General features: G+C 33.5%; 5 protein-coding genes, 1 long non-coding RNA gene, 1 other non-coding gene and 1 pseudogene across 8 annotated transcripts; 5 read left to right on the top strand and 3 right to left on the bottom strand.

Moving 5' to 3' along the window:
• Nucleotides 1-21,068: 21,068 nt before the first annotated feature.
• LOC131619352 (3-oxoacyl-[acyl-carrier-protein] synthase, mitochondrial-like) lies at nucleotides 21,069-25,769 on the bottom strand. The gene is made up of 14 exons (XM_058890460.1): nucleotides 25,547-25,769; nucleotides 25,193-25,422; nucleotides 24,926-25,033; nucleotides 24,766-24,837; nucleotides 24,528-24,614; nucleotides 23,926-24,077; nucleotides 23,738-23,818; nucleotides 23,572-23,605; nucleotides 23,404-23,470; nucleotides 23,239-23,315; nucleotides 22,441-22,501; nucleotides 22,225-22,307; nucleotides 21,948-22,019; nucleotides 21,069-21,808 (listed from the first exon to the last, which is right to left on the bottom strand). Exons 1-14 carry the CDS (start codon nucleotides 25,683-25,685, stop codon nucleotides 21,635-21,637), a joined length of 1,437 nt encoding a protein of 478 aa, XP_058746443.1. The 5' UTR covers nucleotides 25,686-25,769; the 3' UTR covers nucleotides 21,069-21,634.
• A 1,164-nt stretch (nucleotides 25,770-26,933) lies between these two features.
• Nucleotides 26,934-27,341, top strand: LOC131657942 (extensin-like). Its single transcript, XM_058927289.1, has one exon. It carries the CDS (start codon nucleotides 26,934-26,936, stop codon nucleotides 27,339-27,341), a length of 408 nt encoding a protein of 135 aa, XP_058783272.1.
• Nucleotides 27,342-29,840: 2,499 nt separating this feature from the next.
• LOC131619346 (uncharacterized) lies at nucleotides 29,841-45,064 on the top strand. Its single transcript, XR_009288944.1, has 3 exons — nucleotides 29,841-30,319; nucleotides 30,422-30,569; nucleotides 44,883-45,064. It is a non-coding gene; the product is annotated as an uncharacterized LOC131619346 (long non-coding RNA).
• LOC131645307 (small nucleolar RNA R71) lies at nucleotides 42,230-42,336 on the top strand. Its single transcript, XR_009296937.1, has one exon. It is a non-coding gene; the product is annotated as a small nucleolar RNA R71 (small nucleolar RNA).
• Nucleotides 45,065-50,100: 5,036 nt separating the features above from the next.
• LOC131657936 (alcohol dehydrogenase class-3-like) lies at nucleotides 50,101-54,194 on the top strand (annotated as a pseudogene).
• A 550-nt stretch (nucleotides 54,195-54,744) lies between these two features.
• On the bottom strand, nucleotides 54,745-58,071 carry LOC131644502 (uncharacterized). The gene is made up of 8 exons (XM_058915020.1): nucleotides 57,846-58,071; nucleotides 57,551-57,763; nucleotides 57,267-57,458; nucleotides 56,772-56,972; nucleotides 56,608-56,685; nucleotides 56,270-56,402; nucleotides 55,219-55,305; nucleotides 54,745-55,121 (listed from the first exon to the last, which is right to left on the bottom strand). The coding sequence occupies exons 1-8, from the start codon at nucleotides 57,948-57,950 to the stop codon at nucleotides 55,045-55,047; spliced, it is 1,086 nt and encodes a 361-aa protein (XP_058771003.1). The 5' UTR covers nucleotides 57,951-58,071; the 3' UTR covers nucleotides 54,745-55,044.
• A 4,302-nt stretch (nucleotides 58,072-62,373) lies between these two features.
• LOC131644501 (uncharacterized) lies at nucleotides 62,374-66,400 on the bottom strand. 2 transcript variants are annotated; one of them, XM_058915019.1, is made up of 4 exons: nucleotides 66,040-66,400; nucleotides 65,599-65,950; nucleotides 64,256-64,342; nucleotides 62,374-64,103 (listed from the first exon to the last, which is right to left on the bottom strand). In XM_058915019.1, the coding sequence occupies exons 2-4, from the start codon at nucleotides 65,938-65,940 to the stop codon at nucleotides 62,796-62,798; spliced, it is 1,737 nt and encodes a 578-aa protein (XP_058771002.1). In that variant the 5' UTR covers nucleotides 65,941-65,950; nucleotides 66,040-66,400; the 3' UTR covers nucleotides 62,374-62,795. The 2 variants fall into 2 exon arrangements, with proteins under 2 accessions (XP_058771002.1, XP_058771001.1); XM_058915018.1 differs by having other exon boundaries at nucleotides 66,047-66,400.
• A 32,754-nt stretch (nucleotides 66,401-99,154) lies between these two features.
• On the top strand, nucleotides 99,155-106,676 carry LOC131644500 (ABC transporter C family member 5-like). Its single transcript, XM_058915017.1, has 11 exons — nucleotides 99,155-101,505; nucleotides 101,604-101,924; nucleotides 102,015-102,101; nucleotides 102,724-103,419; nucleotides 103,498-103,662; nucleotides 104,076-104,370; nucleotides 104,575-104,789; nucleotides 105,075-105,380; nucleotides 105,594-105,657; nucleotides 105,785-106,024; nucleotides 106,195-106,676. Exons 1-11 carry the CDS (start codon nucleotides 99,412-99,414, stop codon nucleotides 106,305-106,307), a joined length of 4,596 nt encoding a protein of 1,531 aa, XP_058771000.1. The 5' UTR covers nucleotides 99,155-99,411; the 3' UTR covers nucleotides 106,308-106,676.
• The last annotated feature ends 16,480 nt before the right edge of the window (nucleotides 106,677-123,156 follow it).

Below are 123,156 nucleotides of genomic sequence, written 5' to 3'. Positions count from 1 at the left end.
CTTCAAGATCAGAAGCAAGAAGGAAGAATGTTATGATATTCTGATGATAGAATATGCTCTAACTCCTTCTTATTTCTTAAATGTTATGATGCATGTTTTTGTTCTAAATATGCTCTGAAACATTAGTAATTATGCTCTGATACATGTTATATGCTCTGATACATATTTTATGTTTTGATTCATTCATGCTCTGACTTTTGTCGTGTAGTTTGTTCTGTAACATTTAAGAATGTAGAGATGCTCAGGTGATGCTCTGGTACATTCAACAATGTTCTGATACAATCTAGCATGAAATGATCCAAGAAGAAATTCAAGCTCTGAAGCTTTCCTATGGAAGCAAGAAGCAGAAGCTATGAATGTTCTGAAAATCTAAGCATATGTGATCGTCTCAACTGAAATGGAAAATACTCAGGGAAGTCCTTTATTATAAATTTCTTCCAGTATTTATTTCAGGGGGAGATTATTTATCTCAGGGGGAGATTGTTAATCTCAGGGGGAGACATATTCACACATTATATTTATATGCTTATGCTATAACTGTGTAATTGTCTTTAGCCGTCTGATATTCTGATTGCAAATTCATATCATTTATATATGTTTTTGTCATCATCAAAAAGGGGGAGATTGTTAGAACAAGATTTGTTCTGATCAATATTCTTAGTTTTGATGATAACAATGTATATGAATTTTGTATGAGATAATGTGGTACTCTAATACTATGCAATTTCCATTTCAGGAATTATATAAAGAGTATGCACAAAACCAGCGCAAGAAGCACTGACTCAGAAGGTTCATGGCGGGCTACGCTGACTGACAAAAGGAACGTTAGAAGCTATTAAAGGCAACGTCAGTAGACACAGCGAAAGCAAGGCTCGAGGTAGTTGACAAAAGAGTGAAACATTAAATGCAATGCTGTACGGAATACGCAAAGCATTAAATGCTCCCAACGGTCATCTTCTCAAACGCCTATAAATAGAAGTTCTGATGAGAAGCTGAAGAACAACTCTTGCGCAAACTTACAGAAACGCTGTCAAATTCAAAAGCTCTCGTAACTTCATCTTCAACCTCACTTATTGCTGTTGTAATATCTTAGTGAGATTAAGCTTAAACTTTAAGAGAAATATCACAGTTGTGATTATAGCTTTTAAGAAGCATTGTAATACTCTTAGAATTTGTTTACATTAATTTGTAAAGGACTAGAGTGATCAGGTTGATCAGAATACTCTAGAGAAGTCTTAGAGGGTATCTAAGCAGATTGTTCCTAGAGTGATCAGATTGTGATCAGGATACTCTAGAAGACTTAGAAGTTGTCTAAGTGGAAAACCATTGTAATCTCGTGTGATTAGTGGATTAAATCCTCAGTTGAGGTAAATCACCTTGTCAAGGGTGGACTGTAGTAGTTTAGTTAACAACGAACCAGGATAAAAATAATTGTGCAAGTTGTTTTTATCTTACAAGTTTTGAAACTACACTTATTCAAACCCCCCCTTTCTAAGTGTTTTTCTATCCTTCAATATATATATAATTCATTCTAATAGGTTTACAAGACTATTTTATGCCATGTGACCTATTTTTTTAAGTAAATATGTTTATAAAAAACTCTAGTTCATTCCTATTTTTTTTAAAAAAAGTCTATCATAATCTGAATTTTGAATCTCTATACACTAGATGGTAAATCTTTTTTTAGTTGGTCTCCTAGTCTCACCTCGACTTTTGGTATTTCAATTTTAACTACAATGCAATTTACGAAAATATCCAGGAGTTAATATTTAGTTTAATATTTTATTGGCTTAATACATCTTTTGGTCCTTTAACTTGAAATGATTTCAGGTTTCACTTTAGTCCCTTATTTAATAAACGTTATATGTTAGTCCCGTAAAAATGATTTTGTTAGTATATTTGATCTTTTCCGTTAAATTTGGTAAAAAAAAACGTTAACTTCTCCTTAGGTGGCAATCTAGTTGGATTTATTTCATTATCTGGCTTTATTATTATATCATGGGTACTTTTTCCGCGTGAATATAACATAATCTCTCTTCTTCCATCCCAAAACCCTAGCCGCCAACTTCTTTTCTCTTCTCCTCAATCTCACATTCGTTTACATTCCAAAAACTTCCTTCATTTTCTTTTCCATTGCTGCCCATACCTTCAAACAACTCTAAGTATATACATTTTCTTTCAAATTTTAATTAATTGTTGCCTCACACCTCCATTGTTGCATTTATATGTAATGACGGAAGAATCATCGATGGAGAATTGGATTCCGTCTTGCATCAATTGAATCGGAAACCGCTGTGAAGCTTTCTGTTCTTTTGCAACTGCTATATCTCAAATCTCAACTCCATATTTACATAATCAACAACATTTTTTTGAATGGTACTTTCTGAATCTCAGATCCAACATTTTTTTGTTTACATTTATTGATTAAAATGTAATTGGTGTTATAGATCTTGAATGGTACTTTCTGAATCTGAGAAAAAAAACATTTTTGGTTTTTTCTTTGTTTGGATTTTGGTGTTATATTTCTTTGTTTGGAGTTTATAAGTGATAATGTTTGGTGTAATCTACTTGATATTAAGCAGCAATTAAAGACTTGTTTGGGGGATTGATTTTGACTCTTAACTCATCAAGAATTGAAGCAAGTTATTAGTTGGTCATTTGGGGGAGCTCGAACTCTCTAGCGCCACCATCTCCATCTCGTTTGCCGGTGCCACTGGTTTCAGCTTCCTGGTAGTAATTCTTACTAGTTAGTTTCTTCATTTTCATTTTCTCAAACAGTCTTGTTTGAGTGGTTTCTATTATTTGATTGTGATTGTTTCCTATTTTTTTATAGATTGGTTTGAAGTTTGGTTAATTATACAGTATAATTTTAACACATCAAAATATTTCAACCAATATCTTTTTCCTGCTATAAATTTTTATATTTGTTATGTAAAATTGTCTTTGTTTTAACATTAAGTGTGAATTGATCTTTGTAGGTATCAGAATGGGTTTTAAGACATTGTCTTCTTTACATGATGACCCCTGAAGCACTTGATAAAAGTAAAGAAGTTGGTGCAGTGGATGATTTATTCGGTTAACACTTTTCTAAGAATTGGGTCATTGTTGTTCATTATACATTCAATGAGGAAGAACATGCCAATCTTATTGTTGAGAGGCTTAAACTTTTTTTTTGTATAGTAACCAGCTTGATTACTCTGTTTTGAGAGTCTTTGTTGATTATTGTGATAGCAATGCAGTTTTATATTTTTTTCACATTATTAACGATTTTGCGGGGGTTTTTAACCTTCGAAAATAAAATCTCTCAAGTTTAAATAAAATAATAATTTTTTAATACATATGCTAAGTCAGCTTATTAACAAATGCCTTGCTGTCATGCCACATAAGCAAAGTTAATGTTTTTTTAGAAAATTTAACGGTAAGGTTTAATTTGACTAACAGAACCGATTTTTAAAGACTAATATGTAACATTTATTAAATAAGGGACTAAAGTGAAACCTAAAATTAAGTTAAAGGACTTGAGAACTAATTAAGCCTATTTTATCATTTTTCCATGGTGACTTTTAAACCTTTATTATTTTTTGCTTTGAATATTAAGATGAAAAATTTGGTTCCAATAGGGTTTGACACAGCACATTCACATTCTTCATACAACACTTATCCAATAGGCTTAACAATATTAACTTGTTATAGTTTATTAAATATTTCACCTAATTTTTCAACTATTAATTAATATATATTTTATTATTTAATATTAATATTAATATAAATATATTTTAATTTTAAATCATTAATAAATATTTTAATAATTTTATTATATAATCGTATCAATAGTTTAATAATTTTATAAAAATTATTAAAATTTATTATTAAATAGTTAATACTAAATAAATTAAAATGTTTATTAAATATTTCAACTTTTGATTAATACTTTATATAACATATAATATAATTTTAGTAAAAACTTTGAAATATATTAGTAAAAATAATAGTAAAATATATCAAACTTTGAAATTTTTAAACTTACAAAAATAGAAAAATGTGTTCTAAGGTTCAGTTCAAGAGATATTATACCTTTGAGATTTTTTAAATATTCAAATACATCTAAAATGGAAAATAGATAAAAAAAATGTTTGAATATTTTAAAACATATTTAAATATGATTAAATATATTTTAAAATATTCAATCATATTTTAAAAATATATTTGAATATTTAAAAAAAAATCTTGTTAAAACAAAATTTAACAAATCTTTTTTTTTCAAAATAAACTATTTTTATTCTTTTTAATAATATTCAATTTTATATAATTTATTTCAAAATAGTACTTATTTATATAATTATAAAGACTATGTGTAATATATACAGTTAAATGAGGAATGTAATCAAAACATAAAGTCTAGCCAAGTTGGATGGCGCCTGGAGGGGTGTCTCTCTTGATGACTAGATCTTGTGAGAGATCAAAATAAAGAATTTTAATATGTTCAGAAAAAAATTTAAACTTTTTCTACACGGCTTTTTTAAAAATTTTCTCATATGACGGGACAAAATATTTATTAACTCAAATATTTATTTACACATAAAAATATTATAAGTTGTTAGTTTCTTTCAAGAGAAATTTTTTAAAATTACTAATTTATAAATATTAACAGTTTATTTATATTAAATCATAAATATAAATTAATGATGTTGCTTGAGATTAAATGTTGGACTCCTTAGCTCAACTAGCACTTATCAGTCAAGTTATTCATCCCCGCTCAATAAAGAGTTGAAATAGGTTTAGCAGATCTCAAAGAAGATAAGTGAGTTATACATGTCTCTCTTTTTCAAGTTCATTAAGGTTCATGAATGTTCTTGCAGAGTCAAAATCACTCGAACATTGAATTTGACAATTCAATACTATAACGTGTTTCATGTTTGTAGCTTGTTTTGGGCCGTCCACAAGGCCCAGAAGTATGGACGCCCAAATAGTGGTGAATGACAGATGTTCAACATAAGACGAGTGGGCTCATTTTTTCACCAAGAAAGTATAATCTTCAACGAATTTCATCTTAGTTGTCCAGACGATCCAAAGACTGACCACATCTAACGGTCCCTTATGTGTGTTTGATTGCTAACTAATTCTCCTATTTAAAGAAGAGATCGCTCTAATTCTCAGGTATTCAAATCCTTTTCCATTCAAACTTTATTTCTCATCATCCAACTAACTTGAGTGTTAGAGTGCTAACATTGCAGGTCATCCCCCTCTCCACCACATCAGAAGCGTTGGACCACAATAACACACTATGAATTCAACCTCTCCGATCACCATCTTATTCCGTAGAAAAACATTGGCGTCATTTGTTGAAATCAATTTCTGATTCATGCGATCTCCACAATCAAACATTTCTTAATTCAACCAAATTGCTTCTGATTGAAATCTAGATCTCCTTCGATTGAAGCGCATATCTCCATCTCTAGACTAGTTTCTTCAAATTTGGAGTTAAACTATTTTCCATCAAACGATCGCAACTTCCAAAGTTACTCGCTCCTCCGTTCAATGGAAACCTATTGCGGTCGCTGAAGCGGCTATGAGCCCTCCTCCTCCTACTTAAGGGTCAAACGATCAAGTCTTGACAATTACATTTTTTTGTTCCTCCACCGTTGAACTCTGTCCAACCTAAGGCAGATCAAGTAACTTCTTAACTTCCTCCATTTCTTGGATCTACTAAAAAATTCCACCAAGGCAAACCTTCCTTCATACCTATGTTACTGCCTGCAGTGTCCGAATGAGAAAAACTCCCCATATTTTAACTCATGCAGTCTAATCTTGATCTTCAAGGAGCCAATTAATTGTTTAACAACATGTATCAAATATTTTACCAGCCAAATCCCGGGCCTTTTTGGAAATTGTTGTTACTATGATTTCCGCTTTAGGTAAAACAACATGGACAATACAAAATTTTAATTTTGAAGAGACACCATGTGGGACAAGAAGTTACAACATGTCTACAACATCTGACCTCAGTCTATAAGCCAGATTTCGTGAGTATATATGAGCGTGATTTTGTTTTATTTCAAAAAAATTGTTTATCCAATTAAAGTTGAAGAAGATTTAAAATCATAATCCATTAAAGTTGAAGAAGATTTAACTGGATATGTTTAATTAAAAAAATTGAATTTGGTTTAAAAAAGAATATTTTATTTGATTGGATTCGTATTGAAGAATTTGTTTGAATATGCTTAAGGAAGATTTGGTTCAAATTTATCATATCCAATATTGTTTTGAAATTATATGTAAAGATATTGAATGGAGATTTAATTACACAATTATTCAATAAAAAGATCTTATTGGATTTGTTTTAATTACAAGATTTAAATTTGCACATAATGAAAAAATCTATAATCTTTAGTAAAGAAGATTTAAAGTGTGGTTTAGTTTTTGAAAGAGTTTGCATTTTGAATTCTTTACTTGAAGAGATTAAAATTCTGATTTATATCAAATATAGATTTTATTTTATTTGTTCAAAGATTTAGAATTATTTTTCGTGGACAGATATCTAGCCAAATTTTCTACGATCTGTGAGACACCTGTCTTATACTGTTACTTGATGAGCAAGATAAATTGAAGTATATCTTGTCCTTTTAAGATTTGTTTCCTTTTCTGTTATATTGTGCTAGCTTGAGTTTAAATTTGAAAACAAAATCGTATTTTAGCAAGATTGCACGTGGAATGCCTAATTGTTCAAGATTTATATCAATCAAGGATCTCAATCTTCCTACCAAAGATTTGATTGGTCATATGTGTTTTTTGAGGATATGATCCGAATCAAATACAAAAATAATAATCAAAAGAGTCATATATATTTAAGGTGATTGATCTCATGTTCATTTTAGAAGTCCAACCAAATTCATGACTTAAATCTTTATGGGCTTTTGGATCAGGACTTTTATGGATATATATATATATATATATATATATATATATATATATATATATATATATATATATATATATATATATATATATAAGAATGAATCTGAACCATTGGATTTTAAAATAAATGGTGGAGATTATGTTTGAATATTTTTTTTATCTCCTACATCATTTATTTTAATAATGGAGGAGAGAGAGAAAAATATTCACACATAATCTCCACCATTTATTTTAAAATTCAATGGTTCAGATTCATTCTCACATTCTCATATAAAAAAGGCATTCTCATATATATATATATATATATATATATATATATATATATATATATATATATATATATATATATATATATATATATATATATATATATATATATATATATATATATATAGTTAATCTCCTTTGTGTAGATTAAGAACATTATAGAAAAATCTACTCTGTAAGAGAGTTTTAGTTGAGTCCTGTCTTTGAGAAAAATATACTTTTGTGGATATATAGTTGAGTATCTCAATCATATTGTAATTTTCCAAACACATGGATAGTGTTTGAGTGAAAGTGAGGGGGGGTCTCTTATTTAGGGGGGACTGGAAGAATACTCACATGTAGTATTAAGAAAGTGATGTTGAACTGGAGAGTTCAGAGTAAGCCTAGTTGTCTTTCTGACTATTGGGAGTGAAGCCGTTCTATAGAGATTCCTGAATAGAATTTTACGGGTAGTATAAGGAAGATGGGCATTGAACAAGGTTTGTTCATCTAAGACTCTTTGTAATTTTACTATTGAGAGTGGATTTCCATTCTTGGGTTGGAAGTCCCCCAGACGTAGGTGACGTTGCACTGGACTGGGTTTTACCAATTCATGTATTATTTATATTTTATTTAATTATGTCTTCTACGTAAGTAGACTATCATACATATTTCCATCCTTCTTATGAAGGGTGTTCTAATCCTTCTTTTGATTCTCCTAAGAATCTTTTAAAGACTTCTCCAACTCTTCTGTATTTTTGCGAACAAGAGCCAATGACTGATTCGCTTCTTTTAAAGCTTTGTTCCTCTCGGCCGCTTCTTGGGAAAGTTTCTTCACATTTCCCACCAAAGGACTAGGATACTCAAAAGATTCTAAATCTGCCTCCATAGCCATAAACGAAGTTGAGACACCCTGGACATCTTCTATATACTAATTACGCTCAAATCTAAGGTCATCGACCCATTCTTTGAGCCTCTCTCTCTTGATGAATACCGTAACACCCGTATATTTTAAATTCTAATTTAATTGGAAATTTAATTAATAATTAGAATTATTGGTGGTTTGTGGAATTTAATTGGAAAAGAATGGTTTATGATGCTGGGCCATGTGTGATGTTTATAAATGAGAGGGTGTTATATTAGTAAAGGCCCTATTCTAATTAAAGGTTATTTTATAAAATAATAAGGAATTGGGAGAAAGGAAAAAGGAACGTGAAAAGCAGAGCAGGGAGATGAGAGATTGGAAAGCTGATACATGAAGAGGAACAAAGAGGAAGAAGACCAATCAAGAATCTTTGGCTAAGGTAAGGGGGGACTCTTCCAATTACCATCTCTATCGTGTTATGAATGATAGGGCATGATTAGGGATATTTTTTGGGTCAATTTGATCATATGTCAGAGTTAGGTTTTGGAATGATTTTAATAGAAGTTGAATAATTGATGAATACCTCTATGAATTTTATATAGAATTGTATGTTAATTGATGTTTGTGTTGTGGGTATTGTATCAATTGTTGTGTTGTTGCGTTCTTCCATGAACACTGAATCTAAGTTATGGGTTTCCAATAATTGTATAGAAAGTTAGGTTTTAATGTGTAAAACTGACATAAGATAATAGATTGATGAAATTGGATGAATACCATATGTTAATGTGTAAAAAGATGGTGTTTTAGACTTAAAATTGTAGCCTGTTATGAGTGAAAACGAGTGGAAAACGTACTGGTGCGAAATTGCATATTTTTGGAGAAAAACTGGTGAAATGCGTATGAGAATTGGTGATACGCGTATGGGATGAGGCCATACGCGTATGGGTGTGTTGATACTCGTATGGGAAATTTCAGTGTAAAATTAGTTCTGTTGATTCGCGTATGGGATGACTGATACGCGTATGGGTTTGGGTGATACGCGTATGGGAATTGCCATACTCGTATGGCTTCTGTGTGTAAAAATTCTGTTTTGTGATTTTCTTCGAAAGTTCAATGATGCGTAACTTTTGATCCGTAACTCCGTTTTTAGTACCGTTTCGAGTATGATGAACCTTATGAGATAACCTATGAGTTTAAATGATAAAATTAGGTTTATATTTCAATTAATTTTGAATTATGAATTTATTTCTTGATGAGTGATGAATTGTACATATATATGATGAGATATGACAATACATGCTATGTTTTAAACATGATTCGTATGATGATTGTTTGATTGTGTAACAGAGCTCGTGAGATATTTCATGTGATGATATGAGTATGATGTGAATACCTTGTTCATTTGCTGGATGATATATTGTTGACATATATGATGGAATGTGACAATATAAGATGTGTTTGAAAACATGACTATGTGATGATTGTTTAGAATTGTACAATATTGATTGACTTGTTTTAGAAGATGTGAATACATGTATATTCTTACTTTTGATGATGATGATTAGTGTAATACATGTATGTTCTGTAATGATTGGTGATGGTGATTGATTTGTGATGAATGATGCTGATACATATAAACATACTTAATAATGATGATGATGATGATGAGTATAGATGATGCTACTCATAGAATGGTGATGATGAAAGTATGTTATATATATGTTTGCATGCATTCATAAACATTGATGAGGGCTGAATCCTAGATGATGAGAGGATTCGGTGAGGGGCAGAATTCCCATTGTGTGGAATTTGTGCTGGTAGGGCCGTATCTGGATGATGATAGATCGGTCGGTGGGTTATTCCCATTGATGATGTTTGGTACCACATGCATAGAGTCAGTTGCATTCATATGCATGAATTTGATAACATGATTGAATGTACTTCATTGTTATGATTGGTGTTGTGTGTTTTGTGTGATGATGGATTATCTGAATATAGATGGATTGGGTGAATAATATAACTACTAATGTGTTGTTATTTATAATGCAATAATATTTGTTAATTGCGAATGAGACTCACCCTTACACTATATTTTTCAGGTTGAGGATAGTGGCTTCGACTTGGTGAGGATTAGCTCATGAGTCAATGTGTTAGTTAGCGTCGGGCCATGCTCTGATAGATGTAACACTGGGGGAACGGTGTTTTGAGTTTATGATGATACTCTATTTTTGTTTAATTTATTTGAGGATTTAATACATCGATGATATGATGTAATTATATGATGTTATTCCGATGTGTCAACATGATATATTATGAATTATGAGTTATAATGAAATGTTCCTTAGTGAATGCATGACACTGACAGGATGATAATTCATTTATTTTAATTGTGGCACCCTTGTTTGCATGTTACTCTGATTTAATTATTAATTTCCGCGGGGGTTTAGAAGGGTGTTACAAATACAACTAGATAAGAAAACCTTTCCATTACCATTCACATTGAAGGCCAAAGAGTTAATTCCCGATAAGCATGATAGGTCAGTTCGACCAATTCCCTTTGATGAACTTCTTCGAGACGCCCATGAAGTAAGCATAATCTTCATAAAAATTGAGGAGTGAAATAACCTATTTGTACACAAACCTGGACGTACCAACATCACAAGGTTTGACTCCACCTACACAAAGGCTTATCCACCCGTTAACCTAGGCCGAATATGGTTAGAAGAGGACTCTTAACCCATGCCTCTTTTAACTCAAGAATGAATAACAATCTTTCTTCCCTTCCTTGACAAGGAGACGTCAAAGTTTCATCTACCACAACATAATCAATGAAATCCTGATCTCTTCTTGAGTGTGAGAAGGAGTAGTCTACATATTTTGTCCTATAACCTAGACAAAGGGGGTCTCGACAGGTTGTATGAGGTATAACTCCCTTAGCATAAGGCATATTTGAAATTTCGACTAAAGTGTCAGCAATCCGAATCTTCCTTAATCGTTGCATGATGTTTTCACTCTTTATTGTAGTTGCACAAACATAGAAAGAAATTAGAAAAATTTCAAGAAAAAGGAGTTAGGGAGACAAAATTCCAAAGCCACATACCAAAGTTTTTTTTTTCCTTTCCTCATAGGATTTAGCGTCAACCAGATGACGGGTATGTATGCACCTTTTAAACAGATTTGGGGATTCCTAGTCTGGTGGAACAACTCATCAAACGTAACCAAGTTCCTGAAAGAAGACCGCCAATTTATTCTTCATGTATAATTCCTCATAGGATAGGCCTTCCTCCCAATAGTGATACAATCATGCTCCTGCTAAATAGTGACTTTTAGTCCAGTACTTGTGAAACATATATGCCTACGTAGATGGAACGCAAGGCCCTAGGAAAAGACCTTTGCACGAGCCTTCTCGTTAAGAGGAGCGACCAAGAAGATGCGATACTTGAAATGTTTCAGGCTATTGTAATAATTCTCAAAGTATTTGATATTCTGCCTTAGAGAAAGTAGACGAGATTCATTCATAGATTTGATACCACTTTGGACCTTAAGAAAAAACAACATCGTGGTCGGCTTTCTCACCTTGTATTCATACAAGTGCTAAGTTTTTTCTAAGTTTATAAAATATCTTTATCCGATCTCTTCAAATATCTTTACCTGCCTTCTTATTCTAAGTTTATAAAATAAACATGATTAAAAATGTTGTAATAGGAAACAAATACAGGTCTAACGTATCAAGAAAACATATTCAAACACTCATCGTCCCAAAAACCCTAAAAGGAATAAAACAAGAGCGAACGTAGGAAGTTAAATATTAGAATTCGGGAGGAAGAGAAATCATACATGCAAAGAATAAACATGTAAGTAAATTCTCTTGGGCTTAACACAACGCTTGTACGAAAATTATTCCAAGGAAGAACGATAGAGGAGCGCCAAGGGTAAAAATGACGCTTCAAAAGCCTTACACACCCCTTTGGAACGCTGGGGATGTTCAATCATTTCATACTATCAACGGTGAAACTTGGTTCGAAATGATTCAAAAAACACTCAAGGAGGAACGTCATTATTAACTAGAGTATGAAGGTGTATCGTCAGTTTCCACTATAACACCCCAATTTAGAATTATGTTGTTTATAATATTTATTTGTGAGTATTGTATAATTATTGTGTTTATTTGATTATTGGTGAGGGTGTAAGACCATGGGTTATAAAATAAATTAGAATTATTGTTGAGCAAGATAATATATATTGGTTATAATTAATTATTAAAATAATATAAATTAAATGTGTAGAAAAAATAAGGACAAAGTGGTCATTTTGAGAGTAAGTGAGGACATATGAGGAAAATCATAGTTGAGGAATATTTCTTAATAATAATAAAAAGGAAATAGGGGAAAGAGAGATTATTCTGATTGTACGTGAAATTTTGGAAGAACATGAGAAAGAGGTTAGGGCAAGGAGAACAGAGAGAAACATCCATCAATTGGATCTTGGAGAGAAATTTCAAGAGATAATCTAAGGTAAGGGTGGGTAATTGCTGTCAATTATGATTGATACGAGGGAAGAGTAGATGTAGGGTTAATTTCTATTTGGTTGATAGTGAATGTTGTGGAATAATTGTCCATGAAGTTTTATATATCATGAGTTGAATTCTATATGTATATGTGAATTTGTTGTTGTTAAGGTGTGTATCATACTAATTCTGATGCAATTTGGATGATGCATAAGTCGAAAATTGAGTATTGAGAAGGCCTGCACTGTAGCAATTCGCACCTGGGGGTTGTTGGAATCACAAACTTTGTCGGGCGAGCCCCAGGTGAAGAAATTTGTTGGGCGAGCTCGAGGAGAGTATTTTGCTGGGAAAACTCCAGGTGATACTCTTGCAAAGGAGTTCGTTGGGCGGACTTGGGGCTGGGCCATCGCCCGACAGTGTGCAATGAAATTGTCGTTACTTGAGTTCCATGAATCAGTTTAACGCGTCGTTTAAAGCATTAGGAAGCTAACGCGCAAAGTTATACACTGATAGTAATAAGTGACATGTTTATGTATTATTTATATGCCTATTATGTTAATAAAAGTGTTGGTTTATATGTTCAGTTTGTGAAATCGTTGCATTGTTGTAATAGTGTGACGTGATACTGAAGTTATCATGTTTGTTGAGGTGTTTAGTAGATGAATTTGATGTTATTGTTAGTAGTAATAATATTCATAAATTATGTATGTTAGTTTTAGAATAGTGATGTTATTGAGATGAATTGTGTTGATGATGTTGTGTTGAAGTTGGCATGCACGGTCAAAAGATGACCAATGTTAATGTATTATGATGTTGTTGTTTCTGCATGTTGTAAATCACACATCTATCTTGTCGAAACTACGATTCTAATTAGGACATGGCCTCGATCCTATGGTGGTGGTTTGAGTGCGAGTAGCTAATTCCCTATGATGGGGAATTAGTGAAGCGTACCTGTGGTGGCGATAACAATTTTTGTGAGGTGCTCCGATTCAAGAGTGAACCAGATCCTATGGTGGTGGATCCTGTGGTGATGGAATAGGGAGATAAATGAATTTGTGTGTTCATAAATTGGTACCACATGTATTGAGTCAATGTTGTTGCATAGCATTCTATGTGGCATTGCATAATTTTTGTTGGTGTTATGTGATTTAGTGATATGTGTATTTGTTATGTGACTATATGAGAGCCTTGTGATGGGAGTTGTACATGAGTTACTTGTGATGCTTGGGGTGTAAGTTATGATGTATTTGATGTGTCTGTTTGTAGCTTATAATTGTTGCAAATTTATTCTTTATTATATCTTTTATAATTGATCATGATTACTCATCCCTTCTGTTTGAATGTTGCCTCTATGTGAGTAACATGCAGATACTCAGGAGTAGCTTCTATGGAAGTAAGTGGAAGCTAGTTGTGGAGATATTCTTTAGTTATCGTTTTTGTAGTGGTTTCTTCTCTGATCAAGTTACATGGGGTTAGGGTTGACGTTTGAATTTCCTAAACTATACGTTGTTTATTTTGGAAGCAAATTGTTGAACTATATTTAAGATGTTTGAGTTAAATTTTGATAATATTGTTATTGAGGTCATTAAAGTTGGAGTTTATGACTCAAAAGTGTATTTTGTTTTATAAATAAAAATTAAATGATGATTTTGCTGCGACATTATTATATGAAAATTGATATTGTATAAAAATCAAGAATATGTATTGTTTTGAAGGGTTAAATGTTAACTTTGTGTAACCTGTGTTACGGAGCAGAATCAGTTATGTTTTTAAGAAGTGTGACTCCTTTGTGTTGTGTTTTGAGTAATTTATTTTTAAATTATACGTGGTATTTTGAAGGGTGTTACATGATTACCAGCGGCGAAGATTCGCTCGAAATGATTCGAAAAACACTCAAGGAGGAACATCATTACTGACTAGAGTATGTAGATGTGTCCTCCTCTTCCACCATCACATCATGTCATACAAGGACAACATTTAATGCGCATATTCCCAAGGACGGAGTGATCAGTGCATATTTATGCACATTCTCCTATATATTTACTTAGGCATTTCTTTATTTTACCTTGGTTATTTTTCTATTTTAACGTGTTTTTATAATTTAGTTTATTTTTTCCTTTATTTGATTTTCGCACTTAATTTTCAGCATTAGCAGTCTGCACTAAAATGATCATAAGTGGAGCTCCGTGAATCCGATTGAGGCGTTCTAATAATCGCCGGAAAGCTAAGAGAAAGAGCTACAACTTTCGTGTTGGAGTCAAAGTCAGATTCGGAGCGCATATTTTCCAGAATTTCGTTTGAAGCTGCAGCATTAGTTTTAATTAGTTTTGGATTATTAGTTTATGGGCTTGGGTTATGTTTTTGACCCAGTTTGAGTTAGTAGAGAAGAAAACCTTATTTTGTTTTATAAGGGTTGGCAGCCGCGAGAATAGAGGAGACATTTTTTTGCCACAAATTTTACTTTTGGTTTCATGATTAGAATGAAGAACTAATTCCCGAAGGCAAATCCTACTGCTTATGGGTTCCATTGCTTTGAGGTTATTCTAATACTAATTTAAATTCGATTTCTGTTCAATTCTTTTCTATGAAATCATTTGCTTAATTTGATTACAATTGTTTGCTTAATTCGATTGTTGTTCATAGGATAGAATTGATTAAATTCGATTGTATGCATGTTCCTAAATTTAATTGCGTGTTATCGTTTGCTTAATTCGTTAACTCGTCATATTCTTAACCGTTTGCTTAATTCGGTAAACAGGAACATAACTCGTATGATTTTGATAAGCGCTTGTCTGATTAATCTCATAATCGAATAGGATCGAAGCCGTTTAGGGATTGGTGTTATTATAACCGATGATAAGTCGGAACCCGAATCAGTAGGATTAGCCGTTTAGCTTATTTTGATAATCACTTATTTTACTCTGTTTTATAAATTGATTCTAAAACCATAAACCCCCAATTTTATTTATATTAGTTAGTAACGAAACAAGAATCCTTGTGAGAACGATATCCGAGTTGTCGTTACCGTTACACTATATTTTCAAAATACTCATTTTTGATCCGTGCGCGACAGCGTATCAAATTGGCGACATTGGCTAATATGCATAAGGATTTTCCTTATGCACCATGCATAAGTCAATCTAAGCCATTGGATCATGTTTTTAATCCAGTATTGAGTATTGAGTATTGAGTATTGAGGGATGAGTATTGAGTTTTGAGTAGTGAGTATTGAGTATTGAGTAATGTTTAGAATTTGATCTAATGATCCAAGGGTCCATAATAATCTATGCACCCCAAATTGGCGCCGTTGCCGGGGATTCTTGTTGTTATTAACTAATATTAGGCATAGTGTTCTTTCTAGGATTTTTCTTGTTTTTTTTTGTGGTGTGTTTGTTGATTTTCAGGGTTGAAATTCCGGTTGGTGTATAGTGATAAGTTTTCCAGCCTATCAGGTAAGTTTGAAAGCTACTGTTTTGAATCGTTCCAAATTTTTTCCACAAAGTCAGAAATAAATCGACGAACAGTACTCCTTTAGAATAGAATTCTAAAGGAATTTGACCCTCAAAATCGCAAATTCGTTGTTTTTCTATTTTTTATGAATTATTTACTGTTTTCATGGAGTCAAAAAAATCCAAAAAAAATCCCAAAATTCTTTTTTGTCTTAATTAGATTAAATTTCGTGCTTTTGTATTTTTTTGAATTTATTTTAATCATATTTGTTCTGTCGTGTCAAAAAAATGGGAGACTCATTGGATCAGTTGGCTTATCTTATTAATTTGATGGAAGCAAGAGAACATCAATCGTGCTATCAAAATCATACTCCACTTGCGATCTGCAATATTTGTTCTTCAAATTTTCATGGTAATGATGCTTGTCCTATGTTGTTAGATACTAATTTTTATGGTGAGGCCCAAATGGTAGGTGATCTTCAAGGACAATACTCATACACTGAAGAGCAGCCTATTTGGTCATATCAACAATTTCAACAAAATATATCATTGAAAGCTGACACACAATCATATTTGGAAGAAATTATCAAGCAAATGGCTGAAAATAATAAGCGAATGACTGAAAATAATTTGCAATTTCAACAACATATGCAATCTATGTTTCCAGTTAAAAAAGTCCAAAGTGAACAAATAATCTCAACATATGCAATCTATTGTTTGCTTAATTCGATTGTTGTTCATAGGATAGAATTGATTAAATTCGATTGTATGCATGTTCCTAAATTTAATTGCGTGTTATCGTTTGCTTAATTCGTTAACTCGTCATATTCTTAACCGTTTGCTTAATTCGGTAAACAGGAACATAACTCGTATGATTTTGATAAGCGCTTGTCTGATTAATCTCATAATCGAATAGGATCGAAGCCGTTTAGGGATTGGTGTTATTATAACCGATGATAAGTCGGAACCCGAATCAGTAGGATTAGCCGTTTAGCTTATTTTGATAATCACTTATTTTACTCTGTTTTATAAATTGATTCTAAAACCATAAACCCCCAATTTTATTTATATTAGTTAGTAACGAAACAAGAATCCTTGTGAGAACGATATCCGAGTTGTCGTTACCGTTACACTATATTTTCAAAATACTCATTTTTGATCCGTGCGCGACAGCGGATCACGGAGATATCCCATCCAAGATTGCCTCATCTAGGATTTTATGGCTGAGTAAGGATACATGTCGCAAACCCTCGCACTGTGGAGCAGAAACAAGGGCTTATATGCAGTTGTTATGGGCCGCCCAAAATCCCGGGAGCCCAAATAGCGGTGAATGGAAAATGTTTAACATAAAACATGTGGGATCATTTTCCCCACCAAACAGGCAAACTCTCATGTGAATTCCATCATAGACGTCCAGATAAATCTGCGGTCGACTGCATCTCACGCATCATCTTTCATGATCGATTGCTAACTATTTCTCCTATTTAAAGAAAAGATTGTGTCATTTCTCAAAGATTTAAATCCTTCTCCATTCAAACGTCATTTCTCATCCTCTTACTAATTTACGTTGAAGTGTTAACCTTGTAGACTAGCTCTTCTCCCCATTGCATCAAAAACTTTAAACCCAACAACCTGTAAATTCAACCTCTCAAATCACTATCTAGTTTTAGAGCATAACACAACTCAATTAATTGTAACGATTATTTTCACATATGCGTGGATAAGAAAACTAAAACAAAGTGATAAAGAAAAAGAACAAGTTAAACACAAGACGTCATATATACTGAACAACGTGAAAAAAATATGCATTATCCACGAGAATAGTCAATTCTCAGTTAAATTTGGTATGTCATGGTGTTTTGGTCAAAAAGATTATGTTTGCTTATAGATTTAATCATTTTTTTCACCATCAGTATTCGGTCCACTAGACCGACTATTTTGATTTGAGGGTCAATTCTGACATCAAGCGGTTCTATCCCCCTCCGATCATAGTTAGAGGAAATCAAACTGTGATCCTCCCTACTAAGTCCAGTGCTAATCATTACTGGACCAACAATAATTAGTGTTTTTTTTTATTTATTTTAGTAATTTGCACGTCAACTCTATATGAGAGCTAAAAAAAATTCATACTAGTCAACTATAAAATAATTTTTAAACATTTGAAACAAGTTATTTTAAAAAGGTTGAGAATTATCAACCAATTTATAAACTGATTTTTAAACTTGACAATAGTAGTCAACTAATATCAGTTTATGTTATATATAATATGAAATGGTTTTTATTGATGTAGCTTTATAACTATAAAATATTCATCCAGGGAGGGTATCTTTAGGCACGTTAAATGAAACTTTTTCAGAGTGAGAAAGTTGTGTGTAAAGTGAATGAAAATGCAAACTAGCATTGTAAAAATTACTATTTTGAAAAATTGTCACAAAATCTTCATAAGTACATTAGATTTTGATGGGAAGGTCAGCTTATTATATGCGAGAATTTCTCAAACAATGGTGGAAAATATTGCGAATCATTCCACAAAATCTAGACTTGTTGCCAAATGGATTCCCATATGTCTTTTCTATCATAACTTATTTGTATAGTATACTTAGAGCATCTTTAATGGTGTTATTTATTTTTTGGTTTTTTCTTAGACCCATCAAATCATAACATTTTGAAGCAATTCATTCAACTTTTCACTCCAATATTACAACTCTAAACAATGGTCCAATATTACAACTCTAAACAATGGTTCTACAATTTTATGTTATATATATATATATATATATATATATATATATATATATATATATATATATATATATATATATATATAAGAAGAAAATGTTCAATGCAATATTGTATTGTGAAGCAATAGTTTTCCAGCTATATTGTTTTTGTCCACTTTCCAATGTTCCATGCGGGAGAACGGGGACCAAGAAACTACCGATGGAAATGGTCTTAAGAAAATGGTCATGCAACTTTGAGAATTCTTCATGAATTCTCCCGTTGTTGTTCTAATTTTATTCACTTTGCCACACTCCAAATCTTTCTTATTCTTTCTAGGGTTAATAGGTATTTACACCCGTGTAATGTTAGCGAATTTTGTTTTTCCCCCCTCCGTTGCCAAGGGTAGGTTTTGACAACAATTTTTTTAAAAAAACCGTTGTCAAAACCTGCCTTTGGCAACGGAGGGGAAAAAGCAAAATTTGCTAATATTACATGCCTATTAACCCTTCTTTCTAAAAAGACTATCCTGTCATGTTTAGGAGTCTGTTGCACCTTTAACATTAGTAGCACTTTCTAGGATAGTCCTAGCATCATACATGTTAATGTTGTCTCGTGAGTCGTGATGGCCAATCCTAATATAGTTGAGCCTTCTAACTAGCAAAACTTATTTCAATTTACTATATTAAAAAGGGTAATGCTAATGTGTGCTCTAAGGCCACATGTTAAGAACTAAATATAAAAATATTTTTTTTGGAAATTGTGCACTGCTTTTATTAAATATTTATATTTAAAAATCATGTTATATTTGATTGTATTCTTTTTAATATCTAGCCATTATAGAAAGATACTACCATTCTACTAAAAATATCTTTAATTTTTAAAAAAAATTATTTATAATTATTAAAAAAAAATTTAAATGTCAAAATTTCTACTTTATTGAGAGGTCACTATCAACAAAATATATTTTTTATTTTAATTAACAATTGTCTTTATTTGAGACACAAAACTCTTATTTTCAAATGTCAAAAAGATTTATTTTTCTCACTGGGCATTATCATCAAAATACCTACTTTATTTTAATTAACAATTATTTTTATTTGAGACACAAAATTCTGGGTGCAGTTACCGTGCATAGATAAAAATCTATGCACCATGCATAGATTATTATGGACCCTTGGATCATTGGATCAAATTCTAGATATCAATTGTTATTACTCAATACTTAATACTCAATACTCAATACTGAATTAAAAATATAATCCAATGGCTTAGGTAGGCTTATGCATGGTGCATAAGGAAAATCCTTATGCATATTAGCCAAAGGCCAAAATTCTTATTTCTAAATGTCAAAATTTCTATTTTTATTACGGGGCACTATCAACACGATATATATTTTTATTTGTATGCCTTGTAGGATTTTCTGGACAACATGTTTAATGCAATATATGTATCAACAGGGTCTCGAACCCAAATCCCTTCAAATTATATGACAGTCAATTTATTACGATAGAAATTGATTTGTCTGGGTATAAATGATAGTCACTTTACTAACCATAGAAATTAATTTGTTTAGTTGTTATTGATAGTCACTTTACTAACAGTATAAATTGATTTGTCTAGTTGTAAATGATAATTATTTTATTAACAACAGAAATTGATTTATATAATTGTAAATGATAGTCAATTTATTAACAATAGAAATTAATTTGTAATTGTGAATGATAATAACTTATTAACAATAGAAATTGATTTGTCTAGTTGTAAATGATAGTAACTTTATTAACAATAGAAATTAGTTTGTCTAGTTGTAAATAATGGTCACTTTATTAAAAATAGAAATTGATTTGTCTTGTAAATAATTTCACTTTACTAACAATATAAATTAATTTTTTTAGTTGTAAATAATAATTACTTTATTAACAATAGAAATTGATTTGTCTAGTTGTAAATTGGATATCATTTAACTTTAAGGAACTTGGATTTGAGAACTCTTTATGTACAAAAATTTGTTAATATGCGTAGAAATCATGAGAATTATTTGTCATGAATATACATTGGCCTAGTGGTAAAGACAAGAGATATCTTTTAAAGATCATGGGTTTGATTTCTTATAAAAAAAATAATTTTGACTTTTTTGATATTATTATTTCATTATTGTTTAAAAATGAAATTAAAAATAAAAATCTATTTATTATTTAAAAAATGAAAAATAAAAAATAAAATACAACATGAAAGTCCAGTCACGGTTCAAAAGTATAAAAAAACCGGTTTAAAGTTCTGTCACAGTTTAAAAGTATGAAAAAAAATCGGTTTGAAAAAAATATTAGAAGAAGAACTAATATAATCCGATTAAATTTTATAAGGGATTAAGTTGAGTCTATTTATTTAGGGACTAATTTGACATATGTAATGTTTGTGAAGGACTAAAATGAGTCTTCACTCCTTATATAATTATACATATCATATGAATTAATTACGTAATAATTCCTTTAAAAGTTCTGAGTATGACACACTTGCCATGCCCTAAAGATATCTCCACTAGAGCAACATGAAGATCCATAGTTTCAGGTTGCACCCGATCCCATTCGGTGTAAAAGATGTTGTGAAACATAAAATATTATATTATATACATCAAATGATAATAGGCTTTTTTAATCAAAATATTTAAATTAAAGTAAAACTACAAAACAAAATTTTTGTCTACTTCAACTCAACCATCCTGATCTACTTAGACTTGAACCATAGATCATGGCAAGATGGCTCCACCGTGCAATTAGAATAATCATAAGAGGGTTACAAATAATTAAAAGCTAATCACGTCGAAGAACTGATAAGCAAAAACAACAGGGCTTTAAGGCACTAAACTCTCCTCAGCATGATGCTTCAGCTCTTGTAGAATAACTCCAGTAGAATAAATTAGATGCATCTATATTATTGTTCTGATCCAGAGTAGGCAAAAAGTAGGGAGGCATTTGTTCCTCCAAAACCAAAAGAGTTTGACATAGCTACTCTAATTGGCATCTCCTTTGAAGCAGTCAACGGCATGAAACCATCACCAAATACAGAATCTGGCTTTGTTAAATTAAGAGTTAATGGAGCAATTCCCTGTGGTAAGAACAAAAGAACCACACTATTTGATTAAGCATACAGGGTCTGGCTATAGATTAAGCACAAATTCATGTGTCCGAAAATGGTTCTCCACGACTTATGATGCAAGTACACAAAATGCCAAAAAGTTGCTTACATGTCGTATCGCTAAAACAGAAAAAATTGCTTCAACCGCTCCAGCGGCACCTAAGAGATGACCAATAGCCCCCTGAAATCAGAGAAATTGGGGAAAAGTCATGGACTTGATTCAATTTGTCAATGTTCCCCGAATCTTAATTTTTCTTTAAACATTTAATGGCATCTCATTTCCCATACATGAGAGCTTTCACCTAAGAGGGGGTCAATACTTAGATTAGACAGCCAAACAGATAAGCATATAACTTGTTAGTCATGCAGCGTGCAACCACCCTTACCTTGGTGGAGGAGAAGGCTAAATTAGAAGAGCTGTCATGATCAGAGAATACGGTTTTGATAGCATTAGCTTCTATTGCATCACCTGTAAAAAGAATTCTGGTGAGATACTTTATGACATAAGCATAATCATCCATCGATGAAGTAATCAAACATAATAAACATTCAAACTTAAATTGCTGGAATCAGTAAGGATAGTAAGGATATGCTTCACTTGCCCAAATGTGTAGATGTAGCATGCGCATTTATGTAATCTACATCGGAAGGATGAAGACCTGACTGAAATTTATGAAAATGAAATCATTTGAATGAAGATTGTCGCAACTATGGTTACGTTATGAAAGTAGAGAGCAACACAATATAGAATAAGAGTTTAAGACCTTCTAAGACTTAATGCCTGTTAAATAGGCATCAGGAGCATCCTCAAATAATAACTGCCAAAAGCATTTATAAACTATTTCGCATGATAATTTCATTCACTCTCAAACTTTGCTAATATCTAACCAGTACTGGTTATGGCAAAATTTTGGACATCCTGTGCACACACTTATTGGTATTACTGTGATATATCATAACCTTTGATTCCTGCAGTTGATACATCTCATAGTGACAATGAAAGTGAAAAAGATTGTGTAATAGGTTTGGTAGTTAAGGGAGTAAAGGGTTGGTTAGTTAGTAGTTGGAGGCTGGGAAAATTAGAGAAATAGGGCATCTTGACAATAAGTAAGAAGAGAGGTTGAGAGGGAGATGGACATTGTCATTTTATAGAGCTGGGGCATTTGGGCATAGGGAGGTTTCCAGACCCTACAAATTCTGCAAATAAGGAAGAATATTCCAAAATCTTTACAAAAAATTACATGGTGGTAACAACTAACAAGAATGGAGACACACATGGAGATTCTGGATAGGTAGTGTGGAAAATTATAACATGCATACATGATAAGTTGGCAGCTTTGCAAACATAAAATCTCTAATGCTGCATAGAAAATAAAATCAATATAGGATGATGAAAAAACCTGTTTTAAAGCGCGAGTCATGGCCAGAATGGCACCTCTCCCATTACTAGGAGGTTGAGTTATGTGATATGCATCCCCTAATGAAAGTTCATTTGATGATACATAGTCAATCTCATATACAACTAAGACTAGGGATAAAATTGTATATATCCTGCAATAAATTACCTGACATCCCATAGCCACGAATCTCTGCATAGATTTTGGCTCCTCGATTTTTAGCATGCTCAAGTTCCTAAACAATAGGTAAAACGAATAAACACGAAAGATTAGACTATAAACAAATAACTGAAGAGAAATTGGAGGGATAGATACACAATAAGTTTTTTAACTAACCTCCAAGACCAAGACTCCAGAACCTTCCCCTATCCTGAGTAAGAACACAACTTGGATATAAGCAGCAAGACAAACAAACCAATAATTTGAAGTCACAAAATGGAAACTAAGCAGAACAAATGGATTATTGTAATAAGAAACGAATCTGCAGTGTTTCTATACTCACACAAACCCATCTCGACCACTATCAAATGGACGTGATGCTTCCTGTGGCATTGAGTTATACTTTGTAGTCAAGGCTCGAGACCTGCAAGTTTCCGCTATCAAGTTTTAAAAAATCAGAGAGACAAAGGACAGAGAACTATTATGGTGGTTGGCACTAGGATAAAACACAGGATGTTGGCTATAACTTACCTGCAGAATCCTGCAATTGACAATGCATCAATGCTCGACTCAGTCCCTCCAGTCACCATAACATCTGCATCCCCAAATTGAATCATTCTCATTGCATCGCCAATAGAATGTGATCCAGTAGCACAAGCAGTGACTGCAGCATGATTTGGCCCCTGTATGCAGGAATAGGGAAAAAGTTCAATTCATGACTAATAATGATCACAAAGGTACGGATACGGTACCCGGTATGATTACGGAATTTCTCTATAAAATGTATTAGTAAGGAATTAATTTTTTCAATTCACAACAAAACATCACAATAAAAGTTTAAAAGTAAAAAACTGTGTTAAGTTACAATAACCAAGAAACTAAAATACATAAACATATAATATTAATATATGAGAAAATTACAAATTTCACTTGAAACATAATAGTGAGAAAAAAGCAAGTACCGCAAGTACGGTACGTGTACCCGGTATGGGTACTTCTCATATATATATCTACAGAATTTGTTTTATAAAAGTATATCTACAGAAAGCAAAATGCAGTTGCCTGTCCAGAAATTATAGGGGCTGACTATATTTGTATTATAGAATATCAATCAATTGAGAGTAGTTCTTTACCTGGAACCCATATTTCATGCTAACATGACCTGATGCCATGTTGATCAATATCCGTGGGATAAAAAATGGACTAATTCGACGAGTACGCTGCAACAAGTGAGAAAAAGAAAAAATTCAAATATAAAATTTTAATTAACAAATCATTTTACAATCATAATTAGAGCACTTGGAGAAAAACTTGAATGAGGAAAGATCATCAAAGTATTTCAGAATCAATAGTGACTTTAAACAAACTGACCTTCTCACATATCAATTGTGCAGAGTCTAACATGTCACTAACGCTTCCAGTTCCCCCGCCAATGGACACCCCCTGATTACTTTTGAAGTTAAAATACAGTGCAACGGAATTGTCAAAAATTACTTGTAAATTGTAATCAACCATATTAAAAATAGCATACCGTTCTTTCCTTGTGTTCCTGGTCAGTGGGAAACCAATTAGAATCTCTAAGAGCTTCCTCAGCAGCACATAGCGCATATGCTATAAACCTTGTCATTGATCGATGTTCCTACGGGAAATGTCACAATACTACAATGGCATCAATAAGCATAATAGTTCTTCAGATGCAGCATGTATGATTAAAAAACCAAAGCAATACCATATAACATTAACTACCACTAGACACTTATCCAACTTAGAATTAAGCCACATACATATATTGATATACCTTAGAATTAAGCCAAAATTCCTCATTGAATTCGCCGGGGCTGGTTCCAGTGGGAACAACAGCAGCAACTTTGGAAGTCAATTGATCAAATGTAGTCAACTGAGTTTCTGAGTCAAAAGTACTCATTTTAAGATCCTCCAAACGTAATTCCCTAATTCCACATTTTCCATCAATCAATTGCCTCCATGTTTTATCCACTCCACAACCAAGAGGTGTCACCATACCCAAACCTACAATTCAAACACCGCGAAATTTCACAACAAGTACAAGATTATGTAAAATTCTAGTAATGTAAAATTGAAGAGAAGCAGATGTGGATAAAAGAAGGAAGAAATGGAAGTGAAGGAGAGTTACCAGTGACAACTACTCTTCGGGAAGAAACAACGGGAGGAGGTGGAAGAGGTTTAGCGTCAGTGGAAGAAGAGCGAGATGAAGATGAAATGCATCGGTAAACGGAATTGAAAACTCGCCGTGAAGTTGAGCGTATTGCCATCGCGAACCACCGTCGATGGAACCACACTGCAATAACGGAGGCAAGTAAGAAAAAGAGTTTTTTTCGACTAATTATTTATACTCAGATTTTTAATATTTTCTGTTTAAGTGTTGTTTTAAAAGATTTTTTTTTTTTTTACTTAAGTGTGATTTTATAATTTAATATTATGATTTGTCAATTATATCCTTATTTTTTCAATAACTTTATCTCATATTTTTCAATTAGTTATTGGAAAAAGAGAGTTTGTGATTGAATTTATTTAGAAAGAGAAAAATAAATAAGGGTATAATAGAAAAAGTAGCTCTAATAATCAACTATCTTGGTTGAAGAGTTTTATACTAAAATGACACTTAAAAAGAAACGGAGGGTGACAAATTAAAAAAATAAATAAATAGATCTTAAGTTAAAATTAAGAGAATTTCTCTTTTAACCCCATGGCCCTCTTACGCATCACCGAGTTGTCTATTTTGCCCCCGTGCTTCCGTAGATACATCTTCGGAAGCACTTTTTTTATTTTAACGTTGTTTTGTTCCGTAGATGCATCTACGGAAGTATTCTGTATGTGGATCTACGGAAAGGTTTGGTGTTATAGCTCGCGCCAGGCCTTTCCTCTCCCTCATTCTCTTTATTTCAAACTCAAATACAAACACAAACTATCCTCATACTCTCTCAACTTCAAATCTCTTTCAAGTTCAACTTCAAATCTCTTTCAAGTTCTACTTCAAATCTCTTGTCAACATCAACTTCAAACAAGGTTTAGCAACATCAACATCAACTTTAATCGGTAAGTTTTTCTAATTTTTATTTAATTTAGAGTAGTTTTGAAATTGAATTGGAATGTGATATTTAGGAGTAGAAATGAATTGATAGGTTTAGCAATAGTATTTAGAGACAATGTAGGATTTGTTTGACGTTTAAAACGGATGATCAAGCCACCAAAAATAGGTTTTGTAGTGGCTGGACTGACTCAGACGCCATTGTTGCGTTTCTGAGTTTCAGTTGCTTCCGTAGATCCATCTACGGAAGAGATGAACGTTGGGGATTTTCGTAGATGCATCTACAGAAGCACCCGATGTTTTTGAAACAAAGGTACTTCCGTAGATGCATTTACGGAAAAATTCAGTGTTTTGTAAATAACTTACCTCCTTATATGGATCTACGGAAGAGTAATTTTTTGTTTTTATTTTGATGTTTATTTATAAATACGCAGTATCTAAATCAAACTTTTTTTATCATAATGTAGACATAATGACCCACGGCCCGGATAGAGACATTCATGGGAGGACCGCACAGCACGCATCCGTCCGACGAGAACGGTCGCGTGTAGTATCTCAGGTCATTGATGGAGCAGTTGTTCCACCTGATTCACCTACGGCATCTCATACACCCGTCTCAACCATACCTTCTCCATCACCCGCTTCAGTCGGGCCTGCTCCTTCACCCTTCGGGCCTTCACCATCTCCTGCCCCCTATACTACTGCACCACGGAGGCCTCGGGACGATCCTGAGGGTTCCTCACAGATGCCACCACCCCGCAGACGTCGTCGTGGCACTACTTCTACTTCTACTTCTGATGCAGGATCTGATGTGCCACCTACGCATGGCCACGCGGATGAGCCGGTGTCGGAGCTATTTGGTACCCTGGGGGTCCTGTAGACGCATCCCTTTTGACAGGGTATGACGAGCATGCAGCTAGACGTATATGGGATCAGAGTCATTGCAGAGGATTTATTCCCTGAGGGTACTACTTCTAGGCGTGTGCTGGATGATATGATCAGGATGTCAGAGAGTGCATTTTTGTACCGTCGACATCGTGCCAGGACCCGTGGGACACTTGATGCTAGGGGTAGAGCCAGCAGATCCCTTCGTGGATTCGGAGGGGATGCACATGATGGTACGCAGGAGGACGTCCGACATACTCAGTATTATATTTGATGATGTATTCATATTTTATTTTTGTTTGTATTTGATGATGTACTCGACACTTTGACCGACATTATTTATATATTGTATTTTTATTGGTCTCCCTATTATTGTCTTTAAATTGTATTACTGAATCTAAAAATGTATGTCTTTAAACATGGAGTTCCATCATGAAAATGATATGAATTAAAAAAAAAAACAGATTGTTCCATAGTTGCACCTACAGAATACTCTATTTCACCACCTTCCGTAGATGCATCTACGGATGTATTATTAAAATGAAAATAAGGTGAAGTTAATTGTGTTTTCTTTTATTTTATACGCTTCCGTAGATGCATCTACAGGAGGAATCAATTTTTTTTTAAATGGAGTGCTTCCGAATGTGCATCTACGGAAACAGAGGCAAAAATAGAAATTTGAGTGGTGTATAAGAGACCCATAGGGTGGGTTGAAAAACTTTCAAAATTAAAATTCCAAAACAAACTCTCTAATTAAACTTTGTTTAGTCTCTATGATTACACGTCAATTTGAAATAATAATTGAGGAATTGTTTAATATATAATAGCGTTTACATCGCGTGTCCGCTTTTGTTAAACTGCACAAATGTATGAAATAATAAATGAGTTAAAAGGAAGTGCATTGACAGTATAAAATAGGTTTACACTGTTATCCAATAAAAAATCATAAATGTGTCATGTCATTAAAAAAAATTTAAATAAAAAAAGTTTAATTGGATACATAGGTGGTGATTGGTTGACAGTGTAAGAGTATTTTACATTGTCACAAGACCGTCTTTGAAGGTGGGCTACCGCACAGGGCCTCAAACTTTTTACAGTTAAACTGTAACTAAATAGGGTCTCATAAACCTTTGCCACTATTAAAATTGGGTTAAATAGGGCCTATAATTATTTTGTCATGGTTGAACCATGACTTACCTACACAGGTCCTCCAAAAAATTGAGACGGTCCTGCACTGTCAGTGCATCATCCCTTTTCTCATAATATATATAATTTATTAATAAAATATTGATTTTTAAAAGTGAAAATTGAAAATTATGTTTATGAAAGCGTGAGATAGAAGTTTTTTTTAAAAAATAAGTTAATCAACTTTCACTTAACCACTTTCGGTTGTCTTCTTTAATTATTTTTTTGAAATATTCACAATAAATAGAGGGTAGAATGGGAACGAAAATAGGGTACACAAAAAGATAGTCATCTAATCAAGTAACTGGGCTCGAGTGATAAACGAGCTCCTGCTAGGACGAAGGTTCGGAGAATACCGAGTTCGATTTTTGGGAGGAACACTAGTTGGAGGAACTAGTTGGAGGAACAATATTTGGCCAATGCCATAACCTCACGACACGAACTCTAGAGCTCCATTTTCCTAAGAACCAAAGCGCATAAAGCAAAAAAAAATTCCCTTTATATGTTATTATATATGTTATTATAGATATAGGTAAATTCTTAGGTATTATGATAAGTAAGTAGGTATTATAATAAATGTACTTAACTAAATTCAAAGGTAACATAATACTCACTATGTATTTATATTTATTGTATTACATGTTTCAAAAAAGATTATTTATAATGAAAGATTAAAAAAAAAATTAAGGTTACTATATATAAGATAAGATAATTGCATAAATTAAATTGATCATCTAATTTGATTGAGTTTTTTATTTAAATAATGTTGTAATTGTATTAACTAAAGATTTTAATATCTATAATCATTTTTATCTTAATTCCAAAAATGTAATAGATTCTCATAATATGAATTATAAAGTAAATAAAGGTTGACCAATAATTATTTCACTCAAGTTTTGAATTTGGATTTGTCCAAACTAATCTATCATATAAGAAGAGTCTCCCTTTTTCTCAATCCTAAGGCCTGCCACATCAACTCCTCACTCTCACAAAATTCCACATCATTTCCTCCTCATTGTGTGTTGCGGCAGTTGTAAGGGTGGAACTTTAAACCTCTCAACCTCCCATGATCTTGCAGTTACCCATTCTTTATTCTCTCTGCCCATCCACATTCCAAACTACTTACAGTAATAATGACTTCATGCCTTGCATATTTATCACTCCCTTTCATTCTTCTTCACTCATTTTCATTCTTCTTCTTCTACAGCGATTTCAATCTTCCTCTCCAATCTTCTTCTACAGCGGTTTCACAAAACCGTTTCTCTTTCATCGGGCTTTTGATTTCTTCTTCTATCTTTTTCAAGTTTGATTTTGATTTAGTTTTCAAAGTTTCAAGTTTCATGGTGTTGGCTCATGCGGAAGGGGAAAGATCCATGGCCGATGCAATTTCTGATGATGCTTATGCATCAGTGTTTGTTATTACTTTGTATGATTTGTTAAATTCTGTTTGGATAAGCCGTGACCTAATTTTGCTGTGGGTTTACGCAGGTTCGATGATGAAGCACGAGTTTGCTTGGCCATAAAAAAGAAAGGATGGCAATGAGAGAGATTTATCGGCTCTTTGTAGTATTTTGATTTTGTTTATGCTTTGAATTTCAGGTGACGGTTCGTTTCGATTTGGGTTTCTCCGATTACGCTAACGGTTCATAGGCGCACCTATTTAAAATTCGCTTCTATGTTGTATAAATCTTAGACTCCAACTATATAGATTGTTGTGCTGCAAAAGGAGATAATGAAGTGTCGGAAGATGCTGGAGTGTCTCAGGAAGCAGAATTGTTGTTCTTACGAGTATGTTTCTCTATATTAAATAGTGATAATTATGTTACTTTGATCAAGAAAATGTGTATGTTTCTCTATATTAAATAGCTGAAAAGAGATTTTGAGTGTCAGACAAAAGAGCTAGCAATAACAAAGAGGGAGTTGTGGGAGCTCAAGAAGGAGAATCATCAAAAAAGTTGTGAATGTCAACAACCTTTGAACTCCTTAAAGGAGGTTCAGAACGAGCTAATGCGCAAGTCGATACACGTCGGATCTTTAGGTAAACGTTCTCCTTTCTCAACTTAATATATAACTAATATACTTAGACTTTAGTTTTATAACTTTACACCATTAATAATGATCGCGACTTTACGTGTCTATTAATCTGATGACTGCAAGTGCACAGTCGTGTCGTGTAGTTTTAAAAGATATCGAATCCACAGGGACTATGAATCGATCTACCGTTATCTAAGGTTACTATGTAAAGCTAGGGCTACTAATATTTCGATTGTTCCTAAGGGAAAGTGATTGTGAGAAATAAAGAATATAATAAATGACAGATATCAGCAAGTATTTCGTTTAACTTAAGGTGATCCGAAGGTCCATTGGCTTTTGCATAATTTAATTAAAAATCTTTACTAATTCAATTGGTTAAAAATCCTCGTCTCAAACTTTCGCTCTGTTGATTTAGATTACTATCCTAATCCTAATGTACGCTTTCGCCATCCCATTAGATTTTAGAAAAGCTTTTTGGAAACAACGTAATTAATAAAATGCCTGTTTTATGAAGTTGTTATCTATTTAAATCTCCTAATCTCAAACTTTCGCTCTGTTGACTCGGAACATGCTAATATCCCTAACGTACGCTTTCGCCATCCCGCTCGGGTGTAAAAACAATTTTTTGAAAATAAATAAGTTCTAATTAGTTTTAATACGCTTTCGCCATCCTTAAAACTAATGTCCTATGTCTACTATCCAGTTAAAGATCTCAAACTTTCGCTCTATTGATTTTAACCTTTGACCGTCTTAAGATCTCAAACTTTCGCTCTATTGTTCTTAAGACTTACTAATTAAATTAGACATACAAACCAAAAACAGGTCATAATTAACAAAACATAATTAAGCCAATTTATTTCGGATCCCTACGGTTAACTTACTTTACATACCGATACCTTAGTAATTTAGCCAGACATATTAATACAGTTAAGCATGCATGAATTAATTTGGCTTATAATAAAAGTCATGTTAATTGGCATATAATATATCATGCAAATAAATATATAAATAAAAGCGGTAAATATTAAACCTGAATTAAATAAATTGCAATTGAATCTTCGAGTACTGAACTTCCACCACAGGTTGGCTGGATCGTTCTTCGGAATTTAAACGGACGGAAAATAAAACAAGGGAAATAAAAGGCGATAAATATAACGTAAGGCTAGATTTATAAAAGGTTCACAACAATTTCCGGTGTAGAAATCGTTGTGAGAAAATAACTGTTTGAATTAAAGGAAGGCAGAAAATATAATGCACGGTACAATTTCGGCAGCACTTCGTTAGCAGGAATCGGACAGGTTGAAGTGAAGTATATGCCTCTATTTATAGGCGGGGCTTTGCAGTTGGATTGCGTGAAAAGAGGAGCTCCAGCAGACTTGGACTCGGAGACGTGCGTCTCCGATTATTGGGGAAGCTTCGTTGAAGACTTGAGACGTGCGTCTCAAGTGGAGAGAATGTAGGGGACTGGAGACGTGCGTCTCCCTTTTGCTGACGTGGCCAATGAGACGTGGAGACGTGCGTCTCCACTTGCTTGTGTGGTTTGGGCCACGCACATTTGATCTTCAGTGGGCTGGTTCGTCTCCTTTGGGCCTTTGGGTCTTCTTTAGCATATTTGGGCCTTATTTGCACTCCCTTTTTACTTCAGCATCCATTTTTCATCTTTTAGGCATAAATAGTGGTCGTTTTAGCTCCATTTCTTCTCCTTTTCACAAATAGTCATAATAAGAGCGTAAAACCTGAAACAAAGCAAAAACTCGCGTAATATCATAATAAATCAATATAATAAACGGAAAATGCTATAAATATCTATGGATTTCAGGCTAAATATACGATATAAAATCGTGTTATCAAATTCCCCCAGACTTGAACCTTTGCTTGTCCAAAGGCAAAATAACAAGATAAAGATAAGAGGACAGCGAAATGAAATATGCTTCCACCATGTCGTTCGGTCATACTCAGCTACATAGTGTTCTTGTTTGAAGATAATGTTCCATATCCTAGCAATAAACTTATAGTAGCGACACTAGACAACTCCCAGTATGCATACCAATCTGAATCATGCCATTATAGCTCGACCTTGACTCGTCATCATGTTTTACCCTTTTCATTCACGCGCAATCACATTAAGCCCATTATCTTGACACGCGCATAGCAGAGTAGTTGGTTAGTGACTATGATCCTTCTTATGGAGTTCTGGCACAATTATGTGGTATACTCCTTAGCGCTCATTTGTAGATCGCGGGGAATCGGACAATAGTCCTTCCTACCAAGTTCAGTACCAGATGACTTCTGAACCAATCAACAATGAGTTTTTAAATTCTTTGTATTTGAGATTTGCGACCGTTAGGTTAAATGATCTTGTGAGGATCACCTTACTTAGTAGGCACATTTCTTGTTACGGTTAAACACATAATTATTTTTATGAGGATCATACACTTATATTCATCGACTCTCTGCGTAGTTTGTATCTAAGACGGTGCCGACTGCTAGAATAAACTACTAAGGGTTACTTCAAAAATTAAAGTCGATGGTTTCGGTATAAAGGGTATTCAAATCGGTTACGCATACTTGGGGGTTTTAGAGTGTTGGGACAATAAGGATATTGACTTGAATCTAAGTCAATTTCTATGCATTTGGTGTTTGAGTAGCTTCGTATTTCTCGAACGTGTGGGGTTTTGCGTTTATCGTTTAGGAGCAAAAAATTTGTTATGGCTCAAGAAAATGGAAGAAATTGAAATAACTACGGAATTATAAAGATAAGACTTGAAATTCCATAAATATTCTTTATTGAATTAGAAAAACATTACAAGGAAGGGAAATAAACTAAAAGGAAATAAAACTAAAATAAGTGATACGACTCCCCCAGACTTAAATGATGCAGTGTCCTCAATGCATGAGAACTACTCCTCAGTGTTGCGGTTGCGAGAACTGCTTGCGCCTCTTGTACGAACACGGCGACGTCTATCAGTAGGAGAGCCACTCACACGAATGTTAAGATCATGCAATTGTGTAGCAATTTCAGTGTATTGGCCTTCGTTTCTAATAGCATAGTCACGGTGCTCTTGTTGCATCTCTCGAATAAGCCTCAGTGTTTCATTTTGGTTTGTCTGCATAGCTTGAAAAAGATGGTCTTGTCGTTGAATTGCAGCATACATGGCATCAAGAGTGATAGGCGGAGGGTTGTTTTGAGGAGGTTGGTTGACATCAACTTGCCCTTGGTTGAGTTCTTCTTCATTTGCATCCACAGGTTCATTAGGTTGTTCAGGTTGGTTATCTTGAGGATTGTCTTCAATAAGCCTCCAACGCTGAACATAACGGATGTTGATTCTTTCTGGGCATGGAAGGACGACATAAGGAATCAGAACTTTGTTGACGACCAAAGTGTATCGGCCATCATGGCGGGGTGAAACCAAGTGGGAGTCACGTCAATAAGTGAGGTCGAGTGATTGAGCAGGCATCATGAGATGAGAGAGGGAGATGAGTTCATCACCAAGACCTAAGGCACAGGCCAAGGAAGTAATAATTCCGCCAAACAGAAAGGGGTTTGTAGCAGGGGCGTTGACGCAACTTTGGATGTGTTGGAGCATAAAAGGTGCGGCATTGAAACGGAGGTTGTTTAGCGCACAATAAAGGAAAAATAATTCATGCTGATTTACCTTATGGTTGTTGGATCTCGCAAAAATGGTATGCCCCAAAACACGTTAAAAATAACGTATAGCGGGGTTTTGAATGTGAGAAGCATGTAGAGCCCTCCAACCAGTAGGAACTTCGCCAGTGAGATTAAACCAGAGGTCGAAAGCATGTTGTTCCCATGAACGACCATTGAGTTCTTGAAAAATTGTGCGGAGAGCATTTGGTGCATTATTAAAATGCAAGTACGTAGCCACTACTTCTTGATCCAGAGTATATTCACGGTTGAACATCCGAAATTGGATGCTACCGGTTGAGAGTGGTTGATCAGAAGGAGTGTCGTAGTTGAAAGAGCTCAAGAACTCTAAGACGAGCGGCTCGTAAGTTGGTACGGGTTCGGTACAAAGATGGTGTAGGCTAGATTTAGTGAGTAAACGGGTGACACCATCAATGAGACCAAGAGTTTCTAGACATTCGATGTTCACAAATTTTGTGGGAACAACCGAACGTTCATAGAACGCGAGGTATTTGGTTCTTTGAGCATCGTTGTCGTCTTCTCGGAAAATAATATTGTTAAGGTTAGGGGGTGGTCTCTCTAGACGCACACTACGGATGATTGAACATGGAGGCATGGTGAGTTTGGAAAGAAAAATAGAATGGAGAGTAGAAGGGTAGAAAATGGTATGGAGGTTGTGAAGAATAAGAGTGGTGGTGGTGTGGTTTTATAGTGAGGTTTGAAAATGGTGTGGTTAATGTAGAATTAAAATGGAATTATGGTGGTGTTTGAAGTTTGAATGGAATAGAAGAATGGGAAATGATGTAGAGTTAAAGAGGTGAATGATGGAGGATGAATGAGGTTTATGGTGTTTAAATGGAAGAAATAATGGGAAGAATGAAGAAGATTGAATGATGAATTTTGAAATTCAAATTCAAAATTCAAAATGGGGAGTAAAGAGAGTCTTCTGCATGGTCAAAAGGTGCAGACTGCTGGCCTTGGGAAGGCGCGCGTCTCAGGCAGCCAGTCTGCTGGGGGACAGGCATGGAGACGTGTGTCTCCTGTCCTATGCGTGCGGTCCCACATGAATGGAGACGTGCGTCTCCTAGCTCAGGTAAGTGGGTTTCACGCGTGCAGGTGTGGACCAGTTCTGACAGTAGCATTAATACAGAATACTAGCTCAGTACAGTGTCATTGTATTATACTATAAACAGCAAAAATATGGTAAACAGGAATACATAGTAGTTAATAGTAATGCAGTATAACACAGTAGCAGTAATGAATAAAATTTTGCATTTAATATTAAACTGGTACTGAGTGTTGACAGAAATAGAATGTAAAAGTGCAGAAAGTGAAATCTAAACTTAGAAATTGAAATTACTAAAACTAGAAATAAAATCTAAAAATCTAAATGGTAACATCTAGCCACGTCTATTGTTGTGCACATTAGAGTAAATGTGTTTAAAGAATTCGTCGAATTGAGCATTGACGGTGTCGATGAAATCGAAGAAGTGCATTTGCAAAGTGTGTAGCTCGTTGTGCACATGTTGTACATCTTGTTGCAGTGCAGTGATGGCTTGCTTGTGTGTGTTCTGATTAGGCATTCTTTGGTTCACTGATGCGGTGGATGCAACGGGTTGTTGTGGCTCGAGCTCGACATCAGTCATATCAATAGTGTAATCATCAGCAGAATTTTCAGAAGGAGTCTCAGGCTCATACTCGGGTATAGGTTCATCTTCAGAAAGAGGTTCATAATCAGGAATGGGTTCATCTTCAGGATTAGGGTCATAGTATCCAGGAGGAGTGTCAGGCTCAGATTCTGATACGTGCATTTCCTCATCAAAATGTTCATAAGCTTGAGGGGTTTCAGGTGAGGGTTCTCTCTCAGGAATCTGACCATAGTAAAGCCAGTTAGCAGGGTTGTGCACACTCGTCCTTGGACTCGGTAAGGTGAACTGATCCAATACTTTGTTATCAATGAGCAAATCAAACTGATCAGGTCCAAGGTTACCGATGATACCTCGGTTAAAGCAGAAGTGAATGTCCATAGAATTGTGGGAACCAAGAGGTGTCAATCTAAGCAGAGGTATTCTCATTCCTATAGCATTAGCAATCATAGTGACAAATCCGCCGATCCTAATAGGTGCAACTTCGTCTTGCGTGATGCGCTCGAAGTTTGTTAGCATGAATGCGATGGCATTGACCGGGCGATTCTGAGAGGAGCAGAACATGATGAATAACTCTTCTCTAGAAACTTCAGTGACATTATCGGGTTTACCAAAGATGTAGTGAGCAATGATCTTATGGAAGTATCTGAAAGCGGGGTTATGGATGTTCTCAGATTGGAATTCGTTCTCTTCAGGGTTATCGTTTCCAGTGATCTTGCCCCGATATCGTTCCAACTCCCAGTACGCAAGGCTGTCTTCAGCTACTTGGATGTATGCATCTGATCCATGAGGTAGTTCTAGCATTTCAGCAAAATCTCGGATGCAAAAGTTAAATTCCATACCAAAGAGTCTAAAGAGAATGACTCCTTTTCTCAGTCCTTGTCCACAGTTAGGAAGATAGGTCAGGGAGCTCAAGAATTCCAGAGTGAGCTTTCGGTAGGTACTAAACTTGCGGAACAGGTGAGAACCAGTCCAACCAATTTGGTTTAGCAGGTGTAGAACGCTTTCTTCGATACCAAGTCTAACCATAGTCGGTTGGTGAGGGTAGCAAGTCAAATCCATTTGTCTTTCAGCCAGCTTATCAAATCTTGCTTCTTGTCCTCTACCAAGGAACACAACTTCCATATTATCGACTTCTTGCATCTTAGTTAGTAGTTAAGAAAACCTAGAAGTTGAAAATATTAAGATTAAGTTAGAACTAGGCTAGTGTTGATTTAAAAGGAAGAAAAATAAAAATAAAAATAAAAATAATATAAAAATGTAACAAATTATAATAATAAATATAATTATAAAAAAGGGAATATTTTCTCGAATTAAGATAGCAGTTATAATTATAGTAGTTATTATAAAATGTAGGAAAAATGTAAAAATGATTAAAATTAAAATAATTAAAAATAGAATAGATTATTTAAATGAAAATAAAAGATTAAAAATAAAAATAAAAATAAAATAAAAGAATAAATAAATGTGGGTTGTCTCCCACCAAGCGCTTTGTTTTATGTCGTAAGCTCGACGATTTTAAAAATAGAAAACTATTTTTTCGAATGAGCGGGCAGCTCGTCAAGTTTAAAAAGTTCGATGTTTTCATCGTGTTCGAGATGATGGTAATACTTAAGACGTTGCCCATTTATGACAAAAGGTTTGACGGTTTCTCCTTTGATTTCTATCGCTCCGCTCGGAAATATGTTAGTTATTTCCAAAGGGCCAGACCATCTAGATCGTAACTTCCCAGGAAATAATTTTAGTCTAGAATTAAACAAAAGTACTTTATCGCCTATGCTAAAAATTTTCCTAGATATACGCTTGTCGTGCCATTTTTTCGTTCTCTCTTTATAGATTTTGGCGTTTTCGTAAGCGTCTTGTCTAAGTTCTTCTAATTCGTTTATGTCTAGAAGTCGTTTCTCACCAGCGGCAGTGTAGTTTAGGTTTAAGTTCTTAATGGCCCAATAAGCTTTATGTTCTGACTCTACCGGGAGGTGGCATGATTTTCCATAAACGAGTTTGAATGGGGTAGTTCCTATTGGAGTTTTGAAAGCTGTTCTATAAGCCCATAAAGCTTCATTTAGCTTGGTTGACCAATCTTTTCTAGATATAGCAACAGTTTTCTCCAATATTTGTTTTATTTCGCGGTTAGATACTTCTACTTGTCCGCTTGTTTGTGGATGGTATGGTGTAGCTATTCGATGATTTACTCCATATTTTCGAAGGAGTTTCTCAAGTATTCTTGAAATGAAATGGGAACCACCATCGCTAATTACTAGTCTAGGCACACCGAACCTAGGAAAGATGACGTTTTTGAAGAGTTTGATAACTACTCGTGTATCGTTTGTAGGAGAAGCGATAGCTTCTATCCATTTTGAAACGTAATCGACGGCTACAAGTATATATTGATTTCCAAACGATGATGGAAACGGACCCATAAAGTCTATTCCCCAGACGTCAAATATTTCTACTTCCAGAATGCCTTTTTGAGGCATTTCATCGCGTCTCGAAATGTTTCCGGTTCGTTGGCATCTATCATAGTTTAGTACAGCAAAATAAACGTCTTTCCACATGTTGGGCCAGAAGAGTCCAGATTGAAGGATTTTGGCGCAGGTTCTAGATGTGCTATGGTGTCCTCCACACGGTGCAGAATGGCAGTGTGTTATTATACTTCCTATTTCTTCCTCGGGTACACAACGTCTAAAGATTCCATCGGGGCCTCTTTTGAACAGGAGTGGATCGTCCCAATAGTAATGTTTTAGGTCATGGAAGAATTTCTTCTTCAGTTGGTAACTTAGATCAGGAGGAAGCACACCAGCAGCTAGGTAGTTTACGAAATCTGCATACCAAGGTGTGTCAGAGCGGACTAAAGCTATTTCTGCTAATTTGTTGGTTTCAGTGTTTGGATGGTATGGTTCGAATTCATTGGCTTCTAACTGAGCGATGAGTCTTTCATAAGGGAAATCATCGTCAATTGGTACTTGTTCGGGTTTCAGATTTTCCAATCGAGAGAGGTGATCTGCTACGACATTTTCAATTCCCTTTTTATCTTTAATTTCCAAGTCGAACTCTTGTAGTAACAGGATCCATCTCAAAAGTATCGGTTTGGCGTCTTTCTTGGTTAGGAGGTACCTAATGGCGGCGTGGTCAGTGTATATGATTATTTTGGCTCCTACCAGGTAAGAACGGAACTTGTCTAATGCAAATACGACAGGTAATAATTCTTTTTCTGTCGTGGCATAATTCATTTGAGCTTCGTCTAGAGTTCTACTCGCATAATATATGACATGTAGTTTCTTATCTTTTCTTTGCCCTAGAACGGCTCCTACAGCATAATCACTTGCGTCGCACATTATTTCGAAAGGTTCATTCCAGTCGGGAGATTGCATAATTGGCGCAGAGATTAATGCTCGTTTAAGCGTATAAAATGCTTCAGTGCATTTATCGGTAAAAATGAATTCGGCGTCTTTCATTAGTAATTCAGTTAAGGGTTTGGTTATTTTAGAGAAATCCTTAATGAAACGTCGATAAAAACCAGCGTGTCCTAGAAAACTTCTTATTTCTCTAACAGTTTTGGGAGGTTGAAGGTTTTCGATAATTTCGATTTTGGCTTTATCTACTTCGATCCCTCTATCAGATACGATGTGTCCAAGTACAATTCCTTGTCGAACCATGAAATGGCACTTTTCCCAATTAAGGACTAGGTTAACGCTTACGCATCGTTTAAGTACCAATTCAAGGTTCTCTAAACATGTTTCAAAACTTCCTCCACAGACAGAGAAGTCGTCCATAAAGACCTCCATTATTCCATCTAGGAAGTCGGCAAATATTGCCATCATGCATCTTTGGAAGGTCGCGGGTGCATTGCAAAGCCCAAAAGGCATTCGTCTATAAGCGAATGTACCATAAGGACAGGTAAACGTGGTCTTCTCTTGGTCGTCAGGGTGGATAGGAATTTGGAAAAATCCGGAGTATCCATCCAGATAACAGAAATGTGAGTGTTTAGCTAGGCGTTCGAGCATTTGATCTATGAAAGGTAAAGGGAAATGGTCTTTTCGGGTAGCTTTGTTTAGCTTCCTATAGTCAATGCACATTCTCCATCCAGTTTGGGTACGTTGTGCTACAGATTCGCCTTTTGCGTTAGTGATTACAGTAACTCCTCCTTTCTTTGGTACGACATGAACAGGACTAACCCATTTACTATCGGATATAGGATATATTATTCCGGCTTCTAGCAGTTTTTGGATTTCCTTTTTAACCACATCGCTCATAATAGGATTTATTCGCCTCTGATGTTCTCTAGAGGTTTTACAATCGTCTTCAAGCATAATGCGGTGCATACAGAGGGAAGGACTTATTCCTTTCAAATCTGATATGTTATATCCTAAAGCGGTTGGGTATTTTCTCAGGACAGTAAGTAATTTTACAGTCTCGGTTTGTCCTAAGTCAGCGTTAACTATAACTGGTCGGTTACGTTCTTCGTCTAGGAATTCGTATCTAAGATCGGTAGGCAGTGTTTTCAGTTCTATAGCAGGTTTCTTCGGTCCAGGTATAGGATCAGGAGTTAAGGCTAAACATTCACTCAGATGGTCATCTTGATATTCCCCACGCCAGTTGTCATCTTCAAAGATTGGCGGTATAGGAATTTTTAGGGTCTCGGTTTCCTTATTTGGTTCGGATTTTATTTCATTAACACACTCGTCGATTATGTCGGCAGAGCAGCATGTGTCAATTATAGAGGGTGCTTTTAGGAATTGTGAAAGTATAAATTCTATTTTCTCTTCTCCTACTTCGAAAGTAAGCTTCCCTCGCTTGACATCTATGATTGCACCAGCGGTTGCTAAGAATGGTCTTCCTAATATGATCGGGATGTTAGAATCTTCTTGGATATCCATAATGATGAAGTCAGTTGGGATGTAGAATTGACCTACACGAACAGGGATATTTTCTAACATTCCTACAGGGTATTTGACTGAACGGTCAGCTAATTGAAGAGACATTCTCGTTGCTTTAAGCTCACCCAGATTTAGTTTCTTACAGGTTGAAAGAGGCATCAAACTAACACTGGCTCCTAAATCGCACAGGGCTTTCTCTATGATGGTTTTTCCTATTACGCAGGGTATAGAGAAACTACCAGGATCTTTCAGTTTTGGAGGCATGTTATTCTGGATGATAGCGCTACATTCGGCGGTAAGCGTTATTGTTTCGTTATCCTCGAGTTTCTTTTTGTTTGATAGGATTTCTTTTAGGAATTTAGCGTACGAAGGCATTTCAGTTATGGCTTCTGTGAACGGTATGGTTATGTTTAATTGTTTCAGAAGTTCTACAAATCTTTTAAATTGCGCTTCGGTTTTTGATTTAGCTAATCTCTGAGGGTAAGGAATTAGTGGCTTATAAGGTGGTGGTGGAACGTAAGGTTTCTCTTTTGCAGGTTCCACTTCGTTGTTTCTCTCATTGGTCTTAGCAGTTTGATCATCGGTTGATGTCTTTTGGGTTTCCTTTGGCTCTTGTTGGGACATGGGTGCGTTTTGAGTTCTAGGATCAATAGGTCCATCGTAGTTCGTTCCACTTCGTAGTGTTATCGCGTTCGCATGTCCTTTAGGATTAGGTTGTGGTTGAGCAGGAAACGTGCCAGCAAGGGCAGCAGTAGGTGCTTGTTGTTGAGCTACTTGTGAAATTTGCGTTTCTAACATTTTATTATGCGTAGCTAAGGCATCTACTTTGTTCGATAGTTGTTTTAGTTGCTCGCTATTGTGGATGTTCTGATTCAGGAAGTCCTTATTGGTTTGTTGTTGGGAAGCTATAAAGTTCTCCATCATGATTTCTAGGTTTGACTTCCTAGGGGTGTTTTGAGCAGCTACAGGCGCTTTTTGGTAGCCAGGTGGTACAACAGGTGCTTGTCCAGGCGCGTACAGCGCGTTGTTGTTTTTATAAGAAAAGTTCGGGTGGTTTTTCCATCCAGGGTTGTACGTGTTAGAATAAGGGTTTCCTTGAGCATAGTTTACTTGATCAGATGGGAATCCAGTCAAGAGTTGACATTCGGCAACTGCGTGTCCAGTCAATCCACAAATCTCGCAGTTAGGTGTTACAGCAGCAACGGTGGCTGAAGGAGTGATGGCTAAGTTCTCGATCTTTTGAGTTAAAGCGTCTACTTTAGCGTTAACGCGGTCTATACCACTTATTTCGTACATTCCTCCTTTGGTTTGGGCTTTCTCTAGAGCGGCTCGTTCTCCACCCCATTGGTAATGGTTCTGTGCCATGTTCTCTATGAGGTTGTATGCTTCATCATGGGGTTTGTCCATAAGTGCTCCGCCATCAGCGGCATCTATAGTCATTTTAGTGTTATATAGGAGACCACCATAGAAAGTATAGATGATCAGCCATGGTTCGAGTCCATGATGAGGGCATAGTCTAAGCATGTCCTTGTAACGTTCCCAAGCTTCGAAGAGTGATTCGTTATCTTTCTGGGTAAATCCGTTGATTTGACCTCTGAGCATAGCAGTTTTGCTAGGCGGAAAGTATCTCGCTAAGAATACTCTCTTCAATTCGTCCCATGTAGTTATGGAATTAGAAGGCAGGGATTGAAGCCACGCTCTAGCTCTATCTCTCAAGGAGAAAGGAAAGAGACGTAATCGAATGGCTTCGGAACTAACGTTGTTAGCTTTGACAGTGTCGGCGTATTGCACGAACACAGATAAATGGAGGTTGGGGTCGTCTGCAGGGCTTCCAGAGAATTGATTCTGTTGAACAGCTTGGACCAACGAAGGTTTCAGTTCGAAATTGTTCGCCTCAATCGCAGGTGGTGCGATACTTGAATGCGGTTCAGCGCGCGAAGGAGCGGCATAGTCTCTAAGAGGACGAAGAGCAGCCATCTCTAATTTTGGAGTGATTTGATTGATTTGATCAGTAAAAGTCAATTCCTGATTAATCGGAATTGGTGCTACTTCGGGAAGATTGCGAGCTCGACGTTTGACGTTAATGAAACGTTCGATCTCGTTAATTCGTTGTATTAAATCTCCTCCTTGTGAACGAGTATTTGGCAGACAATCTTTCAGAAAGAAAGGAAAGAATTTCCCTAGTCTCTACGGTGTAACAGTGAGTTACGATATCGACTTAAATAGTCCCCGGCAACGGCGCCAAAAACTTGATCGCGACTTTACGTGTCTACTAATCTGATGACTGCAAGTGCTCAGTCGTGTCGTGTAGTTTTAAAAGATATCGAATCCACAGGGACTATGAATCGATCTACCGTTATCTAAGGTTACTATGTAAAGCTAGGGCTACTAATATTTCGATTGTTCCTAAGGGAAAGTGATTGTGAGAAATAAAGAATATAATAAAAGACAGATATCAGCATGTATTTCGTTTAACTTAAGGTGATCCGAAGGTCCATTGGCTTTTGCATAATTTAATTAAAAATCTTTACTAATTCAATTGGTTAAAAATCCTCGTCTCAAACTTTCGCTCTGTTGATTTAGATTACTATCCTAATCCTAATGTACGCTTTCGCCATCCCATTAGATTTTAGAAAAGCTTTTTGGAAACAACGTAATTAATAAAATGCCTGTTTTATGAAGTTGTTATCTATTTAAATCTCCTAATCTCAAACTTTCGCTCTGTTGACTCGGAACATGCTAATATCCCTAACGTACGCTTTTGCCATCCCGCTCGGGTGTAAAAACAATTTTTTGAAAATAAATAAGTTCTAATTAGTTTTAATACACTTTCTCCATCCTTAAAACTAATGTCCTATGTCTACTATCCAGTTAAAGATCTCAAACTTTCGCTCTATTGATTTTAACCTTTGACCGTCTTAAGATCTCAAACTTTCGCTCTATTGTTCTTAAGACTTACTAATTAAATTAGACATACAAACCAAAAACAGGTCATAATTAACAAAACATAATTAAGCCAATTTATTTCGGATCCCTACGGTTAACTTACTTTACATACCGATACCTTAGTAATTTAGCCAGACATATTAATACAGTTAAGCATGCATGAATTAATTTGACTTATAATAAAAGGCGTGTTAATTGGCATATAATATATCATGCAAATAAATATATAAATAAAAGCGGTAAATATTAAACCTGAATTAAATAAATTGCAATTGAATCTTCGAGTACTGAACTTCCACCACAGGTTGGCTGGATCGTTCTTCGGAATTTAAACGGACGGAAAATAAAACAAGGGAAATAAAAGGCGATAAATCTAACGTAAGGCTAGATTTATAAAAGGTTCACAACAATTTCCGGTGTAGAAATCGTTGTGAGAAAATAACTGTTTGAATTAAAGGAAGGCAGAAAATATAATGCACGGTACAATTTCGGCAGCACTTCGTTAGCAGGAAATCGGACAGGTTGAAGTGAAGTATCTGCCTCTATTTATAGGCGAGGCTTTGCAGTTGGATTGCGTGAAAAGAGGAGCTCCGGCAGACTTGGACTCGGAGACGTGCGTCTCAAGTGGAGAGAATGTAGGGGACTGGAGACGTGCGTCTCCCTTTTGCTGACGTGGCCAATGAGACGTGGAGACGTGCGTCTCCACTTGCTTGTGTGGTTTGGGCCACGCACATTTGATCTTCAGTGGGCTGGTTCGTCTCCTTTGGGCCTTTGGGTCTTCTTTAGCATATTTGGGCCTTATTTGCACTCCCTTTTTACTTCAGCACCCATTTTTCATCTTTTAGGCATAAATAGTGGTCGTTTTAGCTCCATTTCTTCTCCTTTTCACAAATAGTCATAATAAGAGCGTAAAACCTGAAACAAAGCAAAAACTCGCGTAATATCATAATAAATCAATATAATAAACGGAAAATGCTATAAATATCTATGGATTTCAGGCTAAATATACGATATAAAATCGTGTTATCAAATAATCATAAAATACTGTTTGTGTGACTTTGATTTGTGTGTGAAATTGATCTCTGTTGTGTGGTTTGATTTTCTAATGTCCGGCTGTAGAAAAAGTCCGTGTCCTTCGAATTGCTATATTATTGGATTCATTCCTTATTCACTACCCCTTTTTATTCTTTCAAAATTAGCAGATTCTGTATTAAATGGGAAGTGAAGCTTTTAGATATTAAGGGCGGGAATGCATGAATGTAACTTCGAATCTGCTCATGTTGTACATGCTGAGGTTGATTCCATGGGAGGTGTTGTGGATGGCGGAGTTGGTATAGATTTGAAAACCTCTCTGCGCTGAGCAACAATTGAGAAGGCTCAACCAGAGGTCAGTTGATGGGAAGCAGAAAACCTTTGTGTACTAGCACTTTTTTTTGTTTTAGGCATCAGTATACTCTTACGCATTAAGAATAACTCATGCTCTTTGTTAGCAGACAGGAGTACGATGTTCGTGAAATAGAAGGATCTAATGATGGTCCTGAAAATGACATCTTATGCAATTTATTTCCTAGTGATAAAGGCCTTGAGCTTCCTCACTAGGTTTGATTGCTTTCCTGTTACGGGCATGATCTTCATTTCGCTATCTGCATCTTTGATGTATTATCCTACTAATCATTTATCTTCCTTTTCTTTTGTTTAAATGATGATGCAGTAAGCTACGCTTTTTGTTCAAGATGCTATAACGTTCAATGCTCAGAGAACTTCACGTCCTAACAAATGGACTCAGCACCTGGCAGGGATTGATTACTTGCCTGAGTTGTCTCCATTGCTCCCCACTGACAACAGTGAAGTAGCAAGGAGCAAAGATGTTATATCTGGTCTCTCATTATATCGCCAACAGAATCGAGTACAGACAATTCTGCATAAAATTCGCTCAAGGAGAAAATTCGTCCAAAATACCTTTCTGTTGTCGTACTGCAGAAACATTTGTTAATCGTATGTTTTGATTGAAGCCAGCTTATATGAGTTTCATAAATTTAACAGAGAATCAGGAGGGGAACTTTACTTTACAATGCAAAGATTGCAGGTTTGTTGGGTTCTGATCACATTTTGTTGTTTTTTATTTTCATTTTATCTACAACAATTATAGTCGTCAAAACCTTCACCTGAGTTGTTTAGCCCTTGACAGCGAAACAAAATTGGATTGTAGCACTCCTAAATAAGTGATCCTTACACATTGCTCCAACAGTATTGGTGATGTATGTAGTGTCTCGAAGATGTTGCGTAAGCATGTTGTATCCTATGTATACTATAGAGTGGATAATTTGGTGGATTCACGAGCCGATGAAGTTGTTCTGGATTCTCGAGTTTGGTGTTTGTTGAATTGCTTTTTATAGAGTGGATAATTTGAATCGACTTTAAAGCCATAAAATGGATATTCTGTCAGTTTTTGTGATTATAGGCAATGAATTTATTGATATGGGTTTACTCACTTTGTTCAAAGCAACAACAATTGAAAGAATGAACAATCATGTCTTTATTGCTTATGCTTATGCTCTTGGTACTTTTGTTCTTCTTCCTGTCACTCTTTTCACCAGAAGGTTCACAATTCTTCATTTATTTCATTATTAGAAAAAAAAACATATGTATATAATTTAGTGCATGTTTTGATTGACGGTGAGTTCGATAGAATTATGGCGTGTTATTGTGATTTTGTCAGACTGACATCATTCCAAACATGCACTTGGTACTTATACTACTTCACTTGACAAAGAATTTCATGTTTTGTTTTCATGTCTTTTGCAGATCAAGAATGGTTCCTCCTCCACTGAGTTTCTCCATAATATGGAAAAGTTTGCTTCTTGGGTCAATAGGGTAATGGTAAATTGGCCTTATACTTAACTTAACAACAGTGATTGAATATTATTAAGGCCTATTGAATCTGATGATTTGTGTTCTTTTGAAATTTATGGTGCTGCTATGTAGATGCGGATCTCAAATTTTGGGGTATATTAGTATTAATTATAGTTCTCCAACACTTGCTTCAGCAATTGCTAATTTGGTACCTGCTTTCACCTTCATGCTAGCTGTCACTTTCAGATTTGATCTTTATATTGGAATTAGGTAGTTCTTATCCTTTGAAATAGCGGCACAATAGTGCTTTACAAACCGCTATTGTGAAGATGAGGTCAATACTGTAATTTTGAATTTATTTTAAAGAAAAATTTGTATCTTTCCCTTTTATTTCACTAATATAAAAGCTAAACATTCTCTCTCTTCACTCAAATCAGCAACTGTTCTCCTTCTCCCCTATTTTGTTTATGCTTTTAATTTGAAGTATGGTATCACATGTTGATAGATGTTTTGTCGTGTTGTCAGCTTCTTTTGTTTCGTGTATAGTTAATTCGATTATGAAAGTAGGGAAATAAGGTGCGTTTGGGGCTGTTACACTTGAGAAATCAAAAGTTGAGTTGTCGCAACAACAGAGTAATAAGTCTTCTCCTGAGGTTTATGTTATGGAATTTAGTTTTTTGAGAAATCGAAAGTTGCGTTGTCAATGCAGCATCTGTTATCCGTGGTACATCTATTATGCGATACAAGCAAAATAACATTCAAATTTAGAAAGTACAGAAATCCACAAACTAAATGTTGAATGACTGAATGAAGAGGAATGAAAAGGTTAATCCCAGCTAGCCTAATATTCTAAAGGTTAATCCTTAAACAGAGTATCAATATATTCTCAACCAAGTACTAACTGAATGAAAAGGAACATACTGTGATGTAATTCCCAGTTCCAAGATTATACTTCACGCAGCATATGTTAGCTTTCATGTATATGTTTATATCAGTGATTTCACTATTGGCATTGCTTTCATGCTGTTACGCTTTCATTTCTAATCTCATTTAATGTACTATTTCATATGAGTTTGGTGATTCATGGCGGTTTTTGTTTTCTGAATAATAAATGTAAAGTAATGCAAGTGTGTCATTTTTTTATGGTTCAATGATAGTTTATATCCAATGGCATTCATGATGAGTTCGGTTTTGATTAATAAGACTTCTTTTGCTTTGTACTATAGTGCTATTTTTATCTTTAATAAGCTTCCGTAGCATACAATATAGTTTCTTATATAACTCGTAAGTTTTCAATATATGAGTTATATATACAAGCAAAAGTTATATATATATTCTCACATACAGTACGTGTATTCTAATATTCAAATAACACAACCCTAAACAAAAGCATGTCCATTTCATATAGAGATATAGTAGGCTTAAAAGTACATGACAACATGGGCTTAAAAATGAAAAATGAAGTTTTATTTATTTATGATAAAATACAATTGAAATTAATATTTAATTTTGTAAGATAACCTAGAACAAAAGTTTAATTGAATTAACTTAATATTAAAAGCAAATCAAATAATTCACCACTCTTGATTAGTGATTGCCATTAAATTATTAATAAGATGATTCCAAAATATTTGTATTTTAATTTATTGACTACAGTTATGAAATCACACAATTAACTTTAAAAATATTTTAGCCATTTATTTGTCATGATCGAATGAAATTTTTTTTTGGCTTCTTTTCAACCATAAAATTTGCATGTCTACTTAAAAAACACTTTCTTAATCAAGAGCATTTAGGATTTGGATGATATGATTATAGCTTTTTTTAACTAAATAAAAAGTTATGGTTAATTTATATAACATACAAAATTATAATTTAAATAATAAATTAAATTAACAATTTCTTAAACTAACTAAATAATATTTTTACATATCATTAATTCATTTTTAAATGAGTGTACGATTATATTTGCTTAACTATATCAATCACTTTTTTTTTACTAAATCAATCACATTTGTTCAACCAAATCAATTACTACATTTTATTTAAAATTTATGATCACTTAATTATATTAATACTATCTGTTATTGGTTGTCAATGAGCTATATTTGAGCATGACAAATGTGTTTTTTTAAATATAGAGATTCAAACGTCATTTCAATACTTTAATTTTTTGTTGGCAGAATGAAGATTATGAAGATTAACAAATAAGTGTCTATTAATATTTAAAAAAACTTAAATTATCAACGGAAATATAAATTATTTATCAAAATATTGAATATTAACGGGAACATGAAGTTATTAATTAAAATATTGAATATTAACGGGAACCCGAAATTACTGATCAAAATTAAAATCACATCTACTTTTTTTAACCTATTATTTGTTTTAAATACCTTTAATATACTTATTTATATTATTATTTCTTTTTCAATTACACACATTTCCTTTATACATATTTATCAATGGAATATCCACATTTTTTAAGTGCATCCTTGTCGCTACCGCGAAAAATAACAGAGTCGTCACTAACATATTTATCTTCTAAAGGGAAAGGAACGTCAGCAAACCTAAAACGAACAAGAACAAGGTCTTACGACCAGAGAAAAGGTACGGAAGTCGGTTAGGCAAAGGGAATGTATTAGCACCCCTCGCGTCTGTGGTACTCCACAGGATCCACTAAAATTTGTTTCTAATCAAAGGGTCTATAAAAAAATACAATATGGATGAAATCAGGGTAGGTGCTATTGAATATAAACGGAAGCACGGAGTTATTGATTAAAATATTGAATATTAACGGAAGCACAAAGTTTACTGATCAAAATTTTGAATATTATCGGAAACATTAAGTTATTGATCCAAATTTTGAATATTAACGGGAACAAATTTTGAATATCAACGGGAACCCGAAGTTACTGATCAAAATTATAAATATTAACGGGAACACGGAGTTATTGACAAAATATTGAATATTAAAGAGAACACGAACTTACTGATAATTTTTTTGAATATTAACAGAAACATTAAGTTACTGATAATTTTTTTAACATTAACGGAACCAAATTTGGAATATTACCGGAAACATGAAGTTATTGATCAAAATAATGAATATTAACGGGAACACGGAGTTACTGATCAAAATAATAAATATTAACAGGAACATGAAGTTACTGATCAAAATAATGAATATTAACGGGAACACGGAGTTACTGATCAAAATAATAAATATTAACGGGAACATGAAGTTACTGATCAAAATATTGAATATTAACGGGAATAAATTTGAAATATTAACGGGAATACGAAGTTACTGATCACATTAATAAATATTAGCGGGAATACAAACTTACTGATCAAAATATTGAATATTAACAGGAACATGAAGTTACTCAATAAAATATTGAATATTAACGAGAACAAGAATTACTGATCAAAATATTAAATATTAACGGGAACATGAAGTTATTGATCGAAATATTGAATATTAACCAAAAAATGATGTTTATTGATCAAAATATTGAATATTAATGGGAACATAAAGTTAGTGATCAAAATTATTGAATATTAATGGCCATGTTCTTATTGGGACTTCGGTTATATCGGCCCCATTCATTTTATGGATTATAATCCATACCTTTTCTTTACGAATATTATTTCTCATTGGAACCTCAACATTTCTTAAATGCATCCTTAGAAGTATTATTCAATCTAAAACAATATAAACTTTATTTTCTTAATTACTTTTTATTTTCAATATTCAATTCTTTACTAATACTTTTTATTTTTCTCAATCCAAATGCGCGAAAACGACGGGTACACGTGCGAACACACAGGTATCACACTAGTTTTTTTTAAGATGGGTTTATTATTTAATCAGTTCAACAATAAAAAGAAACATCAGGGAGCATACATCACTGCAGTTACTAGCCGTCACATTGCTCTCTATTCTTCGAGAAGCAAACATCAACAATACCTTATCGTTCTCTCTTAAAGACATCCCAACTTGACCGACAGATAAGAATCACAATTTCGTACTCTCTTCGAGTTCATAAACAATATCGGCTCAACAATAACTCATATATTCATGCTAAATTAAATAAATAATTAATCTAGAATTTAGGGTAATACGTATTGCTTCCCTATATAAAGGTCACTAAGTGTTTCAAACATTTTTTTCACTCTTTTTCTAAAATGTAAATTTTAATTATGTATTTTAACTATTACTTATGTGCTCTATTTTCAACACATTATAAAAATGTAATGTATTATGACAATATTATTATATTTTTAATTTATATAAAAAATCTCAAAAAATAATTATTTTGAAATGGAAGGAATAAATAAATCAACTTTGATTCAACGGTGATTCTAGACATAACAAAAAAACTCGTACCCACGGATACCCACCCGAATTCGTTCCCGAAGTTGACGGGGAAAATTCACTTTAACTGGATTTGGGTTCGGGTTTGAGTTTTTCTCGATTACAAAATATGGGGACGGGTCGGATAATGGAGACACTAGTACCCACCCCGAATCCATCCCCAAACCCGCCCGTTTATTTCATTGTATATATTATTATACATTTTTTATAATTTAGAATATTAAATCCGTGACAAAAATTTTGATATTTTGATTTGTATTTATTATTTAAAATATTTGAAATATATATGAATTTTTTTGAAATTATTTCATAACTATTATTTATAAAGTAATTTAATTTTGGAAAAAATAAATATTTCTATTAAAAAAATTGATTTCACTAAATGGATGGTGGCGGGGCGGGATACCCGAACCCAACCCGAATTCGTTTGAATTGGATTTAAATTTTAATTCTCCATCCACGTTTAGATTTATGACGGGGAATGAGAATTGTTTAAAAATTTAGGTTTGGGTTTGAGGAGGTAATAACCGTCCCGGATCCACTCCGTTGTCATCCATAGATGATTCTATATTTAATAAATAACTTTGTGACACATCTAAAAACGGTGTAAGTCAATCATTTCAAATTCAATTTTGTCATATTTATATTTATATATCATTTATTTTTATAATATTAACCTAAGGGAAATGCTAACGAGTGTCCCAGTGGACACTGGTTAAGAGTTTAAAAAGGAATGTGATGTTATTAATACTTGTATTTAATGTATTAAAATTAGAAATAATTGACTTCTTTTAAGAAACAAAATGTATGTTTTATTGGAAATATTTGTATTCGATGATCTGAAAATTGAAATTATTTACTTATTTAGACAATATTTTTTTATTTGGAAACCTTAAAGAGTGTCCCTAAAACAATTATTAGCATGACCTTAATTTGTTGGCTAAATTTTAATGTGGTTTTAATTTTAGTCAAGAAATTTTCAATACAATTGGTCAAGGACAAGTCATAACATGCAAAGGTTTTTTCTCTTTCAACTCATCTCCATTTCACATGCATAATCTCTCTTTATCTCTTATCATATTCATATTCATATTCATCATCTCATCTCATGATACACCATTTTCATTTATATTTGTGAAGCCGCGGTGGCCTGGGAGCCCAACAAACCATTGGTCATTGAAGATGTTCAAGTCGATCCTCCACAGGCTGGTGAGATTCGAATCAAAATTCTTTACACTGCTCTTTGCCACACCGATGCTTACACTTGGAGCGGCAAGGTTCCATCCCTTTCTTCCAAGACATACAATTTTTCATGCATTAAGGAATAAGGTTTTCTCATATCAATTGTTTTTGCAGGATCCTGAAGGTCTTTTCCCATGTATACTTGGTCACGAGGCTGCTGGGTCCGTACATGCTTGTTTATTATAATCGATAATACTATTATCTATGTAGCACTGACACTTCTGATCAATATGTACTTTATAGATTATGAAGGCGTGATAATGTGTTTTTGGTACATGCAGGATTGTGGAAAGTGTTGGAGAAGGTGTTGCTGAAGTTAAGCCAGGGGATCATGTTATCCCTCTCTACCAAGCTGAATGTAGAGAGTGCAAGTTTTGCAAATCTGGCAAAACCAATCTTTGCGGCAAGTTCGACCTGCCACTGGAGTTGGACTCATGATGAGTGATCGAAAGAGTCGTTTCTCTGTCAATGGAAAGACTATCTATCATTTCATGGGAATCTCTACTTTTAGTCAATACACTGTTGTTCATGAATCATGATGTTAGTGTGGCTAAGATTGATCCTATTGCTCCTTTGGACAAAGTTTGTCTTCTTGGATGTGGTGTTCCAACTGGTAAGTTTGTAAAGTGGCATGAAAATTGTATTCAGATTTTGCATTTCATTATATATATAAAAAAGGAGGTTATCTTTTACTGAATGCTAACATAGTTTTGTAACTATAGGTGAAAAACTAATCTAGGCCATTTATTTTTATTAGTTTAATTTGTTTGAGATCTTAAAACAAATTTCTTAGTCTTATTTTTTTTATGATTAAGTATGGTAGACAACATTGGTGGATTTTGGGACAATTATTATTTTGACTAATGTTTCAGGCCTTGGAGCTGTATGGAACACTGCAAAGGTGGAAGCAGGGTCAATTGTAGCAGTTTTTGGTCTTGGAACTGTTGGACTTGCTGTGAGTTTCTAAAAGGACTAGTACCTAGATTTTCATTTTAGGTTGGTGTTGGAGCTTCTATTATGACACAGAATTTGCACTTGACAGGTTGCTGAGGGTGCAAAAGCTGCTGGTGCATCAAGGATTATTGGCATAGATATTGATAGTAATAAGTTTGAAAGAGGTGCATATCAATGTTGTTTGCTTCTCAGATTTGATGCTATTTGGCTTTACAAAAGCTAGTCTTAATTATTACTACCTTAATTTCTTTTATTTATATACTTTGCAGCAAAGAGCTTTGGAGTGACTGAGTTTATTAATCCAAAAGAACATGAGAAACCAATTCAGCAGGTCATAGTTGATCTCACAGATGGTGGAGTTGATTATAGTTTTGAATGCATTGGAAATGTCTCAGTAATGAGGGCTGCTTTAGAATGCTGCCATAAGGTGAGTGTTAATGCTACCTCATAAACTATCTTTGTTTCTTTTTATAAACTTTTGCACTCACAAAAGAGCTAGTATTACGCAACACGAAAATGAAAATAGAAGAACCAAACATGAAAATCATGAATGGTTATGATAAGAAATTAGCAATTTGTGCAACAACTACAAGTAACAAATATTTATATGTTTGGGTGTTGAAATTTTTGCAGGGGTGGGGGACATCAGCTGTTGTGGGCGTTGCAGGATCAGGGCAAGAAATATCAACTCGACCTTTCCAGTTGGTGACTGGGCGTGTCTGGAAAGGAACAGCTTTTGGTGGCTTCAAGGGCAGAACACAAGTGCCTTGGCTTGTAAACAAGTACTTAAACAAGGCAAGTTAACTAAGATGTTCCAAGCCCTTTCATTTCATGCACTAAACTTCAATGTAATTCGTTGCATAGTTTGTTGTGTACTCGGGGATAAGTAATATTTATCTCATGTTGCAGGAAATCAAGGTTGATGAATACATTACTCACAATTTGACTCTTGCAGAGATCAATACTGCATTTGACCTCATACATGAAGGACAATGTCTTCGTTGTGTGCTTGCAATGCACGCTTGATTTGAGTGAATCAATAGCCCTGTGAAAGTTGTGAGTGACGGAAGCAATGTTATGCTCTGCTTTTTTGTTTATGAATAATTATGTATTGTATGAATCTTGTGATCACACTCGGAGTATATAATAATGTGAAGAACATCAACTTCCTAAATTTCTTTGCAAACTTGTGATAGGGGAGCCTCTTTGCAATGGATGCAGGAAAATCTTTTTTGGATTAATTAAGACTGTTTTTCTTTCTTTCTTCTGTTTTAATGCAAAATTCACATATTTGAAACAACAAAATCATTCACTTTTAATTGTTTTTGTCTCTTTTTATGCTGTGTTTGGTTTATCGCCGATCTCGTTAATCTTGAATCTAAAGACAAGTTTTACTGTCAATTTCTGAAGCTACAAATTTAATATGTTAGACACACATCTGCACCATGACTTTTATTTTTTTAATTTTTTTAATTTACGAGACTACAAATTTAAGAGGCAGCTAGACACATCCACGCCGTGACTTCAATTTTTTTGTGAACACTGCTCCATGACATGCATTTTAATTTTTGAGTATCTGAGTATAGCAAATTCTTAGGATTATGCTTGACTTATAAAATAGAACATTCTACATGTTAAAAGCATTGCATCTATCTGTAACTTGATAAAAATCTGAAACCAAATCTGTTATATTATATTATACATCTAGCTAAACAACCCAAGCTGATATTCCTTCAATTCTAGAACTATCATTGGGACAACTAGGACAGCCAGAAATCTTGACTTATCAAACAATTGAAATTAGCAGGTAACTCTGATGTAAAAGAAGTCCAAAATATGGAAGAAACAGGTTCCCAATCTTCAAGACTTCCTGATTGAGACATTAACTCTTGAATCTAGTTTCTGCAAATCATGTCAGATCGTTGTTGCTTCCTTCATACACTTGGAGGAGCCCAACTTCCATCTTTGAATTTGCTATAAAAGCTAGATTTCTTAGAAACGACGTAGAAGACTGCAAATACAGCATAGATAGTTAGATGAAACTATGAACAAAATCAACAGAAGAAACAAAAAAACAAAGCAATCACTTTTAATGAACTACATTTCACCTGGGATCTCAGGAATGATGAACTTAGACTCTTTCAGAACATCGTGGAGTGTTCTCCTTTCATTTACTTTGATCCATTTAGGGGAGCCTGATAACATGGAATTTATACAAAGGTTTTACATAAAAGGCACATGGAAACAAAGGCATCCCTCACTTCTTACCCTCAAAAACGAAAGTAAATAGAAATTCACTCAAAAAACATGAGAAAATATGATTACGAGATCTTGAAACTATGTGTCCGAGTGCACGACACTAGTACAGCAAAGACACATGTGTTTACATTCAATCGCTTTCATGTTCTGAGATAGGGGTGGGAATGGCCAAGCCAACTAACAGGGACGTAAGGCCAAGCCAGCCAAGCCTACACAGGCACAGGCCAAGACAAACTTCTTCTTCTTTTTAAATAGAAAAAGTCAAAAAGCGATCGCGATCTATGACTGAGACGCAAACTGCTACATAGCGGGGCCGGCCTCCGCGCCACCCCGCTTTCACGGGATAGCGTCGTTGTCGATAACTCTGTTTAACATATGTAAATATACATTCCGTTATCAGGAATGTATACACTATTTTAAAACAGTCTTGAATACACTATTTATGGTTGGTTCAAGAGTCCTCCTTTGTTTAAACTTATGATGTGCCAGTGGAGTATAATAAAATAAAATTGGATTAAATGTAAAATTTTATTAAGTAGTATGATCTACATGATAAGAACAGTTAATCCAAACCTGGAAAGAAACACCATTCAATATAAATGACTTTATACATAAACAAGTCAATATGATCTGCGATATAATTAAAGAACTATCTGTATCAATCCAAGAATAATTTCTGCCCAAGTTATATGTTTTGCTATAAGGATCTAAATTTTGACAACAAAAGAAGTTTGTCTTTTGCTTTGATAAAAGAAGAGAAGTTTATTAAGAGCACAAAGGAGGCATGAGCCCATCTCAATACGAGGATGTTTTTAAAAGTTAGGGAAATGGAGTCATACAAACAAAGAACCCACACATCAATTACAAAGAAGGATAAAAAGAATTTCACAAGTAACATACCTGTGTTTTGCTTAAGATCCTCAACCGCATCTTTTTCTTCATCACCACTACCTTCCACATTAGAAGCTGCAGCAGTTCCCTCTAATAGATAACGAAGGAGTTTTTCCTTAGATAGACGAGGTCCAGAACCAGCCTGATAAAAGAATGAATAAGGGGTGAGGGGGAAAATTGCTTCTGAAGTATAAGTTTTCTGATATTTGACACAATATGAACAATGTCACTAATTTTTTGTTGTAAATATCACCTTATCAGTCCAAGTTAGTAAAACATTGTATTGTAAATAACACCTTATCAAACTAGTAACTGCAATAAAATATCAATGGAAGCAGAAAGCTTACGTCATAATATAACTCAATAAATTCACGCTTGTAATTGTTTTCAACATCCCATGAGAGCGGCTGATCTTCTGCAAATACGTTCGATAGCTAAGGGTGTAACATGGTTATATACATAAAGCTAGTTTAAAGATAATGTGAATAAAACATTTCATATAAAAGGATATCATATCAAGGTGATCCGAAAACATGTCAGTCTCGCAGAAATCCTCAATGAAGTCACTGGACATAACCTCTGCATACAGAAGAAGAACAGGCCAATGAAGGATGTTACTTTTGTCTAACACAGGTTTCTTTAACCCAGTGAGTTCTCGATACATGGCCTTGCCAATCTTCAAGCCTCTACTTTCCATTGCAGAAACAAGTTCCTGCACATTTTTTGTTCAAACAAATACATAAGCCTCCCTCCACATTATTTTACGTCACATAAGAAACCAGTGTCCGCGTTGGTATCATGTCCTAGCCTATGCTTCATAGGAAGCCATAGCTCTATAGCGGAATGTAAACAAACCGCTATTGTTCCGCAATATACTATTTAGTACAAAATATTGTCAAATAGAAACTATAGAGACGCTGTAGCATTTTTGCATGCAACGGAATTTGAACAAACGGTTAGTTTTCACAACCGACGACACTAAAGAAAATAGATAAAAGCTTTATACCTTTGCATCTGCAACAGCCTTAGAAACTTCAGCCTCATGCTTTTCATTCTCCAATATCTTAATACCAATCTGATTGTCAAGCTTCTTCAATTCCTCATTATTGGGGTCCAAATCAAGACCCATTTGACAATAGTCTTGTGCCTCATCCAACAAATTCAATGAAAAAGAAGCTTTGGCAGCTCTATAAATCGCCTAATCACAATTCAAAATCCCGTTGAAGCATCAAACTAAAGAATCGCAACAAACACATAGTATAAGTACAGTACACATAATAAAGCATGCACCTTTATGTTTGAAGGTTGCAACTTGAGTGCATCATTAGCATCATTAAGTGCTCGTCTGAAATTCCCAAGAAGCAAATTAACAAGGGCTCTATTTGAAAAAAGAATAGAGGTGTCAGAATCAGTCAAGGCATTCTGATTGATTGCTCTTGTGTAGCAATCAACAGCATCAGAGTAATGCTTCTTCCCCATCTTCACATATTGGTTACCCTTTTCCTGAAAAGGATGATTGATAGTGAAATTAAAAGCAAAAGGTTGTTTATTTAGTACTATTAGGAAAACATAGTGAAGTTTATACCTTGAGTTCAAAGGCTGAAGACTCTTTGATAGCAGCAATGGCTTCAAGGTCTGCTTTCTCGGTTTCGGTCAAGGGCTCCGAACCCTTTTCCATCCATAGCGCCATCGTTATCGTTACTTTTTTTTTTTTGGTTGCTATGAGATAAAAAGCTTTTACGCAGTTTAAGTAGCGAAGTTGCGTTGGAATGGGAAAAAACCAAACAAAAAAACACTAACTAGGTAGTAGGTACGATGAAGTACGCCTTTGCTTTTTTCTTGTTTGCTACAGACTACAGTAGGGTTTTTTTTTTTTTTTTAATTATAATTTTCTTCTCTGGCTTTTATTAAATTTTGCCTTTTAATTTTCATATTTTTAAATCTGTAACTTTTGTTGTTTTCGTTTATAAATTTCTAAAATTAAGCTTTCTATTTTTAAAATTACTAATGTGATATAATATTTATTTTTAACTAATTACGGCTATATTATAGATTATATTTAATATGTAGTAATTAATAAAATAATTAATATTAAAATTGTTTGAAAATTTGAAAAAAGATCAATAAAAATTCTTTGTAAAAAACTAACATAAAAATGAAATAATTTTTTATTAAAAATAGGACAAAAAGTAAAGTTATTTGTAAAAACCAAAAACTAAAAATAAAAATTCAATAAAAATATTAAGTAATTTGATAAACTAGTCAAAATGCTAGTAAAATAGGAATACTAATTATACTTAAAGGTAGGATAGACACTGAATTGAATATAGTTTGAAATTCAATTCAATAATTAAATTGTTGAATTTGCTTTATAAATCAAATTAATTGAATATTAAAAAAATTAAATTTGTTACTTAAAGACATTAAATAAAGAATTAAAATTTAGAGTAAATTTTTTAAATTTAATAAAATATCTCTCCTTATATATATATATATATATATATATATATATATATATATATATATATATATATATATATTGAGATTATCAAAAATCAGAAAGCTGAAAAGCAATAAAAACATCCGTTTTGGCAATTCGCAGATTCAGGTTGGACTAATTTGATTTGTCGTTATTTAATGTAAGAATATTGGATATATATTACTTCAGAAATAGTCTAAATTAATATAAAATATATTATAAAATATTTATAATATTTTATTTTAATAATTAATGAATTGTGTTTTAGGCTTTGTATGTTGAGTTTTAGTAATTATAAATATGCATCTTTTAAGTGTTTTACGGAGTAACATTAAATTTTATTGCAAAAAGTAGAGTAAAGAGTTTTAGGTCTTGTCAAGGGAAAACTTAGAAAGAGAAGTGTTTTAGAAAATCCTTGAAATCATCTAAGAGGATTGGAAAATACTTGTCTACACCTAAGATTTATGTGCTTACATTATTGAGAGTCTAAGAGGTTGAGAAACACTTGGATAGAAAATAGGTATTTGTTCTTCGGAGCCTTAAAGGTAGTTCTTGGGAACTTGATATTTTTTTTGTAACTCATCTGTAAACTTTTCTAACTGTATTGTATTAGAGAGATGCACTCTCCCTCAGATGAGATATTTTGATCGAACTAGATAAACAAACATTTCACCCTTTTCTCGTCTTATAGTAATATGTTTTATGCTTAATGATTATTATAGCTGAACGTCATTTATTTTGGTTGCTATTGTTATTTGTCTCACTTATCAAAGTGTTGATTAAAATTGAACCTTGTCATTATCATAATAAGTGGCGTCTACCATGAGCCAAAAGGGTATTGCTTACAAGTGAGCACAATGCCTTAATGGAAGATCGTGAAATTTTCTAGAGATAATAATTTTGGGTTATGGAAAGTGAAGATGCAAGCAATTTTAACTCAGGAGAAATGTATTGAAGCTTTGAAGGATGAGACATCGATGCCTGCACTCCTTAGTAAAGTAGAGAAGGCCGAGACCGTGGATAAGGTCAGGAGTGCCATTATCTCGTGCCTTGGAAATAAAGTTTTAAGGGAAGTCGCTAGATAGCATACTGTTATTCTGATGTGGGAAAAACTTGAATCATTGTATATGACCAAATCTTTGGTTCACAGTTTGTGTCTGAAGCAACAACTCTACTCATTTCGAATGGTGGAGAAAAAATTCATAGTGGAGCACCTGACAGGATTTCACAAGATTATTGATGATCTTGAGAATATTGAAGTGAAGATAGATGATGGGGACAAGGCTGGACTTTACTATTATTGAGTTTATTACCCAAATCCTTTAAGCAATTTAAGGATGTCATTTTTTATGATAAAGAAGGTATTATCATTTTAGATGAAGTCCATGCGGCGGTAAAATCCAAAGAACTTAATGAGTTGAATTCATTTCCGGTTTCTAATAAACAATAACATAACATTTTTAACTACTTTACATTTCAAAGCATTGCTTTTTCAATTCCTTTATTTTTCACACATTTAACATTTCAAGTCATTTATAAGTCCATGTCGTCTGGATTTTCATATTTTTCCTTTTATTACATGCTCATTTAATTTAACCATCATTTTATTTCAATTACAATCATAAAACCCAAGTTCAATTCAAACATATTTTTAAAACCTATGGCTGCCCAGATAAAAAATTTCTTTGTATTTTAAATTTTAAATTGGATTGACTATCCTCAAACAAATTATATTGATAAGCAACTGAAAAAATATATTCTAAAATGCACATGTAGGGGGGAAAGTTCAATTTCCTTTCTGTTAGAATTTTACACAGATTCAATATGTTTCCTTGACAAACAATTTCCGTTAAAATTTAACTCAATTTTCTCAAGCCAATTTTCTCAGTTATTAACCATTTCTGTAACAACATCTTTGTTGTCTTTCTATGTAACAAGAGGGACATAAGTATATTATAGTGCGGAAGATGTAGAGAATTGACACTTCTCTTTTTTCTATAAGGATTCTTTTTCATTGCACCACTTCTTAATTGGGTTTATTTATTTTTGCATGTAATGCATGGTGATTAAATGGTAGATTTATGAGTTTCCTTGTAGAAATACCAAATTAAAAATTTGTGACTTTTGTTGATGAAATCACTTGACCCATATTTGGGGTTACATTATTTTTTTCTCGCCTTGCAGTTTCTCTAGCCCTCCCAAGTCTGCACCTGCTACCAATAGTTGGGTGCCGCGCCTGGAATATAATAAGAGAGCGCGTGTGGGCAGTCTAATGACATTTTCAGTTTATATCTGAAGTGCATTTCCAGTTTATACCGAAAGTGTATTTCCAATTTTAGGTAAGTGCAACTTAAAAAAGGTGCGCACCGAAACCATACTACTTCACAAACCTCCCCTAATTTTTTTCTCAATTTTAATCCCATTAGGGATGTTTTTTATTGATGGGTAAGCCCCAAATATGTATCCATATAAGAGTTCCATGAAGCCCAAGGGAGTGATTCCATCCCATAGACAGGGAATTCTTTTTTCTTGTTCACTGCAAATGGATTGACGTGTTTCTTAGGAAGTGAGCAATACTCTTCTTTGTGGTGCTTAACTCAGGGTTAGGATCATAACTGATGCGAATATGCTCACTTGGCTCTGTTAGAATGTGATTCATTTGGCAAGACTCCGGGTTCTGTTAGAAAGCAATTCATTTGGCAAGAGTTCAATTCTTGATATTTTTATGCTTTTCCATGGCTCAGCGAAGGGAGGGAAAGAAACAGGAAATGAAACTGTAGGGAAGACGAGGCACAGATGGGAAAGGTGGGACACCTACTACAGGGAGCACACACAAGTTAGAAGAGAGGGATGGCGGCGGCATACCCAAAGACATATAAGGATCAGCAGGCTTCAAAGAGGAGAAAGGAACTGAGCAGCTTGAAGAAGAGGAAGGAAGGGAACTGGAATCTTGGATGATTCTTGGAGAACTTCACTCTTATTAAGTTAATCACACACATTGTTTATTTCAATGAACTCAAAAGTTGAATGGACGGGTATTAAGTTCATGTAAAAAAATCATTATGTTAGAACAAGCTTTCAACTAAAAGCACTGCACTTAAAATGTGCATTAGAATGCAATAAAGACTACACAGCCTCCAAGCACCAAGAGTTCAACGAAATTACATGGCTTCAAATTTTTGTTAGAAGCTCCAGGATATAATTTTGCATAAATCAATGTCATATTGTGATTCCGATATGTTATCATCTGCTGCCTGTCATGTTGTGATTCTGCTAAACTACCGTAAATCCAAATATGCACTAGCTGCGGGTGAATAGGTTGTAACTTGACTTCACAAGGTACACAACTCCCTGGAAAAGAGCCTGGATTTCGACAACGATGAAATCAAAATTCTGATTCCAAAAGTTAGACAACCCAGAACTAGCAGCCTGAAAGACAACCAGGCTTAATGCACTTAGAACTCAGCCCTTAGGGGTAGAGGTACCCATTCTTTAATTACTATAATCAAATGAAAGGCATTGCCAATTGGTGCACTGCAGTTATATATGCCAATCTTCTCTGCCAATCAAGACAGAAAAAATTTCATTTAAATGAGACCACTCTTACCCTTATCTGACCTTGTTATACATAAAATTTAAATAAATAGAAACCTTTACTGCATAGATAAAAATGAAAAGTACATGTGAGATAGAACACACACTTTTCGATTGTGTAGTTTTGCACTGCTTTCTTCTATCCTTCATATCCATTATCCCAGAGAGGCAAAGACCTCACTACATCTAACTACTAAACAAAGCAAACTAAATTAGGCTATGCTAGCACTAGCAGCAACTATGTATCTAATTTTAGCATTATTAATTAACATTGGGGACTAGTAACATATAACAAATCACCTCTTAGCATGAGTTGGCGAGCAATGAAACTTGTCACACGATATGACTCGGTCACAAGACTGACACTAAAAAATAAGTGATCATTGTATCGGCATCTTTCCAATACAGGCAAATCTGAACACTTCCTTTAAAGACCAAGTTTGCTTTCTACCTTAAACTCTTTCACCACCACGGAGATAAAAGCATGTCCGTATCATCATTAAATGGACTAGGATCTGGAGATGGTATATTCAGTTCAAATGGCAAAACATTATCTGTTGCCACTGGACCAGTTTCTTGACCCAAAAGCCAGTTTTCAAAATCAAAAATCACATTAGGTGTATGAGAACTTTCATTTACCGGTTCAACAGTTTCAATTGAGTGGGTACTGAACTTCTCCACATTCGGTGGTTGGTTTGTAGATTCCAAGGTTTGTAGAGGAGAGCATTCAACTAGAGGTTCAGTGCTTTGACTGATATTCTCAGCCCAACTTGAATCTACAGCAGAACCTCTCTTGGCAGTTATAGCTAGATTTTGTTCTTGTGGCATTGGTTGGCAAGTATCTTGACTCATAACTCCACTTTGTGTAGCATCATTACCCTGAATACAAGTTTGATGGAAATTCTGGCTATCGTTTGATTGGGATAATGATTGGCCATATAGGGGTTCAGGAGTCCCGTTATGTGGATTGACACGATTAAGACTGACCGGTCCTGAGCTTGAGTGTGAGAAGATTGATGAATTCACGGGATTTGAGAATCCTGTAGTTACATGAAAATTGACAGGTTGTAGTACTCCGTTAACATGATTGTTAAAGCCGGACGAACCATGAGAGGAATGATTAGCTGCCAATATTCCCCCCAAACTCCTAACACCCCCCTTGGACAATATAGGAGAACGGAGGAACTGTGGTCCTAAGCTGCTTACACCCCTTCCTTGCTCCCTTTGAATGACATGATTGCGCACGCCCAGCAGTTGCTTTGGAACATAGTGAGATCGGTTTCTGCCTCCCGGCAAATTAGATCTTGATCCAAGGAATCTACCACAGTTTGCAACATTTGGGATTGTTTGGTTGATGGCTTTGGAGACAGGGGTGTAAGTTGGTCTAGAGATCTGATTCTGGCTAACAGAATTAAGTGAGAACTGAGCATATGTTGCTTTTGGCCGAGAGACCTGATTTTGAGCTATGCAGTTGAGTGAAGGAGTGGGCATTGCAGATGATCTGGCTGCTTGATTCCGTAACACAGAAATCGGAGACAAGTGAGTAATATCACAAGGAAGATTTTCGTTACTTTGAGGATGTACCACACCAAGTGAAGAAGTACCATACTTAGTTGAAGCTGGTAGAGGGCAACTCAGGGTCCGCTTGAAATCTTTCCTCTGAACTTTCCACAACTCAGTTTTATCATTTGCATGACAATGATCTGAACTCGAAATGCCAGTTCCCCACTTTAGACATGGTGCTAGGGTATCGCAGACATAACAGTGGCACTGCATATCATCAACAACAAAAATTAATGAGTGACAGAAAGGATAATGTTCAGAGTATCAAATAACACATAATTAACAGTAATAATTAAAAAAAGCTAAAGCAAATCTGAATTTAAACATAGTCCAAAGTGAGATATTTAGTTGCTTTTTACCAGGCCACAATGTTTATCATGAGGGGTGGAAGAGAAAGGAAATTTAGCACAAAGATGTCGGGCATGAGGATAGTCTCTACATGCAACCTGCAAGTCCAAAAATGAAATAAGTTGATATCTAAAATACAACTGCTGCATCTTCTTGCAATAAGCAAAGAAAAGCCTTAAAATCTATGAAGCACAGACACCTCGAACATGGTCTCGACACTGACACAGACACCAGTAATAATTTTTAAAAGTGAATAAATTAAACGTAACTGTAAGTGTCGGTGCGGGTGTCCGTCACGGACACACCTATTTCAGAGTTGTCGGTGCTACATAGGCTAAAATAGTAAATTTGGGATGATAAATAAACTACAAAACCAGAAGCAAAATAGCAAGATGCACCAGAAACAAATGCCGCGACCAAAGAATAAGTCCTAGTTTGAATATAGAACTTGCATTCCCAATTATACTTCCTAAAATATATGAGGATCGTCTAAAACTAGACTTTCCATATAATATGGATACATAGCTAGTGACATTTTACCTTACCTTAGGGTCTCCAGTTTCAATTTTAGAAGACAAGTTTATTTATAAAGCATTTTTGCATACACAGTAGCCAAGCGCATGTCAAAGGATCAAAGTCTTCTTAGACCTTTTTGAAAATTTTATTCAGCCATGTTAACTTTCCGCGTGTGGTAAGTAATTTCATACCGTGCAAGAATTAGCCATGAGGCTTACCTTGGCAATGGTGTACTCATGTACCTTCTTGAGGCAAATTGACACTTTAGTAGAAAGTACTCCCCCACTTACAAAAGAACAATTAAAAGCAAATAGATGATAGTTTAGAGATACAATTCAAGATGTTTAAATACACAAACAAGCACGTGAAATCCCCTTGTCATTTAATGAACAAAGACAATCCACACTGAAATCAAGTATCACTACAAATGTATATTGTCAGAGTTGACAATCACAGATCATAGAGCTTAGCGGTTTGTTCGAATTCCGTTATGATACAGTACCATAATGCCTCTATTTGCCAACTCTTTGTACTAGATAGAGTATTGCAGAACAATAACGATCTATTCAAATTCTACTATTCTATGGAAGCATAGTGCCGCTATCTTACAATACTATACTTTGTACACCCCAACAATGCTTAGTTGAACACATGCAATTGTAATTCCTATAACCAAATAACACAAGTTGGGTTTACATTAAACCTCCTCAAAGCAATAACATGACTCTATAATTTATCTTTCCCAAAAACAACACAAAGATTTATACTTTATGATAGTAATATAACAAGTACAAAATTCCGATTTAGTTATAGAGAATAAATAAACTCAAGGACATACCTGACCCTTCTCTCCAACCACAACCAACTCATCTGACCCAGTTGAATCCTCATCATCAACAGAAGTGACACCATTTTCAGGATCACCTTCGAGAACCAAACAATCATCATCATCATCATCATCATCATCATCACCATCATCAACAACTTTCACATGCAAAGTTGGAGATTTCGACTTCAACTCCGGTGCTTTGTTCTCATGAAGGAAAACAACATCAGAATCACCATCAGATTCATCTCCAGAATTAAATAGCAAATCTTCAATCCATTCAAAATCAGTATTTTTGGACTCCTCTTTCAAATCCTCTTCTTCATCAGAGCTTATATCAACTACCACAGGCATATCTTCAACTCTACATCAAAAAACAATTATATTAAATAACAGAAGCAAAAACAACTAGGGTTCCATGAAAACCTCAAAAAGTCAAAAATTTAGAGCAACCTCGTACATAGGTTATGCAAAATTACGACATAAAAACAGCGAAATGTGAAAATTGGATGAAATTGGTACTGAAATATATAAGATGATGGAACCCTAGAGAGTAATTTCAGAACCGTTTCACGTTTAACATAAGCTTTCCCTTCTAATTATGGAGAAAAATAAATGGATGATTGTATAATAGATTGGTTCGGAGAAATCAAAAGGGGGTGGAAGGAGGGATTGATGACTTGATTAGGGTTTCTGAAATTTTGGATTTTCAGGCAGAATTGCTTCAATTGGGGAAAGAAATTGCAACGCCGTGAAAATGGGTACGAGAGGGAGAGAGGGTTCTGTTCTGTGTGTGCAGTGCAAAAATAAAAAAAAAAGAATAATAATTAAATAAGTTGCTTCATTTTAAATTTATTTGTTTTTATATTTTCTTGTTAATAAGGTTTGAATTATGACATCATCGTGCATATTTCATACGATAAAGTGTATTGCATAACAAATTTTTTCTCTAGAAATTCCATATACTATTTTCTAAATTTACTGTATGATATTTTCAATTTAAAGAAAAAAAATTAATGTTTTTTTATACGTGCATCCATCCAATCACTTTATAATACTACTTTTTAGATTAATTTCAAAAATTCTTCAATAAATATATAACATATATATAACATATATATATATATATATATATATATATATATATATATATATATATATATATATATATATATATATATATATATATATATATAGAAGAGGGTTATATTTACTCCAGGAGTAAGTTATTATAACTTACTCCAAATCTAGACCATTGATTCTTTTCAATCTAGTGGTTAAAAATAATAAGTAATTAAATGTGGAGAGAGAAAACTATTATTTATTATTTTTAACCATTAGATTGAGAAGAATCAATGGTCTAGATTTGGAGTAAGTTATAATAACTTACTCTTGGAGTAAATATAACCCTCCTCGTATATATATATATATATATATATATATATATATATATATATATATATATATATATATATATATATATATATATATATATATATATATATATATATATATATATATATATATATATATATATATATATTATATAGTAAGAATCATTTGAGCAAGAAAGACAAAAATGTATACTTGTTATTATTTTAGACAAGAATGTATACTTGTTATTATTTTAGAAGATAATTTTAAATTTAATTTTTTTTAATAGAAATTATGGAGTAATGGTAGTAATGAATGGTTTTGCCTTTCTTGTTTTCATATTTTTTTACTAATAACCATTTTCTTTTATATATATATATATATATATATATATATATATATATATATATATATATATATATATATATATATATATATATATATATATATATATATATATATGAGGAGGTTATTATAACTTACTCCACATCTTGACCATTTATTCTTTTTAATCTAATCGTTAAAAATAATAATAAGTAGTTAAATGTGGAGAGAGAAAACTATTAATTATTATTTTTAACCATTGGATTAAAAAAAATTAATGGTCAAAATGTAGATGTGGAGTAAGTTATAATAATTGATCAAACGATATTTTTTTAGAAAATAAAGTTAATTATATATTTTTTTATTATTTAATTTATTTTAATATGACCGTTGAATTAATAAATTTTTTTTGAAAAATTTGATACTTTAGAGTCTAGTTCAAGAGAACCAGAACTAATCTACTATTTAGAATCCAACCTAAAAATTGTTAAAGAATTCAAATCTCTATGTGATTTAAATTTTCATTAGATCAATTTAAATTTTAAAAAATCTAAAAGTCTATCAAATCCAATGAAAGAATAGAAAAACAACAAATCTGAATGAAAAATGATACCTATTGATTATTTGAAATGTTGATCAATCCATGAATGTCTGTGTATAAGCTTGGAAACGATGCTTTCGCGCATTTATAAACTTTCCACCGTGATTTTCTGAAGCTCCTATTATAACATTTACAAAACGTGGGGTATTACCGTAAGTTTTACTAATTTTCAAACATAGGTTAAATATTGTTGTTTCAATGAAGCTTGACAAAAAAAAAGAACAGTAATTTGATAATATGGTGTGGTTGTTCAAAATAAAAGAGTATATTGATGAAAAAAAAACAAAACAACGACCACTTGTTTGTGATTGCAAAACTAGAAGATTTCAAAGGGGTTTGCTACCACCACTCCATAAGATGTTTTCGGTTTAGCCTCTATTTATAAATAAAAAATAGGTGCTTTTTGAAAAGGTATAATTCACGTAATGTGTTTCATGAAATAAAAGTGGTCAAAATTTTTTAAAAAAATTATTAATTTAAGAAATATTTTAGAAATCATTCTAGAGATTTAGGTGGATGGTAAAAGTTTGACCAAATCATTTCAATGGGCAAAAGTCAAATTCTATATTAAAGGTTTGAAAATAATCATTAATATCATCTTAACCAAAAATCACTAATTTCCTAATATAAATAAAATGATAGTTTGAAAAGAAATTATTAAATGTTTTATGTACATGCATATGCGACAACTCACTACCCTCAGAACAATGGTTAAGACTTTAAAATAGTAAATTTATCTCAGTAATATTCGTATTTAATGCTTTAAAAATTGAAATATTTAATTTTTTATAAAATATTTTCTTTTTTAGAATGTTTAATCATTGCCTTGACCACTCGTTAGCAAGACCCTTATTTTAATATTAAAAGATATAAATTTAATTTCGTTAAGATAACTTAGTTGATAATGTGTAAAGACACATTCTTTATAATGGTCTCATCAATAACTTGATAGAGGGGTATAGTAGAGTTTTAGTTTATAATATTAATTATTAGTATTGTTATTGGATTCTAGTTGTATTTGAGTATATAATAGTTGTTGGATTTTTAGGTTTATTATCCATTAAGAGTATTGTATAAAGGAATTTCTTATTTTACCCCATGTTTTTCCAGCGCACCGCATAAAATTCTAAAAATGCCCTTGAAAAGCGGAAATATATTTTTAGTTTGCACCCCACACACATAATTCATTCATTTTCTAGATTCGCACTCATTTTACGTTAAAATTTATTCCGGAAATATACTTCCAATTTATGTGAAAGAATATTTGTCCACCCAAGTGGCTCATGCTACTGTTCATTGTCACTCTCAAATAATTATAGGAAATAGCCACCAGCTTTAAAAATTTTAATAAATAAGGGGAGATTTGCTACTTACTGCTCACGGAAACATCCAACCTATACTATAGTCAAGTCGTCCGCCTATCTTTCTGATCTCTCTTCCTTCTATTTATCATATTTTTGGCTTTGACCAATTCAAGGTAAAAAAAATGGGGTTGGCTAAAGCTAAAAAAGGGGAAGAGAGGATAGCTTTGGGGTACGCTCACTTCTGCATTTTTTTTAGGTTATCAAGATTCTCAATCGCTCTTTTTAGCGGGGAGGAATAGTGCGTGAATGGCGGTTCTCAGACGAGGGAATCGTTCCTCTCTAAAAAAAAGATAGGCTAGAATGAATGCTTCTATCGATAGAGCTTTCACGTCTGCATATAGAATCGTTTTTTTTTTTTTTTGCCTTTCCATTCCGTTCTTACTATATCATGGGCTGTTGGGTTGGAATCCGTGTGATGGTTCGAAAAGCATTTTGTATAATGAATATTTTTTAAATCTTTCATTTTTATAAAAATATTAAATTTGAATCTTTAGCACAAATCAATATGTTAAGAATAGGTCTAAAATGAAATAGATGTATCTAGGGATTAATCATTTCAAAGTGATTTTTCCCTAGATACACAATACACCTGTCATTCTATTTTATTTTACAACAGAATCAATTTAAAAAAGACCTAACGTTAGGGATTTACAATAAATTTTAAGATAATTCAGGCGAGTTCAAGGACTTGCAATGCTTTCAAAAGTAACAATTTCAAGAACTTAATAATAAATTTCAAAACATCTAACCACGACAGGTGCAGCTTAAATAGCTGAATCAAAAACATCTGCTTTCTCACTTTTCCCGTAATTCGAGGTAACAATTTCGAGTCCATTGATTGAGAAAAATCTGAACCCAACGTCATGAGCAAATAATTGAGCCAGAGAAATATTTGAGGACATACCCACTATGAGAATAGAGGTTTGAACTACAAATTCAATAATTGGCTTGCAAACTTATATACTTGCTTTTCACAGAAAGTTGTAATGAACGGTAGCATGAGTCATTAGGAATCGGAAATATATCTTCGGTTTTGTACCACAAATATATTTCCGGTTATCAATTAATTTTAACAACAAATGGAACGCACTGGAAATATATATCCGGTTTTAGAGGGGCATTTTAGAAATTGCATAGGGTACTTCTTTGGACCATGGGGTGGAATAAGAAATGTAGTCTCATAGAGATATTTGAAATCAATAAATGAAATCTAAGAGATGACTTTTGATTTTATTGATTGATTTCAAATGTCTCTATGAGACTACGCCTATGTTTGGTTGCCCGGTAGAAAGCATCAGGATCAATTTTGGGCCTATAAAATCAATTCTTGAGTGTTTGACATTCTCAAACAATATGTCGCCACCGTGTCTTTTTTTGTTCAGAATTAATTTTTTATGAACCTATAATTCCTAGCTTCTTAAAATCAATTCCCTCTTTCCATCAAAAAAAATTTTCCCTTAAATTGAACAATATTTTTAACTCTCACTATCTTTGTTTTACCCTTTTCGTCATTTACACATCCAAAATCAATTTTGATAAAAATATCCAAACAATATTTTTCATACAAATCACTTTTGTTGTGAATATATCCAAACATAAATCATTTTATATTAAACTTAATTTTAACTAAAATCAATTCTTTCAAAATTATTTTTTTTCACCGCAGAACCAAACACACACTACATTATATAAGGGGAATTCTTATTCCACCCTATAGTGAAAAAAAGACTATGTGCAATTCCTAAGATACCCCTTAAAAATCAGAATTATATTTCCGTTGTGCACACACTATATTATATAAGGGGAATTCTTATTCCACCCTATAGTGAAAAAAAGACTATGTGTAATTCCTAAAATACCCCTTAAAAATCAGAAATATATTTCCGTTGTGCACCTTTTTTAAGTTGTATTTACATAAAACCGGAAATACACTTCCAGTATAAAACTGAAAATAAACTTTCGATTTCTATGCATATTTAGCAAGGGTTATGTATTCCGCTGAATAGGAATAATACTCACCAACTCTTCTGTTTTTCTTTTATAAAAGAATTGGGTCAGGTTTGGCACACATGTAGATTCTTCAATTTTATTATTTAAAAAAACCGTAAAATTATATTTTTTTCTCCTATTGCCACTACATCAACTAGAAGAAACTAGCGTTATTTCCCTATAGCAAAACTAGGACAGTGTTGCGTTGTAGTTTCGATAGTGGGTTAATCACAAATCTTTTATACTATAGCGTCACTATTTGACATTACTCATTAAGAGTATATTATTTACAGTTCTCAAAAGTAATAAAGTAATAAAAGAATAAAGTTGTATATTATTTCTGGACATACATACCATACCTGCAGAAGCTGAAGCCTCAGATCTAGTAAAAAGAAGTAGCTCCTATAGAAAACGAAAATACATTTTCGATTTTAAACCGGAAGTGCATCACCGATATAAAATGAATGAATTATATACGTGTGGGTGCGAACTAGAAATGTATTTCCGGTTTTTAGGGGTATTTTTGGAATTTCACGCAGTGCATTAAAAAAATATGGGGTGGAATAAGAAACTTCCTTATATAATCCTCTTAATGGATAATAAACCCAAAAGCCCAGCAACTATTAAAAGCTCAAATACAACTAGAATCCAATACCAATACTAATAACTAATATTATAAACTAAAAATCTATTATACCCCTCTATCATTATTGATAAGCAATTAATTTCGCCTAATAAAAAAAGAAATAATTTGTTTGGCTTCGAGATTTTATCACAAAATAAGGGTGTTTTTAGTATCTCAGCCCTTGTTTTAAGTTCTACTCTTTTAATCAAGTGGCCCATGGCTCATCTAGTTGAGAAACCCTACTATATATTGTAATTTCAAAACTATGGAATGACATGAAGAAAGTTATTTTATGTTTTATTTCTTATGCAACATAGATCTAAAGTAATCTTTTAGTATAGTCTATCATTGTGCTTTCATTCCTTGAATTCATGGCTCCCCCAAGCGTATTCAACCTTCTCCTTAAGAAATCGTTGAACAAGCTGTTCAAATCTCTCGTATTCACCTAGATAATGCCATGAACCAAACTCAACAACAAATAGATGAGAGATTTGACAAAGTTCATTAAGATTTGGAGCAAACTCAACAACATCTTGGAGAGATCAACACACGGTTGGAAAATGAGAAACACATTTCAGACTCTCGCTATGACTTTATAACGTAAAATCTCCACAAACTGCTCACTCAAAAGGAACAGCAGCACGGTGCTACTGTTCACTCACCAGGTGGTTCTTCAGGTATCACTCAAAATCCTACTTCCATTTCTATGGTTACAGCCTCCTTCACCCAAATTTAAACCCCAACACACCCCTGTTAGAAACTCAGCAACTGTTTCATACAACCCTCCACAACCTACTGCTACAGTACCAATGCGAAATACTGCAACACAACCCCCACCACGCTTCCACCCTTACCTCTCTTCCCCAACAGATTTTAACCCAACGCAAAACTATAATCGCTCTTTCATCAACCAAATTCCATACCCTCAAATCGTACAACTTCCCCCTTTACCCCCATTTCGCACTCCCAAACTTGAACTTGCTTTGTTTGATGGTTCAAACCCTTTTAACTAGTTATTTCAAGTGGAACACTTTTTTTTAGTTTTTACAACTTACCACCGGAAAACATATTATCTCTAATTTCTTTTTACATGAAAGGTGATGCTTTAAGTTGGTTTAAATGGATGCATCAGAACCTCTTGTTAACTGATTGGTTTTCCTTTATAAAAGCTTTAGAATTCTTTTTTGGTCCATCTACATATGACAACCATCAGGCTGAGTTATTCAAATTAAAACAAGATGGGCCAGTTGTTGATTATCAATCAAAGTTTTAGAAATTAGGTAATTAGGTTGTTGGATTACCTCATGAGGAAATTTTAACTTGTTTTATTTCTGGTTTATCCCTTGAGATTCGAAATGAATTAGTTATTATTCTTTCTACTTCAATTTCTCAAGCTATTGGGTTGGCTAAACTCATCGAATCAAAAATCAAATACTCAAAGCCCAAATATTTGAAGCTTTTTCTAATTATAACCCTAAATCTAACCCTTCTCACTCCACCTTTCACACCTCAAACCACCAACTCATAACCATTCCGCAAGGAACAACCCCTTCAAACCCTCAGCCCAGCAACTCCAACTCCCCATTAAAAGACTTTCCAAGCCCAAATCCAAGAACGACGAGCCCAAAGCTTGTGTTACAATTGTAATTAAAAGTTTGTCATTTGTCACAAATGCTTTGATAGCAGATTTTTAATACGTCTGGCAGAAGATGACCCTATGGAATCTAGTCAATAAATGGATATTAGCCATGAACTTGAAAATACACAAGATCTCCTGGATATTTACTTTTAGGTGTCTACCTAAGATATAACGGACCAATTCTCTCCCCAAACGTTTAAGTTCAAATGCCTCATTGGCGGCCTATCAGTAATGGTTCTAGTTGATACCGGTAGTACACATAACATCTTGCAACCTCGCATTGCGCATCACTTAAACCACAAGCCTACCCCAATCCCACAATTCTCAGTTATGGTGGGCAATGGATCCCATCTACAATACGAAGGGGTTTGCAATAATGTTCAAATTATTCGCCAACACAAACCTTTAAATCTTCCTTTTTACTTATTTCCAATTGAAGGTGCCGATGTGGTTCTCACCATGGCATGGCTACGAACTTTGAGCCCCATACAAGCAGATTTCTCTATCCCATCCATCACATTTAACCACAAAGACAATCCATCACTTTAACAGAGACTCCAAATCCCATCCTATTCACACTACATTTCACCAATTGCGACAACTCATCCATACCGATTATGTTGCATCTTTTCACCTAATGATCATGCAACCCTTAACATTTTCCATACCAATTATTAAACATGACCTTTCCACTTTAGACACATTATTCTCAACCCTCCATCCACAGATTTATTCCTTTCTAAAAAAATACCAACCCATTTTTCAACTACCGAACGGTATTCCCACAAATAGACCACACGACCATCGTATTAACCTATTACCTTACACATAACCCATCAATGTCAAGTCTTACTATTACCCGCTATTGCACCCCAATTTTTGACCTCTGAGATCCCATCATTTTCTAAGTGTTATGATCATTATTGTTATACCCCAAAATTCGCCCTCGTTCTTTTTTCAAAAAAAGAAGTCAACAGACTTCTGTCTAAAAATTTGGATTTTTATACAATCTTGGATTTTTATTTCATAAATATCCTGATTTTATGAATACTCAATTTTTAGAATTTTTTTTATACAGTATTTTGGTTCGCCGTTAAATTTATCCTTTCATAAACGCCAAATACTGTTTATCACTTCATACACTGTTTATTTGAGATTTATTTTCAGATAAATAATGCTGACGCAGTTCGTGCAGAATTAAAATTTGCAGGCGCGGAGTCCGGGTTTCAGATTATACTGGTAACAATTAAATTATTCTTGGTTTTATTTCCCACTAATTTTTATTTTTATACTATATTATTTTTTTTTTTAAATCTCTTTCTTTCTTTTCAAATCTTTTTTTTCAAAATCAAATCCTAGCTTTATTCTATACCCTTTTTCTTTTCAAAACCTACCATACTTTTTTTTTCAAATCCTACTACTATTCAAACGGTACACTCCACTCCCAACGTCTCTATCTCTCTCTTTTCACTCTATAAATACTCCTCATTTTTTCCATAAATTCTCACATCAAATTTCACTCATCTCCCAAATTTCTCAAACTTCTATCTCATAATTATTTTCTCTTCTTCCTCGGCAAAAATGGCAAAGTGGATGGATACACTTTTTCTTATAGTCATCACTATTTTTACGGTGATCATGTCCTTCTTCTGTCTGCATAGTCCTGAAAAATGCGGACCTGCGATGGTTACACTTCCGATCATCTATTTTTTGTTGTTCATAGCATGGATTATTAATCGTCATTTTTAAAGTTTGTTGTATTTGTCGCTTTCAAATAGTGTACCGTTTATTTTATTTGTCGTACTGTTCATTATATTATGTAATATTTGTACTGTTAGTATTAAATGTTGTACTATCTGTCGTACGGTAGTTTAATTATCAAGATAATATTATGTGTGTTAAATATTTATTTTTCTGTGCATTAAATATTTTTTTTCAAGGTTATTATCGGTATTTTCGTTTGCGTACAGTATATTTTATTTATTTATTATGTTTGTGTTTTTCTAACAGCTCAGGTAAATAAATTTTTCACCATTAACACAACAAAAACAAAAAAAGAAAAAATTAACTTTAACTGTTGAATTTTCACTTTAACTGTTACGTTAATACCCGGACAGCTAGTTACCAGTCAAACCCGCTATCAGCGCAATTCTCCGTGTTTGTACCATCAGTCAAATCAATTTTTCGCACTTCAAATTTCCAAGATTTTGTTCTAGAAGTCTTCTGATAATCACGTGGTCAACAGAGACTCAACACTGCACAAAAATCAGGTACGCCTAACTGTCTCCTACACAAACAATCCCTAACTAGGTTTTTTTATTTTTTCAGGAGAACGAGTTTTTGAGACCTCAAATGGATTTCATGGATCTACATACGTCTCAAAGTACCACCAGACAAATTTTCAAACTTCGATTCGCTCGGACGCACAGTCAACAGCTCAAACAGTCAACAGACGACCAGTTTGACCAAAAAGTCAACAGACAGTCAAAAATGAAATTTTTTGTCAACATCCATATTTTGTCAAAATATTCATCATGTGATCAATGGTTGATCATAATTCATCAAGAAAAGTTCAGAAATCGACAAAACTCAAAATTGCAAAATTAGAGTTTTTTAGCTAAAAGTCAACTGAACTTTGACCGACCATAACTCTCTCATAATTTATCAGAAAAATTCCAACCAAAGCTCATTCTCAAGGAAATTCAATTCTCTACAACTTTGATGTTGGGACCAAGGTCAAGAAATGCTTCCGCCTAAGAGATATAAGCCAAAACATTACGGGTCATTTTGAAAGTCAACAAAAAGCAGTTTTTTGTCAAAGCCCATATCATCAAAATAACTTCTCCAAATGCAAAAAAGCTTCCAAAGTGGCTTGTAGAGGACATCTTGGGCTTTCCAAAAAGTTAAAGAACACTTTCATAGGATCAAAATTGAGGGAGATATGCCTTGATGAAGTTGACCTTTTTTGGAAAAATGCATGAAACAAGTAATGACCAAAATTTGATTTTTTTTCAAAAAGGCCAATTCTTTTGTGATTCAATCTTGATTCTCATATGTTTAAAGGGCATCCACGACCCATCCATGATTCATGACATTTTTATTTCATTTTAATTAAATTTTATTCATTTAAAGTTTAATTAAAGTGAGATCATTCAAAGATATTATCAAAGATGCTTATGGTTGCCAATCAAGACCAATTCAAGATGTTTAAATATATTATTGCAAGATTGAAGAGAATAATACTTGAGTGTTTTAACCACGGTTAAGAAATACACTCATTGAAAATATTCCATTATCATATTTTTTCCACAAAATCAATCATGACAATTTCCACTTGCAAGGCTTCCAAGATCAAACTCTTTGCCTATAAATAGAACTTCATTTTCTTCATTCAAGGGAGAGAAAAAAGAGAAGGAGGAACAAGAGAAGAATAACAACACACTCCAAAAGCATAGCATAAGTTTTATATTTTTCAAAAGTTTCAAGAAACTTGTAAAAATCAAGGCTCATTCAAATAGCCACTTTCAATCAATTTCAATCACTCTATTCCACTCTTGGAACATCATAGAGTAAGTACAATGTAATTTTTAATATGTAGTAGTGTTAGGAGTTCATGAATTAAAAACTCCATATTTATGCATATTTTCAATTTCTCAAAAAAAATGTTTTAATTTTAGTTTTAAGTTGATAAAATGTTTATTTAATTTTTAACATAAAAATATTTTATTTCTTTTCATAATTAATTTATATTGCTTAATTAATTAGTAATTATGTAAATATTGCTTTTTAATTATTTTTAACCAATCAAAAAACTCCAAAAATATTTTCCTTTTAGATTTAGGTTTATATTTTTTTTTTATAATCTAATTTTTGACATATAAAATAATATTTTTCTTGTTAAGTTTAATTATTTGTATAATTATTTGTTTAATTAGCTTGTTAATTAACTTAAAATCAATTCCAAAAAAAATCACAAAAAGAATGAATTAAGTTTAATTTGTTTTATATTTATTTTTGTATATTATTGATATTATTTCTTATCTTTTTCTTTGTCTTGAATTAGAATAAAAGATCAAATATGGCAGAGATTGTATGCAGTTGATTTAAGACTTTTGGAAATTTATCGTGTAGTCGCTATGATTCTATCAAGCTTCTGATAAATTTGCATTAACTTTAAATCCGAGATCATCATTCACTCACCATCGATCTTCACTAACATCGTGAATATACTTGACTAGCTTCAAGATGATTCACGTGATAACATACTAACAATTGACTTTAATTTCCGCATTTTATTATATTGTTCTTTATATTTCTTGCTTTATGCTTTATTTTATTATTTATTATTTATGTTTCTGTTATTTTTTCTTTGTCCATTTGGACATATTATTTATATTTCTGTTATTTTTTCTTTGTCCATTTGGACATATTATTTATGTTTCTGTTATTTTTTCTTTGTCCACTTGGACATATTATTTATATTTCTGTTATTTTTTCTTTGTCCATTTGGACATATTATTTATATTTCTATCATTTTCTCTTTGTCCACTTGGACATATTATTTATATTTCTGCTATTTTTTCTTTGTCCATTTGGACATATTATTTATATTTCTGCTATTTTCTCTTTGTCCATTTGGACATATTATTTATATTTCTGCTATTTTTTCTTTGTCCATTTGGACATATTATTTATATTTCTGCTATTTTTTTCTTTGTCCATTTGGACATATTATTTATATTTCTGCTATTTTTTCTTTGTCCATTTGGACATATTATTTATATTTCTGCTATTTTTTCTTTGTCCATTTGGACATATTATTTATATTTCTGCTATTTTTTCTTTGTCCATTTGGACATATTATTTATATTTCTGTCATTTTCTCTTTGTCCATTTGGACGTTTATATTCCGCTATTTTCTCTTTGTCCATTTGGACATATTATTTATGTTTCCGCTATTTTCTCTTTGTCCATTTGGACATATTATTTATGTTTCCGCTATTTTCTCTTTGTCCATTTGGACATATTATTTATGTTTCCGCTATTTTTCTTTGTCCATTTGGACATATTATTTATGTTTCTGTTATTTTTTCTTTGTCCATTTGGACATATTATTTATGTTTATGCTATTTTTTCTTTGTCCATTTGGACATATTATTTATGTTTCTGTTATTTTCTCTTTGTCCATTTGGACGTATTATTTATGTTTATGCTATTTTTTCTTTGTCCAATTGGACATATTATTTATGTTTCTGCTATTTTCTATTTGTCTATTTTGCTAACGTACAGGAAAGATCTTATAAATTGAGAGTAAGTAACTCCTAATTGCTTGCTCAAACACTTCCATTTTCAAACAACGTATTTTCAAAACTTCTCATCTATTTTCAAAACTTTCATCTGGTATTTGAAGGGCATTATTCCCGGTGAAACTCTTCAGAAAGCTATGTGACCTATTGTCCATCTTCACTTCTTCTATTTTCAAATCAACAAAGCATTTAAAAAAGTGAGCTAAGCAATTAAGAGCCCATGGATAACCATGGATACAAAGGGTGCTTAAAACCTTCCCTTTGTATAACCAACCCCCCGAACCCAAAATCTGTCAAAAGGTCTTTTTTCTGTTCTTTTATGCCTTTCCTAATATAGCTGGATAAAATAAAAGTCGGTGGCGACTCTTGCAAAAAAATAAAAAAAAATAATAAAAGAAAAAAAGAGCAAGGAGTCAGTTCGCCTCAAAAAAACCGAGTTTACACCCGCATTCACAAAAAAAAAGGCTATGATGACTATCATACAAGACATACTGAAGGAGGGAACTATTGTCCCTAGTGGCATCCTTTTTCTTCCCTTGTTCTAATTGTAAAGAAAAAATATGGTACATGGCGTTTTTGTGTGGATTACTGAGCACTTAACGATGTTACTAGGGGTGGGCACTACATAACCATTCGTAAATAACCGACCGACCCAACTGATATTTTAACCATGCGGTCGATTTCATTTGGTTTCACGGGTTGAGCGGGTGAAACCTTCAGGTTTTAATGAATATATATGGTCGATTTTGGATAATTTTGTGGGGCCCATCGGAACCCGAATCCCACCGAATGTATTATATTCCAATTAGTTTATAATAATTCCACACCTCACCCAGAACACATCTAACCTTTTTGTAACCCTAATCTAAGTTAGAAACACTCTTACATACTCACACCTCAACGCGTCACCACCAACCATCCATCACAGTGACCCTTGCGGCGTCATTATAAACATCACCATCATCACCACCAAATTCACGATGTAAGAAAAATTAGGGCTCCTGTTGAAATATGACCAAATCAAAATCGATCTGTAAGCTAGGTTTTATTTTTAATCTCTTCCCAATCTACTCAAATAACATCCTCCTTGTGATTATTTGAAAGGTATAATATGCTCTAGTTTGTTAATCTCATTGTTATTATTTTATTAGGGTTTGATTTCTTTCACTGATATATTTATTTTATTATCTTTCCACAGCCACATCTTGGAGTGAGCAGTAGATACTTTATTCCTCTGTTGGAAAAATGTCTAGATCTGAAGATGAGCTTTAGAGAGTATGCAAAGTGACACAGAAGGAGTTTGGCATGTGAACGACCCTGTAAATGTTTTTTCTTTGTTTCAGTTTTGTATGATTAATGCTTGCTGAGTGAGCGTGCTTGTTTCTATTTTACATGATTAATACTTGTATGATTTAGTTTGTGAAAATGTTTATACTTGATTAAGTTGATGTTTGATTAATTATGTGTGTTTGAAATAGGTAATGAATGATTAAATGTATAAATAACTATGTTACTGTATGAAATCAGGTAATGCTGGGTTTTTTTTGCAGGTTCATTATAATCTTGCTGTTTCAAGTAAGCTTAGATATTGGTTGAAGTTAAGCTTAGATATAGATTGAAACTTACACTTGGAGGTAGGAGTTTTCTCTTGAATTCCACTATCTTCATATGTCTATATTTCATATTGGTCTTATTCAATTTATGGTTACTGATTTATTGATGGTTTTAGTTTTATCTCTTATAAATTTCTGTGTTGCAAATTACAGATTTATCTCTTATAAGTCTCTTATAATTTCAAAAGGCAAAAGGACATTGGTTATATGGAGCAAGGAGATGCATCCGAGAGAAATGAAAGTATATAAAGCAGGTGTTATAGTTGCAATCATGTTTTATGGCTACAATCAAGTTTATGGTAGTGATGTGGATATTAATTCATTGTTCTATGATTTATTTGCAAGATTTGTAATCTGACTACAATCAAGGTTTATGGAATTAATGCAAATATTTATTTATCATGATGTTAACAAAATGCACGAATGGTTTCTTTTTCACCACAATTCTTCCTAACTATTTCTTTTGCAATATAATATAATGGCTTTCTCATAAAATACTACAAAGATTCATGTATTCAAGCTAAAAAATTCATCAAAGAACTAGTCAAACTTCTCTACAAATGCCACAAAAACATAGTTTTCCCTTGGCATAGAAACATATTCCATGGTTTTGTTGTTCGGATAAATTCAACTCTCCGTTTCTTTGTTAATTAATTTTAGCTTATTTTAATTACTTATAAAATATTTTATTTCTTCGTTTAGTTTTAGAGTTAAATGATGGTAAAACTAAGAAAAATCAACATAATTGATTTTTATGTTAAAAAAAATAAAAATATTTTATTTTGTGCTAATTAATCATTTATTTCTATTTATATGTTTTATAAATAAATTTGAGAATTTATGACTTTTAATGTTTGAGAGTCAATTTTTCATTTTTGAATCTGAAACATTAAAGCATTATATATTTTTTTTGAGATATTAGACTTAAAAGGCTAAAAAATGTAAGAGCTTTTTTATTTAAATTCTTTATGTAGACCTGAGTTCATATTTCATAATCGAATTTTTATTAAGAATTTCAAAAGTTACAGGAGCTAATATAAAAAATTCTGTGTCATATTTATAACTCTCAAATATTAGTTATTAGTTTGGTAGTTTTTTATTGTATTGACATTTAACTTTTAGTTTTATTTTGTGCAGGAAGTTTGTTGTTGCATTAGCCTTGTTTTTGTTCCTGTCAAGAATATTGTCATGCACCTTCTATTTCATTTAAAGACTGGTGTTTGATTCAAATATATTTTAGATAATTTTAAATTTGTATTGGTTTTGTATTATATTTTCTTAAATTTGTGATTTACGTAGGTAAGGATTTTGTTTATTTTTTGGATGATTTAGTATCCAAGTTAAAAATATTCAACTATAGAATGATGAACTCAAGTGGCTCAAAATAGTCTCCTTTGAGCAAATAATTAGTTTTTTTAATTCAAATAATTAGTAATTTTTAAATTCAAATAATTAATAATTTTTTGGCTAAATTACAGTTTTGGTCCCCCCAATCTACTTAATATAAATGTAAAGAAGTCATGATGGCAACCCTAGCCACATTTCATCTTGAAAATAATCATAGCCACATGTCATCTTGATAAAAATTCTAATTACAAACTCTAATTATACAAACTCTATATTAAAATAAATCATAATAATATAATAGTATTAAACCACCATTATTATTAATAATAATATAATATTTAGTTAATAATAATAATAATAATAATCTACTTCTACTTAATATAAATTCAAGGTTGTCATGATGGCAACCCTAGGCACAAGTCATCTTGGTAGTAACTCTAAGCACAAATCCTAATTGCATTTTTACTAATTTTCTCCTATATTAAAAATAAATAATAATAATAATAATAATAATAATAATAATAATAATAATAATATAATATTCAATTACCACTATTAAAAATATCCAAATAAAAGTCATTATTAAAAAAATCTTTCAAACTTATAAAATCTTGAAATCTAGCCTATATTTCAAGTTTTATAGTATATAAGATTAAAAAATATACAAGTAAATTTTAAATATATTTTAGGTAATCAATTTTACGATAAAATAGATAATCTTAAATTAGTTCATGCTAAATTCTAATTTTATTTTTCTATTTTTCTTCTTTTATTTTTCATTTATTTTAAAAATTTCTATGTTTAAAAGATAACTTATTTCTTTCAAAATAAAAATGAAATAAAAGTGTTGTTTTAAAAAAATGCATTTTCTAAATGAGTTACACAAATTTTTATTATAATAAAAACTTAATAAAAAAATTTACAATATTTAAATCAATTATATTAATAAAAAATTTATATATTAAAATTATCAGTTATAACATTTATGAAGTGTTATTATACAAAATTTTCAATAAATCATTATGATAATCAAAATTAATTAAAAATAAAAATCTTATCAATAATTATTTTTCACTTACTTTGGAATATTAATTTTGATATAGAAATAAAATATATTTTACAAATATTCTCTATTTGTAACATTAAAAAACTATTATAGTTATAAAAATTATTTTTTAAATATAATCATTTAAGAAAAATATCAATTTTATATGAATAATAATTTTTATTCTTTATTGCACCAGCTTTTAAATATTTTTTTCATATTTTACTTTTTTTATTTTTCATTCTTTTTTTTTCATCTATTTTACAAATTTCTATGTTTAAAAAATAAACTACTTCTTTAAAGATAAAAATGAAATAAAAGTGTTGTTTAAAAAAAATGTGTTTTCTAAATGAGTTACACAATTTTTTTATTATAATAAAAACATAATAAAATTATTTACAATATTTAAATATGAAAATTATCAGTTATAATATTTACTAAAATTTTAATGAATCATTATGACAATAAAAAGAAAATAAAATAAATTTTTTGTAAATCATTATTTTTACTCACATTGATTATAATTACTTTAGATATTTCCAAATTTATTTAAATTAAGATATTTTATATTATTTTTCAATTTAACTTTAACCATTCATTTTCTAAAAAAACATTAAATCATTAGTTATATTTATAAAAACATTAAAATATTAAAATTATAAGTTACAACATTTATAGATTGTAATTCTACAAAACTTTTAATAAATCATTATGATAATCAAAATAAATTTAAATTTAAAATCCTATCAATAATTATTTTTCCCTTACTTTGAAATATTAATTTTTATACGGAAATAAAATATATTCTATAAATATTCACTATTTGTAACATTAAAAAATTATTATAGTTAAAAAAATCATTTTTTAAATTTAATCACTTAAGACAAATATCCATTTTATATGAATAATAATTTTTATTCTTTATTGCACCAACTTTTAAATATTTTTTTCATATTCTATAGCTACTTTATCACTCACTTACAATAATATTAATTAATGATAAATTATATTAGTTAAATTGTAAGTTACAGTTTTTAATCTCAATTAAAATAATATTAATGAATAATAAATTTTAATTAGTAAAATTTGGAGTTACAGTTTTTAATAAGATTTATTTTGTTTTTAGTAACCATTGTTGTATATTGTATATATGAATGCGTATTTGGTGAATGAATTTGACATATTTATATTATATATTTTGGCTAAGTCTTCATCATTCTCTTCAAACAATTGATACTTTCGATTATCTTTCTTATTCTCACCTAAGTTTTAACTATGATTTGTTTTATATCGTAGATGATTCAACTTATTTTATTCTAACAATTAACTATATTTTAACTCTACGTTATTTTGTATTTTTTATTGTAGATCTTTATCCTTCTATTCAAACAAAGTTCACAAGGTACCTACTTTTTTATTTTGTATCTATATTTTTATTTTATTTTTGTTATTTTTGAACATATATGCTAATTGTTCTTTGATTTATGTGACAGATTTAAGACTCAACTTTACTCTATTATATTAGTTATGTAAATACTTTAGCTATATTATTTTATAATAACTTTCTTGAAAATAAATATATTATTGTGCTATCTACTTCTGCATTTTTCTCTTCTTTACATTGATTAATTTGAATGTAACAATTTTTTAGTGAATGAAAAGAAGAAATAAATTTTATATTGTTGCTACATTTGTATTTTTACTATTTGAAAATGATGTGAAAAATGAAAACTCATGTAAATATATGACTTTAACCAAAATATTTTAGAGAAAAATATGTTTGATTTAATTTATTTACTTATTTTTTAAGATCTTCAAAGGACTTCAAAAATAATATATGAATAAAAGATGTGTCATTTGTCAATATATTTTATTGTGTAATAAATGAGAATGATAATAATGATATATTTTGATATAGTCAGTATTACAGAGTCTTTCCAAAAAAAAGTGTATTATATTGCATAGGATAAGGGCAATTAATAAACTATTTCTTTCCATATAAATTTTCATATTAATTATTTTTCTGTTGAAAAGTAATCTCTTATATTTTCTCTCTCCTACCCAATTAATGGATGAAAATAAATAAATATAAATATAGTAATTTATATATAAAAAAGTGGTGTATTAATTGTCTCTTATCCTATGCAAGGTTGCATAGGTTAGAAAAACCATATAGAAAAATATTAATGTAGTAATTACATTATTATTATTATTATTAAATTATTATAATTATTGTTATTAATATTGATAATAATTATTAACTATCTCTATGTATTCTTTTAAAATGCATAATTATTTATGAAAAATAAAATTGCAAAATAAATTGTAGTTGTAAGTTATAATCGATTAAATTGTCACTTACTAAACTCTGAATTTTACTTTAAAAATTATGTAATGATATAAAAATTTGATTTATTATAATATACCTATATAAATAATATGTATTATGAATAATTACTTTATTTTGTTTAACAAATGAGAAATATGAGGACTAATCTACAATTTTTTTTTACCATAAAAGTATATTTAAGAATCAAAATATCACTATTTAATAAAAAACTAAGAAAACTTCACTAAAAAATTAATAACTGAAATTAATAAATTTTAAAATCATTAATGTCTCTAAAATTAAAAAAATCTTTAAAGTTTCATTTTAATTTACAAAACTATTTTTTCTTTAATTTTATTATTGAAGTGAAAATAATTAATTTATTAAGATGGTTAACCTATAATAAATAATAGTATTAATAAACAACCCATTAACCAAGTAAGAACATATCTCTTCCACCGTAATAAACAAACAAAAAAAATCATAAAAATATGGATGGAGTTACTTGATTAATATAGGAACGCCAAATAAAAAATCAATATGATAAGATATAATATGATTTTTAAAAAATATTTATAGAATATACGATTTAAAACTTTTTTTGGACATGACATTGAATAAAAAAATCTTAGGTTTTATAAATTATAGAATAATACTAAAAGAATAACTGAAATTTAGATTGATATACTCTTATATGTATTATGAATTTAATGATTAATCATAAATATTTATCTACAAATAATTTAATATAACACTTTTTATAATATTGCATTATTCACGTAAATATGTGAAATCTTTCAAATTTATAAAACATAATTGATATTTTATATATATATATATATATACATATATATATATATATATTGATGAATCTAATGGTTGATATTTCTTTCTCTCATATATATATTGATCAACCATTAGATTCATCAAGATAGAAATTAATAGCCTCATTAATGTATTAACATTCTCTCTTGATAAATCCAATGATTGATATTTCTTCCTTTCTCTCATATATATATTGATCAACCATTAGATTCATCAAGATAGAAATTAATAGCCTCATTAATGTATTAACATTCTCTCTTGATAAATCCAATGATTGATATTTCTTCCTCTCATCTCTCATTTAAAAATGCTCTCACTTGATATGCTATATATATATATATATATATATATATATATATATATATATATATATATATATATATATATATATATATATATATATTATTAAGATCTAAATTCTAATCAAACCCGTGCAACGCACGGGCCATAGAACTAGTTTTGCCTAATTCACGAAATTAGTCCCCCTATTTTCAATTCAAACAATTTTAGTTCCCCTTATTTTAAATTCTAACAGTTTTGATCCCCCTTTCACGTTTTTTATAAAAAATCGATGAGAATAGGGGGGCCAAAACAGTTTAAATTTAAAATAGGGGACCAATTTCGTGAATGAGTTAAAATAGGGGGACCAAAACTGTAATTAAGCCTAATTTTTTTAAAATAAAAAATCAGGTAATTTTATATTTTAAAAATTAAAATAAAACTTATATTGGATTGTAATTGGGCTGAAAATATTAGTGGCCCAAATAAGCTTGTTAAAAAGAATTTAAAAAAAAATAGAAAAAAAATCAATTAGACTTACAATTTGGTCTGGATTTTGTATTTGGCCCAATTATCAATGAAATTCGAAATAAACCAGACTTGTTACCCGAACACATTACAACCCGAATCCGATAAGACCATTAAATTGGTCGGAATTAGGCCAATAAATGTCACCTGAGGGTTGGGCCGAATTGAGATTTTAGGTCAAATCGGCCCGAACTGATGTTAACCCCTAGATGTTACAATCAAAGACAAAATTCCCCATACCCACACTAGACAAACTACTAGATGAATTGCACTTGCTACCATTTTCACCAAGATAAACTTACGATCAGGTTATCACCAGATCCGTGTTGCATCGGAGGATACACATAAGATAGCTTTTCACACTTTTCATGGGCACTATGAGTTTCTTGTTATGCCCTTTGGGCTAACAAAGGTAGGGGTGTTCATTGGTTTGGGAAAATCCGAACCAAACCAAGGTGTTTGGGTCGGGAATTTTTTCAGTTTGGGCAAAAGCCGAATTAAACCAATAAGAATCGGTGTTAATTTGTTCGGACATCAGGTTTCCAATTTTCTACCCGTGTATCCAAACCAAACCAATAATATATTAATATGTCACCTTCATGTATTCATTAATAGAGTGAATTAAATATCACGAAGAAAAAAATTAAGAAACCAAGAGTCTTGGGGAATTCCAAGAAAGAAAAGGACGACTTTCTCACATCATAAACAATTATCAATATGGAGAAACCAAACATCACAACTTTTTCATTTAATAAGAATCTCTATTTAAATCAAATAAAAATGGCAGATGAATCATCATTTTCCATAATAGAAGTTCTGAACCATTCCACCTTTTATGCAGAATTGCAATTGCAAAATAACCCAAAGCTTTATCTTCTCCTGTCTTCATCTCGTTCACATTCTCCCCGATCAAATTGATCTTCGACATTTTCCTCCTTTCTTTGCCTTTTCCTGAAATAACTAAGGTATGCTTTAATTCTTCATCTCTCATTTAACTATGTTTTGATGGTTTTTTTATTTGATTTAATTATTCTCGTTTGATATTTCTTCTATCATTTGATCCTCCTTTCATTACTAATTAAGTGCAATATATTATTATAAAATAATGGATCTTTTAGTATGTAAATAAATTATTGTTAATAAATATTTTGTATATTTATTTTTAATGTACCCGATCAATCCAATCCGAACCAATCCATTGTTCGTCGGATCGGTTTGATTTGGGCTTTATTGAAAAAATATGGAAGTCCAATCCAAACCAATTCATATATTTTTTATTGGTTTGGGTATCAGATTCTCTCGAAACCGAACCAAACTGGCCCGCGAACACCCCTAAACAAATGCCCCTTTCACTTTTCAATTTGAAATCAACGATTTATTGAGACCACATTTGCGTCAGTTTGTTTTAGTGTTTTTTTGATGATATTCTTATTTACATCCTACTTTTAGTCCTCACTTAACTCATTTGTAGGTTGTGTTGGATTTATTGGCATCATATTTTTCTTTGTGAAACACTCAAAGTGTGGTTTTGTAGTGACCTAAATTGACTATTTAGGCCATGTAACTTCGGTAGGTGGTGTTGCACCTGACCCTGAAAAAAGTGAAAGCCATATTGGACTGGCCATCACCTGGATCACTCGTGACTCTCCACAAATTTTTAGGCCTCACCGAATTTTATAGACGTTTTGTGCGTAACTACGCCACTCTCGCCGCGTCACTCACCGATTTATTATGTTCTACTAAGTTTACATGGAGTCTAAAGGCTACTCTAGCCTTTACAAAATTAAAGCACAAGATGACTGACATGCCGGCTAAATTTTATAAAAACTTTTACAGTAGAAACAGATGCTTCGGGCGTTACCATTCGTGTTGTGCTCTCCCAATACGGTTATTCCATTGCATTCTTCATCAAGAAAATGTGCCCTTGAATGCAAGCCTCTTCCGTTTATGTGAGGGAGATGTATGTTGTTACAGAAGCGATAAAAAAGCAGCGTCAGTATCTCATAGGACAACATTTTCATAAATACATAGATCAGAGAAGTCTAAAAAACTTGTTACCACAGAAAATCCAAACACCGGAACAACAAAAATGGACCTCAAAATTGCAAGGTTTCAACTTCCAAATCTTTTACAAACCTGGCAAATCCAACCTTGTGGCAGATGCTTTAAGCAGACAATTTTCTTCTGATGCCTCTTTGTTATTAGCCTTGTCATCTACTCTGCCAGACCTCATTGCCAAACTCTAGCATTATTACGCGTGTGAAACATAAGGAAAAAACTTGGTAAGACAACAATCAAAAACAAACTACGACGACAAAAAGTTCAAATTAAAGAAAGGGCTGTTGTTTTTCAAGGAGAAATTTTTTCATGCCTAATGTCCATGGTTTTTGATATTCAGTCCTCCAGGAATACCACGCTACTCCATCAGCATGACACTCAAAATTTAAAGCAGCTATGGCATGCATTTCAAACTCGTTCGCTTGGCCGTAACTCCATCTTGCAATGAAATAATTTGTCAAACGTTGCTCAACCTGTCAACACAACAAATATCTTACTCAAAAGAAAAAAGGACTTACTACAACCATTACCAACACCATATCAAGCTTGGGAAGATCTTACCATGGACTTCATTATTCATCTGCTAACTCTTTTGGTTACACCGTCATCTGGATTATTTGCAACCGCCTCACCAAATTTGTGTACTTTCTTGCTCTTCTGACCAAATTTTCAGTAAAGGACTTAGCATCTCGTTTTGTAGTTGAGATCTTCCTCATGCAAGGAACGCCCAAGTCTATCATCTCTGAACGAGACCCGTTATTTCTCAACACTTTTTGGAAGGAGTTTTTCAAAACTCATGGAACTACACTAAAATACAGCACATTATCGCTACCGCGAAAAAACAGCAGAGTCGCCACTAACATATTTATCTCATAAAGGGAAAATAATGCCATTAAACCTCAAATACAAAGGGTGAGGGTCTCACGATCAGAGAAAATGTGTAAGTAAGTCGGTTACCCAAGTGGAAAAGATTTACACCCCTCGCATCCGCCGTATTCGGCGGGATCCGCTTTTGTTTGTTTCTAATCAAATGGTGTAATTTACGAGTCTAAAACCTAATGCTAATAGGGAATGCATGCAAAATGAAATACGGGGAAAAGAAGGAATTTTTACAAAATTATGCTCGTTCAGGCCCCTGCGCGTTGCCCACGTGGAGACACCATTCAAACAAAAAGGGTGAATAATCACAATTCATTACAAAAGATATAAGAAAAAGATTAGTAGTTACAACCAACATCACCATATAATAACACACATCATTCATTAACACGTCATACTCACTGATACATCATAATAGCACATAGACATATTTTATTGTCAAAATATCATATAATCACATAGTTCACAATTACCGTCTTATCACAACTCATGAACAAAATTCATGAAATGTCACATAGAATGTTAATGCAACAATACCGACTCAGTGCATGTGGTACCAAAATTATGAACACCTGGTTCATCACCCTCCAAAGATCCCTGTCATATGATCGATTCCCTTTTGGAACTGGAGCACATCACAAACACACTCAATCCACACAATGGGATTAAGGCACATCACAAGCGAACCACCGTCCAAAAATGTTACGAATGTATGATGCACAACAACGTCATATAAAATTCGACCATGGCTAGTCAATTGCATCATCATTCATATAATCATCACATAACATGTATTACATATTTAAGGCATACATGTTATTATAGCGTCATCACAAAATCATCATTAGCATCACAACAACATCATATCAACTTCACGAAAACTTCATAACAGTTTCATAGCAATGTCATATTCGTCGTTAAAATAAAGCATAGTAGCATAGCAACATATATAACAAGTCAATCACATAGACATGTAGGTTATGGAATTATGCATCAAATAGCTCATATAATTCTATCACATTATAGGTCTACGCGTCAGCTTCCCAATGCTTTGAACGGTGCGTCAAACAGAGTCCCGAAACTCAAGTTACGACCTTATGAAAAGTCACCGTCAGGTCTGCACGCCATAGCCTCGCCTGATGCCCTAGGAGCGTTCTGCTCGCTCCCTCATTTCTCCTGGCGCTCTGCTCTTCCCCTCTCTACCTCATGCTCGCTCGACGAAATGAGCGATTATGGGGTCCTCGCTGCTTCATTCACCCGACGACGCTTGAGCAAAATTTCCTCCCCATACATTTTCCAGGAGATCTCCTTCCTATCATGCTCGCCCGACGCCCTAGCAGCGCTCTACTCGCCATCTAGCTTGCCTGGCGTCCTTGCAGCGCTCTACTTGCCAATAGCTCGCCAGACAAATTTCGCGATTATGCATTTCGCGGTTACGATCTCGCCTCTGTCCAGTCCCATTTCAATTTCGATTATAGTACCAAACTCAGTCCAAAACACATAATAATCGTCATATATCACATAATAACATCAAAATACATCATCACATCATATTGGACACAAATCATATCATACAGACATCATCAATTAGCACTTTCTTCATGCTTTTCATCAAATCATCAAACAAATAAAATCCTACATCTATCTTAACCCGATATCAATATTAATAAACCAAAATTACACCCCTTACCTCGATTCCTAGTGATTGATTCTCTTCTTTCGCGTTCCACCGGAACTCCTCTTTGGTTCTCTATGCGCTAGCTCTCACTTTAGGTTCTCCTCCAAAATATCACGACCGTACAAAATAATTATATTCTCTTCCTTAGCTTATTCTTGTTTTATCTTTTGGACCCTTTTTATGATCTTCCTCTTACGCCCTCACTTAATTACTTTTTCTCTCAATATTCTATTTAATTATTATTATTATTATTATTATAACTCCAAGTAATATACACCAAATTATTTATATCTAAATAATTCCAATTATCACTTTAATCCACCATTACCCCCATAATATATATATATATATATATATATATATATATATATATATATATATATATATATATATATATATATATATATATATATATATATCACGAAAATCCACAATAAATCATAAATAATCAATTAAATAATTAAATTTAAATTTCTGGGGGTGTTAGAAATATGTCCAGTATTTATGATTAAATTTTTTTAAAAATAATTATCTAATTAAATTATGTTAAATAAATAATTTTTGAAATAATTAAAAAGTATTATGATCGAATGATTTGATTGGATTCTAAAAAGACATTACACTATGATATTTAGATTGTGTAAAGTAAAAAAAAAAAATTACTTAGGAATGAACATTATATACGAGAATGAACTATTTTGTCTCTCTCTTCATTGTTTTAGAATTGTACACACTTATACTCGTCACATCATCGATATTGTTTGCAATCATCACAGAGAAAAACAGTCTTCAAATCAATTTTTTTTTAAAATAGGAGTAAGGTAGATCTACATGACAAAAGTTAACAAGAAAGAAGAATTAGAGAAGCACAAAACAATGTTGGTTGCTAAGAGCTATGCTAAAACATATGGAATTTACTACAAGAAAGTATTTGCACCACTTGCTAAGTAAGTAGAATACCATAAAAAGCTTGTTGGTTGTAGCAACTCCAACATGATGGAGTTTCAATTAGATGTGAAATGTGTTTTTCTTTCAACATATGAAGTAACGTTCATTGTAACTCATTGTGTTTGTGAAGATATATGACTACATAAAAATTTGGAAACTTAAGCAAGAAAAATATATGATACTGTAGTTTTTTGAGATAATCACACAACTATCAAATTGAGCAAAATTTTCAATTATGTATGGAAAAAGTAATTAAACACATCGACTTTGTATCATTAACTTATAATAATTATAATATCTATATGTAGATAGCCAAAAGTTAAGAGTTTGGAGATTTTTGTCTTCTTTTTCCTTGGCAAACACTATCATACTCACATATAATAATTGAATCCAACTGGCCCCAGCACATGGATAATGGTTAAGATGAAGCGATTATTTTGATGTTATTATAAGGCCAAATTCATTTTCTCTTACTAACCAAACATAGTGTTAGAGATGATGAAACTTTTTCATTTTCTTGCTGGTACATAAAAATTTTCTATGGAAGCATAAGAAAAAAATTTGGTCCCCACCACTGAACATAACGTAACCACCACCTAACATTTTGTTTTTGACCTTTTCTGATTCATCAACCGAAAGTGTTCATATCTTTCAGTGCATGCTGCAATGGAAACGCAGGGTTTCTTCTTCTCACACGGGTCTTCCACTTGACAAACAACACACGTCACCATAGTTGCAAATAGGGAAAAAGTTTAGATATTTCATAAAAATATTTTATTGTACTCTATAATTTTTTTAGATATTTTAGATATATATTTCACTAGTAATATTAAACTAGTAAATATTAAAGAGTAGGTGAATATTAAATTGCTTTTAGATTCTAGTATTAATGACGATTCATCATTGGAATTTTGGGCAACCTCTTGGAATAATAAGAAACAACGTAATGATAATTTAGTGAGATTTAAAATTTTTGACATGTTGTTAGAGTTGTTTATGAGTATTTATTTAGGTAGTAAAATGTATCTGGTTTGAGAGGTTAAGTAAATAATGTGATCTCCTTCTCTTTCGGGTTAAGTGAAATTGAAAACAGATGAAGTTAGTAAGAATGACTAGATAGCTGAATGTGATAGTTTTTTAAGAGGTTGAATGAGTGAATGACTTGAAGGTTTGAAGGTTTTGTAAAATATTTGAGTTCTTTGTTGAGTTTTAAGGTATATTAAAAGGGCTAAGATTATAGAAGAAAAAAAACTTGAGTATCGAACTATTAAACTTCATATAGATTCTAAAGTGGTTGTTCAAAACACTTTAGATTCTAAATAGGATACTATAATTAGAATGTGATTTGTTCAAATCTAGATTGAAATGTGTGTTTGTCATATTTACCGTAAGTCGAATACTTGTGCAGATGCACTGACTTACCTAAAATGTGATCTAGATTCTAATTTGGTGTTTTATGAGTGAATTTCTACTTAAATTTCTCTTCTTTTATTAACTGGTTGTACTATAGTCTCTACTTTTAAATTAATTATTATATAATTTTTTCTTGTTAGATTTCAGTCCTCTTTTTCTTTCGATTTATTTTAGTAATGTCTCCAAATTCTACCTTAAATGCCAGAAGATGAAATTTCTATGTCAAACTAGTAAGAAACCCGTGCTATCGCACGGGTCCCGTCGTTTGGATTCACAGTCACATGTCTACCAAATCATCATTTATAAAGTTTGAATTCATTTTTTAATTGGTTAACATTAATATAGTTACAAATATATACTAATAATTTGCACCAACTTTTAAGCATCGATTCGTACTTACAATAAATCGTATAGCCGATTATTTAACTTCAATTATATAAAACAATAGAAAGAGAAATATTTAAAAGATGGACATTAAAATGAACAGTCTACAACTGGTATATCTCAGATGCGTTTACATCTACCCGTGAATTTAGATGAGTTAATAAAACTGAGTTGAATCCCTATGAGTTAATTTTAAAACTACATATTTGAATAAAATCATTTTTCCAATTCAAATAACATTACTTTTTAGATATTAGTCAATTTTTTCAAACCTAACATTTATAACAGTTTCCCATCAAATATCAGTTTCAAATTCTTCTTATTATATATATTTATAATTTTTACAAACCTACAATTAATATAGGACAAGTCCCCGTCAAATTTCAGTTCTAAATAAATATCTGCACTCTATGTTATCTTGAAATTTTAGTTCTAAATGAATATTTCAGTTCAATAAATTATTTCATAAGAAAGTTATATATAAATTCATTTATAGTTTTTATAAATTCAAAAATATAAAATATATTTGCTTCATGACTTGAAATTATATATTTTAAAAAATTATGTTTTAATAAAGATATTAAAATTTGACCCTTCAATATAATAATAATAATAATAATAATAATAATAATAATAATAATAATAATAATAATAAATTAAATTATCAATAAATACATTTAATAAAATAAAAGTTAACTTGAAACAATTATATAAACTATAATAATACTCTATGATTCTATGCAATGGACGTCGGATAAAATAATATTTTCTAACTCTTGCCATTAAATTTGTGTTGATTTTTTATTGGTTGTTTAAATGCCTAATTTCTTGCAACAATTTAATTCCATTTAATTTCTTTTTTTTTTTTTCTTAAAAAAAACAGAAATAAAACCATTTAAGAGATATAATAGGGGGAGGCGCCCCATTATCTCGTTTTTTTTAATTATTTTAAAATGATATTATAATTAATATGATTAATTGATTTTTTTTTAATTAGAGATTGATTTCTATTTGTTCTCTTTGGGCTTAATGATCTAATTGTACACCCATTCTATTCACCCACAGATGAGTTAACAAACTCAGTTGAATCTAAATTAGTTAATTCAAAAAATTTATTAAACCTATAATGTATGACAATTTCCCTTCAAATTTCGGTTTTACAACTTTCTTAAAATTGTAATATAGCTTTTTATATCTAAATAAATCAAGTATTTTGACAAAAAAAAATATTAAACCTATTTTAAATATATTTTGGTTGCAGTTTTAGCGAATTAGAAGTGTAAAAAGTTGTGTGACTTTCAATGTGCTAATGTCTTCCACGTAAAAGTGACATTATCAATGGCTGCTCAATTAACCAAAATGATTTAGAGAATGACATTTAATTTAAATAAAAATTTACACTTTATTAGTCAAACTAATAATGGAACTATATACTATTATGCAAAAGTAATATTTCAAACCTGTAATAAATATTACTTCGTCAAACAGTACTCAGTAATATAGAGGACACAAGAGAAGTGCTAAGCTAGCATTGGTTAAATAAGTAATTAAGTTCAAATTTGAGTAAGTATAATATGGCTCCATTATATCTCAAGTTTGACTACACAAAGTGATTCTCACAGACAAACCAAACACACATGCAAAATTGCGAGGGATTTATATTAAAATAATGAATTGAATATTCTCTCTTCTTCAGAAACAAAATTAACTCTTAAATAACCTCTCATTCAAAACATGGTTCAGAGCGTAAATGTTTTTGATCAAAGTGACCAGAAGATTGAGACACTCTTTAATACAATGCCATTTTTAGATCATACATGTAGTTGTTCACGTGTTTAAAACAATAGCATATCTTTTAAGCTCATGTACTGTTTATATCAAAAAAACATGATCTAAAATTGTCACTTACATAAGTTATAAATGAGTAAATTTGTATATATATTTTACTTTCAAAACATCATCGACTAACAACAGAGCTAATACATAAACAACATTATAAACTGACTAAAATTGATTCATATTAAGTATAACAAATAAATCAATTTTTTTCTATATATCTAATTAAAAGATGATGCAGAATAAAAAAATTAAACAGTTTATATGTACGTTGAGAACAAAATTTTGTTAACTTCCTTTTCTGGTCTGGCTTCCGTCAACCTCTTTTCCGGTCAGCAACGTCAATACCAACATAATATCCTATTTTTGCCTTGTCCCATTTGATAAGTTCACAGCCCTGGTGAAACAAAAATATCAAAAGAGATAAGAAATTAAGAATGAGTTGCAGTATATTAACAACATGTGAAAATCATCAACACCTGTTTGAGCCTAAATCATTGACTCAAAAATAGTAACACGGCGATTTCTTGCTGGACACCCTCTCACGCTCTAGCAGTTGAAGTATCCTCTGTACATTTTCAACACACAAAAAAATATAGTCCATACCGCTTTACCGACATCAGAATCTTCCATAATACAAACGAATTAAACATGACCCAATTTGAATACATGTGAAAGTTAATAAACAACAATTGAATCATCTTCAAGAGATCCTTACGCGAATAATCAATTAATAGAAAAGTAAAACTCGACATTTGAATTTTGAATTCAAACTAAATATAAAAAACCTAAAATAAACCACGCAACTTCATCTGACGCATTATTATGCTCAATCCAGTCAAGTAAATCTTCCCAAAAATTGGATACTCAGCTTTGAATCTTGTACAGGAAAATTATTCTGCATCCTGGCTACTCCCATGCTCTTGGTTTAAAAACTGATTGCATAGAAAAGCCAATACCTCAACTCCTGAAATCAACCAACTGAATCAATTCCAAGAACTTTTTTAAGCCCTTAACTCAAGTAAGTTCGAAATGATTATCTCATAGCAAAGACATAAACTTTAGTGTTTAACAACAACAAAAAACTCTTCAAACCCTTAAAAACCATACCTTTATCTTTGTATCGGTTGTAAAGCTCAGTTAACTGGGTATAATTGAAATTCGTAAATCCCCTGTAAACCGAATAAAAAATTACTTAAATAGCTAAACCCCATTAAAATTAAATAAGAAATATTGAATTTTGATTCTAAAAACATGAAGGAAATAGAAATAGAGAAAGTGGAATTGAACCATTTTGAAGCGACATTAATTATAAGAAGAACTTTCCTTTTGTATAATTTGAGGTTCACATCTTTCCCCTTATTACACTATCCGACAATTAAACTTATCAACATCGTCAATTTATCATAATTAATAGAAGTGGTGGAGAAAGAGGGATACCTGAAATTTTCGATGGTTTTGAGACAATATCAGCGAAGAGGTCCATTTTGATTCTACTGGCGCGTATGTTACAGATAACATCGAAGAAGAAGATTGGGTTTTTAGGAAGAGTGAACAATGTAGGGTTTGAAATGTATTGTTGCATATTAATAAGAAACCCATATTCCAGAATTGAAGAACGGAGAAAGAACCGCTTACGGTATGAAGAGATACAGAATCATATATTTATGATTGGATTGGAAACTACCAAAAGTTGAAAAAGGTGTGAATAGCTTCATGTTGGAAGTTGTGTTGTTTATGGCTGCACATAAATTGTGTGTTCTTGGAACCATAACTGGAATTGTAAATGAAAAAGCAACTGTTCGTTTCATTTGTAAGCAGTACGAAAATTAGGGTTTTGTAATGAATGGTGGAAATAATAAAAATAATTATAATATACCAACAAAAATTAAGGGTGAGACACATCAGCATCATTTAATACCAAATCAATATAAAGAGATTAGTAGTTGTTAAGACTGTTTTAGCCTTATAATTTAGTGAGATTTAAAATTTTTGACATGTTGTTAGAGTTGTTTATGAGTATTTATTTAGGTAGTAAAATGTATCTGGTTTGAGAGGTTAAGTAAATAATGTGATCTCCTTCTCTTTCGGGTTAAGTGAAATTGAAAACAGATGAAGTTAGTAAGAATGACTAGATAGCTGAATGTGATAGTTTTTTAAGAGGTTGAATGAGTGAATGACTTGAAGGTTTGAAGGTTTTGTAAAATATTTGAGTTCTTTGTTGAGTTTTAAGGTATATTAAAAGGGCTAAGATTATAGAAGAAAAAAAACTTGAGTATCGAACTATTAAACTTCATATAGATTCTAAAGTGGTTGTTCAAAACACTTTAGATTCTAAATAGGATACTATAATTAGAATGTGATTTGTTCAAATCTAGATTGAAATGTGTGTTTGTCATATTTACCGTAAGTCGAATACTTGTGCAGATGCACTGACTTACCTAAAATGTGATCTAGATTCTAATTTGGTGTTTTATGAGTGAATTTCTACTTAAATTTCTCTTCTTTTATTAACTGGTTGTACTATAGTCTCTACTTTTAAATTAATTATTATATAATTTTTTCTTGTTAGATTTCAGTCCTCTTTTTCTTTCGATTTATTTTAGTAATGTCTCCAAATTCTACCTTAAATGCCAGAAGATGAAATTTCTATGTCAAACGTTACCATAATAGTTTGAATCATGAACCTCATGAAAGTACACATGATTGTAATAGTTATTACTTACTTCACCAATTTAATAGTATATATTTAACCTGCACTCCTACATCTAATACTATCAATTGAGCTATTGTAAACGTACGCATTATTAAATAATTTGATTGAATATATTTTTAAAAACCATTATATAATTTTTATGTGAGGATATTAATATTAATGTATTAATCATATAAAAAAAAGCCCTCATTCATATAATTAAAGAAAATATATTAATTCATCTCATAATATTTTTAGGTATCTGACACAATTATATTTATGACTCTGTTTTTGCATTTAGACATAGAGAAACACTTTTTTTTTTTAAATTTAAGTTTTTGTATCTACGAAAATATTTTAAACTGAAACAAAATCACATTTTTGACGGATACACATAATCAAATCATATTAGAAAAAATATATCACAACCGAATGATTTGATTAGATGCATAAAGTTTTTTTTTACATAGGTGTGTAGTAGTACTATTATATAAGATAGGATAGAGGAAGAAGAGAATGAGTCTCTCTCTCTCTCTCTCTCTCTCTCTCTCTCTCTCTCCATAGTTTTACAATTTCACACGCTTCCCATACTCACCACACCATCATCGTTGGCGAGATCACCAGGTGAACCTTGATCAACAACCTTACCTCCGAAATCTCCACAACAATTAATTTAGTAACCATCCATCTGCTTCATTCGATTCGATTCAATTCGATTCATATTCCATATTCTGTAATGCTCAATAATGCCTACACCTCAATTTCTCCATAAAATCTCTACTTTTATGGTAACTTCTTATTCACAATCATCGCTTCTCGGATTATCCGTATTAGAACTTGCTGCAATATGCGTGAATCTCACTCTTGTTCTCTTGTTCCTCTTTGTTGTCTCGGTAAAAAAGATTCTCGTCAATAAGAGAAATCGAATAGGTAAAGACAACACTACTGTGAGCGATAGTGTTGTTATTGATAGAGAAACAACAAGTCATGTTTCAAATATAAGTGGTTGGTTCAAGTTATCAGTGTTGTCTTGTTTCTATGTTCTGTGTGTGCAACTTTTGGTCTTGGGATTTGACTTATGTGTTTTGATATGGGGTGAGACTTTACACTGGTTGGTTCTTTTTGTTTCGGCTTCACAGGTTTTGGCTTGGTGTGTTTTGAGCTTCTCGGCTTTGAATAGCAAGTTTAAGGGGTTAGAGAAGTTTCCATTTTTGTTAAGAGTTTGGTGGATTTTATCGTTTGTTATTTGCTTGTGTGGTTTATATGTTGATGGAAGAGGCTTTTGGGTGGAGGGTTATGAGTACTTTTGTTCTCGTGCTGTTGCGAATTTCGCTGTTACACCAGGACTTGCTTTTTTAGGTGTGGTTGCGGTTAGGGGGGTTACTGGTATACAGGTTTGTAAAAACTCTGATCTTCAAGAGCCATTGCTTGTTGTTGAAGGAGAAGAAGAACTAGGGTGTCTTAAAGTTACTCCGTATTGGGATGCAGGACTTTTTAGCTTAGCGACGCTTTCTTGGCTGAATCCGCTTCTTTCCCTTGGTGCAAAGAGACCACTTGAGCTTAAGGATATTCCACTTGTTGCGCCGAGTGAAAGAGCTAAGACGAGTTACAAGGTTGTGAATTCTAACTGGGAGAAGTTGAAGGCTGAAAATCAAAATCAAAATCTATCGAAGCAACCTTCGTTAGCTTGGGCATTACTCAAGTCATTTTGGAAGGAAGCGGCTTTGAATGCTGTATTTGCTGGCTTGACTACTTTGGTTTCGTATGTAGGTCCATACATGATAAGTTACTTTGTTGATTACTTGGGTGGTATAGAGACTTTTGCTCACGAGGGTTATATCCTTGCTGGTATATTCTTTATGGCGAAGCTTGTGGAGACGCTGACGACTAGACAGTGGTATCTAGGAGTGGACATATTAGGTATGCATGTTCGGTCGGCTCTAACTGCAATGGTGTATAGGAAGGGACTCAGACTCTCGAGCTCGGCGAAGCAAAGTCATACAAGTGGGGAGATTGTTAACTACATGGCTGTTGATGTTCAGAGGGTTGGGGATTTTGCTTGGTACCTTCATGACATGTGGATGCTGCCTCTGCAAATTGCTCTTGCTCTTGTAATTTTGTATAAGAATGTTGGAATTGCTTTTGTTGCAACATTGATTGCTACAATCATTTCCATTGTGGTCACTATTCCTGTGGCTAGGATACAAGAAGAGTATCAAGACAAGTTGATGTCTGCTAAGGATGAAAGGATGAGAAAAACATCAGAGTGTCTGAGAAATATGAGGATTCTTAAGCTGCAAGCTTGGGAGGATCGATATAGAATAAGATTGGAGGAAATGCGCGGAGTAGAGTACAAGTGGCTAAGGAAAGCACTTTACTCTCAGGCTTTCATAACTTTCATTTTTTGGAGCTCCCCTATATTTGTTTCGGCAGTCACATTTGCTACTACTATATTTTTAGGAACTCAGTTGACTGCAGGTGGAGTTCTCTCTGCTTTAGCTACTTTCAGGATTCTCCAAGAACCTCTAAGAAATTTTCCTGATTTGGTATCAACCATGGCTCAGACAAAGGTTTCTCTTGATCGCATATCCAATTTCCTGCAGGATGAAGAATTGCGGGAAGATGCAACTACTGTCTTGCCTCCCGGGACTTCTAACACTGCCATAGAAATTATGGATGGTGTCTTTAGCTGGGACACTTCTTCCTCTAGGCCTACTCTATCAGGAATACATGTGAAAGTGGAGAGGGGAATGAGTGTAGCTGTTTGTGGCACTGTTGGTTCAGGGAAATCAAGTTTTCTTTCTTGCATCCTTGGAGAGATTCCAAAGCTTTCTGGTGAAGTATGTTGTTGTTGTTGTTGTTCATGATGATAGAATGAAATAGAATATTATTATTGTTTAAATCAGTTTTGACAAGTTGAAGCTGATTTATTTTGCAGGTAAGACTGTGTGGTTCTGCCGCATATGTTTCACAATCAGCATGGATACAGTCAGGAAATATAGAAGAAAATATTCTGTTTGGAAACCCAATGGATAAAGCAAAGTACAAAAATGTTATTCACGCTTGTTCACTAAAAAAGGACCTGGAGCTTTTCTCACATGGAGACCAAACAATTATTGGTGAAAGAGGTATAAATATGAGCGGTGGCCAGAAGCAACGGATTCAGCTTGCACGAGCACTTTACCAAGATGCTGATATTTATCTCCTTGATGATCCCTTTAGTGCACTTGATGCCCACACTGGATCAGAACTATTCAGGGTTAGTCTTTCTTAAGAACAAAAGACACAGTGTTTAAATTAATTGGATCCGATTGTTTTTCTTACTCTATAGTTTGTAATGTAACTGCAGGAGTATGTATTGACAGAACTAGTAGATAAAACTGTCATTTTTGTGACCCATCAAGTTGAATTTCTTCCAGCTGCTGATTTGATACTGGTATGACTATATGGTTTTGTCTTACACATTTTTTCTTTGTGTATTAAGAGTCCTAGTTGGTTTTTATACATCATTTCAGGTGTTCTATTTTTTCTTCTGAACTATTTAAACTCCGTGGCAACTCTTTTGCATTTGAGAGTTATGTATTCCCTGCATATGATCAGGGGTTGCTGTTGCTCTCAACTGTATAAGTGTGATGCATTGTTTCTCCCCACATATCCTTGGTGGATTCTTAATTCTTTCTCTTATATTATGATGATCTGGGTTCAAGTTCATCAGGCTTATCAAGTTTCTAGTTGACTTTTGGGCACATGCTCAGGAGTGAAGCCCGATATTGTTCTGCTCTATAGCAGCTTCCTCCTGAGAGAAACTCCTTACCCGTATCAGTTGACCATTATGGTAATTGAATGTATTGCTCATGCTTTATAACATTATTTTTTGTTTTGGCTGCATTCTTTTGTTTCAACATTGATCCCTAGCTAGTTTCTTTGGTTGCCAACATGTCTTATTTATGTTAGTTTATAATGATAGGAAGAGTCTTTTTATCATCTTTGATCTTAGAAATATGGTTGATATCAAGTGAAAATAGTTTTCTCAATTTTTTTTCCTTCCAATTTTGAAGGTTCTTAAAGAAGGCCAGATCATACAGGCAGGAAAGTATGATGATCTTCTACAGGCAGGAACAGATTTTAGAACTCTAGTTTCAGCTCACCATGAAGCAATAGAGGCTATGGACATTCCTAATCACTCTTCCTCAGAAGATTCAGATGAAGATGAGTCCTTGGATACATCTATTATGTCCATGAAGAAATCTATTTCTTCTGTTAATGACATTAGCAGTTTGGCAAAGGAAGTTCCCGAGGGATCTTCAGATTCTAAAGAAATTAAGGAAAAGAAGAAGAAGGCAAAGCGCTCAAGAAAAAAACAGCTTGTCCAGGAAGAGGAGAGGGTTAGAGGTAGAATCAACATGAAAATGTACTTGTCTTACATGTCTGCCGCATATAAAGGCTTATTGATTCCCCTCATCATCATTGCTCAAGCACTATTCCAGTTCCTTCAGATTGCCAGCAATTGGTGGATGGCTTGGGCGAATCCTCAGACAGAGGGAGACGAGCCCAAAGTAACGCCCATGAATCTTCTTCTTGTTTACATGGCCCTTGCCTTTGGAAGCTCGTGTTTCATATTCGTAAGGGCTGTTCTTGTTGCTACATTCGGTCTAGCAGCAGCGCAGAAGCTATTCTTCAACATGCTTCGAAGTATCTTTCATGCACCAATGTCGTTCTTTGATTCTACACCAGCTGGAAGGATCCTGAACCGTGTAAGTTTTCTTTTTTTTCCTCTCCTCTTTTGTTTCTGTCTCTCTTCATCTTATAATGGATTATCTTTATTCCCTCAGGTTTCAATTGATCAAAGTGTTGTGGACCTTGACATTCCTTTTAGACTTGGAGGGTTTGCTTCATCAACAATACAGCTTATTGGCATTGTTGCTGTAATGTCACAGGTTACATGGCAAGTTTTGCTCCTAGTTGTCCCAATGGCAATTGGTTGTTTGTCGATGCAGGTATAAATTTCCGTGATATAGAAAAGATAGAAGCTAACTAGAGAGAATAGATTTCTGGAAACACTGAAAACAATGTTTTGAATTTGTAGAATTTTCAAATATATTCAATCTTGCTTTTTAAAATGCATTTTCAAAAACTTCTACAATGCCTTCTCTAATCTTTATTTTATCAGTGAAAATGGAAACGAAAAACATCAAAAGTAAACAGGCCGTAAATATTTCAATATTCTTTTCAAAAAGATTTATTTCTTTATTCATTGTTTTTTTCCTATTTGGGAAAAAAATTATTCAAAGGGGAAAGAGAAGATGCATTAACTAAGGACTAGAAATCTTCCATTTATATGTTCCATCTTGTGCTTTCATAGCCCCAGTGAGGTGACTTTATATTTTGACCATCAACTAATTCATTGCAGAAATACTACATTGCTTCATCAAGGGAACTGGTACGTATTGTAAGCATCCAGAAATCTCCAATTATACAACTCTTTGGTGAATCAATTGCTGGAGCAGCCACCATCAGAGGTTTTGGACAAGAAAAAAGGTTCTTGAAAAGAAACCTCTATCTTCTGGATTGTTTTGCGCGACCATTCTTCTGCAGTCTTGCTGCTATTGAGTGGCTCTGTCTGCGCATGGAATTACTTTCAACTTGTGTATTTGCTTTTTGCATGTTCTCACTTGTGACATTTCCTCGTGGAAGTATTGACCCCAGTAAGTTTTTTTCTTCTGATTAATTCCCTATTTTAACATTTGGCTAATCCTGGAGGATTATTTTATGTAGTATATTTTGTCAAATAAGTTATATTGTGCATTAGAAGTTGTTACTAGAAAATGAGAAATTATGTTTCTTCTTTGGTGAAGGAGTTAAATATGAAACAATATTCTGTTGCTAATCACAGTTACTTTTCTGCGTAGGCATGGCTGGACTTGCTGTGACGTATGGCCTGAATTTAAATGGACGCTTGTCTCGTTGGATACTTAGCTTTTGTAAACTTGAAAACAAAATAATATCTATTGAAAGAATCTATCAGTACAGTCAAATTCCTAATGAAGCACCACAAGTTATTGAAGAATCTCGCCCGCCATCCTCATGGCCTGAGAATGGGACAATCCAACTAATTGATTTGAAGGTACCATCTCAGTTTCACATTAAATATACTCTTTGTTCTTTGTTTAGCACAGAGTAGTCATGCGCACTTAATTTCAATTTTAGTCATTTTATTTTTATTTATTTCTCAACTTTTTTAGAAAGAAAGAGAAGAATATTATGTTTTAATGCTGTTGCACAACAATAGAGTCTAATCCAAACTCTTAGCAACATGTCTTGCATCTAAATATTTATTATGATTTTTCTACTACAATTAGCTTTTCTGATGATGATCTACCTCATTTTCCCTCTACTGTCTCTCTTGTAGGTTCGTTACAAGGAAAATCTTCCCTTGGTGCTTCATGGAGTATCCTGCCTATTTCCTGGAGGAAAGAAGATTGGAATAGTTGGACGAACTGGCAGTGGCAAATCTACTCTGATTCAGGCATTATTTCGATTGGTTGAACCAGCAAACGGGAGTATCCTTATAGACAACATTGATATCTCAGGAATTGGCCTTCATGACCTTCGAACCCATTTGAGTATCATACCACAAGATCCGACCTTATTTGAGGGCACCATTCGAGGCAATCTGGATCCTCTTGAAGAGCATTCTGATAAAGAGATTTGGGAGGTTAGTATAGCAATATTATTTAGACAGTTTCACTTTGTAATGTTTCTTTATTGTTAGATGGTTGATTAAATCCACTGTAGATTTTCACTTCGTATCCATATCTAATAGTATAAGAGAATAATTGAATAGGCCTTGTTATTTGAAAATTAGGGTTATCTTAAGTAGTAGGTGGTTGTTCTCTTTTTGATTCGTTGGAATTTAACATTCTCTCAGGCACTAGATAAGTCTCAGCTTGGAGAGATCATTCGTGCGAAAGGAGAAAAACTCGATACACCAGGTAAGAAGCCCCCCAAAACTGGAATTTTTCCTTTATCTTTTCTTTACCAACCCAAAAAAGAAATAGGGATGGTAAAATATTTTGTGCCACAGGTAGAAATATCTTATGATTTGTTTCAAATATGCAGTGCTAGAAAATGGTGATAATTGGAGTGTAGGACAACGGCAACTTGTTTCTCTTGGCCGAGCTCTGCTGAAGCAGTCAAAGATTCTTGTACTCGATGAAGCAACAGCATCTGTTGATACTGCTACTGATAATCTTATCCAGAAGGTTATCCGAGAAGAGTTCAAAGACTGCACTGTTTGCACTATTGCACATCGTATTCCTACTGTGATTGACAGTGATCTTGTCCTAGTACTCAGCGATGGTACGTATTGTCGTATGCTATTCTCATGGATCTAATCTATATATAATTCTTTTCTCTATCTCCTCATTTGACTCACAACTTGAAAAGTAAACAAAGTTCGAATGTGTTTTTAAATGGAGTAATTGAGACTACTATATGCTCTCGATGTTAACTTTTGACATATTTTTCAGGTCTAGTTGCAGAGTTTGACACTCCATCGCGGCTATTAGAAGACAAGTCATCCATGTTTTTGAAGTTGGTGACTGAATATTCATCGCGATCAAATGGCATGCCAGAGCTTTAAGTCAGTTGAAAACATTTCAAAACCTAAGTTGAAACAATGATGGTGCTTGAGTTGCTGCCAGTGTTGTCGGCACAAGAAGAGACATAAAATGAGCAGAAGAGCGTCGATCAATCACTCCCGTGAGAGTTTCTTGTCTGAAAGAAATATCGAGGAGTTCGTGATTGGTTGACATGATTTACTACAAGAAAAAAAGCAAGAGGAAAAAGGCTAACATGGGGTGGTGTCTGAGTTTTGTTCAAGCATGTGTAATAAAATAACTTTGACATTGAGGTAGTTAGGTTTTTGCTTAGAGAAGTGTAGAGTAAGAACTAGTCTTGTGTATTCCACAGTTTTCTGCTAAATACTATCGGTTTTCTTTTGTTTTCCCAAGCTTTTGGACCATCTAGTTTTTACTACTATTTAGACCATCTAGTTAATACTACTATTTAGACCATCTATAATAGAGTAGTCGTTGTTTTATGTGTGTTCTTAAGGGAGATGGCATGTCCTTCACATATAATAAACATTCCTCAATAAAATTGTTAGGTTGTAAAGTAAGCTAAGACTTAAAAGCCTAATTTTTCAAAAAAAGATTTAAGAATCTAAGCTTAATTAGAACATCAAAGGGAAAAGTAGGGAGAATTGTTGAATCAAATATGAAAGATTCTCATCCAACCTCGTAGGTCTCTTATACACCACGCAAAATTCCAATTCTGCTCTCTGTTTCCGTAGATGCACATTTGAAAGCACTTCATATTTTGAAAAAATTTGATTCCTTCCGTAAATGCATCTAAGGAAGCGTATAAAACAAAAGAAAACACAGTTAATCTCACCTTATTTTCAGTTTAGCAATACTTCTGAAGATGCATCTACGGAATATGGTGAAAATAGAGTGTTCCATAGGTGCATCTACGGAACAGTCTGCTATTTTTTAAATTCATGTCATTTTCATTCAGAAACTCCATTTTTAAAGACTTATATTTTCAGATTCAGTAATGCATTTTAAAGACAACAGTAGGTAGACCAATAAAAATACAATATATATAAATAATGTCGGTCAAAGTGTCAAGTACATCATCAAATACATACAAAAATGAAATATAAATACATCATCAAATATAACTACTGAGTATGCCAGGTATCATCTTGCGTACCATCTTGCACATCTCTTCTACCTCCGCCTCCGCCTACGCGTCCACCAAGGGCTCTGTTGGCTCTACCCCTAGCGTCAAGTGTCCCACAGGTCCTGGCACGATGTCGACGGTACAAAAATGCACTCTCTGTCAGCCTGATCATATCATCCAGCACACGCCTATAAGCAGTCCCCTCAGGGAATAAACCCTCTACAATGGCTCCGAGGCCCGTATCAGCTATTTGACGACACAGAGGAAGAAGATCCTGAGTGTGGTCCAACTGAGCCTGATGCGCACGGAGAATCTCCTCGTGGGCTGGTCTGGGCGGACCTCCCTCTGCAGCTGAAAGCATGTATGGGTGTGAGACTCTGTAGTACCTGGAGATATACCCCTCGGCACAGCTCTAGTCGTGCTCTGCTATGCTCCCAGTCTGCAAAGACCTCATCTAACTGCCTGCGAGTCATGGCGATAGGAGCTGAGACAGTAGGATCGCGAGGTATCGTCTGCTCATATCCAAACTGACGCATGACACGCTCCGGAAGATAGCGTACAATAATGGTCGAGCTGGCGGTCAACCATCCAGAATAAAGAGCTATCTCGTCAAATGGAACCGTCTCCCGGTGCTCAGCATAGCAGTAGTACTTGATGTCCTCGGCGGCCATGCGGTCAAGACTGTGCCTGTAGGGATCCGGCACCTGGTTCCCTCTAAGGACGTGAAAGCACTGGCACACGACATGACCTCCGTGTAGGTAGGCACCTCTCCCCAGCCAATAATGTCTAGGAAGTGGTGTAGTATCCAACCTTGAAAAAAAACACGGTTATTTTAAAGTACTATAAAAAAAATATAAAAAAAGTAGAAGAGTATAAGATTGTTACCACCAAAAGAGTACAACTACCCGCAACTGTCCTTGTCTTCCACAGGCTTCCCTCTCCAAGTCTGTGGTAACTATACGCCGCCAGTATAGCCACTCCCCTGTTGTACTCATGGATACGTGCTATATCCGATAAGTACGTCAGGTAGATGACGTTTGTGTACGACGAACTCGTGTCCACAAAGAGCCGAGTGCCTATCAAATATAGGAAGTAGTATCTCATCGCCCGCTCTCTGTGTATAGCCTGCTCCAACTCGTCCCCCTCAGCCTACAGTGCCGCAGTGAGCTCTGCATCATATTGTCTCTGTAGGAAGCTAAACCTGACGTGGACCCCTCGTGTTTAAGCACCAATGGCGTAACAATGGCGTAACTCCACTGTTCAATCACCAAAATGTCCATTTTTGTGGCTTGATCGTACGTTTTAAACCTAAAACATTACCTACATTGTCTATAAACACTATTTCTAAACCTATCCAATCATTTCTACACCTAAATATCGAATTCTAATTCGATTTCACAAATACTCTAAAATAACTCGAAATATCGAAAACTTACCGATTAAATAGATTTGAACTTGATGGAATGTGTTGATACTTGATGTTGACAATGTAGGCCGAGCTCGGGAGAAAGAAATGTGAAGTGAAATTTGGGGTTGAGAGAGTTTGAGAGTGTTTAAGAGTTGAGAGTTTGAAATGAGGAGAATGAGGGAGAGTAAGGGTCTGACGCGAGGTATAATGTCAAACCATTTCGTAGATGCATCTACGGAACAAAACAACATTAAACAAAAAAAATGGTGCTTCTGAAAATGTATCTACGGAAGCACGAGAGTAGTTTTGTCAATTCGGTGGTGCGCCTCATACCTGTGGGGTGGGTTAAGAAATTTCCATCAAATATTCTATATTTGAACCCCAAAATGGGATTTAAAAAATCCTAATTAAATTCTAATAATGGAGATGAATGATGATGCCTTTTTGTAAGTTAAAATTCGGAAGATATAAAATATGTGCGTAGGAAGTTAACTTCTTCATTTACATAACAAAAAAACATATTAAGACATACCATATTAAGACATACCTTGTGTTATTAATAACAAGAAATATAATATAAGATTAGAGATGAAGGAGAGAAATAATATTGTATTGTTCTTATTATCGGTGTATAGTTTAAGTACGATATTAGTCCTCTTTATATGATATATGTAATAAATAGAAAATCAATATGAAATCTTCTAATTTATGGACATCCATAATCATGTCATTTATAAAACTTTTTCTTTGATGTTCATAAAGAATATGTCTCGTTAAAATCTTATTAGAAAAAAAAAACTCAGTTGAAAAAATTCTAGTGAAGGAAAAAGAGTACAATATTCTTTGTGAGAGAACTACACCGTTACTAATCAATACATATTATTACAAATAAGAAAGAAAATTATAGGGAGACAATAATCTATTATTCATAATAGTCCTCTTTGGATGTTTATTTAGGATATGTCTCGTTAAAACCTTACTAGAAAAAATCCAGTGGAAAAAAATTTAGTGAAGGAAAAAGAGTACAATATCTTTTTAAGAAAAAATCATTTCTCTCCCTCAGTTGAACGATCATTCTTTTGAAGATGAAAACCAATCTTTCCACTAAAAGGTCTACAATATTATCACTTAAACAAATTTGTTGGAACTTATATCGCCACTTTTCTAAAGATCATGAGTGGAAAAGAACTTTGGAGAAATGTGTTTTGTTCGATCTCCTTTAATATAACCATCTTTCAATTGAGCATTGCATGCAATATTATCTTCATATATGGTTATTGTATTTCTTTTTTCACAAGTCATTTGCGTGGGTTGAATTTGAGATCTCAATCAAACGCGTTCTTGACTTGTCTCATGCAATGCTAAAAATTTCTTCATAATTAATTGAAGTGGTTGTTACGATTTGGTTCGTAGGTCACTATGAAATAGTTGGACCATCATAAGTAAACAAACAATCTAAAGTATATGTTTGACTTTGTTCAAATACATTCTTGTAGATAAAGAACTATAACTTTCTAGTAGAGTTATAAAAATTAACACATCATGGTGTGTATAATTAGCAAAATTAGTGATTAAATTACACTAGAATATGGTACTTCATGACCAATTAATTTTTTATCCTCTTCTCGAGGTCTAAAAGAATTGTCAGCGCATCTCATGATCTAACATCATAGATGTAGACAATATACAAGATTTGTCCATATAAGAACATTTTAACATTTTTTTATATACAAGATTTTCAAAAGATCATCTATGTGATGCTTGTCAAAAGGGAAAGCAAACAAAAATCTCTTTTAAATCAAAGAACGTGGTTTCAACATCACGCCCTCTTGAACTACTTCACATGGATCTCTTTGGCCCTTCAAGGACTAAAAGCATAGGTGGAAACACCTATGGTTTTGTCATTGTCGATGATTACTCGAGATTTTGTTGGACAATCTTTTTACCTAGTAAGGATCAAACTTTTCCAGCTTTCACACAATTTGCAAGATTATGTCAAAACAAAATGAACAACAAAATAGTTGCAATTCGAAGTGATCACGGTGGAGAGTTTGAAAACATTCTTTTTGAAAAATACTGTGATAAACATGGAATTGAGCATAACTTTTCAGCTCCTAGAACACCTCAACAAAACGGAGTAGTTGAACGTAAAAATCGGGTTCTAGAGGAGCTGGCAAGAACAATGCTGAATGAGGGTAATCTACCAAAGTATTTCTGGGCTGACGCGATTAGTACAGCATGTTATGTTTTGAATAGGATAATAATACGTCCTATACTGAACAAAACTCCCTATGAATTACTAAATGGTAGAAAACCAAATGTATCTCATCTCCATGTATTCGGTTGCAAGTGTTTTGTTTTGAACAATGGTAAGGATAATCTTGGTAAATTCGATGCTAAAGCTGATGAGGGCATATTCCTTGGTTACTCACAATCTAGCAAAGCATATCGGATATATAATAAGAGATTACTTATAGTAGAAGAGTCAGTACACGTGTCTTTTGATGAATCTTATGCAAAATATGTCGAGAAAGGTCTTTCATTTAATGGTGCAGGTCCGTCCACTGAAGACATTGTCAAGGATAAGGAAGTCGAGAATGAAAGTATTGTAAAGAAAGATGCTGAGAGAGAGAAAGATGAGTCTCACAATGAAAATGAAAAAGAAAGCATCTCAAACAATGAAGAACTTCCCAAGGCCTGGACAAATGTGAAAGACCATCCAATTGACAATATAATAGGAGACATCTCAAGGGGCGTTACAACACGCTCCAAGATAAGTAACTTTTGTCATCATTTTGCTTTTGTTTCACAAGTTGAACCGAAAAACGTGAAGGACGCATTACTTGATGAGCATTGGCTAATGGCCATGCAAGAAGAATTAAACCAATTTAAACGGAATGATGTTTGGGACTTTGTCTCTCATCCGGGAGATCATCAAGTAATCGGTACTAGATGGGTTTTTCGTAACAAACTTAATGAAAACGGAGTTATCACTAGAAACAAATCTAGATTAGTTGCTCAAGGTTACAATCAATAGGAAGAGTGAATTTGAGATGAGTCTCATGGAGCTGCTCAAAAGACTTGGAATGAGTGAAGCGAAGGAGATTGACACACCTATGGCAACAAATACTAACCTAGACAAAGATGAGAAAGATATCAATCTTGTCCAAAGGAATCTCACTTAAAAGCTGTCAAAAGAATTCTGCGATATCTACGTGGAACTCCTACATATGGCCTATGGTATCCGAAGGGAAATGAGTGTTATTTGGTAGGATTCTCCGACTCAGATTTTGCTGGCTGCAAATCCGATTGAAAGAGCACCAGTGAACATGTCATCTATTCTCAAATTCATTGATAAGTTGGCATAGCAAGAAATAAGTATCAGTTGCATTATCTACTGCTGAGGCAGAATATGTAGCTGCCGGAAGCTGCTGTGCGCAGATATTATGGCTCAAGCAACAACTTCTTGACTTTGGTATTAAGCTTGATCGTATACCTATCATGTGCGACAACACAAGAACCATAAACTTGAAGAGCAAGAAGCAACTAGCTGACATCTTCACCAAACCTCTTGCAACGGAGCAGTTCTTCAACATTCATTGGGAATTAGGGATATTAGATATCTCTAATTTGAGCTAAATGCGTTTGTTTTCTAAATTTTATTCCTTTACTTTATATATTGATTATGCTCAAGCTAACATCTCTCTCAGTATGAAGGTAGTTCATCATCACATCAAGTATCATTCCACATCGACTAGAGGAATATACTTCATTCTACGAAATGATGACGAGATACCTATAATTGAGAAAGTGGTAACATGTTTGTTGTTCACTTCTGTAATACGGTGAACTGACTTTTATAATCGAAAATGTCGCGGTTAAGCATGAGTCGCCACCGACTTTTATTTTATCCAAACTAAATCGGAAAGGCTAAAAGAAACAGAAAAAAACCTTTTAAAGAAATCTAAGTTCGGGGGGTAATTCATGCAAAGGGAAGGTGTAAGGCACCCTTTGCATCCATGGTTTGCCATGGGCTCTTAATTGCTTTGCTTGCTCGTTTTCAAAAAAATGTAGATGAAAGAGGAAAAAATGGACTTTAGCTCGTAAATGAGCGTAGCCAGTTTTTGAAGAATTTTGAGAAAGAATATAGAAAATAGAGCATGGCAAGGCAATTAGGGGCAATTACCTTAAACTCAGATGATAGGTCTCTTTTTAGCCTTTCAGAATGAAAGGGTCAATCCTTGCCATAAGTGGGCAGGAAGCCTTTCGTTTGGAGGTAGAAGGGTCATCGAAATATCCTTCGCCATGAGACTGACCCATGCCATAGAGAGGCAGGTAGTCTAAAGGGAAGGACCAGAATAGCCTTTCGTAGGCAGCCAGAAGATACCTCAGCCTTATTCGTGGGCAACTTCCGAGGGTCGAGGTCATGTTAGTGTATCGAAGGCAGCATCATTTTAGGGTCTCATGACCTTTTATCGAGGCAACATGGCTGAGGTATCCTCATATTCGAGGGACTGGCTATTCTGCAAAAAAAACACAAGGCAACAGGCAACAAGGCAACAAGGCAACAGAGAGGGTTACCCAAAAGCGTGCGTGTGTGCACCAATCACGTGATTATATTCAATTATATTATCTTGTAAATTAGTGAGGCTAATTCAATTTAATGGTTGTCACTCCCTATTTTACTAACCACGCAGATAATATAAGGCAAGAACAACAATAATATGGGGGAGGGGACAATGAAACCAGCGGATCCCTTAGTAGGGTTTGACATAAGTAATAATTAAACAGAAAGAATAAAAGATTAGAGTTTAGGGTTACCAAACTCGTAGCTTTGGCAATCAACGAACCCTGAAAAGGCAAACAAACCAAAAATAGGGTGAGTGCATTTATCGGTTCGAAGGCGAACACAGTTAACCCTAAAATAAGAAGGTAAAAGGAAATTAAAATAATGAATAAATAAACAACAAGGTACTTAGCTTTGCATTTGATCTGATATGGTTGGCGGTCGGAGGAAGCCTCAAGGTTAACCCTGAAAGTGGTAAGGCAAAGGCAGAAAAAATGGGTGTGAGTGTAACAGAGTCCATTGACTTTCGAGGTTTTTAACCCTAATAATAAGTTTGTAATGCAAACAATATTAAAAGGAAAATAAAATCAGAACTTAGCTTCGTAAAAGCGTGGCGCGTGATCGGAGCGTATTCGAGAAGTGAACCTGAAAAAGGCATAGAAAAACATATATTTTTCAGTGTATGACAAATTCTCGCAAACCCTGAATCGGGGACAAGTTAACCATGATTAATAGAATACATAAAAACGAATTAATTATTGGTTTCCAAACTAATTAATTAAATCCATCAAAATAAAATTTCAATTTAATTTTAGAATCCTAATATTTATTTCTATCAATTAGTAAAATATTTATAATTAATTAACAATTAGTAAAATATTTATAATTTAGAATCCTAATATTTATTTCTATCAATTAGTAAAATATTTATAATTTATAATCCTGATATTAATTAACAATTAGTAAAATATTTATAATTTAGAATCCTAATATTTATTTCTATCAATTTAGAATCCTAATATTTATTTCTATCAATTTAATTTTAGAATCCTAATATTTATTTCTATCAATTAGTAAAATATTTATAATTAACAATTAGTAAAATATTTATAATTTATTTCTATCAATTAGTAAAATAACAAAGAGACTCAGCTTGGCTCTAGTGTGGATGATCTGTGAAGTCCATGGTGGAACCTCATGCCATGGAGCGCTGGATCAAACTGATTTGAGATCCAAAGGTGATGATTGAAGGGCCTATGGTAAGCGTGAAGAGGCTGGCCGCACTGAATCCATGAGAGGTGTGTCCTGAAAAATTAATCAAAATATTATGCAAGAGGCAGGAATCGAACCCCTGCCCTTGCAGTGACTAACACGCGTGTCTGACCACCAAGCCACTACCCATTCGCTGTTAGTGGGATACGCAATAGCCATAATGAACAAAAACACGACTGTTTCAGAATTCAAACACAACGCGCGCGCTCGATTTGGCCGGTATGATGAAGCCACGTCATCGTCTCTCCCACTTCTGAACCAGTATTCTTTTTGCTACGAATTAGCTATCATGTAGCTACGAATGCATCCATAGCTGGTTCCTGCAACAATTGAAACTCACCAAATACAACATATAAATGTCAACAAATCATACAGTTCAATCGCAAACATCGTTCTGAGTGTAGTAGGGTCCTTAATTTGGTCCAATTTCATCTCTATTCTTGGTTCCCAATTTAGAGTTTTTGAAACCCTAGCCATGGCGTATCATTATGTATGCATCTAAACTTCAATCGACCGGTACCAATAGTTTGCAAACACCCCGATAAACAATATTATGGAAGCAAATTTCATTCATGATGAGCAAAATATTAAAATCGAAGATCATGAAAACAAGAGCAAACCGGGTTCGGTAGGTCACGGTTCCGAGTGCTTTGAGCCTTGATATCGATTGGGAGAAGATCAAGAATGCTTCCAGATTATGTTTGAACCTTCAAAAGTCTTTGAATCCACCTCTTTTGCTAAACACAAAGTTTGATTTTTCTTCCAAATTTGCACTCGGGTTTGGGGGTTCGATGGCTGCCAATCCTCCCCTTTTCCGTGTGAATGAGTTGTGTATATATATGAGAGTGATTCTAGGTCAATAGTTTTGGAAATAATGAAGTCAATCCAATATTTGTATGGTGAGAAAATTTGATTGAAACCTTGAATAAAAACTTTCTAATTTGGTTCCAATTTAATCCAATCTTTCTCAATCAATCTCCCATGATTTATAAACCAATATTTGCACAATATTTGATTGAGAAATTTATCAATGCCATATTTTTTATATTTATCATTATTTCTTCATTAAATTTTGAATTAAAATATATATAATTCAAAATAAAATAAATAATAATGTTAATAATAAAGGGATGGCGTGGTGGGCTCTTAGTTACTTCATGATTATATTTAAAAACCAAAACCTTGGCCCATTTAGTCAAAAACTTAAGATTCACCACTTTGGCCTTCATGCATTTCCATCAAAATTGCTCAAGTTTAACAAGGCATATCTCCCTCAATTTTTGAGGTATGGAGGAGTTCTAGGAGCTTTGTGTATTGATTTGAATTTGTATAAGAGAAAAACTATGGGCAAATTTTGGGGTATGACAGCTGCCCCTGTTCAATTATCTTAAACCTGAAGATGTAGAGTGGTTTGTATGCTAGTCGGTATCTGAAGGTGGAAGATGATTGAACACTAGAATACCAAGAAATTTGCCCTTGCTGCAGTAGGGACTTTTGTCGGAGATGGGCTTGAAGATGCCATCACTTGATATACTTTGAGAGTCAGAATGTGTCGTATGTTAGACTGTTTCTGAGGAATAGGCTTAGGATAGAGTGGGTCTAATTTGCATCCGCAGATGTCTGGAAAACCGTGCGTTAGGTTGAGGAATATGTCGTGCGTCAGACTATTCTCAATTGCATCCTCAGATGTCTGGAAAACCGTGCGTTAGGTTGAAGAATATGTCGTGCGTCAGACTATTCTCAATTGCATCCTCAGATGTCTGGAAAACCGTGCGTTAGGTTGAAGAATATGTCGTGCGTTAGACTATTCTCAATTGCATCCTCAGATGTCTGGAAAACCGTGCGTTAGGTTGAAGAATATGTCGTGCGTTAGACTATTCTCAATTGCATCTTCAGATGTCTGGAAAACCGTGCGTCAGGTTGATGGATGAGTCGTGCGTTAGACTAATCCAAATTGCATCCGTAGATGTCTGGAATGCCGTGCGTTAGGTTGATGGATGAGTCGTGCGTTAGACTAATCCAAATTGCATCCGTAGATGTCTGGAATGCCGTGCGTTAGGCTGATGGATGAGTCGTGCGTTAGACTAATCCAAATTGCATCCGTAGATGTCTGGAATGCCGTGCGTTAGGTTGATTTTTTTTTGTATTGAGGAATATTTGTTAGAGATGGGATTAAAGATGCCATTCAGATGTCGAGACTGAAGTGTTTGAGAAGTAGTTGTTTGAATGTTGATCGTATAGTAGATGAATTAGATTTTTGGAGAGTTGGTCGTGTCAGCACAGTTCGTAGTAACTGAATTAGACTTTGGAAGATGATCGTGTCTACACCGTTCGTGATGATAGAATTAGGTCTTTTTATCGTGTCAGTACCGTTCGTAGTAGCTGAATTAGACTGGAAAGGTTAGTGATCGTGTCTACACCGTTCGTGATGATAGAATTAGATCTCTGAGAGTTGACCGTGTCAGTACCGTTCGTAGTAACCGAATTAGATCTTTTGTCGTGTCAGTATCGTTCGTAGTAGCTGAATTAGACTTAGTTGGTCATTGATCGTGTCTACACCGTTCGTGATGATAGAATTAGATCTCTGAGCGTTGACCGTGTCAGTACCGTTCGTAGTAACCGAATTAGATCTTTGAAAATGATCGTGTCATTACCGTTCGTGGTAAATGAATTAGATCTTCGAGCGTTGACCGTGTCAGTACCATTCACGGTAGCTGAATTAGATCTTGGGAAGTTGGAGGTTTCGTTCATTTATCTGTACCTGTATCCTGCAATAGGTATAGTTTAGTCTTTATGCAATGTCATGATGCATGTATTATGTAATGAGCCCCTCAAAATAAATGAGAAACTTTGTATGTCATGGATGAGTTCATTATGAGGTAATGTATGCAATGTATGAATATGTTTATGACATATGATATGTGAATATGATTTATGTTGTCTCGATTGAGAAAATAAATCTATTTGTCGTTGATGTCTGATCTTATTTGAAGATGCTCAGCTGGGAATTTATGATTCTTGCTTGGGGATGATTAGTAACTTGATGGACCCTGCTTGGGGATAAAAGTATTAGTAAACCATGTTGGCGAAGAGCTAAGTGTTGGAGAAACGACAGTGTTGAAGATGTGAGCTCTGTTGGGGATCCATATCTGTGTCGGGACGAGAACTTTTGAAAATATCTTCTTGATGATTACTTTGTGGGGATATGATCTTATGAACCTGGCTCTGTGGGGAGATGTGAGTGTCTTGAAAGCTTCCCCTAACTTACTACTCGATTCAGGACACGCCACTGAGTATTGATCAAGATGTTGAACTAGACTTGCATAGATTTGCCCCAGTTAGCAGGAACTTTGGAAAGATTCGCCTCGCAAGGACTTTATGAGATGTTTACTATGGGTGATATGCCCCCAGTAATCATAGGCTCATGACAATGTCTCACGTTGATTGGGAAGTAGCTTTAGATATACTTGGATGCATGCCCCTGATTGTTCGAGCATCCATGAGAGATTCTCGGAATCTTGACTTGATTGCCCCAGATTGATTGGACAAAACATGTCATGCCCCTTGTATATGTAAGAGACATGGCTTCTTGGAGTAATATTGTCTGTCGGGATAAATTTTAGTCATTAGTTGTACCCTGTGCAAATTCTTTCTGTTGCTAACATTTGAAATTATGTAGCAGAATATGTCTAATAATGTATTCATGAGATGCAATGCATACGTTTGTCTTGAGTTTTTTGAAAAACATTAAAGCAGGAGATGTAAAAACATGACATTTGTAAGAACATGATGTTTGTAAAACGAAATATCAACTCAGCATTTTTGGTAAACCTTAAGGAGTCGGGATACCTTTCGGTGACAGTATGCTTTCGAACTAACCATACTTCAATTAGGACTTTCAAGGGTTGTAACGTGGCTTGGTTCACGGTTCAAGAAACAAAGAATAAAGGCTCAAAGTTTATTTATACCCACCCATCTTCGTGATGTTCTGCGATCCTAAGCTCAGTTAATTCAACTTATGCATTCAGGTTCCAAGAGATCTATGGATTTGCGCCTTTGATAATGATGATGGTTCACAAGCAGAGAGAACTTTTGAGATGGCAGTCACTTCTTCCTTTTGGTAACCACAACTTTGAGTTGTTCAAGAATTTATTGACTTCTTTTTTCATCTTTTTGATATCCCTAACTTTTGCCTGAACTGTCTCTTTTGAGCTTACAGTCAGCGGGATGCCTTGATTTTTGCCTAAGTCTTTTTTTTATTTTTGACTTAGCAGGCTTTTCTTTGTATATATGTTTTTTTTTCCATTTTTCTCTTTTTGAAAGATAATGACTGCCTTGTTTGATGATTGATGAACCGTCATTGTCTTTTGATTGACATCTCCGACACTTCTTTGATGTGTGCGGACGAACGCTTGTGATTGAAACCTTTGTTGAAAGGTGTACTGAATGATTCTCTTAAAATAGAATGCACAGCCAGATTAACTGAGAACTACCCTGCCCCAGGTTATGATCGAGGGTTTTGAATCAGGACAAGAAAGAAACTTCTACTTCTTAGGCTCAAAAGGGGTTGACGAGGGATTAACATCCTTATATCTCCACTGTTTAGGAATTGAAACAATGCCTGTACATCGTCAGCATAGTCCGCTCAAAAGCATACTGTATGAGGTTGCGGTATCGTTTTCGTCATCCTCCCTCAAAAGGTATACAACTTTAGCAGGAGTTGAATATCACAAAAACATATGCAAAATAAAGACATAATTTAACATGAGTGATAACGAAATAATTTATTCAAGACAATCATATGCAATGCACTGATGATGATTGTTAAAACAGATAATGTCTATCATAATTTTAATGTTTAAACAAACAGAGAAGAAACTTGCAAATGAAAGTAGATCTAATGATCCAAAAGTTCGTCCGTCTAGACGTCAATTAGTCTTGTCATAACTGGGCATAGGAGTGATGGTCACCACATGAGCTTCGGGAGGGTTGAATTTGATTTCCCTGTTATCAATTAGATCTTGAATCTTATTCCTCAATGTCCAGCAATGGTTTTTTGTAATGTCCAGGAATGTTGGAATGGTACGCGCACCTTGCATTAAGTTTATAGCCAGAGGTGTTAAAATTCTTAGGAGCATCCCTCAGAGTAATCAATATGATCTTCAACAGATGTTTGTAATGTTTGAGCCGACGACATATTGATTTTAGTGAATTGACGCTTAGGTGCATTTGGCTTGCGTCGTTGTTGTAGAACTGGTGTAGAGATTCAGAGTATCCGGGGTTCGAGCTTCCAGAATGTATATCTGATTGGAATGTTTCAGAAGTCTGGGGGTCAAGCTTCCAGAGTGTTCATCTGATTGGAACTTTCAGAATGTCCGGGGTTCGAGCTTCCGGAATGTATATCTGATTGGAATGTTTCAGAAGTCTGGGGGTCAAGCTTCCAGAGTGTTCATCTGATTGGAACTTTCAGAATGTCCGGGGTTCGAGCTTCCGGAATGTATATCTGATTGGAATGTTTCAGAAGTCTGGGGGTCAAGCTTCCAGAGTGTTCATCTGATTGGAACTTTCAGAATATCCGGGGTTCGAGCTTCCGGAATGTATATCTGATTGGAATGTTTCAGAAGTCTGGGGGTCAAGCTTCCAGAGTGTTCATCTGATTAGAACTTTCAGAATGTCCGGGGTTCGAGCTTCCGGAATGTATATCTGATTGGAATGTTTAAGGAGTCTGGGGCTCAAGCTTCCAGAATGTTCATCTGATAGAGATTGATTTGTTGATGGTATCTGTCTGACCAGTTGGTCGACCTGAAAGGAAAAGTTAGTTCTATGTGATGTTATGAATGCAAATGCAATCTTTTCAAGGATCTTTAGGAACTTAGTTAGCAACATCAGAAAGTGATTTGGTCACATATTTGTCTGAAGAATTCTGAATTTCGTCTTTGAACATCCTTCTTTGAGAATCGAGCTCACCATATCGAGTGGGTCATCGCCTCTGATTCGGGATACTTCTGAATTTTGAAGATACATGGCTAGAGGAAAATAAATCCTCTTGCCCCTAGATAGGTATTCAGACCTTGATAAGAGCACCTGAAATTGTGCGCCCTAAATACCTAAGATCCTTGAAAGGGTTAGTTAAATCATGTTATGCCTATGATGTCATGATGTCATGAATGTTATGCGAATGCAGTTCATTAGGCACAGTGTGAGATAGTAAGGACAAACAAGTCCTTTCAACAAAACCTGCGAGGAAATGGAGGTTAGTAGCAAACACAAGTAAGTCGCACAAGTCACATAAGTCACACAAGTCACAAGATTTTGCCTTAAGGTTAGGCTTGCATGTAGTCCAGAGGTGCGTACCCTCCCCCTAAAGTTTAGTTGGTTCAAACCTGTCCTATATAAAGATCGGGTTCTAGGGAGCTCATATCATTGACCTTTCTCGAAGGCGCTTATCTCAGTTTGGCAATCGAATCGCCAACCGAAAAGGTCCTGAAAGTCCAGTCCATATGAGTGTAGCTTCGAGTATCAACCAACTTCGGTCGGAACCAAAGCCAGCCACCTCGCTACTTTCTAATAGGCCAAAGTCCAGTTCGACTAAGGTTCTAAGGGCAAATTAGTGCTTAATGACACCACGCGGCAGCCAAGCATTTCCTCAGGTCGGATCCCAAGGAACACCAGGACAAACCAATGTGTCACACTAACGATGGCCATCAGATCAACCACATCAGTATACGCTGTGCAGTCTCCTTGATCTCATGCCATATACCTAAGGTACTCAGATCCGGGTTAGGATCTTTCACACAGCAAAATACCCAAAACAGCCCTGCAAAATTAAAGCAAACAAAGCAAACAATAGAAAACATTTAAAATGAATCCTAAACTCTTAAGGTAACCCCTCTTTTATCGAAATTTATCCCCAGCAGAGTCGCCAGTTCTGTAATACGGTGAACTGACTTTTATAATCGAAAATGTCGCGGTTAAGCATGAGTCGCCACCGACTTTTATTTTATCCAAACTAAATCGGAAAGGCTAAAAGAAACAGAAAAAAACCTTTTAAAGAAATCTAAGTTCGGGGGGTAATTCATGCAAAGGGAAGGTGTAAGGCACCCTTTGCATCCATGGTTTGCCATGGGCTCTTAATTGCTTTGCTTGCTCGTTTTCAAAAAAATGTAGATGAAAGAGGAAAAAATGAACTTTAGCTCGTAAATGAGCGTAGCCAGTTTTTGAAGAATTTTGAGAAAGAATATAGAAAATAGAGCATGGCAAGGCAATTAGGGGCAATTACCTTAAACTCAGATGATAGGTCTCTTTTTAGCCTTTCAGAATGAAAGGGTTAATCCTTGCCATAAGTGGGCAGGAAGCCTTTCGTTTGGAGGTAGAAGGGTCATCGAAATATCCTTCGCCATGAGACTGACCCATGCCATAGAGAGGCAGGTAGTCTAAAGGGAAGGACCAGAATAGCCTTTCGTAGGCAGCCAGAAGATACCTCAGCCTTATTCGTGGGCAACTTCCGAGGGTCGAGGTCATGTTAGTGTATCGAAGGCAGCATCATTTTAGGGTCTCATGACCTTTTATCGAGGCAACATGGCTGAGGTATCCTCATATTCGAGGGACTGGCTATTCTGCAAAAAAAACACAAGGCAACAGGCAACAAGGCAACAAGGCAACAGAGAGGGTTACCCAAAAGCGTGCGTGTGTGCACCAATCACGTGATTATATTCAATTATATTGTCTTGTAAATTAGTGAGGCTAATTCAATTTAATGGTTGTCACTCCCTATTTTACTAACCACGCAGATAATATAAGGCAAGAACAACAATAATATGGGGGAGGGGACAATGAAACCAGCGGATCCCTTAGTAGGGTTTGACATAAGTAATAATTAAACAGAAAGAATAAAAGATTAGAGTTTAGGGTTACCAAACTCGTAGCTTTGGCAATCAACGAACCCTGAAAAGGCAAACAAACCAAAAATAGGGTGAGTGCATTTATCGGTTCGAAGGCGAACACAGTTAACCCTAAAATAAGAAGGTAAAAGGAAATTAAAATAATGAATAAATAAACAACAAGGTACTTAGCTTTGCATTTGATCTGATATGGTTGGCGGTCGGAGGAAGCCTCAAGGTTAACCCTGAAAGTGGTAAGGCAAAGGCAGAAAAAATGGGTGTGAGTGTAACAGAGTCCATTGACTTTCGAGGTTTTTAACCCTAATAATAAGTTTGTAATGCAAACAATATTAAAAGGAAAATAAAATCAGAACTTAGCTTCGTAAAAGCGTGGCGCGTGATCGGAGCGTATTCGAGAAGTGAACCTGAAAAAGGCATAGAAAAACATATATTTTTCAGTGTATGACAAATTCTCGCAAACCCTGAATCGGGGACAAGTTAACCATGATTAATAGAATACATAAAAACGAATTAATTATTGGTTTCCAAACTAATTAATTAAATCCATCAAAATAAAATTTCAATTTAATTTTAGAATCCTAATATTTATTTCTATCAA

Source organism: Vicia villosa, linkage group LG1 (genome assembly GCF_029867415.1).
Source record: "Vicia villosa cultivar HV-30 ecotype Madison, WI linkage group LG1, Vvil1.0, whole genome shotgun sequence".
Classification (NCBI taxonomy): domain Eukaryota; kingdom Viridiplantae; phylum Streptophyta; class Magnoliopsida; order Fabales; family Fabaceae; genus Vicia; species Vicia villosa.
Note: the sequence above shows the minus strand (reverse complement) of the source record. Positions and strands in the feature narration are given on the sequence as shown.

Excerpts from the sequence above, each read along its gene's own strand:
- LOC131644501 (XM_058915019.1), bottom strand. The coding sequence starts at position 65,940 with ATGCCTGTGGTAGTTGATATAAGCTCTGATGAAGAAGAGGATTTGAAA. Across the intron at positions 64,343-65,598 it reads TGGTTGGAGAGAAGGGTCAG|GTTGCATGTAGAGACTATCC; the intron begins GTATGTCCTTGA and ends TTGGACTTGCAG. Across the intron at positions 64,104-64,255 it reads ATGATAAACATTGTGGCCTG|TGCCACTGTTATGTCTGCGA; the intron begins GTAAAAAGCAAC and ends GATGATATGCAG.
- LOC131657942 (XM_058927289.1), top strand. The coding sequence starts at position 26,934 with ATGACCCACGGCCCGGATAGAGACATTCATGGGAGGACCGCACAGCAC.
- LOC131644502 (XM_058915020.1), bottom strand. The coding sequence starts at position 57,950 with ATGGCGCTATGGATGGAAAAGGGTTCGGAGCCCTTGACCGAAACCGAG. Across the intron at positions 56,686-56,771 it reads TTTCGGATCACCTTGATATG|GTATTTGCAGAAGATCAGCC; the intron begins ATATCCTTTTAT and ends TAGCTATCGAAC. Across the intron at positions 55,122-55,218 it reads CATCATTCCTGAGATCCCAG|TCTTCTACGTCGTTTCTAAG; the intron begins GTGAAATGTAGT and ends CTGTATTTGCAG.
- LOC131644500 (XM_058915017.1), top strand. The coding sequence starts at position 99,412 with ATGCCTACACCTCAATTTCTCCATAAAATCTCTACTTTTATGGTAACT. Across the intron at positions 101,925-102,014 it reads CTGGATCAGAACTATTCAGG|GAGTATGTATTGACAGAACT; the intron begins GTTAGTCTTTCT and ends ATGTAACTGCAG. Across the intron at positions 106,025-106,194 it reads TGTCCTAGTACTCAGCGATG|GTCTAGTTGCAGAGTTTGAC; the intron begins GTACGTATTGTC and ends CATATTTTTCAG.
- LOC131619352 (XM_058890460.1), bottom strand. The coding sequence starts at position 25,685 with ATGGCAATACGCTCAACTTCACGGCGAGTTTTCAATTCCGTTTACCGA. Across the intron at positions 24,615-24,765 it reads CACAATTGATATGTGAGAAG|CGTACTCGTCGAATTAGTCC; the intron begins GTCAGTTTGTTT and ends CACTTGTTGCAG. Across the intron at positions 23,819-23,925 it reads TCAATTGCAGGATTCTGCAG|GTCTCGAGCCTTGACTACAA; the intron begins GTAAGTTATAGC and ends GGAAACTTGCAG.